The 144179-nt window shown below is 35.4% G+C and overlaps 6 protein-coding genes and 1 non-coding gene across 10 annotated transcripts; 3 read left to right on the top strand and 4 right to left on the bottom strand.

The window, feature by feature from the left end:
- Positions 1-16494: 16494 nt before the first annotated feature.
- LOC108995837 (plasmodesmata-located protein 2-like) lies at positions 16495-17832 on the bottom strand. 2 transcript variants are annotated; one of them, XM_018971468.2, is made up of 2 exons: positions 17035-17832; positions 16495-16679 (listed from the first exon to the last, which is right to left on the bottom strand). In XM_018971468.2, exons 1-2 carry the CDS (start codon positions 17777-17779, stop codon positions 16546-16548), a joined length of 879 nt encoding a protein of 292 aa, XP_018827013.2. In that variant the 5' UTR covers positions 17780-17832; the 3' UTR covers positions 16495-16545. The 2 variants fall into 2 exon arrangements, with proteins under 2 accessions (XP_018827013.2, XP_018827014.2); XM_018971469.2 differs by having other exon boundaries at positions 16567-16674.
- A 31034-nt stretch (positions 17833-48866) lies between these two features.
- LOC109000333 lies at positions 48867-50362 on the top strand. The gene has a single exon (XM_018977162.2). It carries the CDS (start codon positions 48878-48880, stop codon positions 50204-50206), a length of 1329 nt encoding a protein of 442 aa, XP_018832707.2. The 5' UTR covers positions 48867-48877; the 3' UTR covers positions 50207-50362.
- Positions 50363-53053: 2691 nt separating this feature from the next.
- LOC118349897 lies at positions 53054-56125 on the top strand. The gene is made up of 3 exons (XM_035695844.1): positions 53054-53765; positions 54185-55377; positions 55865-56125. The coding sequence occupies exons 1-3, from the start codon at positions 53054-53056 to the stop codon at positions 56123-56125; spliced, it is 2166 nt and encodes a 721-aa protein (XP_035551737.1).
- A 13838-nt stretch (positions 56126-69963) lies between these two features.
- On the bottom strand, positions 69964-70069 carry LOC118343911. Its single transcript, XR_004797698.1, has one exon. It is a non-coding gene; the product is annotated as a small nucleolar RNA R71 (small nucleolar RNA).
- Positions 70070-77090: 7021 nt separating this feature from the next.
- LOC109000375 lies at positions 77091-81515 on the top strand. 3 transcript variants are annotated; one of them, XR_004802823.1, is made up of 3 exons: positions 77091-77563; positions 79180-80923; positions 81222-81515. XR_004802823.1 is itself a non-coding variant. In XM_018977224.2 (2 exons), exons 1-2 carry the CDS (start codon positions 77461-77463, stop codon positions 80778-80780), a joined length of 1704 nt encoding a protein of 567 aa, XP_018832769.1. In that variant the 5' UTR covers positions 77091-77460; the 3' UTR covers positions 80781-81515. The 3 variants fall into 3 exon arrangements, 1 of the variants encoding a protein (XP_018832769.1); XR_004802824.1 differs by having other exon boundaries at positions 81175-81515; XM_018977224.2 differs by having other exon boundaries at positions 79180-81515.
- A 16237-nt stretch (positions 81516-97752) lies between these two features.
- LOC109000321 (probable LRR receptor-like serine/threonine-protein kinase At3g47570) lies at positions 97753-101313 on the bottom strand. Its single transcript, XM_035695843.1, has 3 exons — positions 98736-101313; positions 98085-98515; positions 97753-97933 (listed from the first exon to the last, which is right to left on the bottom strand). The coding sequence occupies exons 1-2, from the start codon at positions 101311-101313 to the stop codon at positions 98094-98096; spliced, it is 3000 nt and encodes a 999-aa protein (XP_035551736.1). The 3' UTR covers positions 97753-97933; positions 98085-98093.
- A 24238-nt stretch (positions 101314-125551) lies between these two features.
- LOC109000374 (probable LRR receptor-like serine/threonine-protein kinase At3g47570) lies at positions 125552-131013 on the bottom strand. The gene is made up of 4 exons (XM_035695842.1): positions 130281-131013; positions 126713-129352; positions 126061-126491; positions 125552-125879 (listed from the first exon to the last, which is right to left on the bottom strand). Exons 1-3 carry the CDS (start codon positions 131011-131013, stop codon positions 126070-126072), a joined length of 3795 nt encoding a protein of 1264 aa, XP_035551735.1. The 3' UTR covers positions 125552-125879; positions 126061-126069.
- Between the last annotated feature and the right edge of the window lie 13166 nt (positions 131014-144179).

The raw sequence follows: 144179 nt of genomic DNA, 5'->3' as shown, positions 1-144179 counted from the left end.
CTGAGGTTCCGCGTGGGCTAGGTCCGGCAGAGAGTAGCAATTCGATGGCTGGACTGGTACTCTATTTTTCGGTGGTGCAACCGAGTTAGTGTTTACACGGAGAGAGGGTGGTGGCGCACGGCTTGAGTGGTGGACTTTGTGTGGCTGAGGTTCCGTGTGCGTGGACTGAGTTTGGCGGAGAACGACGCGTTGGTCTGGCTGTGGGGGTGGCTGGGCTGAACACAACCGAGGCTTGAGGTTTGGTGCTTTACGGAAGGGTAGGGATTGGCTGCAACGGCCACGGTTTCTTGTGTGCTGAGGGCGTGAAATGAGGGCAACGACAATGAGTCTAGGGTTGAGAAAAACTTAAACTTATATATAAGCTATAAGTAGAACAAACCTAAATAAAAGGAAGGGATGGACGTGCATGAAATAGAAATGGCTTGACACCGTGCGATGAAGTCTGGACCCGATCTCACGGCTGAGCCTCAACGAGATTATTGCATCGCTTTTATCTAAAGTTTTGGGTTTTTAATCATCTTAAAATAAATATAATTATCCCATAAATTTTCTGATGAACATCCACTTGATCCATTAAATATTTTGAAACCTAATTATCAAACCTATAGAAAAATTATATACCACCAAAAATATCTTAGGCTCAAACTCTCCTCTAAAAATTTTACTTGCAATCCCAAACAATTTTTCATAACTATAACTCAAATTTTTTTTTTTTTTTTAAGGTGGCTTGACTGGCCCGGGTGTTACAAAAAGCCATGATTGTCATGTTTTCCTTCAAAGACTACTCCCCATTTCTGCTGGAGGGTATTTAAGTAGTGACATTGCCTTGACTTTGACTGAACTTAGCACTTTCTTCAAAGAGTTTTGCACTCGAACACTAGATGTGAATCGCCTATCCCAGCTCCAAACTGATATCGTCACAATTCTATGCAAACTAGAGATGATATTCCATCATTCCTTTTTCGATGTCATGGTCCACCTAGCTGTCCATTTATCCGCTGAGGCCATACTTGGGGGTTTAGTACAATATAGGTGGATGTACCCATTTGAGAGGTATCTCGGTAAATTCAAGCAGTATGTTAAGAATAAAGCCAACCCAGAAGGTTCAATAGCCAAGGCCTACATTCACACTGGATGCCTGACATTTTGCTCCATGTACCTCAAAGACGTTAAGACGAAGTTTAGTCGAGCGGATCCCAACATTGATGCTGACGAAGAGGAAACTATAGATGAATTTAGAATTTTCAACCATAAAGTTCGTCCCTTGGGTACTTTTAATGTGCAATTAGAAGATAAACTCTTTAGGATAGCCATCTGGTACGTACTCAACAATTGTGCAGAGATTGGACCCTATATAGAGTAAGCATCAACGAGTTTGCTTAAAAATCTACTTCCATTCGAACTTAACAAGTTGTTATCAACCCAATGTCAGCTAACTTGAATATTTTGCTTGCCAAATCCGTGCTCCAGATGCAAGGAACACTATGAGAAATGTAAGGTGCAATACCTAAATTGCATCGATCTCACACATTAAACTAAGTTTCCAACTTGATTCAAGCAATGTGTAAGTTCTTCTCCATCCCTATCTAGGTTGAAATATTATAGGTTTCCTAGATATGCTTTGGAATGACGAAAAATATATGTTGTGAATTTTCAACAATTTTGGCATAGATCCAGGAACATAGTACCTCGAATCCACTTGATGTTTCCGTTGATCTGTATGTGGTAGCTTGAGGGCCAGACCATTGGATTGCATCATATGCTGCTTGGATAATAAATAGAAAAATGTTTAATATGAAGCAGCATGAACTTTGAAGGCGTACACAAAATTTTGGGGTGTTGGTAACTGGAGATAAGGTCACAAATAACATATACTTCTACGGTGTTATTAATAATATCGTAGAGTTACGCTACATGGAGTGCGTCAGGTGTACCTATTTGAATGTGATTGATTTGACATTGGTGACCGAAAATGAAGGGTGCGGGTGAATGACCATATGATTAGTGTCAACATGAACAGGACTTGGTATAAGGATAAACCATTTGTGTTGGCGAGTTAGGTTGGTCAATGTTTCTATATAAGAGATTTAAAGGTGAAAGGTAGTTGGGGGTATTGTGCAAAACTATACAAATAGGAATGTATACAACATTTCGTCAGTGCCGAGAGTTCTGGAAGATATTGATGGCGAATCAAGTACTAATGATGCCGATCAAGAAAATGAGTCATCATATTATTATGAACCAGTGCAGTGTGATAATTCAAATCCAGTGCCAACTCCATTGAGTAGGCCTGATATACTACCTAGCCATGTTGATGCATGAGAAGTCACGAATCCGAATAGCCAATGCATAGATTCAACAGGATTGATTAATGATGACATGATAACTTCTGGTTTTGGAGATGCGTATGGTGAGGGGGAATATTCAAATGAGGAAGACCTATCAATAGAGGAAGAGTCTGTGTCAGATTTATAATGATATCCCAAAAACATCGTTATATTTAAGGTTGACACACTAGATTATCTATTTGAAATTGGTACGTGTACATAGACAGTTCAATATAAGATTGTATGAAATACCTATTTTGATTTATTTATTAAAACCTTGAACGATTTGATTTCTCCTAGCTCGAACTATTTATCATGCAAATAACAAACAAGTAAAAAAGTAGTATTCAACTTTACAACATTAATACTTGATTTAAACAAAGTTCAACATGTGATACTTATTTGCTTCATGTGACTTTCAAACCTGGCCATAAAATACTCGTAGGCGGTAAGCTGTGTGGGCATGTCATTGCAATCCCATCTTCAATCTGGAGCCATGAGGACCACTATCAATTATCAAGGTATATAATTTGACAATTCAGTTATTCCTCTGTCTATGTTATGCTCATAATGTAAGGGTTAGTCTAGCCACAAGTAATTGAAAACAGTAGATAAATGATCTTTTTTACGAACTTGTCTATGACTTTGACATTATTATGTGGAATCGACCTAACATTTATCACAATGTTATTAACTCATACACATGCAGGTGACCAATCGGAACCCAGTTCTAGAGGCAAAGGGAGACTCTGAGGTATTCGTGCAAGGCGTTATGTACCGTGCTTAGCTCGCCACATCCGACCACGCGGAGTGAAAATCTCTTCATATCACAACATTGAGTAGTGTAATCAATCCTCGGATGACTCCACACAGCCCCCAAGTCCCCCACAATGTGCCAACCCAATTCCCCCACCATAACATATTTGAGAACCCTCACCAGCATGGCAACAATCACCTACCAGAGAACATGCAAAATTGGAAGATCTCGGTATACCACAAACTGGTGCGTGTTTTTCCAATACATTTTGAATGTGTTGACCTATTTATATGTGTTATTAAGTGTGAATATTTCACATTACACTTACAAACACGAATCTAGTGAGCTTTGAAATACAACTGTGAACGCCTCCACGGAGGTTGTAGTAACACAGGAATAGAGGAAACAAACTCGTGAGCCCGATAAATGCACAGAGTTTGAGAAGCTGAGGAAGAGCGGGAAAGTGCTTTTGAAGATAAACGATGGCAAAACTGCCTTGTGCTGTGAACACTCTTCTATGTTCATGACACTAGTATCATGGGTTGTTAAACAATACTGCGACATGAGTTACAAGTGATGGTCAGATGTCCCACAAGCCATGAAAGAGGAGCTCATTGACCGTGTTCGGGTAAGTCGTTGGTTATTTAATTCTGATTGTTTGAAAGTGGTTTATGTAGTATAATTGTCGCCCAAATAATGGGATGGCACATAATTGTAGTGTGACTTCGTGTTCGACTGGGAACATGAAAATCACCGATTGATGGTGACAAAGCAACTACGTAAACGCTTCAATTCCTTCCATCACGACTTGCATAAGATTTATCAATCATATGGAAGCCACGAAGAAGCATTGGCTAATGGGACTAGCTTGGCGGACCCTCTTGTATGTGTCAAGTTGTGTGGCACGTGGGGCAACGATGCCTTTAAGGTATATATGTTCTTTGTCAAGTTCAACCATATATCTAACCATTTAATATGTCTAAAAATTGTTGTGGCAAATCCATTTGTTTATCATAGCTAACATTGGGTATGAATAGCTGAAAATTTCAACTCAAAATTGGGAGAACTGAAAGAACTAGGCGCGATTAATCACACATCAGGACGTAAATCATTTGTCCGATTACTTGAGCAAAAGGTATGAGGATGCGAATAATTTCCTTTCATTTCAATAGATTTGTCCAAATTCTGAACTCATATCCCATAATAAATATTGTCCTCTACATGTGAAATGAATTTTTGTTATTTTTGTGACAGCATTACATTACTGTTGGGTAGTGGTTACTCATAGCTTTTAGGCTTAAAATGCACATGTCCACCACAATAAAATTTTCTAACATGAAAATATATTCTTATACTCATTGTTCACACATGTAGCGCTGAGAATGGAAATTTGGTTGACTTCTACAAGGAGACGCGTTGGTTGAAGAAGAAGAATAAGTTTGTGATAGATGCTACAAAAGATACTTATGTGAGTAGTACACTTACAGTCCCTAGGATCTATGTTTCTTTCCGAATGTGATAAATGTATACATAGCACATTAACAGCATTGTTAATAATCAATGTTTTGTCAATGTGCAGAAGGAGATGCAAGGTAGGATGGATGGCCTAGAACTAGAGCAACATAGTGATGAAGCAACAACGACTATCTTTAGGGAGGTGCTTGGCCATCAACCTGGATATGCACAAGGACTCAGAGAGATAGTCATCCCCGAGTCAAGTAGACAACGTGACCAACTTGAAATGTAACATTACCTGTCTGAGATTGAAAGACACAAGAAAGATGCTAAACAACATAAGAAAGATGTTGAAGAGTACAAGAGTCAAATGGATGAAGTGAGGATAGAGATGTGGGCTCTTAGGGAGCATCAGATACAGACTGATAGAATGCTTCAGTCTTTCTTTAGGGATCATCCGTCATTCACAGAGTCATATCGATAGACTCAGTGTAACGATTCTCCCGACCCAAAGGGGGTCCTATGTTTTGAATATTTTAGGTGATTTTTTGTTAGTCAATATGACAACTGGCCAATATATATATATATATATAAAGGGATCTATGTCTACACTGGGTTGATAACAAGTTTGGGTGTCCTCTTTTTGAGAAGCTTTTGAGCATATCTTCAGACTCCATACCTGAACCATTCCAGTATTCATGTTTTATGGCTATCTAGTGTTCATGTCCCTTTTATTCACAAGTAGGGGCAATTATGGCTGTCACGAAAGTAAGGAGTACAGTTAAATCTCAGTGTAAGTTCCTTATTTCAAATAAATTTCTCACCCAACGGTACAAATACTTGTTGACTCTTTCTTCCTATTTTTTTGATTCGGTTTGATTTGCTCTATAGTGTTGTGATGCATGATAGGACGTGGCATGCAACACAATGCAAGACAAAGGTGCACTAATAAAGATTTGTTGTTTGTACTTGATATGAGTATCTGCATGAGGTCTGATGTCTAGACAGCGAGAACTTTTCCTATTTTCTTGTTTGTTGCTTCATATTTATTATAATTGCTTCCCTATTTTTTTTCTTGTATTTTAGAATGGTGTTCCTTATAGGAATGAGTTCCCTCTGATGTTTTAATGTTGAAAAAATAGGATATATACAAGTTGGTGCTTTATTATGCTGAATTGTCTTCATCGATATCTATATTCAAGTCATGTAACTATCATGGATTTAACTTTCTGTCACCTAGAAAGGGATGAAATGCATACATGGATAATAATATATACTCTTTTTTGCTTGTGAATGGTTCAGGCAATACTTGATTTGTTCTTTTCTCTTTTAAAGACCTGCTTGACTATAATTGATCTATTAGGTTTGAAGTAACAATGGTACTACTCCAACACTCCCAAATACTTGGTGGTGCTGCATCAATTAGCAATCATTTCTAGATGTTTTATAGCTATAATTCATTAAGAAATCAAGGGAAAAATGTTGAAAACCTGCCCGAGAGAGAAAAGAACTTGCTAATAATTTTCAGTACTAGTCTTGCAGGCATGCTTTAATTTCATGTTAGCTAGTCCTTAATTTAAGTACTTTTTGTTTATTATAACGATTCAATTATATATATATATATATATATATATGGGTCACTAATGCGCATAGGAGAAGGTGTAGGAAATATCCTTTACAAGGTAAGGAAAAAGGAAAAGTCAATGAGTTAATTGATCATCTACCAGGCATGCCAAATAATATCCGATATGATGGAGAAGGCCACTACTGGATTGCATTGGCAACGATACTATATATATTGGTTGATCTACTTAGTTTCCATTTAATAATTAATGGCCCTGTTTTTTTCATGAAGTAATCTTTAAACTTGTTAATTTTTACACATTAGAGTTTCCATTTTATATATTGTCATAAGATGGCGAGAAGAAGATAAATATATATTATATATAATGGAACATTTGCCAAATTGATCATGGAGGAACTTGATGTACTCAATAGCTTCATGGAGAACAAAGGTTGTATCAGTCTGAAACAAGAATACGAATAAAGCCAATGAGCTTTCAATTATTTCACCAAAGTAAAGATTTCTTTCTCATTGTACTCTTTGCATTTTTGTTTGGAAAAATCCAAAAACTCACCTTTAATTTCCGAAAGGTGAAACCAACTGCTGGAGTGCAATTATTCGGTCCCCTATCTTCTCTTTTCGAACCTGACAGAAAACGCAATATGTGCTCACTATTTCTTTAAAATAAAAATAAAAAAATTATAATAATATGAACAATAAACACATTAACGATAAAGCTCCCACTACTTCCAGTACTGGTCAAAAGCTCGATCCAAGAACATAAATGGTACCTTAAAAGTTGGCAATGGTGATGAGGTTTCAATTCTAGGCCTTGTACTACTAGTATATACTACAAAAAAAGACAGAATTGCCGACGTTTAAAACTTCGGCAACTATCCCAAAAAACGCTGCTAATTAATTAGTGGCGGTTTTTTGTCGGCTTAACCAGCCGCCGGTAGTGGATGGTCGCTATTTTCACATACCGTGGTTTTTTCAAATGCCAGTACTTGAAAATCTATTAGTGGCGTTTGTATACAATTTAGCAGCATTTCTTTAAATGCCATCAGCTTTCCTAAATTAACGGCGTTTATCGAAACGCCGCCATTAGTTCGCTGCCAACCCATTACATAAAATAGCGGCGTTACAATAAATACCGCTGCTAGTACTTTACCGGCGCAACATATAAATTGGTAGCATTTATTTAAACACCACCAATAGTACGTTGGCGACACATTAAATACATTAACATCGTCTATCTAAACGCCGCAACTAATACAAATAATGGCATTATAATAAACACCACTGCTAGTATGGTGCTGGCGCATCATATAAATTGGTGGCATTTATTTAAACGCCACTAATGGTACATTGACGACACATTGAATAAATTAATGGTATTTAGCTAAACACCACCACTAATTTAAATAGCGGCATAACCAAAAAAGCCACCACTAATATAAATAGCGACATTATCATAAACGCCGCTGCTAGTACGTTGTCAATGCATCATATATATTGACGGTATTTATTTAAACGCCACCAATAGTACATTAAGACACAATTATTAAATTAACGGCATTAATATAAATGCCGCTACGAATACGTTATTGGCGTATTGCATTAATTAATACAACAATAATATGATATACCACAATAAAAAAAATATAATGTACAAAATTAATAATAAATATGATATAATGGATCATTATTCATATAATAAAAAAAATTACAAATCAAATCACATGAAAGTGATTTAATAACAACTATATATAAAATCATTACATGTGAACAAACACTAAACATTAAAATATTTTGAAACTCTGTTACAGATGAGATAAGCTAAACAGAATTTGTACGGATTTCTACAATTCATTCTCCAAATGCCTCTCGTAAAAGTATACTTCATCTCTTCCTTTCACAAACAATGCAGAGAAGTGCTTCTAGTACCATAACGTCCACGTATATGCATGAGCGAGAGACACTCTCAAATAAATTATCTTTTTTATTTCCCTTTTCCAAACATATAAATATTTGCTATAATTAATTCACTACGTTAATTAGATCCAACCAACCCAATTCTTTTTGTCGAAAATAATGTAAGACATTCGCTCAAATTAATCCCCACTTTCTGCATATCTTCATGTCAACATGTATGGGGTACTGGCAAGAGGGGCTGTGCGACGGAGACTCCATGAGAGCAGCTACATAGTGGCGGCAAGGTGGCTGGGAGGCAGCAGTTTACTGTGGAAGCAGGGAGAAATATTGTGATGAGAAAGAAAGAGAGAATGGAGAGAGAAAGCATAAACGGCGTGGGAGTTTACTCATAAAATGGCGTGGGAGTTACGGACACTAGTGGTGCCGAACATCGATCAACTAGGTGGTGGGGGCTATTTTTTCAACATCTTCTGTTACTGCTTGTAGTGGCATCGTGGCCTGACTGCAGCAAGACATGGCCCTCGGTTTGGAGAACAATACTCTGTTCTTCTTGCTTAAAACAGAGGTTGTAGGATTGGTATATATTTATATGCCGGTGGCCGTTGCTGGTTCTTGGCGTCTCACATGTGGCTTCTGATGCAGATTTCCAAGTGCAGAGGGTGGTGGCGCCGTTGGTTGGAGGGACTTCCGTTGTGCATGAGAGGACTCAGCTGCATTGGGTCGTGGTCATACACAGCTAATGTGATCGAGTCCTGGACATCTTTTGTAGTGGTAGTACTGCTACTTTTCTTCATCCCCACTGAGACTGAGTCCCGGACATCTTCCATGTTAGGCTGAAATTCAGATTATAAAGAATATTAGCTAGGTTCAAAACTCAAAAGAACTTGCATACATTAAAAAAATATATAAAATTAAATATAATGAAAAACTACCTGCATTTATAAGAGTTGTAGGCAGACAGTCCTGGGTTTAATTCCTGTAGATTACATGATACATGATTTTGGAGGGTGGGGCCATGTATTCGAGCTTCACTCCCTAAGGGTGAGTTCAAATGGCCTTATTTTTCTCTCTTTTGCAACAATTAGACTACCACAAAAGTTGTTGAAGTAATTTCTGCTGGCTATTTAGTATTAATAGTGTGTTGTGTCATTAGCTGTTTGTGCACATCTTTGAAGGTTGAACATCCATCTGCTATGCTTTAGAGTCTTTCAATATGCTGTTATATAGAGTCTCTGGACAAAGCCTTCTCCATTTGTCTATCTCCCATAGCATATTTAGAGATAAAGCCCAAGATATTGTGAGGAGATAAACTTTTAAATTTGTTGTTTTTGTCAATATTGATTCTACATAAGCTGGGCAAGATTTGATGGGTGGAACTAGATTTCTTGATTTTCTTCTAAATTGTATTGTCATACAGTAGAGATAATTGTTGAAAATCTCAACTTGAATTATTCTTGTTCAATGCTAGCTTCAATGTCCATTTTTTTCCTTTGTCTTTCATAAAGAAATAAAAAATGAACCTTCATGTCTTTGTATAGTAACTCACCTGCTTTAGTAATGGTTAGACATTTTACTCTTACATCAGGCATCGGACATCACAGATATTCTGACCTCATGCAAAAGAGAAGAGTTTTTTATCAACATGGTGATGGCTATTGAAGCTTGGGTTGAGCTGCAGTAACTTGAGATATATATCTTCGTGTTTGCCACCTTTCTCAATCAAAGGTGATATGTAGAACTATGGGTGCCAATGCCGATGAAAAGTCCCACTTAAATAAAGTTGTGGAACTTGATAGCAGTTATTTTAGTGATATTAGAATTCTCAAATATCTTATAACAGTGATGTTTATCTATTATTTAATTAGTAGCTCAGTTTGTACTTAATATATATAATGCACCACCCTAGTGTGTAAAATACATATGAGTTTGGATGAATTGACGCTTGAAGAAATTATTGAATTCTTTTTAATGGTCTCAGCTATAAATATATATATATATATATATATTTGTTGATAGATTAGTTGATCATGTGAATCAGTGTTCAATTGAAGGAATGAAGGAAAAGTTGTTAATATGTTGACTTTAGGAACAACAAAAAATGAGGCCCATTAAGAACATTGGGTCAACAATATTCATTAATTAGCTTTTTCTGACAATTTTAATTCAATATCAGCGAAAAAGGAACAATGGGAAAGCACTTTAAAAACTAGAATTAGTAGTTGCAGTGATTCCTAAATCGTTGGTAATTGATCAAAAGCAATAATTTTTAACTTGCCACAATTGAATATCAAAATAAAAAATTCAATTACGGCAATTATAAAATCGCTACCTATGTATATTTCCTAGCGATTTAAGAATCACTGCAACTGAGTTCACAAAACCAAAAATAATTTTGCAATAATTCTTAAATTGCTGGAAATTTACCAAAAGCAATCGCAGGGAAAAATACATTTACGCCAATTTTAGAATCGCCTAAATTGAGTTTTCAAAACCGATTAGTTAGTTGCAGTGATGTTTGAAATGCTGAAAATATGTATTTGCGGCAATTTTAATCCTTTTGGCATTGATTAAAAATCGTCGGAATTAGTCTTTACCAACGATTATGAAATGAATTGTAGATCATAACTGCAGCGATCAATGTTTTGAATACCGTACCGGATGGCGTACCGGTCAAGACACTGGAACGAAATATTTCGGTACCGGTACCGTTTCGTGTACCGTTTCGGGATAGTCGATATATGAATAAATTATATATATAAATATATATAACAATTATATTCTAAAATAATAGTTTATATATGAATAAATTATATATAAATACATACATACATATAAATTATAAATAGTCTAATCCAAAATTGGGGGTCAAAAAATAAACTTGTAGTTTGAAAAAACGAAAAAAAAAAAAAAAAAACACAGGCCGAAATATCGGCCGGTACCGGCCGAAATATAGGCCGGTACAGGCCGAAATTTAGGCCGAAACGGCCGGTATTTTGGCCGGTACGGTATATATCTAGTACCTGTACCGGCCGGACGGCCGAAACGAAAAATTTCGGCCGTACCGGCCGGTACGGTACGAAATTAAAAACAATGGCAGCGATACTTTGTACTATTGGTGACAAATAAAATCATCAGCGAAGATAACTTTTTAGCAGCAATTTTTGGCTTCCATTGGGGTAGATCAAAAGTGAAGGAATAATACCGGTGAACATGCAGCGAGTGTAAATCGCTGGGAAAAGATAGGGGTGGCGAATTATAGGACTTTCCTAGCGAAAATAATCGTTGGGAAAAGTCACTTCCCTTGTAGTGAGCAATCTTGGAATAGAACATTGGAAAGCTGCTAAAAAGGTTATGAGATATTTACAAGAAACTAAGAATCATATGCTTACTTATAAGCATGTTGATTGTCTGGAAATGGTTGGATATTCAGGCTCAAATTTTGTGGATTGTCAAGATTCTAGAAAGTCCACTTCAGGGTATGTCTTCATGTTAGCAGAATGTGCCATATCATGGAAAAGCAACAAACAGACAATCGTTACATCATCTACTATGGAGGCAGAGTTTATAGTATGTTTTGAAGCAACTTCACAGGCGAAATGGTTGAGGAGTTTTATCACAGGGCTTCAAGTTGTCGATTCAATATCTATGCCTTTAAGAATTTACAGTGATAATTTGGCAGCAGTTTTCGTTTCTAAGAATAACAGGAGTGGGAGCAAAAGTAAACATATTGACATAAAGTATCTTGCTGTCAGAGAAAGAGTCAAGGAATAAGAAGTCTCAATAGAGCATACAAGTACATCATTTATGATTGCAAATCCCATGACAAAATAACTCTCAATAAAAATGTTTTTGAAACATGTAGAGAGCATGGGGTTAATGAGCTCATTTTTTGTTTGATTTTTTCATTGTATACAATACTTCTTGTTGTCAAGAATAATATTTTTATATGTGCACATAAAGTATATGCTCCTAATCTATCATGTATAGACCCAAGATGACATATAAGAAGTCATTCATAAAGAGATATATTACATATGGAAATTTATTTAGAGAGACTAATACAATGTAATACATGAAAAGGAACTGGTAATATAATAACATAACTGCCATGATTCATGTATTATATACTTCTTCTAAAGGTTATGGTTTGAGTAGTTTTATTTGTGGCCATATGCGGTTTTGGTTACCCATATAATTTTAAATGATTGCCACGTAAGCCAAGTGGGAGAATGAAAGAACATGTCTCCTGTGGGAGACTTAAAGGTGGCTTACGTGCCACAACCTTCCAAATATATTATATATATATTTATTTTATTAGTTTTATATTTATATTAAAAAATTTGGGTAATTAAAATAAAGATACTACTAATTTAAAAACCAACAGTTACATTCCTTGATCGAATGAAGCAACACTTAGAAAACAGTGGATAAGGGTCTTGCTCTATCTATATATAAATTCCTGTGATTCTCCATCAGTCACATTGATTAACATAAAGAAAGATAGGCTGAAAACCCCTACCCAATACTCTCCATATAGAAATTTGTGAGGGTTCACAATTCAGAAACAACTGACTCCTGCGAATACTTTATCAATAATGGCCAGAGGTTAGTATTCTAATGACTCTTTATTATAGATTTTCTCCCAAATCATACACTTTTTTTTTTAATAAGTAAGAAGTTTTATTAGAAACGAATGTATATGAGCATCGGATGTTGGTGGTCGAGATGGATTTTTTCTCTTAGTTGATGTTGGTCTCGTATGTTAAGGGTCTACATTTCATGGATCCTGTTCCATTGGTAGTTCCATCTTTGCTTCTTGTGGATATATTTCAACAATCGAGGGATGCACAGAGGGCCCTTTTTGTTGGGGTATATGTGGAGACTGGTTTTGGAGCTAAAAATTGAGAAACAAAGTGTTTGCTCAACTTGCGCTTGACAGTGAGCTCGAGCGAAGCTCAGCCCTTGAGTTCGCTCGAGCAAAGCTCAACCTGTGAGTTCGCTCGACGTGCGTCTATTAGTGAGCTCGAGCGAATCTCAACTGGTGAGTTCGCTTGAGTCCTGCATGACAATGAGCTCGAGTGAGACACAAACCCTACTGTTAGCTCAACCTCCACTCGACGCCTTGCTCAAGCCAATGTTGTTTGCTCGATGTGCTCTCGACATGCCGCTCGAGCGAAGAACATAGATTTTTCCAGATTAGGGTTTCCAACACCATGCAATATATTTGCCATATTTGACTTGTTTTGTACAACTTTCAGTATATTTGGAGAGAAAAAAACTATCTAGTGGGTGCATATTGAGTGAAAGAGAAAAAAGTCCTAGAGAGTATGAGTTGAGATTGAGTGATTGTAATCTCCTTTAATTAATAACATTTACGAAGCTTTGTGGACGTAGACAATTTGCCGAACCACGTATATTGTGCTTCGTGTGCTTGATTATGATTGCTTTTACTTTATTTCCCATCGTTGGTGTGTGTGTGTTTTGCACAACATTTCACAACAACTAGTATCAGAGCCAAGGTAGGATCTGAAGGAAAATGATGGCTAGAGATTAACTGAAAGCACCCGAGATCGAGAGGCTCGATGGTATCGATTTTGGATACTGGAAGTTATAGATTGAGGATTATCTCTATGGGAAGAGACTCCACCTTCCATTGTTGGGAAAGAAGCCGGAGAGTATAGATGATGCTGAGTGGACCTTGTTAGATCAACAGGTTTTAGGGATTGTTCGGCTGATTTTGTCCTGAACAATGGCACATAATGTCAGTAAGGATAGAACCATGACGAATCTCGTGACGGCTTTGTCAGGTATGTTTGTAAAGCCGTCGGCGAACAATAAAGTGCACTTGATGAAGAAATTGTTCAATCTGAAGATGTTGGAAGGTATGTCTGTAGCCCAACACTTGAATGAATTCTACGATCACAAATCAATTATCTTGATGATGAGATCAAAGCATTAATTCTGTTGGCATCATTGCCAAATGGTTGAGAGGCCATGAGGATGGCTGTGAGTAGTTCAACCGGTAAGATGAAACTAAACTACGACGACATACATAACATGGTCCTTGCTGAAGAGGTACTTAGGAGAGACTTGGGTAAGTTCTCGTGTTCTAGATTTGTCCTGAATGTTGAAAATTGGGGCAGAGGACATGACAGGTCAAGCTCCAAGAGCATAGGGAAGAGGAAGATGAAATCTGGGCAGCAGATCACATGTTGGAGTTGTGGCAAGTTGGGCCACATTAAGAAAAACTGCAGGAATCAAGAAAGTACTGAAGATGATGCAGTGAATATAGTGACAGAAGAAATTCATGATGCCTTACTTCTTGCAGTACACAGTCTGATTGATGATTGGGTGTTGGATTTAGGAGTTTCATTCCATAGCACCTCAGATCGAGAAATCATGCAAAATTATGTTGCTGGTGATTTTGAGAATATGTTATGCAGCTAATGAAGAGGCACTAGATGTAGTGGGAGTTGGGTGATATGCACATCACACTTCCAAACAAGGGCGTGTGGACTTTACAACAAGTCAGACACATTCCAACTCTGAAGAGAAACCTGATCTCCATGGGACAGTTTGATGATAGCGGTTATGCAGTAGCGTTCTCTGGAGGAGTTTGGAAAATCACTAAGTTTGTGTTGGTCCTAGCGCCTGGTAAGAGATCTAACTCATTGTATTTAACATCAGAGTCCAGTGATGTGTAGGAAAATACAAGAGTGCAAAAAGACAGGATTGGTCACGCGAAACATGTGAGGAAGTCAAAGGGAGTCACCTTTGTTGTTCCTCATGAAAGTTTGGGAAATTTGGCTAAGGTTGCAAAGATCGGTTCTAAACCGAATACTTCTGGTGCAGTAGGAGTTGTGAGTCGCCTAGTGGATGTGCTGATTCAAGGTTATGTACTTGGAAGACTGAAGTCAGGCTTTAACTTCAGTGAGTCTTCTAGCTTGAAGACAGGAGTTGTGAGCTGCAGAGATAATAAGGCTTGGTTGGAAACAATGGCTGGCATGTGGAGACCCAGTCTCCAAGTGGGAGATTGTTGGGGTGTATGGGAGACTAGTTTTTGAGCTGAAATTAAGAAACAGAATGTTTGCTCAACGTACACTCGACAATCAGCTTGAGCGAAGCTCAACTCGTGAGTTCCCTCGAGCGAGACACAAACCCTAGTATTCGCTCGACCTCCTCTCGAACCCAGCTCGAGCCAATGTTGTTCGCTCATTGTGCGCTCAATACTCTGCTCAAGGGAAGAACACAAATTTTGCCGGATTAGGATTTTCAGCGCCGTTTGCTATATGTTTATCATATTTGACTTGTTTTGTACAATTTTCAACATATTTTGAGAGAGAATAATTATCTAGTAAGTGCATGTTGAGTGAGAGAGCAAAAGGCCCTATAGAGTGTGAGTTGAGATTGAATGATTGTAATCTCCTCTGGTCAATAAGATTTCTGCAGCTTTGTGAACGTAGACAATTTGCCGAACCACGTATGTTGTGCGTCGTGTACTTGATCGTGATTGCTTTTATTTTATTAGCCATCGTTGTGTGTGTTTTGCACAACATTTCACAACACCTTTCACATGGGCATATTAACACCAGCAAGATATACAAGTTAATTCTAGGGGAGGTTTTTTATGTTTCGAACTTACAAATGATACTGTATGAAGGGATCTGTTCTGTTGGGAATGAGGCTGATACGACCCCTCTTTGTGCCCTTCCTCCTTCCCCATGTGTGGTGTCGGATTGGATCTTAAAACAAAAGTAGAGAAACTACAAGAGAGGGTGCTGGAATTTTTCAATATTCTATTGTATCAAATATAACTTTTATTTTTAAATTAGAAAAAATATTATGTTTTGGTGTTTTATTTAAGAGTTTGAGAAAGTTGTAATGATTAGTTAATAATTAGATGAAAAAGTTGAAGATTTAAAATTGATAAGTGTTTTATACTTTCAGGAATGAAGTTTGAGAATAAAATATCTAACAATGTTTGAAAAAATATAGTACCGTCTCAAACTCTCCCCTTTCAAATCTCATTTCTTGTTCCAGTTAAAAAAGCGGTCGGGTGCAGTAGTACACCGAACGTAGTGAAGAAAGGGGGAAAAAAAATTAGGAAGACAAAACAAAAGGAGACAACAAGAGTACATATTTTAATACAATTCCTTTCCACAAATTGCTCCACAGAGTACCTGCCCATATACAGCGCGGACAGAACAATACAATTCCACATTCTAAGAAAAAAAAAAAAAATTTGAGGAAAATGATACAACAAACTAACGATAGACGATTTTAACAAAGGGTAAGGCTACTATGTCGTCCAGTGTTTACCGCTTGGCGTGCCGTCCAGGTATTTTTTTTTCATTTATTTTTACATCTTTTAATATATTTAAATATTTTTAAAAAATAAAAAAAATACATCAATACACTTATAATCACTAAATAAATAAAAAAAAGGAGCGGTCAAACGTGGAGTACATAGAAGCTTTTTCCTTCAATAAATTTGCCACGACCTATACTCAATCGTCATCTTTCTTTCCCCACGACTTGATACACAACAAGAAAATAAACCCAAAAAATATAGCTGCCGCCCCTCCAACAACAATTGCGGTAGTTTTGAGATTGTTATTGTTGTTTCCTCTCCCATTCTGATCTGTCAAGAAAAATTAAGCTAGTATTAGCTAGAATGAATAACAGATCCAAGAGCGAGAGAAAGAAGGACTATAATAGAAATCATAATAGTTGAACGTTGATTCTGATATGATGGGAAATTGGGAATACTTTCAAGGAAGTGAAATGTAATGGTTACAACTTACAGAAAGCATTTGAAAGCGACGCTGATCATGTTTTTTGCAACGATTTAATTAGGCGAACCAAAAAGTACTGTTTTTCTTGTAGTGCACGTGTACATGCAATTTTTTTTTTTTTTCTGTTTATGATACTGTTCATGTTTAAAGAATCGATCCATATCATTCGTCAAACACAAGCTAGCTCTAAAATGTACGTACCTGTTAACCCATCCGGAGAGTAGGAATAGCTCATAAAGCACTTGTCGAAATAGATTTCTCCCGCAACGGAACTACCGCATTCTTCCTGAGCAATCTGCACTGCGTTGCTCACGCATTCCCCACAATCACAATCCCCTAAATCACCCTCACACTGCGCCATAACTTGCACTTTGTCGTAACTACTTGTATAGAACCCATTACCGCTCACAACACCACTTTCCGTTGCAGCAAAGGCCGCGTCTCTAATCTCTGCAAAGCTAACAGCCACCCCATGATCCGATTTCCCACAATTCTTGAAGAGCAAATTCGTTTTTGAAGTACTAGTTTGTTGAAAACCATCGGCTTCATATTGCGTATAGCACCCTAAAAGCTGAATCCGAGCTGCCATGGATTGGCTGCACAAGCTGTTTGAGATTTGAGAAAGCGCATTAACACAATCGTAACACTCCTCATCACTGATATCGCCTCTGCATTGAAAGAGGCCAGAAATGGCCATTTCATTGTACATTTCAACGGTTTTGAAGAACTTAGACTGGGAGGACTGCGCCAGGAGCTCATGGAAAAGGGCAGAAAGGGCTTCTGTGTAAGATTTTGTTGGATCTGTGATAGTTTGGCTTGCACAATTCTTGTATACCAAGGTGCTGTAATCTGAGAAGGGTCTGACAGAAGGTAGAAAGAGAGCTAAATGAAGTATAAGAAGCAGCGAGTTAGATGGAAGAGAGAATGAAATTAAGGTTGAATCCATTAGGGAGCTGGTCTTGTTCAAGTTAAAGATGAATTTGTTGGGATTTTCGTGGTTTCGGCATTACATGAGTTGTTTGTAAAGATACATGATCCGGTTTTCTTGGATGGATAGCTATCATTTTGGATGGTTAACGCTTTCGTAAAGATGAGGCCAGGTAGTTGGGTTTTGAGAAATGGTTTTTCCTGCCTACTTTATCTAACTCTGGATGAATGAACATCCATAAGATGGTTATTCACAAGTTCATCTTGGAATGAACTTTCTTGTTGGTTAAATATTGACTTGAGATTGGGTGTACTTAGGTGGCCTTTGACATGTACTTCCAAGCATTGCCTCTATAAAATTAGGGGTGTCAAAGTGTTAATAGGTTGTGTTCGTGTTGTGTCAAGACATGTATATTATATTACAAAAAACTCTAGACTTAGTCGTGTCTAGTGTAACCGCTGGGTAAGCGCTACTGATGTGTCAAAATAAAATAAAAACGTACCATTTTGAGCAATTTCCATTTCCCTCCCTCTCTGTGTTTCCTTTTCCCTTTCGACATCTCTTTGTGGAATAGCCTCATGGCTGCTTACGTCAAAAACTTCTATTCATTGAAGTTCTTGAACTATATGAGAGTTTATTGCATCACCAATATTTGAAACCCAATGGTTACAGTTACCCAAGTGTTCTCAAGGCCTGTGGTGGATTAGATAGGGTCGGTTGTGGGAAGAGTATACGTACCCATGTGATAAAACTAGTTGTCTAATTGATGTTGTTGTGGCCAGTTCTCTTGTAAGCATGTATGCAAAATGCAATGCTTTTAATTATGCTATACAGCTATTCGATAAAATGACTGACAAGGATGTGGCTTGCCAGAATACCGTGATTTCTTGTTATTATCAAGATGGGCAAGCTAAAATAGCGTTGGAATTATTTGAAAGAATGAGGGGTTCTGGGTTTGAGCCTAACTCGGTAACACTCACAACTGTCATTTCATCGTGTGCAAGGCTTTTAGATTTGGAAAGAAGGAAGAAGATTCACATGGAGCTGATGAGAAAATCATTTGTATTGGAAAGAGGGAAGAAGATTCACAACTGTCTTACCAATGCCTGATGAAGCTGCCGATGGAGAAGACCCACACGAAAATACCCACAAAAATGACGACCCACGGTTCCGGATGAACACGACGAACTAGATCAATGTGGGTATCAATAAACTAGATCAGATGAGCATGAAGATGAAGAACTAACACAAACATGCAAGATCTAAACAAACACAAACACGATGAACCGAAGACCCACATGAAAGCTAGACGAATGAGCTTTGTTTTGGTTTCTTCCTTATTTCGTGCATTTTGTTTTTTGTTTTTTTTTTTTAATATCGGTTGATGTGGCATCAGCTGACTCCCCTCCATTTGAGCCCCTCGATTGTACGTAGAAGAATTGTTATACTATATGGGTCAACCCGAACACAACCCTTATCGTGTCAAAATCTCAAACTCTAACACAACCCATTAACATAACGGGTTGATATGACATGACCCGTTAGTGAATACTACAAAATAGGTTAATACAACACGATCTGACCCGTTTCAACACATTTATGTAAATAGGTTGAACAGACTTGAAATTAACTCGTTTGACCTGATTAAGTTTAGCATAATTTTGTATAAATATTAAAATCACATTATCTATAAAACATATAAAACTAACTACAAGTCTAAAATTACAATCCAAACAATAAAAATATCGAAATTAAAATTCAAACAATTTTATTTTTAGGTATAAGGGTATAATTGTAACTTTAACTTTCTTAACGGGTCATAACGGGTTGACCCGTTATCAACTCATTAAGCAATCGTATCTTAACGGGTCAACCTGTTTTGACCCGAACCCGTTAAGACTAAAACCAAATACGCTATTATCATATCGTGTTCATGTTGGGTTAACGGATTATGTCACATATTGCCACTAAAAAATAAAATTGCGTCCATTTAAACCTCCCCTCACTTTCAAGGAGACCTAAGGATTCTGACATGATGGTTCCGTTATTCATCTAATTGTTTTCTTTTCTAATTGTATTTGTGTAGAGTTTGAATTGTAAACAAAAGTAAATTTGATGTAACGCCCCATACCCGGGTGGGTTGGAGAATTCCTACATGTCACTTATAAACATGTCTCCCAACACATCTAAAATCTCCAAAGCCTTCATAAGCAAAATCAATCTCATATCTTCTATATAAACACATTACAAACTCCACATAGTCTTTACTGCAATAATAATAAATCAAGGGGTCCACAATCTTCCGGTAGTGATAACATACCAAACTGATAAAACCATAAGTCCTACTAAACCAAAACATAATTAAATCTTAACGTAATAAACTGATACATCTTAAGTCTCAATAAATCTAAATATCAAAAAGAACTTCAAACTCTTCTTCTAACAATGGTACCCTTAGGTACTCGACCTTCTATCCATATCTAGTCAAGCTCCAATTTCTATTCTTGACCCCCAGCTGGGTCATCAATATCATCTGAAAAATAATGAAGATAAGGGGTGAGTTATCAACAACTCAGTAAGCAGAAAACCTATACTAGTGTGCAAACATGAGCCATTTTTAGAAAGTGAGCTATGCAAAAGCAAAACATTTTATTTTCATATGCATATCTCAATACGTATTATTAGAAAAATAAGAGCGACATTTTAATCTTTTCATATTCATAAACCATTTTCATATTCAAGAACACTTTGGCATAACATAACTGAATATCTTCATCTTATCATATCATATCGTATCATATCATATATCATGTTTAACCCCCGTGGTAGGATTGTGCTATCCCCGGTGGCCAAACCAGGCAGTATTATATTGTGAAACTTCCCCTTTATCAATCTCAGAGCCACGAGTGTCCACACAAGAAAGAACACATAAAAGACCACTTTGTTTTCAAAGTGGGTGCACTCATATCATATCATGTTAGTACCAACCATATCACGTGAACTAGTAGCTTCATATCATAATCATATTCAGAATCAGAATCAAAACATATAAGTATGCCAAAGGTTTTTCATATTCATATCATATCAAACCACGTGCTGAACACATTCATATCATTTCTATTTAATCAAAAATAGATCCAAATCATTTTCATATCATATATACAAAAATTCACAAATATCATATTCATTCTTTTCCGCATTTCATAAACATGTCAAATATTGTTCATGTCTACACTATTCATGTCAAAAACACTTTTTTTTCTCTTTCATACATATCTCATGAGTGAATGCAAAACATCTACCGAGATTGTTTTTCATCTTTTCTTTTTTAAAAACAACATGCACATTTTTACAAACCAACCTCAGTTCATTTCTTTTTATGCAAATCTAGCATAGGAATCTCGCTTACTTGACTCTTGCAACGTATTATCTATGCCTTGAAAATGACCTCTATCAGTCTTGTTACCTATTCTTAAAATAAAATATATAAACTAAGTGTTAAAAGACAATTGACACAACTTCTATCTAAATAAATAAAACCCATAATCCCAAACCATATTATAGCAAAAACAACTCACTAAGACAACCATATAGTAATCTGGACAGCCCGCATTTCAACCCAAAGTACCATATACTAATCTTAATATTGTCCAATACAACCATCAAAACCAATGTCAACTCAACTCATCAATAAATCACACTTATTTCAACAGCTCATAATCCCAAGCAATCGCCAACAATTTAACCAAAACGACACTACACAATGCACGTTTCTCTCTGTTCACTACTCCACAACAATCAAATCCCAACACTTCTAGATGTTAATCGGCACCCAACAAACTCCCTTCTAATTATTTCTAAAACACCAAACCAACAAACCAAAATTTATAAAATACTCAACGAAGTGAAAAACTTACAGTGAAGGCTCAACGTTTATGTGAAACCGAGTAGAACTTCGAACTCACTGCACTACAACAAACACAAGGCGCACCGAATGAAAAACCACCAAAATCACGGACCACTGAAGAAGCTCTCGGCAACCAGTCAAATATTTGTTTTCCACCCAACAACGTAGCACAAGATATTAGTTAGAACATCACGCAGGTGAGTGAGTGTGAGAACGGGAAAAGAGAGAACAAACTCAGAATATGTGTGCGGCGTTTGTGAAACCAAGAGGATTTTACCTTCACTCAACAAGGCTCGGTGTCACTCACTGAGATTATCCACTTCACAAACAGGAGAGAGCAAGAGAGAACCGATCGTGAGTGTGTGACTAAGAGGAGTACAGTGAAAGAAAGAAAAAGAAAAACCACTAAAACACAATTGCACTACCTGCAACTCCAAGCAAAACGTAGAGAAAAACAGAGTAAGAGAGCAGGCGTCAGATTAGAGAGAAAAATCGGATGAAATGGAAAATAAAAAAAAAAATGGAGAAATATTAGGGCATTACCTTCAGACCCAAGATCAGACCCAACGAAAAGGAGAAGATGGAAACGGGAAGGGAAGTGGTTAACGTGAGAGAGAGAGAGACACGGGGGAAACCAGAAAAAGAGAAACCAAAAGAGAAAGAGAGGGAGAAGGGATCGGGAGGCAGCGAAGGAAGAAGGCAAAACTTACCCAAAACGGCGTTGTTTCGCACTCCTCCAAGGAAAGGGCTGGGCCCTTGCGCACGATCCGACCTCACAAACCTTGGGCCTTACAGCTGGGGTATATCTTGTAATTTTTAAGTTCAGGGGGATTCAAAATCTTGATTTGTTTTCAAATAATTGTAATTTTAGTCAACTAAAATAGTAAAAAATAAACTAAATTAGAAAATGCATATCGACATGAAGAATAACATTACAATATTTTAAACGCCAATAAAAAATAAAATAACTAGATTAAAATAAAATAATAAATAACTATTTTATCAAATCTATTAAAAAAAAAAAAGCAATAAACTGGTGGTCGTGGGTGGCCAAAAAGTGGTGGCAATTAGCAGCCACCCTTCAAGTTGACCCGATTTGGCCACCAAAATGCCACACCGGTGAGGTGGCCTAGCCAACCACCGCTTGGGCTATCCAATCTTGGCCGCCCAATGGGATAGTGAGCATTGGCTGGCCAGCCACTTTGGGTGTTCAACTTGGGCCACTCTATGGATGGTTGCCGATGGGCAGCCCAAAGGGTGGCTGTCCAAGGGCTACTCTGGTCACGATGGGCACCCGGCCTTGTAGGTGTCAAGGTTTAGGGATTTATTTAATTTTTTTAAATGTTTAGAAAAAAAAATAATGTAACTCTTTGTATTTATGTGTTTTCTTCTAATTTAGCTAATTTTTAAAAACTTGTAACTTTTTTTATCTAAAATTTGTTAGTATTTTATTTCGTTCTTTCAAAAGAGTTTACAGCTTATAAAATTATGGTTTTTTAAAAAATGATGTTTTTTCAAAATTTTATGTGTTATATTATATTTTATTGATTTCTAAAATTTATAATTTTTATTTTATTTTTTTTTTTTGTACGTCTTCTGTTATTCATGCTGAAGTGGCATGTGGATTTTGTATTTTTTAAAATGTTTTTAAATACTAAATGTACATAAGAAAACTTGTATAATTTTTTAATTGGTCATGACTATAATTATTGATTCTAGTTCTAAAAGTTTTAAACCAAAGGTACTACTTTTGAAAAAAGTGCAAACCATCGTGTTTTCTTCTTTCACAGTCCTTCACTTTCACACAGGACGATTCTTCTAAACAAAACTATGTTGTTGCCTGAGATCAAATATAGATAATTTGATTGGGTCTAAATTAGGTTTAATGTGCCATTTTGAATAAGCCCATGCGCAATAATTTATTGAGGTTGGTATGGAGATTTTAATCAGGCTCATAACCCTATAAATTTATTTTAAGACTTGTTTACATTTAGTAGAAGCTTTTGGATGGTATTAATGGGTCTATATCATTGGAAAATCCAAATGAGGTTTATTGGACTATTTTGAACACGCCACAAGCCCAACATTTATTATGGTGTATTATAATGGCTGGTTTTGTAGCCACCCCTATTTAATTGGTATTATGCTCAAGAATTTATTTAAAGACACAAAAAAAATTATTGGACAAGTGGGCTTATTTTAAAATCAAGAACAAGCCCATTGGAATACTTGGCCAATGAAAATATGGGCAAACCCAAGAGTTTATTTGCATCATTAGAAGTGGTCCAATCCATTTGTTAAGCCCATACAATGCCCAAGAAAAATACTAGGACCCATGAGCATGACCCAACCCGTTTGCAAGACCTATCACCTGACTGCTTGAAAACACCTCAGACTAGTACAAGTCTCTCGTGAATGGAACCTCCTTCCTCACAAATCTAGGGCTTTTGCTGCAAGTCTACGACCATGACGCCCAAGATAATCTCCTCCACCGTAAACTAACAACCAAGACAACTATTGAAGCTAGAAGGAGGAGCCATCCTTAGCCCTTAGCCCACAATATCTCTACGATAGTGGCTCGAGCGTCAATACGATGTCCTCTCGTTCATCCATAAAAGTAAATAACAAGCGAAATATAAATAGAGAGAGACAAACAGGTTTGCATGGTTCAGCATAAAGCCTACATCCACCCAATGTTTGGAGGACAAATCTACTATGCTTGGTGATTTGTACAATCTCTCATTGCCTCACGTATCTACTAGTATAATAGGGGTAGTACAATGGAGGGTGAGGACCCTCTTGTCTAGAAGAAGAAGATGATGTCTCTAGAGTCCTGGGATCAAGGTTGAAGAAGCCTTTCGAGAGCCCCTTGGTGTTTGGTAGGGAAACAAACCCCTTTTATTGAGACCTTCTAAGAATGATTGGTGAGATGTCAACTTTATGTCTCGTCCACCTTTCCCCTTTACGTATTTGATTTTACTTCCCTTCCTTCAGCTCGTTTCTTATCTTGCCTTTCCCTTCTTTTCCCTCTTACCTTCAATGATGGTCATCGAGTGGGTTGGCCTAGCACAATTTATACCTAATAATACGCTCTGTTTCCTAAAACTGACTTGTCTAACAAGAAAGCCTTGGGAATCTTCCAATTAATCAAAATAGAGATGGTTTGTGAAATTTTATAATAGCCCGCCAAAAATTCAACTGAGAAATTTCTTTAGGCTTTTGGAACCTCGTGAGGACCCAAAAGTTTTTATGAATCGATCAATCGCATAGGTTTTAGTATGTCAGCTTGGTCAGTGTTACCACTCAATATGGTGTTAGAATCATGATTTTAATTATTTGAGGTACTTATAAGTGTTAGAACGAGAAAAGGTATGCACCATTAGTCTCAGATGATGTGATGACCTGGACTTTTGCCAAGTCCTTACTTGCCACTTTTATTAGTCTTAGCCCACTTAGGTATTTGTCCAAGCTTTGGCATGAAGAGGCCTTGGGAAGCAACAAGGGACTAGCCCATCCTAGAGAAGAGGCATCCAAGTCCACTAAGAGGCCCATCATGGGCTAGTGAAAGTCAGCCACTAAGGGCCTAGGGCTTAGGAAACTTTAATTAAGGTTTTGGGCATGGGAGGCGCCTACGTGAAACGGTTTAAGTCTTTAGCTTTCCCTAGAAACCCCATCATTGGAACCTAGGAAAGAAGCATTCCTAGTTAGCACATTGTTGCCACTTGGCATGTATACTTGAAGGCTTCTAGAAGAAGCTAAGGAGATGGAAGATGACGTAGGGCTTGGCACACACCTAGGGCACATGCCCATCCCACCAGCCTACATGCCACATGATCATCATGCAAACCTACATCAAGGGTACATTGAATCTAGACATGAAAGTGGAAGAAGTGGGAGAGAGAAAATAGGGTTTCGGAACTCTAAGAGCCACCGCCACTTGTGCGTGTGAGTTCCTAGAAGATTGAAATGATGAAGGGAACATGGGGAAGCTTCAAAATCTAAAGCACAAGACTCTAGGGTTTCGGCCAAGGGGATACATGCCCACCCAAGTGGCCTCAACCACCATGTCTACCAAGATTCACACATGCATGAAGTGTAGGAGTTTCTAGAGAGAGGTAATCATGAGGAAGAGGGAGAGACGCCTAGGGATGAGTTGCACAACTTTTGTGGATTCTAGAAAAATCTTAGTGGAATATGAAGAAGAGAGAGAGAGAGAGAGAGAGAGGGGGGTTGGCTAGGGAAAGACCCACACATGCGCACACTCCATTGCCAAATGGCAATCATGCACACACCTAGGAACAAGAATTACAGCTTCGGCCATAAACAGACCTACACGCCCATGAAGGTTCATTGAACCTAGACCACTTGAAGGAACACTCCAAAGGCATTAAGGTTTCGGTTAGGGGAAGGTTTGTGCCATGTGTCACTCCTTCATAAGGGCTTGTGACATTTCTAAAATAAGGCAATGATGAGGAAAAAGATAAAGGGAGATTACAGCCATAGCTAGAAGCTTTGAGCCACTTGGCGCCCATGCACATTAGACCTTTGGATTTCCTGCGTCAAAAGATGGAAATTTAGTGCGGGAAATATGGAAATATATAAAGCTTCCTTTAAGGGGTTGCCGCCCATACACCCCCCAAAGAGACACCCACCTTAGGAGAAAACCAACCAGCATTCTTTCTTTCCAACCAAACATACTCCACGCAGGCTTCAAGGAACCCCACATTGGAGAAGACCGCATGGTAAGAACCAAGCCTTTTACTACACTCACTTCTTCAAATTACACACATTCACAAAGGTTTTATGGGGAAGAGGGGGTTCGGTTTGAGTAAGGCAGGATACCACCTTATCTTGAGTTATGTAGAAAATAGGAGTGTTTGGGCTCCATCTTGATGAGCTTTACCAAAGCATGGGAAACTAGGGTTTTCTTCAAAGGGAATCTAAATCCCACTAGCCAAGAGTAAGAGTAAAGCGAACTCATGAAAGGTTGAGACCCGGTCATTGGGATGGATGAACACATGCACGACATGCACTCCTCACTCACACATACCTCACGTGTATTAGCAACCACTAGGGTTGCAAAGACCAAATCTTTGAAGGAGTTACAACCAACACTCAGCCTAGGGTTTTTCCCTTATGGTCCTAGATCATGAAAGGTCACACGGAGTGAGATTTGAAACTTAGAACCGACTAGAGTAAACCCTAGCACACCACACACGCATTCTTGTATTAGTGTTTCATTGGTTTCAATAAGTCTAATGATTTAAACAATACATTTTTAGCTTGTTTGATCGTTAGTATGTCTTTGCTTCAAAATATTTGTAAGTGAGCATCTAACCTACCGTTGGATAATGTTCATATGTAGCATGTAGCATGTTGTTGGTTGAACTTGATTATGTAATTTTTGTTTGAAGTATGCTATGTTTTGGCCATGTCCATTTATGCCATGCTTAATTGTTGGTCGTAGACTAAAATGCACAAAAATATGTATGTTCTAATGCACAAGTATACAAGAATATTGTATGTTCTAATTCTTTCAAGCCATAAACGTGATGCACTTTGATATATGACATGCATACATGATTTTGTTGCATGAGAGTTACACAATTCATGGCATACATTTTCGAGTCTTACATTTAAGGAAAACGAGATTTGTCACATGCATTTCGGGTTGTATTTTTCAAAAAGAAAGGGTATACATGTTTTGTCACGACTCCAAATGCTTGGATGGGGGAATATCCTAGTGGAACTCATTTGTCTACTCTAGAGTGCCTAAATAGGAGTGGTAACTCCTGAGTTGATAAAGAACAGTCAACGGATTTTGAATGGGTAATTCTTAAAAGATTTCAGAGCGAAGTAGCTCCTAACATTAGTGGGTGCACCACATTGAAACCACAGTGAAGCCGAATTGCGAACTACCATGTTATATGAACTCTGATGTACTCACACTCAGTCAAGAGGATTGATTATATGATGTAGTAACTAGCAGGGAACCTATGGTGCATAGGAGAACAATGAGGTATCTACCCACATTGTTATATTGAAAGGATTACATGATATTAATTAGAAATGACACTTTATTATTCGGTTATACTGTTACTTGGTTACATGGTTATAAGTTCACTGTCTTTTGAAAATTTGTTGCATGGATACATGGTCAATGATTTTTAAAAAAACCACAAGCATGAAACAAGTTTTCGAGTCAAGTACATGTCCATGCATTCATTATCATGGCTTGCCTTTGCATGCTTGTATTATCTTCTTGTATGTTATTGGTTAACTTGCTGAGATTTCTCGAAATCTCACTGTGTTAGTTTTCACTACCATTCTCCACCCAAAATGGTAAAAGTTGGGACAGGATCCCAAGACTCCTCTCAAGATGGATGAGTTGCTTGACCTCATCAATGGTGAGTTCACTCTTGAGGCATGTTTCTCTTTTGTTAGTTCTTCTCTAAAGGCTACTTCGCACTTCCTTAAGGAAATCTAGGACATCCTGAATAAGGATTATACGCCACACTGGCTACTCGAACTTGAGGAAGCCCTCACTTTAGAAAATCGGATGGACTACATGACTAACTATATAAGACATGCATGGGAGTATACAATTGAAGCCCATGAGGTCACACGAAGTTTGGACATACAACAATTAGGACTCTATGCCCTATGGGGAAACAATGTCTCTATGCCCTATGGGGAAACAATGTCTTTTTATGTATCACGAGTTGTGGTGAACTTGGTACTATGAGGGTTATGGTTTAAAACCCTCTTTTGTATTGGGAGATTCTGAACAAGTACACTTTTGTGATCTCTTATTTATATTGTATTGGTACCATGCATTAGTTGCTCCAATTTTTATTTAGAATCAAATTTTTTCGTTGCGATTATTGCATACTACTAGTGACATTCTAGGTGCATTGTATATTATCTATCATGAATGGTGGTATGTAGCCTTAAGTTACATGTCCCGATGGTTTAGTCTCCGTCCAATCCCACGCGGGGTCTGGGGACATCATAGATGAATATTTACGATTTTATGGCGTAATAAAACGATTTTCGATTTTCGAAATAACGCTTGTTCGAAAACTCATTTTGAATTGTTCAAGGAACTTAAGAGTTAAATTTTGTGAAACGAAGTATGCTCCTAGTTTCATATAAAAAAATTAGGATTTTATGGTGTAAATTATTTTCACCTTTTTTAAACTGAATAGTAGGCCTCAATATTAGCACATAGATTAGTGTTTTCAAAATCACAGTGTGAATGTCTAGATTAGGTTAGAGAAGTTTTATTTAGACATTTGGCAAGATCTTAGCCATACTTTGTGAATAGTATTACACACTTGGCACAAAGAGGAACCATGAGATGAAAAATGTGATGGAAATCAAAATTTGTGATCATGCCATCTAAGCAAAACCATATTACATCTAACCATCAAATTTGTGACAAACCAAAGAGGGTTTCAACTCCAGAATAACCCTAAATACTTGAAATCCAATTGAAACTCCAAAAGCTTCGTAAAAACCGAATTCCTAAATGATTTCTCCAAACCCCAAAGTTTGTCTTCAAACCCTAATTGAACCTAGTTTTGGCCTAGTATTTAATCACTTGTTTAAATCAATTCCACTTGATATTAACCACTCAAATTCATGTTATTACATCCTTAATTATTCTTATAAATCTTGGTAATTTTATTGTACCAATAAAAATTAGATTTGGACTTGATAGCAACCCAAACCCCAACCAAACTCCATTGAAACCCTAAATGAAAACCCATTCGGTTAAGACCCATTAAGGCACATCAAATTGAGCCACCAAGGCAAGAACCCCAAATAGTGGTTGATGGGAAGGCCAAGAGCCACCTCACCCCTCCCTCTCACACTACAGCTGGTGGGAGAAAATCATGAGCTGGTTTTGCCCCTGCTTTTAGCTAACACCCCATCACTCAAAGTAGGTTGCACACACCTCCTAGCACCCTTCCAGATGTTTAAAAGTCATCCATGTCCATTCTACTTGCATTTGGTCACTTGCCAATCCTTTTCTTGGAGAGAAAACAAGAGGAGCTCATGGATAGTTTTTCGGGCTTACATTGCTCAACTTTTTTGAAGTTGTTTTAAGTATTTTCTCACAAAGTACCCTTCACAGAGGAGGAAGGAGGTGGCATGTGGTGATGTCTCAGCCAAGAGCATAAATGTAACTAAATAATAATGTCAATCGGTTACCATCCAACTAGCTTAATTGGTTTGGTTCTTGGAACAAATTTCGTCCAAGGCTTGGTTTGGTTCTAAAGGAATGAAATGAGTTTTGATTGGTGAGATTGGAACTAAAAATGAGATGGAATTGGGGTGGTTATGGGGCTGTTTTTAATGCAATGCACATGAAAGTACATAAGTGAGCCGAATGGGTGGATTTGTGCAATGTCATGCTTGAGCTCTTAATGACATTTGTCAGATCAAGAATAAACTTCTAATTTAGTCTAATAATGATTAAAAACAATAATAATATTAATAAAATTCAGATCAAAAAGACAAAAAAGATTATGAAGGGAAATTAAGCTCAAAACACGGTTTAAAGATCACTAATTATGTGGATTCTTATCAATGGTTCTAACCCAAGTTCAAACTTAATTTTTGGTTCAAGAAAAACTCTTAGGGGCGTTGGGCACAATATGGGCTTAATGGAAACCCATGGTATGGTGTAAGTGGGCTCAAATTAGAAGGGTGAAAAATGCAAGACAAGGCGTCGTGCCTTGTTGGGCTTAAAAAGGCCATGAATGGGAGTTTCATGGTTTATGGGCTCTGGGTGTGGGTTGATGGGAGGACTTGGGTCCAGATTTTAAGAGGTCATGAGAGGCCTCAAGATCCACAAGAATGAGGCTAAAAAGGCTTGCCTTAACATAAATGGGCCAAGGGACAATGCTAACACTAAGTTAGGCCCAAAACGCCTTAAGTCTTCCTCACACTTGGGCTAACCCTTTCTAAGGCTATTCTACCAAAACTTAAACTCTTATAAGACTTGGTTCAAGGTTTATAAGTCTTGGCCCATAACATTCTAAAGTTTAAGAGTCTTAGGAGTAGCACTAATGGGCTTGCTCACTAAAGCACTAAAATAAAGAAAATAAACTCCAATAAAAATATAATATGGTAGCATAAGCTCATACTAAGGGTTAATCCTAATGGGTAATTAGGCGGGGTGTTACACTATTCCCAATCAATCTCCCCACATTTTCGTTCAACATACAGTGGAAGGTCATAGAGTTGGATCCAAAACGAAGATTCTATAATTGTTATTTTATTAATTTGTAGCTCCTGTTTAAAATATTTTCTTTAGAGCGAGGTGCTTGTCAAAGTACCATTACCCTTCTCTCTTCACCCTTTCTTTCTTTGTGCAATCTTCAAACTCAACTAGTATCAATTTAGAACCCCTATCTTTAAAAGAAATTTTCTTCACTGGATGCCAAATCCTCCTCATTGTTTGTCTAAAAGTCTCCCAATTGTAATGTTTATTCATGAGCAGGGACACAATCGAACATTTCTCGCCCTTGTTTATTGAATTTTAGAGCAGGTTGGTGTCCAACAATATCTCCTCTTGCTCTTGCTCGAAGAGGAAGAGTTCTCTACATAGCTCCTCTATGTCCTAGCCCTAGCCTTCAAGTTTCTTCAGTCGTCTTTCTCACTGCCGACATTTCGGTAAGCCTTTCTCTTTCTCTCTCCCTTTGAGCATTTATAAACATGGTTTTCCTAGATCTGCTCTTTTTTCTTTAACATGGGTTGTTTTTCACTATTGATCTGCCCAAATCTTGGGTTCCTTTAGCCAAAGATCTAGGAAGAAGCAAGGGCAGAAGTAGAAGCAGCACATGAAAACGGACGTATCTCCTACTAGAGGTGTAAAAACAATAGGTGAACCTGTAAATTGGACCGGACCAGACCTAACCGGTGGGTTTGGTCTGGTACCAAGTTTGGTTCGGTCCAATACCAGTTTTATTTTTTTTAAAACCGGTCAAAATTGCTCTGGTTCTAGTTTTTCTTTTTTAAAACCGAATCAGATCGAACCGGACCGATTCATATATATATATATATATATATATTATAATTTTTTATATTGTATATAATTTTTATATATGATAATATATTATATATAACATAGTTTTGTATTATTTACTAATTAATATAATATTAAAATTTAAAATTTTATATCACTATAGTCTATAATACAATTATAATATATATTATAATATACTATAATATATTATCCCTATAGTATTATATACTATAATATACTATTATATATATATATATTATATAATATATAATATAGTATATTAAAACTGAAAAACTGAACTGGACTGGAACCGGTAAAACTAGAAATACCAGTTTAGGGGGGTAACTGGTGCGGAATCGGTTTTTGAAAATGTAAAACCGGTGCATACTGGTTCAATCCCAAATTTTATATAAAATCAGACCAAACCGGACCGGTTATACCCTTATCTCCGACATTTTATTGGGTTTGGACGGTGAAACCACTTCCGCTATCTATGTGGGAATGCCATTGCTTCCCTTTTTCAACCACGACCTCATATACCCTCCCCCCGTTCTCGCATGGGCCGTCACCCATTGCTCCAACCATAATAGCGTTAGAGGTACCTGCTTTTAACTTCTTCTTTTTTTAACTAAAAAATAAATTAAAAAGGTTGTTTTCCTTGTCTTTCTTGAGAGCCAAACAGAATGTCTTCTATCTGTATTTTTGAAAAGTTTGACTTGTTATGGAACTCTCTCTCTTTCGGAACTACTTTATGGGTTTGTTCTTCTGGATTTCTTTACTTCTCTCCATAGTGTTTCGCTTCTCTCCATGTTGTGTGACTTTGGAGTACCCGAGTTTTATTAAGCCTTTTAATCTCGAACAGAATTCGATCAAATTTGCACTGATGTACTATTTCATAGCTGGGCAACTCAAGCAAAAGTCTCCTTTTTGTACTTCTTTCATGTTGTTTGTTTCTTCAAGTTCATGGGTGAGAGTGATTTAACACCATTCCTCATTCCCTTTATGTAGAAAATTTAAATTTCATCATGCATTGAAAACCCAAATTTCAATGGCTTCATCAATATTGAAACTCCCATGTAGCATAAGAAATTGATGTGCCAAATGGCAATGCGAAGGCAGTGAATGCATGTTGTTAGGCTCTGGTTCGTATATCCTATTGTTGTCTTGTCACTTCTTCAGACATTTTGCATAGTTTAGGATTTTGGCATGGTTTAAGAATGTGCTTGCCATTTGGTCCAAATTCTTAGGCTAGAGAGTAGACCTTGGATATTAATACCTTTAATACATGTTTGTATCAATTATTAATGTCAAACCATATGTTGATCTTTTAGGTGGTTCAAAGCCTTTGCTAGGAGATATACTTGTCATTGCAGGGACAATATAATTCTATGCAATGAGCAACGTCGGTGAGGATGGTGAATTAGATTGTTGGTTATACAATCCACCTTCATCATTTTCAATCACAAACTTTAACCTCATAAATTTATCCCTTGTAACATTTTCCTACATTGTAGGAATTCTATTTTAAGAAAAAAGATTGCATTGAAGTTATTGCTATGCTTGGTATTTTCAAATATTTGATTTGGTCACAGTTCAAAACAAAGTTTGTTTTCATGTTTTCTGATATTAGCCTTTGCTGGCTATGCTTTATCAACCTTTATGCTCTATTGCCTTGTTCCTTTCGTTCTTAAGGTGAGTTTTGTTCTCATCAACAATTTTGGCATTACAATTTTGGTGTGAGATTCACGACTACATAGCCTTTCTAAGTATGCTAGAACTCTCTCTACTGTCCAGTTTTCTGCACGTATGAGACAAAGTTGCTCAAAACTTTTGTTTTTTTGTAGGCGATCTCTTTCAGTCAAATCACTTGAAGTTGCTACTTAGTGTGAGATTAAATCATTGATGAAAGACCATGTTAAGGATTTTGTAATTCATATCTTGTAATTTTATATTTTTTAATGTATTGTATAAATAACAAAAAAAAAATGTAATATGTAGTGGATTACATGCATTTTAGTTTTTCATTTTTATATATTTTTATTATTCTGGAAAATGTTAGTATTATGCTTTTTAACATGACTTCTTAGAAAAAAATTTCATAAAATATAGGCTTTTGTAAAAAAAAAAAAATTATGATTTTCAACATTTTTCTAATGAATATATATAGGCTTTTACTAGTACTGTTCATCCGGGCCGAATTTTCCCCGGCCTAGTCCAAAACCCGGAAAACTGGATTCTGGTTCCTGGTTCCGGCCCGGATCCAGAACCTGGATTGTAAAACCAGGACCAACACGGTCTGGGTACGTGTTAGGGACCCGGCTGCTGTGTTTAAACCTGGTACTCGGGACTTTTTTAAAAAATCCCTGATTGGTAAACCCCCATAACTCACTTCTCTCTCTCTCTCTCTCTCTCTCTCTCTCTAGTCTCTCGCTCTCTCTCTCATTGCGCTGGGGCAAAAGCAGAAACCCTAGGTCCCTAGGCGCCGCCATCGTGACCCTGTCGCCGAATCTCCTTCACCATCGCCGCATCTTTATTGCCGTCGACCTTTGCCTCTAGGTCGTTGTTCCAGTACTCTCTCTCTCTCTCTCTCTCTCTCTCTCTCTCTCTCCTTCCTTGTAACTATGTTTCTGTGCATTTTATGTGCATGAGTACAAGGTCATTGGGTGTGTGAACTATTTACCGTTGAGATGGGTCGTGCGGTGGTGGTTGGATGCTTTGACCATCTGTTTGCTGGTGGCCGTGTGGTTTTTGGAATGTTTGGAAACGTGTTTTTATTTTTTAATCTGTATTGGGTATCAACTTGTTTATGGATTCGTTGATTCTCTATTTTAATGAATCTGTTTGGTTGTTGGGAAAGTTGAAGGAAAAAAGCCCAAACTTTTTTACTTTTTCCTTTTCACTCTCTGTATGTACTCATCCATGCTCTGTTTGAGTCCAAGAGAAATTTCCATAAGCACCATAATTTGAGTCTAATGTATCTGGAATTCTTAATGGTCAAGTTGATGGCTTTTTTAGCTTAAAAAGCCTTCTTTCATCTTTGTGATGATCTTTAACGTGGGTCATTTTTCACTACTGATCTGCCCAGATATTAAGTTTCTTCAGCCAAGGATCTAGGAAGAAATAGAGGAGCAGATAATGCACATGACCTCGTTCACCCTTTCCCCATTCTAGCACGTCTGGGTATGGAACTCTCTTTCTTTTGTGTGTGTGTGTGTCTTGGTATGGGTTGTTTTCTTGAAAACAAAATGTCTTCTACCTGTATTTTTGAAATGTTTGACTTGTTATGCAGCAGTACTGATAGAAAAAAATGTAGATTTCTTCTGTCTGAATAGTCTTTACAAGGGTTACAACTTCTCATTACTGATTTAAAATGGAACTCGGTGATCAACATCTTTTCTTGAAGTCCATCACTAAACAGATCTTCAAAGATACTGTATCTTAGTACAATTTTCTATTGGAATTTATGCTTAGCATTGTCACAATTTTCCTTTGCATGTATCCATCTTGCAGAGAAAGAGAGATAAGATAATCCAGCTAGGATGAAACAATTTGTGTTAAGCAAGCTTGGAAAAGTTCCTAATGAAATGTAAGCAAATGCTTCTTTGGGAAGCTTCTTTGGTGTCAGATTAAATCACTGATAGGAAGACTATGTTGCTGGTTTTATAACTCAGTTCTTGTAATTTTGTGTTTGGTAATGTAATTTATAAATACCAATAGTGTAATATGTAGTGGATTGCATTGTGACACATGCATAGATGAATATTGATTTTTTTTTTTTTTACATGCATTTAGTATTTTTAGAACACAAATATTATGCAATTCATGAACTTGACTTCTTAGGAAAAAAAATTAATAAAATAAAGGCTTTTAATAAAAGAAAGAAAGAAAAAAAAAAGTGCACAACCCGGAACCCGGATCCACCCAGGTTCCAGCCCGGGTCTAAAACCCGGCACTACAACACAATTTGTCTTTTGTGATAGAGGAAACCGTCACCAAAAATTGTCAAAATGTCACTAAAGATATGTGGTGACGGTTTGAAACCGTCATCATGACCGTCACCTAATGTGAGTCACGGAAAACATTTGCTGACGGTTTACTGTTGACCCGTCACCTAATATTTTTAGTGACGATTGAAGGTGTTCCCTTTAGTTGAACATTCGAACGTTCACTTTTTTTGTGACGATTGAGAACTGTCATCGAAAGCTACATTCGGATGTCCAATTGAATGTTCGAACGGCAACCCGACCGATTGGCATTCGAATGAGAGAAGTTGACGTTTGTTGATTATAGTACGAACGTATCATATTTACGTTCGAACGTTTATGCGTCTAAACGTTAATTATAATAAACCTTCAAATTTTTGTTTGAACATTAACGGACCAATGTTCAAACGTAATGGGTTTAACGTTCGAACGTTAATTCGAATGTAAACGAAGGAGCGTTCGAATGCAAGTTGTAATTTCGGAGGTTTGTTCGAACATTAATTGTTTAATGATTTGAATGTTTGTTCGTTTGAGGGTCAATACGTTCAAACGTAGAGGCATATGTTCGAATGTTACTATACAATTTTATGTATTCACGTTCGAACGTTGGTTCAAATGTGAACCAACTTTCGAACGTTTTTAATTTACATTCGAACGTATAGATCAGAAATACTAATTTCATAAAATTTAAAAACATATCAATTGTATCATATTACATACCATCAATTAACAACTAAAATGTCTTATGAAATTTTAAAATTAGATATTAAAACTAGCCACCACTATTGATAAAATTTATTTCTTCTTTTTTCCTCATCCACCACGATTTTGTTGCAACGACATAACACGCTCTATATGCATCATCATCTCCCGTTGCACTTGCTCTTGGACTTCATTGCGTATTCTTTCTTCCTAGTCTCTCTCTATATACTTCAACGCATCTCTAAATAAGACTGTTGCTCTAGGAGAGGCTCTAACTCTTATTGTCTTGACCTTATATATTCATTCTCACGCCGTACAACTTCTAAATCTTTGGTAAGATTATTAATTTGTGAAGTCAATGAGGTTGAGGAGGATGAACATCTATACTTGATAGATCGTCCCAAACCACTTGCCATACTAGACTGTGGCCCGAGCACTTGCGTGAATATGTCTATATCACTAGGAGAGGATTCCCCAGAAGCCGACATTATCTCCATCATTTTTTCCTACAATTTGAAAGGTAATAATCGTTAATAAATAAAGTATTAAAAGAAATAAAAATAAAAAATAAATTATTCACATATTGCATAATTTATTTAACAAAATTAACATTGCTTACATAATTATCTGCAGCGACAGGATCCATCCACTCACTATGTTTATTAGTATGAGTAGCAGCATAGACATGAATGAGGGAAAAGTTTTCAAAATCATCACGTTTCTAACAAAGCGACATTAACAATTTTAAAAAGATAATGTTAATACTTAAATAAAAAATTATCAGAAAAATAAAAGAATTCTATAATTTTTTAATTACCATTTTTTTCAGCAAGACAGTGGAATGACCTTGAATTGGCATAATGGTGGACAGTCAGAGCGAATTCATTATGTGTATTTGTAGAACTCAATTGCTACAAAATATATTAAAAATGTTAATTGTAAAATGTATACATATAATATATAGAACGAATATGAATGTAAATAATTAAAAGATATAAATGTAAAATACCTGATAATCTGGAGATGAGAAAATATCACAACATTTTTTCCAATCATCTAACTTCATCTGCTAGAAAGAAGACTGCGAACCTCTTCCAACGTTTTAAACTTCTTGAAGTGGTCATAACATCGTCCCTTCTGACGTCGGAATAGTGTAGTCATCAACTCATTCACGGTTCTCAAATCCTCGTTACGACCAAAGTCGAGGTCGAATTCATCCTAACAAGTGAATCAGGTAAAAAATATGATATACTAATATCTAGGTGAAAAAAATGTACAAAGAATTAAACTCACCAACACACGACTTCTAATGTGCTCCTTAATCTCATTCGGAACATCTTGCCATGAGCACACATAAAATGGAGCATAAGCTCGAATTACTGTGCCAATATAAGAGGAAAGCGCTACTCCACTATCATCCACTCCTCCAGTGGAATTATCAGGAATGGTGATTTTGAGTTTTTCGTGCCTTTTATTTTTCTCAAGCGAGATGCCACGTGTATAGCCACGACTGCGGTGTGCAGATGCATCAACTACATGATAATAGTATAATTATAGTTATATATTTATTAAGACAAAAGTATTAACTATATAATTAATTATCAACAATAATATTTCCTTACTGGTAAGTGTCGACTGGTTGTTGTTCTCTTGCGTGTTAACTTGATCTTCAAGAGCGGATTCCTCGAGTGGGGAATCCTCAATGGGTTCGAGACTTGGACTAGACAGAGACACATTTCTTCGTTGTCGTTTTGGCGACTTTCTTGAAAATAATTAATTATATTAAAGAAAATTAATTAGAAGAAATTATGAAAATTTAAGATATTTCATAGTCACCTATATGAATAAAATATTTAGTACTTTTATTTTTCATTTTCGAATGTATTTTCTATGCTTGTTTCAGAATCTCCCTCAATAACATCATCGTCATCATGCGCCTCTTCTTCATCCTCCTTATCCACCTCCTGGCCTGATTTTGATTCGTCTTCATCTTCTGACTCTTCTTCTTCTTCTTCCTCCTCACTTACTTGAATTGAATGATCATTTAATACGGATGGGTCGAGATGAACGGGTGAGACATCATCTCTACATAAGGAGAGCAACTTGAGTGCACCAAGGTCAACAAACAAGTTAATATCCTCTCCATCTTCCTGGTATGCCTCTACAATTGGAGTGTCATCTTCATCTCCACTATTCTCATAATCTGCACTCGTTCATTCTTCATATATATTTCGATGGACAAATTCTTGTACGACTCGCCAAGTAATCTCTCCACTATCTTCATCGGCACTTTTCATTGGATCAATCAAGTAATAGACTTGGGTAGCTTGACAAACCAATACGAATGGATCATCTTCGTACCATTTAGATGCAGTATTAACACTCGTAAAGTGATTATCACTATGTATTGAAACCCTACCACCGCCTATATCCCACCAATCACATTTAAAGACATAAGTTACAGACCTACCCAAATATTTCAATCTGATAATATCACGTATGACACGATAATAGTCAAAATCATCTGTTCCATGACTCCCCTCTACCAACACACTAGAGTTTTGAGTCTTTCTATTACGTTTACGGTCCAGAGAATGAAATCTACAACCTCGAACCATGCGTGCAATATATCGAAGTGCTCTATTTGAGGGACCACGGGCCAATGCATACAATTCAGAAGAAATTGATCCGAGATCACGAGCACGTTGTTCCAAAATCTAACAATTGAAATAGTATATATTTATTAAAAGTTACCCAGAGTTAAAAGTTTCAAAATATAGCATAAATATAATTTTAGTTCATACACGTTCTTCAAACCATCCGGGAAATTCTTCCTCGTGTCTTGCCTCTATATTGTCTACACGTTCCATCCTAAGTTTGTCCATGTGCTCACTGTTATAGATAAATGTAAAAGAAGTATATTTTGAACACACCAATTATAATTAAACTTCAAGAAAACTATAATTATTCAAAGCATGCAACGACATACATGAGATAATCATCAATCTCCCGGCAATTATTTAGCACATACCAACGAACTTTACCTAACTCTCCATCAATTAAATCGTAACCCGTTTGTGCACCCAAGGGTCGTACATTCTGGAAAAACACTGATAGCTCACGAGGAGGTAGAGCAGCAAGATCAGCATTTCGCTCTTGACGATTAAATTGTGTATCAACACCACGAAGATATAGAGAGCAAAATGTTAACCATTCATCATGTATATATGCCTCTGCTATTGAACCCTCAGCTTTGGATTTATTACCAACAGTGCACTTCAGTCGATGCAAATATCTTTCAATTGGATATATCCAATGGAACTATACCGGTCCACCCAACAGTACCTCTCGCGGTAAATGTATTGCTAAATGGACCATGACATCAAAAAATGATGGTGGAAAGATCTGCTCGAATTTAGATAGTATAGTAGCAATGTCTTCTTCCAATTTTCGCAGCACATCTCGATTTACTACCCGAGTGCACAAATCCTTAAAAAATATACAAAGTTCGGATATGGCGGCACGTACATTAGATGTCAACTTCTCACGAATCTACCAATATTTGAAGCATAACCATCTGGCAACTTCACACCTTGCAAACATTTGTAGAAGTCCATCCTCTCCTCCCTCGTCATCGTAAAACATGCATGCGACATGACCACCATATTGCCTTCCACCCGCAAATGTAGATTATGTTTAATTCTCATTCTCTCAAGATCTTTCCTCGTCTTGATCGTGTCCTTCATCTTTTTGTTAATGCTCATCAATGTATCCACTATATTATCATAAATATTATTCTCTATGTGCATTACATCCAAACTATGTCGCAACATGCAAGACGACCAATACAGCAAGTCAAAAAAAATACTACGCTTTGTCCAATTCAATTCCGCTGCGCCTCGTTTTCTCTTGTTCTTTTGCCGACCTTTGCCAAAATTGTTCTCTCTAAGATGTATCAGTTGTTCTACTTTCTCTTCCCTAGAAAACTGTTTTGGTGCAATTCTATCATCTATTCTCCCATCAAACTTAGCACATTCTCTTCTCCATGCATGATTTGCTAGTAGATAACGTCGATAACCCATGAAACACAACTTCTAAGAATATTTTAACCATTCATTAGCAGTTTATTTATTACACGTTAGACATGCTAACTTCCCTTTCGTACTCCAGCCGAAAAGATTCTCATATATCGAGAAGTCATTTATAGTCCACATTATCGCAGCATGCATCTGAAAAGATGTCGACGTGGATGCATCATAAGTTCTAACGCCTGTTTCTCATAACTCTTTCAGCTCTTCAATCAACGGCTGCATGAATATGTCAATGTCATTCCCAAGTGATCTCGAGTCGGGGATAAGTAAAGTTAACAAAAAGTTGGGCGCCTTCATACACCTCCATGGTGGAAGATTGTACGAAATCAATACAACGGGTCAAGTGCTATAACTTGTACTCATATTCTCAAAAGGGTTGAATCAATCGGTTGTGAGTCACAGGTGCACATTCCGAGCTTCTATCCCAGATCGGAGGAGAGTTGTCAAGACCGGAGAGACTATAATAGTCAAGCAAATTGATAGACATTTCTTCAAGATCATTCTCCCTCGTTGTTATTATATAATTTTTATTATAATTGTTATCTATAATTTTAATTATTATAATTCCTAAATTATAATTTTAACTGTTATACTTAATTGAGTGAGTTATTTATTTATATAGATAATAAGTATATAATTTTTATATAAGCATTTATTTGATCATTATTTACTTACTCTCTAGTTTATTTTAAATAAGTATATTTATTTATTCCAACTCTATTTATTTGGTAGGTTCAAAACTTTTTTATTTAAGAGTATTATTCTACTTTCTTTCTTTATCTATATATATTTATTTATTTAATAATATAATGGTTTGAAACCTCACAATGGTAAGAATATTTAATTGACAGTTTGTTAATAATAATTGTTATATGTATATTATACTTTATATATAGTTAAGTTATATACTTTTTTTTTTAAATTAAGTTTTATACTATACTTATACTTTGAATAATAATCTTATTCTAACTAAATTAGTATTAATATATTATATATACTTATTAAATTTTAAATATTAATTCTCATATTAAGTGTATATTAAATGTTTTTAATTTTTACTTAAATTAAGATCCTAAACTTATAATTTTCTTGTTAAAGAACAAATTCAAAAAAGGGATAAAAAATTATAATGTCTAAATTTTCACATAAATCCAAAACATAAACATAATATATTTCTAACCATATAAACATATTCAACCTTAATTCACAAATAATAATCACAATATTTCAAATCCATATCACAACAACAACAATATTCTCACAACAATATTTTTACACATGTTAATTCATCAATAAACACCATAAACTCACAAAATATTCACAAAATTCACAAACAATAATCACAACTATTTCAAGAGTAAGCATAAAATCACAACATGTATAAACATATTTGAGTATCTTTAGAAATATAACTAGCACTCACAAATTCAAAAAAACCAAAAAATATTATATCAAAATTTCACATCAATCCAAAACCTAAACACAATATATTTATAACCATATAAACATATTCAATAAAAATTCACAAACAGTAATCACAATATTTCAAATCCATATCACAACAACAAAAATAATATTCTCACAACAATATTTCTACACATGTTAATTCATCAATAAACATCATAAACTCAAAAACTATTCACAAAATTCACAAACAATAATCACAATTATTTCAAGAGTAAGCATAAAATGTATAAACATATTGCTAAAGTTTAGAAATATACCTAGCACTCACAATATCCTCTTACAAATCAAAAGCTTCCAACTTGCCAATAATCACAACCAATCTTTCAAAAAAATACAACATTAATTTATTAGAAGCATATTTATAACAAAAGCACAAGACAAATATCTTAAAATTCAAGAAAATATAAAAGACAAATAGTTTTTCCTTACTAAAATCAATGGAACTAGAGGTGCAAAAGATTAATAAACCCTCCCTCATACAACTCTCTCTCACTCGAACACTCTCTCACTCTAACTCTCACTCTCTCTAACCCATGACCCTTTCTCACTCAACTCTCTCTCACTTTAACCCTCTCTCTCTCTAACCCATAAATACCCTGATCTCTCACCGTCTCTCTCTTTGTTACGCGCACGGGAGAAGCAGAATTGAGTCTGCTACCTCTCGTGTGTGTATTCATTAAATCACAAAATCTTTAGATGGAGCATTCGAATGTTTAAGTTGTACATTCGAATATTATATAATCCCACACAATGTTTAGATGACGTTCAAACGTTTAAGTTGTAAGTTCAAATGTTGTATTATCCCGCCCAATTTTTAGATGACGTTCGAACGTTAAAAAACTAGGTTAAATTTTCTGCAGATAATGTTCGGACGTTTTCTATATACGTTCGAACATATCTTCCTATGATAGTCTTCAAAATCTAGCGGGAAATTTCCCGCACTTCCATTTTCATGTTCAAATGTTAGGAAATTTAGCGTTCGAACGTTTATAAATTCCCAGTGATTTTCATCGACTAACGTTCGAATGTAAAATTTTAACGTCCGAACGTTTCAGATAATCACAGAGGTTCTTAAATTAAAGGAAAATTTTTCAGCACTTTTATTTTGCATGTTCAAACATTAGAAAATTTACGTTCGAACGTTTACTCTAATGTTTGAACGTAAATTCCTAACGTCCGAACATTTCAAATCATCATAGAAGTGCCTAAATCGAGCAAGAAATTTTCCACATTATTCTTCTCGTGTTCGAACGTATTATAATTGTACGTTCGAATAATATCAATTTCCTCTCATATATCTCCATTAATGTTCAAACATTTGATTGAAACGTTCGAACGTAGGAAGATCATCATAGATATGAGAAAATCGAGTGAGAATATAATATTAGCATTCAAATGTAAGAAATTCATGTTCGAACGTTACTTTTAGCTTCATATGTTAGTATTTATTAATATAATAGTTATATATTTGTATTTTTTCTAGATACTCATAATATTTCTTTTCAATATAATCTCTTTTTATTTTTAAAAAATTGAGAAAAATACTAACTTTTTGTGACATAAAAGTTCCTTCATATAACCTGCTTGTTCAAGATATTCTTTGTTACTTATTAAATTCTTCTTTACTCAAGGTGTACATTTGAGCATCATCTCCAATCACTTGTAAATATGTTGGAGAAAAATGTTTATTTTTAGGATTATGAAATGTGGATGCCAAGATGAGTAATCTGGACTATATATAGTATATAATATACTATATTATATACTATATTATAGTATAGTATATATACTATATTATATATATAGTATGATAGCATAATACTTTAAATGAAAACATAATAATATATTATATATACTATACTATATATATGAATCAATAATCTATAATTAATAAAACTAACAAAACTTATATATATATATTATACACTATATATATAGTACTATATAGTACTATATAATATTTTTTTATTTATGTAAAAGTTGAGAAAAATACGAATCTTTTGTTACTATTATTTGTTAATTTTAATTTTTTTTTATTCAGGGTATATATTTACGCATCATCTCCAATTACTTGTGAATATATATAGTATATTATATATATATAAGAGTATTATATATAGTCTATATATAACATAATATATAATGCACTATATATATAATGCACTATATATATACTATATGGTAATAATTTTCTGGAATCATATCATCTGAGGGTCATAATTTGTATGACTCTCATTTTCATCCAAATATATGACTTTCAACTTCATCCAACCCAGATCCATAACGTTCATAAATATATGACTTTCAACTTTATTCAACTTTATCGCACACAAATTTTTACACCCTTGACATGGATGCTTAATCTAACCACGACTATCAGCAAAGGCTCGTACGGCTAGGACTCACTTAATGGACACCTATATCGATGTTTGAAGATATGTATGGCCCACTTCATAGCCACAAACGCAACAAATGAAGGTACGCAACTACAACGTGATCACCAAGCAAGCTAGCTAGCTAGTTAGTCCTCTATATATTTATTACTTGTAACACAATCATGGAGAAGGTTTGAACATTACTTTGAAAACAAAAAAGATCGATCCTCCCACTAAAACTGCCTTACTATTTACTGATCTAATGGCCAGCCTCGTCTTTGATCTCTCACTCTATATGAAAAAAGTATTATACTTTATATATAGTTAAGTTATATACTAGTTTTTTTCTTTTTTCTAAGATTAAGTTTTATACTAACAATTTGAATAATAATCATATTCTAACTAAATTAGTATGAATATATTATATACACTTATTAAATGTTAAATATTAACTCTCATGTTAAATGTATATTAAATGTTTTTAATCTTTACTTAAATTAAGATTCAAAACTTATAATTTTCTTGTTAAACATATTCAATAAAAATTAAAAAACAATAATCACAATATTTCAAATACATATCATAACAACAATAATATTCCCACAACAATATTTCTATACATATTAATTCATCAATGAAAACCATAAACTCACAAACTATTCACAAAATTCATAAACAATAATCATAATTATTTCAAGAGTAAACATAAAATCACAACATGTATAAACATATTGCTAAACTTTAGAAATGTAACTAACACTCACAAATTCAAAAAAACCAATTAATCTAATTGTCATTCATTAGAGAGAGTAATTTGATTCCAATTAATCTATTTAGAAATTTGTACACTAAAATTTTGGGTACTAGATTGTAATAATAAAGTATATCGTTTTGGACTAATAATAAGAGTTTATGGTTCTAATGTTGTTTTCATTAGTTTATAATGGATCCTATATATATAATATATTATAATATATAATATAATATTAGATATATACTATAATATACTATATATATTATAAAATAATATTATATAGTATGCTATATATTATAGTATACATTATAATATATAACATATATTAATAATATAATATATTATAGTCAATATTTTGAAAAATAAATCGAAAAACGTTCGAGCGTACAAAGAATTATGTTTGAACATTTCGTGTATATAAGCCCAAAACAGAACCGCGAGACGTCATTTTCATCGTTATCTAACTTCGTTCCCGTTTGCACGCCGCCACTCCTTCGTCGTCGCCACCGTCAAACTCCGCCACAACCGTTACTAAAAGGTAGGCATTCATCTTTTAACCTCTAACATGTATTTTATTTGAGATTTGGGTTCGATTTTATTTAAAATGGGCCAAGTGGTGGACTCCATTTTCCGGTCACCACGGCTTGCCATTGGCCAAATAGTCACCGTATAACAGTTTCTTGAAGTGTATAATTCATTTCTACGGTGGCATTTCGGCATTTAAAACCTTGTAAATTGATTTTTGAGATTTCAATAATGGCTGAGTCGACTCAGTCATTTATTGTCGTAACGTTCGAACTTGTCACCAAGACGTTCGAACATACGATGTTTCAATTACATAGCCGTTAAGGCTTCTACGTTCGAACGTGTATTATTTTATATTCGGACGTAAATTTTTCGTAAAATTTACGTCCAAACGTTTAATTATAATGTCCAAACGTACTACTTTTAAAATTTATTTATGCTTCAACGTTCGCACGTAAAATTCATACGTTCGAACATAAAGCATAAACGTCAGAACGTACGTCATTTAAATTTATTTATTGCTTACGTTCAAACGAATATGTTATACGTTCGCATGTATGTGTTTTATGTGCGAACGTAAAGAATACACGTCCGAACGTTTTATTTGAACGTTCGAATGTTTCTTTTAGTATGTTTGAACGTTAATGTAGAGCAGCATTAATACAAAAAATGCATCAATGTAAATAATTTTTTTTCCTTTTCTGTTTTCAGAATATGGCTCATCCTTTACATACTAGGAAACGAGAGAGGGAATGAGCCACTCAGGACACTACTCGTATCGTAGTTCGTACTGTTATGGTAGAGCAATAGGTCCTGATTAATGAGTTCGATGAACTCATATGGGAGCAGATGAACCTGAGAGATGTTTTCGTCAGTAGAGACTGAGGAAATATCTGCACATTGAGGGGGAATGTATACCCCTCAATGGTTCAGGAGTTCTATATAGGATGTGTGACATGCATCAGGACGCATCCTCTCACACTGTGACTGTATGCAGTGTTTTCATTAAGATTTCACCAAATTTCATCTTCGAGCACCTCGAGATTCGTCGAGGAGTTGAGACATTTGCACACGCTATACCCCGTGAGGATGTATGCACTTCTGCATCATCTACTGGCCGCCCATTTGAGCCAACATCAGCCAGAGATGCAGACTGGTCAGAGGCCGAGGATACTGACATAGAGGCTCGAGATGATGACCGAGACAAGGATTTCTACATCCTCACCAGGAGGGACCACATGTAGATCAAGAGGAATAACGCCTTTAACTAGAACCATCTGCTACCTTTCTTCCGTATGTTGCACCTTATTGTTGCAACAAACGTGGATCCGGTAGCACATAAAACCACATTTAGTCGACTTTGGGCACAGTTTTTGAGACGAGTGGCAGGTGGAGATCCCATAAATTTTCCACTACACATCTTTGAAATGATCCGTTACAAGGCAAGCATCATCTCCACGGATAATCTCTCATACGGTGTACTGATCAACCAGCTATTACTTGCACTGGGAGTGCCAACCTAGCCAGAGGAGCGGGTCAAAGATCAGATAAGCCACCTCGACATGACCATGCATGGACATAGCATTGGAAAGGCAAGGGGACGTCAGCCACCCCTGTAGAGGATCTAGTTCCTCCGACGCAGCCTGAGCCAGGTCATGTGGGGAGTAGTAGCCAGCAGCCGTCAAGTACATCTGCGGGAGATGCGCGACCTGCTTAGGTTGAAGCGGTGATCTCACAGCTAACTGCGCATATCGATCGAAAGATCGATTGATCGCTCACGGCTATAGAGGTGTCTGTCTCTGAGATCGCCCATCGTGTAGGTATCCTCAACGACAAGGTTGAGACCTTGACTAAGGAGGTACGGAGTTCAAATTTCACAAACAATGCTATCATCTGAGTGTTGTTAAAGAAATTCGATCATATTTTATATTTTACTTTTATTATATGTAAATAAAAATATTATTTAATATTTCTATGGTTTTTTAATTTCTACTCTCAATCTTCTTTAATGTTATATTTTCCATCTTTAATACTAAATCAATGCACTTCAAATATATATAAACTTAAATATATATTTATATATTACAAATTATGTATATATAAATATATACAAGTCAATTTTTTAGACTTGTTCACAAATTATGCACTTTAAAAATCACATAATTTTTAAATTCGAGTCATATTTAATTTAAATTTACAATTAACGTTCGAACGTTAGTAATTGACGTTCAAACATTGGCGCTAAAACATTTCACATTTGCACGTAAGTAGCCACAATATTCGAGCGTATATGTAACGTTCGAACGTAAATTTCTCATACGTTGGAACGTAAAAAAAATCTAATCTGTCTTTAGTGAAGCTTTCCAAAAACTGTCACAAAAAAGGACTTTTTAGTGACTATTTGGGGACTGTCACAATTTTCCAACCATCACTAAAAAGTAATTGTATTGTAGTGCGGGTCCCGGTCCGGGTATATCCGGGTTCCCTAGTGGGAACCTGGATGAACACCCCTAGCTTTTACATAAAGAGAATTATGCTTTTCAACATGGATTTTTTCTTGAAAAATATTTCATATAATATAGGCTTTTATTAAAAAAATTATGCTTTTAAATCTTAATGAAAAATGGACAAAAAAAAAACTTGGGTACAACTCGATACCCAGATTTTTTGAGTTTTTGAAACTTGGATTCACCTAGGGTATCGGCCCAGGTCATAACCCAAGTTAACTGGTCCGTGTTCTGGTCGGGTATATCCAAGTACTCAGTCTGGAACTCGGGGGAACAGTCATAGCTAATTAATGAGAATGCTCCAACAGATTTTATAATGAGTTATGCTATTAGCAAGTCTATTATACTTACAAAAAAACATTAGAATTAATGACAATGTATTTTATAGCCGCTGATGTGATATGTTTATGCGTTACCAATGTGTGTGATCATGTATTTATAGATAGATCAATTGATTGTGAGTGGCCTAAAATTAATTGTTTTAATCTCATTCTCTATAATATAGGCTGATGTGTCTGTCGATCTTCCGGAGTGCACGAAAAGGTTTGGTCGGTTTGTGTCAAGACCAGCTTGTAAAAGTTATTTTCAGTAATTAAAACGTAATAGCTAGACTTGTTTGTATAAGTCTCTTCCATTATTGAGCAAATCGGGTAGTTTCCACTTATTTTGTGTTCTAGATCAAGACACGGTCTTATCAACAAGAACATTCCTTTCAACCACTTACAGAAAAAGTATACATAAAAAGCTGTCCTCTAGAATGACTCTGTGCATGTATATATATATATATGTTATACCTTCAGATAGCCAGAGAAAACCGCAATTGCAACAAACCTCTAACAATACATGCATGACCTTCGATCAACCCTTGAATAAAGCCCCGTTGCCCAGATCTCCTCAATCCAAAACTTCACAAAATACAAAAAATCAGATTCATTTAAAAGTTATAATAGGGACAAATTATATATCACCGCCACTGCAGCTATCTGTTATTAGTGCAATCGTTGTTCTTCATTTTTTCTGTCATCCCATCACCATCGCGAGCACCACCATGGCTGTTTCTAAATTCCAAATGTTAGAGATTACTTTGGTGTCAGCGCAAGACTTGGAGCCGGAGTCCAAGTCCATGCACACGTACGCCGTTGCATGGCTCAACCCAGAGCGCAAATTACTTACCCGCGTCGACCAAGACGGGCATACACACCCTACCTGGAACGAGAAATTTTTGTTCCGTGTCGCCGACGAGTTTCTCGATTCGGACACCTCTGCCATCATGATCGAGATTTACGCCTCATCTTGGTTGCGTGACACACTGGTTGGTACCGTCCGTGTCCTCATTAGCAATCTTCTCCCTCCCTCATCTCGCACTGAAGGCAAAGCAACGATGAGACTGGTGGCGCTCCAAGTTCGTCGCCCATCAGGTCGCCCACAAGGGATTCTCAACGTCGGTGTCATGCTCCTTGACAACAGCTTTCGTAGCATGCCCCTATATAGAGCTCTCAGCAAATCAGCAGTTGGTTATTGGGATCTAATGAAATCCAAGACTCAAAAACAGAGAAGCTCGCAACGCCCCATGGATGTGAAAAACCAACGACGAACCAATCCCGTGATCAGATTCAAGCGCTCCAAGAGTGAAAGATCCTCTCTGGAGAGATACGCTGTGAAAACGAGCTCCATGCATGATGATTCAAAGCCTGCACCTCCGGAGAAGGGCATCGGGAATGCGCCGCACTCCAATGCGGGGCCATCTCTAAGGGTGATCGCGGCAGCAATGGCCAAAGGACTTCATCTGAACGCCAAGAACAATGACAACGAGAGCTCTATATTGGACGATTGGTCCGAAGAAAGCGGTGGCGAAAGGCTGAAGACGAAGATCGCAAGGTGGTGGATGGAGCTCCCCCCAATATCTGAATTTGAATATCAAGATCTCGAGTCAGAACGCACGCATACGGGGAACAGGCGTAAGCGCTCCAACGGTGTCGGGCTGCTTTCGTGCTTTGGTAATGGCTATGGATGCGAGTTTTCCTGTACATGTGGTGGAGGAACGAGAAAGAAAAGGATTGGTCATGATGACAAGATTCATTTGATTGGTGCATCATAAATTACCTTTGATGGATAATATTTGTGAGATTGATTGCAATACACAATTCAAATTTGGAGATCAAATTTGAGAACGTAAATCTACTCGCTATTGGTGGAGGATGAAACGGATCAAGGGCTTATCAAAGTCATGAATGCCTGCCTCCTCTTTTCCATTTTATTATCTGTTTTGGCATTTTACTCTTCTTTTTTTAAATTCTTTTTATTATCTATTTTACTCTCATCTTCCGAATATCTCATCATATAGTATCAAATAATCTGCCTACAAGTTGGACATAACAAATATTGTTCAATCAAAATTTTTTTTTTTTAATCAGAGGTGGCCTGGGGTTCGAAAATACTGATTCTCTCATTTGGAGATCAGACCTTATGTCCAATCATTTAATACAAAATAATGAAATTGTGGAAAGATGATAATAAAAGAGATTGTAGTTAGCATTATTACTTTTTTATTTATTTTTAATTGTGACTTCTAAAGAAAGTGAATCCATTATAATTTCTTCCCTTTTTTTTCTATTTATGTATGATATGTTTTCTCCCCCTCATAAATCTCATTAATTTTTTCTCCTACATTGAAACCAATTTCTAGAAAAGAAGCTCGAGTTATAACCAAAGTATCCACTCTTTTCTCTCTAAAAAGAGGTGGAGTGGTGAGTGGAACGTGAGAGGCAGTTATAACGGTAGGAAAGGAATTTGGAGGTGGTCCCAGCAGTGCGAGGAAGGTTGCTCTGGCTATCAACAGCCGTCAGGTGTCAGAGGAGGATGCAAACCACGACGGAAGGAGTGAAAATCACCCAGGTGAAGCCATTTCAGGAGAGACTCTAGCACCTGTTACGGAGGAATTGAAGATTTGGAAGAAAAATGGAAGGAGTTGCGACTGCTTGATGAGGAAATAAAAGAGATCGAGATTGATGATGATGATGTACCGGAGGGGCTGAGAAGGAAGGAACAAAGGTCTCTAATGGCGAAACTCTGTTCGGCAAGACTGATTAACAAGGAAATGCTGGAAACCACATTAGGAAAAATTTGGAGAATCAGTAAAGAGGCTGTGTTTACTGAGGTGAGTCCAAATGTTTTTGCTATTGTGTTTGATAATATTACTAACAAACAAAGAGTATGGTCGGGAAGACCATGGTTGTTTAACAACCAGCTGCTGGTCCTAAAAGAGTTTGAAGGGAACACTCCTCTCAAACAAATTCAGTTTCACTCAGAGAGCTTTTGAGTGAGATTTCAAAACATACCACTGTCATGCATGATAGAAAGGAGAGGAAAGCAAATAGGGGATACGGTTGGAAGGGTGGAGAATGTAGATGTGCAGGAAGATGGAAGTGGGTGGGGGAAGGTTTTGAGAGTTCAAATCCACATGGATATAACTCAGCCCTTGGCAAGAGGAAGAACACTCACAGTTAAGGGAAACAATGTCTGGGTTCCCTTTAGCTATGAGAAGATGCCAAGAATATGCTTCTCGTGTGGATGCATATACCATGGCATTTCTGGATGCAAGGGGGAGGAGAACTCGAGAGGAGAAGGGAACCAGTATGGCCAATGGATGAGGGCAGCACAATCTCAAAGAAACAGGCTATTTAACAATAGTTATAGGAGTAATGAGGAAGGAAGTAGATGGAGAAATGAAGAAGAAAACTTAGCTCAAGATGGAGTAAAAGGGAGGGAAACAGTAGAAGAGGGTAGGAGGGAAAGGGAAAGAAATGAGGAAGAGACAAGAGAGAGTGAAAAAAGCCTAGAGAGTGAAAATGGGATAAGTAAAATATCAAAGGAGGGAGGGGAGTTAGTGGGAGACAGCTTCTTAGAGGCAGGATGGATTAAACAAGTTGAACTCATGGATAAGGGAGACAAAAACTTGCAGGAAGTTGAAGTGCTATTCGAGTCCATGGTGGGGGAGGAAAACCATGAGAAAGAAGCAGAGGAAGAAGGCATCCTGGTGGTAAACAGGGAGGTAGACAAGAGGAGGGTATGGAAAAGGAGGGCTCAAGATAAACACAAACTAGAAGGAGCAGTTTCAATGAGAAGTTAGGCAAGAGAAGGAAAGGGTATGGGGTGGTTGATAAACCTACTGAAATGGCAGAGGCTATGATGCAGCCCCGCCAATTATCATGAAACTCTTGAGTTGGAACTGCCGAGGGTTGGGGAACCCTCGGACAGTTTAAGATCTCTACTCTATGGCAGAGAAGTCAAAACCCAATATAGTTTTCATCATGGAAACTAAGCTTAATAATAAGAAATGTGATAGAATAAGGAGAAGACTTAGGTGTGCTGGATGTTTTGGAGTGCATGCAATTGGAAAGGGGGGGGATTGGCTCTGTTGGGGAATGATGAAGTGCATTTGGAAATTGTAAACTATTCCCAAAGGCATATCAATGCATGGATAGGAGGGAAAGGGGAAACTCAATGGTTGTTAACCTGTTTCTATGGCCCACCTGAAACTGTGAAGAGGAAAGAGGCATGGAGTTTGCTTAAATCCATGAAACCCAGTGGCAATGAAGGCTGGTGCATTGTAGGGGACTTCAATGAGATTATAACTAATGATGAGAAGTGGGGAGGAAAAGCTAGACCTGAAAACCAAATGGAAATGTTTAGAGAATTAATGAGAGATGGAAACCTGTTTGATTTGGGATGGAGGGGTGACAAGTAAACTTGGAGCAACTCCCATACAAATGCAACCTTTACTAAAGAAAGACTAGATAAAGCCGTGGTGAACCCTCAATGGATGAACACTTACACTGAGACATGGGTGGAAGTGATGGTGGCTAGAACTTCTGATCATAAGCCACTATTAATCCATATTAATGTACAGAATCCTTCTAACAAGATGCAGGTAAGGTAGAGGAAAATGACTTTCAAATATGAGGCTTGTTTGGCCTTAGAAGAGGAATGTGAAGTGATATTAAAAGAGGCTTGGACTGGTTCCTCAAAGGTTACTGGATTACTGGATAATAGCAGGAAAGCTCTTCAAAGGTGGAATAAAAACAAGATGCAAAGGCAAGGGCAGGAAGTAGAGGAAAAAACCAAGATCTTACAGAATTTACAAGCTATGGAAAATGGGAGTAATGTAGAGGAAATCAGAAAGGTCACTAAAGAGCTGCACCTAACACTAGAGAAGGAGGATCTCTGGTGGAAGCAACGTGCAAAGAGGAACTGGTATAAGCATGGAGATAGAAATACTAAGTATTTCCATGCTTGTGCAAAGGAGAGAAGGAAAAGGAATTTTATTAATGAAGTGGAAGATGAAAACAACAGGAATTTTATTGGTTTTCAGAAGGTGGAAGAAACCTTTAGAAGGTTTTTTGGCAAGTTGTTTCAAACCACTAACCCAAGCCAGGATGAGATTGATAAATGCCTTGTGGGAATGAGTGAGAAGGTAACTATAGAAATGAATGAAAGGCTGTCAAGAAGGTTCACATCAGTAGAAGTGGAGGAAGCTGTGAAACAAATGGCCCCGTTAAAAGCCCCTGGCCCAGATGGTTTTGGACCATGTTTCTACCAAAACCATTGGGGTGTAGTTTCTGATGAAGTGTGTAGAGCTGCACTTGATATACTGAATGGTAACCCTATTGATCCTTGTCTCAATTTTACCTTTTTAGCTTTGATCCCTAAAACTATGAACCCCAAAAAAGTTACTGAATACAGACCTATAAGTCTATGCAATGTAATGTATAAAATAGTTTCAAAAGCCATCTCCAACAAATTCAAACATGTTTTATCTGAAGTTATTTCCCCCTCTCAAAGTGCATTCCTACCTGGTAGACTTATTAATGATAATGTCATGGTAGCCTACGAGTTATTGCATTCCATGAAGAATAGAAAGAAAGGGAAAGTAGGAAGTATGGCCATGAAATTAGATATTTTAAGGCCTTTGACCGTGTGGAGTAGGATTTTTTGGAAGCTGTTTTGACTAAATTTGGATTTTGCAAACAGTGGACAGATTTGGTGATGAAATGAGTTAAATCTGTTTCATACTCAGTTTTGATCAATGGGGTACCAGGCCATAAATTTTTGCCATCAAGAGGCTTGAGACAAGGTGACCATTTATCACCTTATTTATTCATTGTTTGCGCTGAGGGACTGAGCAGTTTGCTTGATCATTATGAGAAGAGTAAGCTAATAAGAGGGGTACAAGTGGCTCGAGGAGGAACTAGCATCAATCATTTGCTGTTTGCAAACGATTGTATCTTATTTGGAAGAGCTAATATTGGAGACTGGAGGAAAATCCAAGAAATTCTACTGGTTTATGAAAAGGCCTCTGGACAGTTCCTTAACAAAGGGAAAACTTCTGTTTTTTTCAGCAATAATCCTCGATTGACAGACAAGCAAGCTATCAAGAAAGATGGAAATTCATTTGTATGTGGCACTTATGAAAAATACCTTGGACTCCCTGCTATGGTAGGGAGATCAAAGTTCAACACCTTCAGAACCTTAAAGGAGAAGTTATGGCAGAAAGTTTCAAGTTGGAAAAACACTTTCTTGTCTCAAGCTGGAAAAGAAGTACTAATCAAGGTTGTCCTACAGTCTATCCCAACTTTCACCATGGGGGTTTTTAAACTCTCAATTAAATTGTGCAAGGAAATCAACATTATGCTATCAAAGTTTCGGTGGGGAAGTCAGCAAGAGGGGAGAGGGATGGTTTGGAGGAAATGGGAAAAAATGAGTATGCAGAAAGGTAAAGGGGGAATGGGGTTTAGGGACATGGAGAGCTTTAATGTCGCACTCCTTGCTAAACAAGGATGGAGGATACTCAAATATCCAATGTCCTTAGCAGCAGTGTTACTCAAAGAAAAGTACTTCAGATTTGAGAATTTTTTGGAGGCTAAGCTAGGTGCTCAACCCTCTCTGGTATGGAGGAGCATATGGTCTGCAAGGGACCTCTTGAGAGAAGGACTTAGGTGGAAAGTAGGAGATGGGAAGGATATTAATATATGGAGATCTAAATGGTTGACTAGACCCACTTCCTTTGCTGTACAGTCCCCAGTATCTCTACTGCAGAGGAATGCCAAAGTGATAGAACTGATTGACAGTCAGAAGGGAGAGTGGGATGAATCAATAATAAGAACCATATTCTCGGAGGAAGAAGCTGAACAGATTCTCTGTATGCCTTTGAGCAGAGGTAGAGCAAAGGACAAGATAATTTGGGGGCCAGCCAAGAAGGGTCTCTTCACAGTTAGAAGTGCATATTTCTTGCACTTGGAATTAAAAGAAAGAAGCAAATGAGAGAGTTCATCATAGAAGAAAGTAGGGGACATATGGAAGAACATTTGGGACCTTGAGGTACCAGGTGTGACAAAGCTTTGAAAAGATATGGGATTGCCCCAAGAATTCATTCATTGCCATGAGAGCAGCCTTGTAAGAATTTCAAGAGGTACAAGCTCAAGCTCATCAAAACTGGCAGAGTAAGGCACAACAATTACGGGAGAATTGGGAGAAACTAGAAAGGAGATTTGTTAAGGTAAATTGGGATGCCTCTTTGGATGTAAAAAGAAAGAGAATGGGGATTGGTATTATTATAAGAGATGAAGAAGGAGAGGCTTTGGTGGCTGAATGTGATATCAAAAATAATGTGGTAAATGCAGCTGTTGCAGAAAGTTTGGCCTTGAGGAAAGCAGCTGATTTGTGCTCAGATTTTAATATTCAAAAAGCTATTTTTTAGGGCGCTGCAAAGGAAGTAGTCGAGGCTGTACTGAGTGAGGAAGAAGCTGTTCTTGAATTTAGCCCTATCATTGATGATGTTAAGTTTCACTTCAGAAATAGGACACACTGGTTTATTCAATATGCTAGTAGAAAAAAGAACACTGTAGCCCATACTTTAGCAAAGAAAGCTTTAGAGATTAGAAAAGAATTAGTTTGGATAGAAGAGGTCCCGGAATTCATTGTGGGATGCCTTCTTGATGATACAAGTTGTAACACGTAATTTCAATAAAAAGTTTCTGGAGTTATTTTCAAAAAAAAGAAAAGAAGCTCGAGTTTTCTGTTGATTAAAGTTGTTTCCTGTTGACTTACTTTTTCAAGTACATTCAAATGCTAGAAAACTCTGAAAACCATTTCCAAAAATTGTTTTATAGTGAAACAGACGGACCTTTAATTGAAAACGTTTGTGAGAAAAAAAAAGATTTCCCATGTTTGGTGCGATAGAAATTGTGAGAATAATCATTATAAAACTAAATCATCTCATCTTATCTTATCTCATATAATCATTATAATTGTCTCAAACTCTCACATAAAATATAATAAATAATTCAACTTTTTTCAAATCTCAAAATAAAAATAATATTAAAAATTTAAATTATAACAATATTTTATTCAATTTTTAACAAAACATCTCATCTCATCTCATCTGAACTATATAACCAAACAATGCATGTTAGGTTCATCACTAGTAAAAGAAAAATATCAAGCATTTTGTCATTAAAAAACTTCCAACACCAAAATGTGTAAACTATTTTCCAAACTACTCTAGTATCCCCTTCTCCTTTGTCAAAGGCATTGTTTTGGATTAAAAAATACTCTTAATTTATTTCATCTCATATTATCTAATCATTACAACTTTTTCAAACGTTCAAACAAATTATAATAACCAATTTAACCTTTTCAAATTCTAAAACAAAAATTATATTAAAAAATTATATTCTAACAATATTTTATTTAACTTTTATTGAATCTCATCTCAACTCAACTCACTATCCAAACCTCTCCTAATCCCACAACAAGGCTTATTGATCCTTTTAAATGTAGAACCCAGCCACTCTCCACCGATGCCATTGCTTCACTTACACAACCCTCTATTAATTGCCCTTCCTTTTGCCTATAAGAACTATCATCTGTTGTGAAAAATGATGATAAACAAAGCAAAAACAAATATCACATGACACAAAATTAATGTTGTTCGGTAACATACCTATGTCCACAGAGATACAAAAGATTTTATTATACTCAAGAATTACAAAGTATACTATGGGATAAAATTTCACTTCTCAAAACCCTCATAACTACCTAACTATTCATTAAGTACATATTAATAATGTCACACGGTAGAAATTTTATTTTTCACCTTTTTGTGTTATTTGCTTGAGCAGAGTGTCGAGAGCACGGCCTCGAGCGAACTCTGTCCAACATTTGCTCAAACGAACTCTCTACCTAAGGTTTGCTTGAGCTACATGTCGTGTGAATATTGAGCTAGCTTTCTGCCTAACATTTCCTCTAATCACAAACAGTGCCAAAAAAAATTTCAGGAGCATTCTTAAATCATAACGGATCATTGTCAAGTTAGCTCATCAAATCGGACAGACATACCAACAAAGGCTTCACAAACCCAACACTTCTTTTCATGAGATCTTATTGCCACTCCAACTAATCATTGTCCTCAACATTAATCTTCTTCCATTTCGCTGGCTGCAAGACTGCAAATGCGAGGTTAAATCAAGTCCCAGTACCTCACCCAATATCAAGTACTCACCGGTCTTGCGGATTTTAAACCAAGATTGTTGTGGTCATCTTTATAATTTGAACTTTGGGTGAGGTGGTAGCTGGGGATCGTTATGGCTGGATTCTTTGGAGTTTTTCTAGTATTTTGACTTTTTGCTGAGGATTCAAGATTTGATGGTTAGCAGTCAAGTAATCATCACTAAAATAATCATTTAAATAAAAAATAAAAAATTCCTTCAAATGTTCTATACTCAAAAGCCACTACTACAAAAATTTTCTTATAAAATATATTAACCAAATATTAAGAAAAAAATTGTTAAATCTAAAAACTTATAAAAAAAAATCTTATTTCTTCATATATATATATCAGTTATTAATTTTAAAAATTAATAAAATTATAAATACATATAACACTACTTAAAAAATAAAAAATAAAAAGCCTTGCTGACGACTATCCTTGGGTAGCCCAAACAAGCTTTGACTGTTGTTTGGATTTCTTTTACGCGTTGAGAGAAAAGTGATGTTCGTGGACCAACACGTCATCACGAGAGCCTTTCTTTGAACAAATACCTGCTTTTTGTACAACTTCACGGGCAGAGCCTAGTTTCTCTTGTTATATATGGACCCCATTGAGGCTTAAACCAGGAATAATCTTGAAAAGATAAAAAATAAAAATCAGAATCTTAAAAAATATGCCAACTATTTCCATTTTCCTTTTCCTCCCAAATTGCTTTCTTAAAATTTTATGAACACTCCGAAATAGAAAATTGATTGATTTTTAAGTTTTATTTATTTTTACAGATAAAATAAAATAAATTAAGATAAAAGTTAAATAAAATATTATTAAAATATATTTTTTAATATCATTTTTATTTTAAAATTTAAAAACTCAAGGTCAATTCAAAACCATATGTATAATAGTTCAAAAAGCAAATTGTCAAGCATGTTGATGGCTTTTTCAAAACGATTAGACGGCAATGTACATTACGATTGTATATAAAATTATTTTTTGAGTGAAAATATAAACACAATCTTTTATATGATTTGTTTTAATTGAAGTGTATTTTTGTAAAAAAAATAAGTACTCTTAAAACTCTGTTTTGTAAAAATATCATTAATTTAAAACAAGAATTAAAAAAAAAATTATAAAATAGTTGTGTTTCCATCATTACTCAAATCAATTTGGCTTGGAACAAACCTTTTAATTTGGCATTCTGAAGTAAGGCTGAACAGCTTGTCTGTGCAGATGAAAGCATCACGATCATCAAGATCCACACAATTATTTATTAGAACTAACCTCGCACCTAATAATATTGGTTGTAGTGTAACACATGGGCGAATAATCTTGTTTTAGATTGGTAATATATATGGTACACGACAAGGAGGAAAGGGTAATCCAACCCAAAAGAATTTTCTAGTGAGCATCGTCAGCTGTGGATTACGAAGACGCCAATTTCAATTATTTTACAAATTTAAATGTGGGACCTTGCTTTTCCCTGTTCATTTACCACCAAACTTATTGACAAATGAGACCCATAACCAGTGTAATTTGATTGGGGTTTACCCATTAAATCATGTTATTCTCTCCCAAAATAAAAAGAATTTGATCATTTATCATCTAATGTGTCAATTGATTATATCTGCAATTTAAATTTGTAAATTGAGATGGTTATAACTTACAATTCATATCATTATCACATGCATGGATGAATGAAGCACAAAATCTGTGAACCGCAACATTCTTTTTCATTGTCATTCATTCGATCCATTTGTTTCGTATGTCCCTAAGGTGTTAATGATAAATATCTTTGCTTGCAACAGACTTGGCAAGCAAAGATGGCGATGGCGAGCAACCTACCTGGCAAGCAAAGATGGAGAGCAACCGACCGTGGCGAGCAAAACCTCAGATGCGAGAGTAATTATATGATGGAGCATCACGAGCAACAACATACGGATGGACAACCACTCCATGGTGGGCAATGTGACCAACATCTTCTCGAGCTCAACAAAGGTGTCTCGCCCGTACCGCACTAGACCAACGTCTCTGCTTCATGCCTAGCTCTCATATTGTGCCAAGCTAATTCGTAATAGGTGTACCTCACACGTCAAATGACACTGTGACTCTACCGGCCGCCATAGCTAGAGACAAAGCTAACCGACAACAGACCCAAACAGTCTGAGCAAAGCTGGTAGGGGTGCAATGCATACGAAGCACGAAAGCCAACAAGCATGGACACAGGAACAAAACGGTCCACTTCCATGGCTAATTATAACAAACAGGGAGACACGATTCACACAAGCAAAAATAAAAGTGCAAAAAAATAGTACTCAGGGTCAAACAACCCCCATTACGCAAAAATAACTCGGCAACAAACAACCTCAGTCAAGGAATAGTTGAACGCTACAACCAAATTACTTTGATTTGTCTCTTTCAAACTTGTTATTTTATTTTTACTAACGAATTTGATTTTTGAAAGATTTTCCCCACAAGACTCCTTAAGATTTCGTGAGAAACCTAGTGGCAGTACGCCCAGGGAATATACTTCTTTGGAGATCACTTGTGTGGCATAAAATACCGGCTGCTTAGCCCCTCTCAAGTATCGCGGGCATCAAGTGTCCTCATTGTGGCCAAAACATGGCTGCCAATAGGCATCGCCTGTGTCACTAGCCTTCACCACACTCGAGCGAGATGGCTTAGGTTTGCAAATCTCGAACTTGAGATTTGGATTATTTAATCTAACGTTTTTTATATACGATCGAGCTCTAGCTCCCACCACAACAAAGCGGTTGAGCTCAACTTTAACATCAATGTGGTCAAGCCATCCTCTCACTACACTCTTTTCGCCAGAGTTACATGGTCGAGACATCTTTTCACTAACTACACTCTCATCACCAGAGTTACATGGTCGTAGCATCCTCCTGTTACACTCTCATCGCCAGAGTTATACGGTCCAGCCATCCTCCTGCTACACTTACATTGCCAAAGTTACGCGATCTAGGCATCCTCCTGCTACACTCACATCGTCAATGTTATGCGGTCGAGGCATCCTCCTGTTACACTCACATCGACATAGTTACGCGGTCAAGGCATCCTCTCACTACACTCTCATCTCCAGACTTATGTAGTTGAAGTATCCTCCTGCTACACTTTCATTGCCAAAGCTACGTAGGCAAGCCATCCTCTCGCTACACCCACATCACCACAGCTACGCGGTCAAGGCATCCTCCCACTACACTCACATCACAAGAGTTACGCAGTCGAGGAATCCTCCCACTACACTCACATCGTCAGATTTACGCAGTCGAGGCATTCTCCCACTACACTCACATCACCCGAGTTATGCAGTCAAAGGCATTCTCCTGCTACACTCACATCACAAGAGTGTTGAGGCATCCTCTTTGCTACACTCACATCGCCAGAGTTACGTGATCAAGGTATCCTCCTGCCAAGTACAATCCGAGTGTCTCCACTCACTACAACTGTTGTCAGCAGGTTACCTTTAGGAATGAGCCTCTAAGCTCTACAACCTCTTCGGGTTTCCTTCGGGACCAAGTTGACGGGCTTAGCAACCGCCTAAGATGGATCCAAGGTGTCGACAGGCTCCCTAATCACTAAATTTTACATCAACATCCAAACAGAAACATTAAACGCCATAAAAAAAATTGCAGCATGGGGCAAAATCTACTGATGCCATTGAAAACCAAAAATGATCATCGAGCACGGAAATATATGCACACTTCACTAATGATAAACGGTCATATACAATCATCAGTATACTCAATTATCACGCAAACGTTGTTATAAACAAACTTCACAGAGGCCCATCCTTGAAGGCCCTTTCTACAAATTTCACAAATTCTTCTTAAGGACCACTCATGGATATCTCTATTGCATTGCATAACAAGTGACCGACTTTGGACCAGTTCGCATAATTGTTTTTTCTGCAGTTTTTTATAGGTTACCTCCATCACGGTTGACTTGAAGATTCTCAAAACTTTCTTGATGAACAAGTCGACCTTAAGAATTGTAGGCATCTGTTAGAGATAAAAGTGACTAGGTCCTACCCATTAAAAACCTATCACTAATAATAAGGAAAGAGATAAAGCTAAGAGATCAATCACAAGATCCTCAATCCCAGAGCCTCAATTCACCTAATGAACTATCAAAAGTCTCACAAAATGATCTCTCTTTCTCTCTCTGTTCTGGCTGCTCAAAATCACAATACAATGAAAAATAAAATGTATTTATATTATAGGTCGCAAAAAACCCTAATCACAAACATTTGATTGAGCAGCATGTCAAGCGAACAATCTACTTGGAGTTCATTCGAGTAGACTGTCAAGTGGATGTCGAGCGAACAATATATTTGGAGTTCGCTAAGCGGACTGTTGAGCCAAAGTTCACTTGAGCCATTGTCAAGCCAGGTCTCTAGAATGACATTTTTAAAAGAATCAAGCCACACTCAACAAAAACAATATATATTATGATAAATATTTGTTCTATTTAGTGGTATGCCCCTAAAAGTCATCATTTCTCCAAAATCACATATTTTTATCAATTCTTGAAGTCTAGATGCGCTTGAAGATACTAAAGGGTGATCATATACAGAGGACGCACTATGGATTTGGTTTTGGGGGAAGCACGATATCAATGAATGAAATGTGGAAATCAATGAGAACTAGAATTCAAAGGTCCCTTTCTATAGAAGATAAGAAGCTCTCGGAACATTTACAAGTCAAGACTTCCCTGTGGTGCCTAGGGCCTTTTCCTTTCTTTGAAACGCCCCTTAATTCCCTTCAATAAGTGTCATTTGGGGTTGAAGGGATCAGGAGCCTCAATTAGCTAAACTCTCTATCTCAAACCCTTTTTAGTTCTTAGTTTCCATTTTCTAGAATTCTTTCCAACCAAATATGCAACTTTCTTATCTTCACCACCTCCTACAAGGATTTTTACCATTGCAAATAATTTAAAGAGTATTTAGTGTAAAATATCAGTTATTCAAGTAATTTTACTTGTCAAAATAATGTGAAATGACTAAAATACCTCATAATTTACGCTAAATAGATACTATCATTTTAAGTAAAATAAAGATGATCCTCTTTCTCATGCGCTAGGTAGCTTTCCTCTCCACGACTTCCTCCCATATGGCTACCAATGCGCATGTATCTCACGAGTCGGCCTCATGGCCTACCGAGCAGCTCATGACTCCTCCAAATATGGCCGCACTTCAATTCTACAAATGAATTACCATCCTATTTTTACTTTTTATGTTTTTTTTTTGTTTATTTGTATTTTTGTTAAGTTATTTTGTGATATAATATATCAATATTTTTTGTACAACATAATCAAATGATCTTTTCATAGAAAGAGAGAGGTGCCACTTGCATGGATAAAGATGTAGCAAAAATAGGTATTCAAAGAGGTGCTAGGGGACAGATCAGAGTATGTCTGAGGTTTGGGCCATTCAGTCATACCAGAACCTAAACTAACCTCCAAATTGGTAAACAATCTAGTACAACAAGTTGAAATGTACAAAGAGAAGTCCGAGGAACTCACACGGGGGTTGCAAGCAGTTGTGGAGAATCAAAGGCTATATGGAAAATGCATGAAGATGCGGTTGGCATTGATGGAGTCTTAAAGAGAATCCGAAAGTGACCCATAGATTGTTAAGAAGAAGAAAGACATGCTTTCGTTTGTAAAGGTAAATATATATATAGTCATGGACATAGGTTACATTGGAAATGGTTGGAAAGATAGTTTGGAGCATAGCCTTCTTTTTGGTCGTTGTGGCGTGGAATGCTATTTTTTAACTCAATATATGCATGTATATTTTATTAATTGAGTGGACATGATAAGTTAGGAATATCATGTAATTATGTGGTTGACAATGGCCGATGTAGATCGATGTAAATGTCACTTTACTATAGTTGGTTCGTTTAGACAAGTGAGGCATGGCTATTAGGCTTGGAGTTTAGGTTAAGGCATATGCACATTTGTATGCAACTGCTCTTCAGACTATATATAGGGAAATTGCATAAAAACGTTTTTGTGTGTCGTTCATCAATGATGACTTTATATTGTAATGAAAATGTAATGAAATGGTGATGTGGAGTGGTTGTGAAGGCTATTGTGCTATTGGATGTGAGATGGCATTATTGTAAGAATATGATGTTCTTGTACACTACATGTTTGAAATTGATAGATGTTTGGATTGATTGATGAGTAAATAATCATGTAAGATGGGATTGTAAGAGGTCTACTCAATCCAATGGTACAAGAGGAATTGCAGTATATCTTTCTCTTTTATAAGTGCAATGCAATATATATAGTAGTTGTTGCAGTGACTTTAATTGCAATGTGAAATAATGTGTTTAGGTGTAGTAATGTTTGTAGAAATTTGAAATCATTTATATTAACTGCAACAACCGAGAACCTTTTGCATTTTGAAGCCAGAAATATTTGCAACGAGTTAACTATGGTTGCAATTAGCTAGAGCCGAGGCTATATTTGCAACGTTGGCGTTTCATTTTAAATATCTATTCCAATTGCCAAAAATTATATGCAACGCAAGGCTGTCATTGCTTAAATATATTTGCAACTATCATTCCCTTGCAAAAAAGACTATTTGTGAAGCTACCTTTTCGTTGCAAAAAATTATTTAACCACCCAAAATATTTGCAACACTGACTTTTCCTTGCAAAAAGGAAATTACAAATTTCTAAATATAAATTTGCAACAACATGATTTCGTTGCAAAAACATTTTTATCGTTGCAAATATACATTTGCAAGGAATTGTATTCATTGCAACTTAACTATTTAGAATGAATACAATTCGTTGCAACTATTGTACCATGGCCGATGCCTAACTAAATGTTAACTCAATGTGAAAAGCATTCTACATTTCTTTAGAAACTCCAAAAAATAAAAAAATAAAATAAAAAAACTCGCTTGCCTTAAGTGTTGATGATAATGTTCATAAACTTGGCATATCAATTGTTTCGAGATGCAACTGTTGTTCTTCAGGTGGGTATGAAGATTTGAATCATGTTTTGGTAGTAGGGGAGTTTGCGGAAGAGATGTGGTTGCAGGCTTCTCACTCTATTGGTATGAGCTCTATGTGTGGTAGTGGAAGTGAGGGTTCGTGTGGAAAGTTGGTTCCTTAAAGCCAAAAAAAATTCTCAAATCGGGTCTTTGGTTGGTATTCTTCCTTGCATTCTTATTTGGTGTCTTTGGAATAAGAGATGCAAAGCAAGGATGGAAAACATTGAGGAGTCAAGGAGGTCGACATGGGAAAAATTAAATTTTGGGTGGGGTTAGGGGAAAAGCTAAAGGGAGGTATTGGGTTGCAAGCTACAAATGAGGCAATTTTATCAGCTTTCCATTTGCCGAATAAATTGGTTCAACGTAAAACGCCTAAACTGGTAAGATGGACCTCCTCTAGCAGGTCGTTTTAAACTCAATGTTGATGGAAGCTCTCTCAAAAACTTGGTATGATGGGGGCTGGGGGAGTCATTCGAAATTCTTCGAGCCAAATGCAGGTGGCCTTCGCAGTTCATCTAGGTACAGGAAGTAATAATAAGGGTGAACTGATGGCTCTTCTTCATGGTTTGCATCTTACTCATTCTCTAGATATTTATCACATTGACATAGAAATGGATTCTTTATTTGTTGTAAATTGGTTGAGAAAAAAAAGATGTACAATTTGGTATCTCGAAGATTTTTGGGAAGAGATACAAACACTATTGGGGAACTTGGAGGTGGAAGTCAAGCATATTTATCATAAAGGAAATTCATCGGCAAATTACCTTGCTAAGCTAGGGGCGGAGGGGTGCACGTCTACCTAGAATAATGTTGATGATTGTCCAAGATTTCTTAAAGGGTCTTTGAGACTAGAAAAATTGGGTTTGCCTAATGTTCGTCTTTAATAATTTTGCTTGTATAGGCCTTCTTATTTGGTTTTGGTTTATTGGTTTGTTTTGGTTTGATATTTGGGATGTTTTCTTATTGATTATTTGTAAATCCCAAATGCTCAGATTGTTACCACGATTTTCCTCCGCCACAAGTGAAGGTTTTTTTAATAAAATTGAGAATGAGTCACTCATAGACATGTAACCTTCGTCTCTTCTAAAAAAAAAAAGTAAGGAACTAATTAGGACCTAGAAGGCCAAAGAAAGTCTAGTTATTACTAATAATAAACAATGTCCTCTTTTATGGGGATGCCTTTTAACAACTAAAAGAGACCTTGAACTAGTAAGAAGCAGCCCACCAAGATTTCTACTCACAAGTTGAGAGATTCCATTCATAAAGTATTCACTAAAGAGAATGGGAGTGAGCACTTTAATGAGATGGAAAAATGCTTAGGGTACCTATGCATATTGGACCAATAGTTTTATTTATTTATTACTTTTAATATAAAAAATGAGAAAAAAAAAAAAAACACTATCGGTCTGATGTATCGGTACACGTAGCACCTCTTGATGAGATTATGGATGATGCCGTACTAATTGCAACTCTTGGAACTAAGAACTCTGAGTATCAACTACTACATTGGTGTTCCACAAAATAGTTATCACTATTGTAAATTGAAGAATTCATGTGATAAATCGGACTGTAACCCGTAAGTGCCTCTTTGGGAGATTTGAGGTGCTTCATTCTCCTTTACCTTGGGGAAAATGAGAAGACTCCCCCTACCTTAAGTAGATAATCAACTTACATATTTACAATTACTTATACTTGTCATAGCATGCACACACAAACGTGGAAATGGATTATTATAAATATTAAGTACAAAAAATAACTTATTGAAAGAGTGTTAAATGTACAAAAAATAACTTGTACGAGTTTTTTTTTTGGAGTTTTGAAGAAATGTAGAATGCTTTTACTTTGAGTAAAATTTAGTTTAGATTCGAAACTCACCTCAACTCATTTCATATCATCATTATAATTTTTTCAAATTTTCATACAAAATATAATAAATAATTTAACTTTTTAAAATCTCAAAATAATAATAATATTAAAAATAATATTCTAACAATATTTTATTTAATTAATCTAAAATCATTTCAATTTATCTCAACTTATATTTAAATCCAAAAGGAGACTTATTCATTTTATAATGGGTAAGCTTAAGAATATATTGGTCATAACCAAATAAAATCATATTCCCAACCGAAAATAAAATTATTTTCTACAAGTATTTTTGCAAGAAAAGTCAATAATTCCGACCACACAATGTGGTTTTGGGTAATACTACTTTTTATGGCCAAGTACTTTTGGCGACTACGGCACGAGAGATTCTCATCGGAAATACTCTTTTTCCATATTTTGGTTTTTTTGTCCACCAAAAACAGTCGTGGAAAAAAAGATATTTGTCGTAGTGACTTTTTCATGAGTTGCATCGGTGAGGGGAATAAATATATTAATAGGTTAATTATGAGAACCCTATTTAAAATTGTGACTATTAAAAGTGATTTTCTTTCACAAAATAAAAGTAAATATTTCTTTATCTAAAAGTTGTTCCAATATATATCATAAACAATAAAGTGATCTCAAGTACTACTCTAAATGAATTCTATCTAAAGCACACTCTCTGCACCCATTTTATTAAAAAAATTATACTTAAAAGTATCCTAAAACCAAATTATTTTAGCTTCTATAAAAATCCTTCGGTTTTGTCATTAATCAATATTGTTTGCTATTTACCCGGTTTAGCTTCATTATGAGTGACAATTGAGTTTGAGTTTTTCTATCCCTTTTTTTTAACGTGTAATTTATTGTTGAATAATTCTTCTTATCAGTTATTATTTACTACCTCATACTTTATGAAAAAAAACTGTCAGGTATGAAGGTGAATAGTGGCTGATGCATAGTAAAACCTTTTATTTTTTTATACTTTATTTATTTATTTATTCTTTCTTTTCATTTGAAAAATATAAGAGTCAAAGAAGATTGAAGAGTATGAGAGAGAAAGGCAAAAGAAGAAAGAAATTAAAAAGAAAAACAAGAAAAAAAGATGGAAAGAGGCAAGTGGAAAAAAAATACTTCAACCCTAAAAATCTAATGGGTTGGAATTATTTGCTTTAAAAAAAAAAGGATAGATATTTTATGAATTTCTTAAATTATGAATAATACACAAGATTGTTGAGGATGAGGAAGAGACAAAAGAAAAAAAAATGCAAGTGAAAAAAACAATTCAACCATAAATGCTTAATTAAATTGGAATTATTGCTTGTTTGAGAAAAAAAATGTTTATTGAATTTCTTAAATTGGATAATATCCAGTCAATCCTTTTTTGTTTATTTTAATTAAAAAATTTTATAGGATATTTTAATTAGACTTTGCGTCCACTTTAATAAAATCTTTTCTTTATTACTATTTAGGGCTTAGAGTGTGAAAGAAAAATAAATAAAATTTCTTATAATATTTATTTTTGTTCATATTAATTTCTCTACTCATGCCTTGCATAATTATGTATATATTCTCACTTTTAAACTTTAAATTTTAGTTCAATTTTTTTTTTTTTTTTTTGTCGATTTTAGGCTTCATTGTCATCATTTAAATTTTATTTCAAATTTGAAGAAAATAAAGACTCAAATTTTAGCAGCCTATCATCTAATGACTCTCTCGGATTTAAATGAAGATTGTTTCTAATATAAGAGTTGGTCATCAAAGCTGTTTTGAGGATAAAGATCAAGTTAATTTTTGTAGAGCAGAAGAAATTGGAACCAGTCAAATGGCATATTTTTTAATTGGATAATTATACAATTTTGAATCTGAGAGAGAGCATATTTCCATGAGAAGCAGATGAAAACTAAATAGAAGAAGAGTATCAAGAGAGGCACCTACGGAACTTAAGAAAAAAAAAAAAAAAAAAGAGGGGCTTTTGAAGAATTGGAAGGAAAGGGCACGAAGAAGCTGCAACTGAGAGGCTGGGGAGTATTTTTTAGTGTTTATTTTCTTCTATTTCTCTCAAAAAATTTATGGTAAATTTGTTTATGTTAAATTTAATTTTTAGCATGAACTAAATTTCTTTATTCTAGGAAAACGATGTAATCTAGTTTCGAACTATACTTGCTTTTCTATGCTAATTTGAAGTAATTCTCTTCTACGTTTGTCTGATTTATTCTGAATTTATTACTTCTAATTGATTGGTCATTAATTAGATGATTTTGATCTTGTGATTTTCTATCGAAAGAGGGAATTATATGATAGATCTTAGATATTTCAGCTTAGATAAATATAGAAATCAAAAGACTTGTATGAACCTATGTAGTATTAAAGTCATTGGTCTTAATATTTCTTGTTTTATTAATTTGCATACTCTTGTGTAAAATGATGAATAAAAATATTTTCAATTAACTATCAAAAGAGGCTTTTGGATGAGTTTGAAGATTTGCTAACAAGGAGAGAGAATTAAATTTAATTAGTTAGATGAGTAAAGCATAGTGAGGGATTAGGTAAAATTGATTTCCTAGAAGTTTTCTTTCTAATCAATATGATCTTCGAACAACTTTATTTTCCTTTGAATTGATTTTTTTTAATTGCAATTGCAAAAATCTTTGTGACTTTTCTAAATAAAGTCGAGATTAGTATAATTTTAGTATTTGTCAAAAGCAAGTTAGCAATTCTTGAGTACGATACTTTTCTCATCACTTTATTATAAAATTATGATACTGTACACTTGCAGTTTTGCACCGATCAGGTTTTTAGCGCCGTTGCCGAGAATTGATTTTTTCTTATTTTTGTCAATATTAATATCAAGCAATTTTGGTTTTAATTTAGAATTTCTTTTATTATTATTTTTGTTTTTTTTTCTTGTTCTACAAGTATGTTTTTTACGTTGGATACGTCGTGCTAGATATCGTGACATTACTCCCTTTGATTCGAATATTGAAAGAACTCTTAGATCACAAAGAAAAAAGAAAGTACTATCCATGGCTGATGGACAACAAAATGCCCAACCACGCACCTTGAAAGATTATGTATAGCTAGTTGTGAATGACAACTAGTCGGGTATAAGACGTTAAACCATTAATGCCAACAATTTTGAGCTCAAACCAACCTTAATCTGCATGGTGCAATAAGCCCAACTTAGCGGATCGCTACTAGATGATCCCAATATTCATTTGGCGATTTTTTGAAGATTTTTGAAACTATAAAGATTAACGGTGTTACTGAAGACACCATTAGACTGAGATTGTTTCCTTTTTCTATGAGGGACAAGGCAAGAGGTTGGCTACAATATCTACAACCGGGAAGTATTACTAGCTGGCAGGATATGACTAAAAAGTTTCTTACTAAATTCTTTCAACATGCAAAAACAACCTAACTTAGAAGCGAGATTTCTCAATTCAAACAAAATGATTTCGAATTGTTCTACGAGGTATGGGAAATCTATGAAGATTTGGTCGACATTGCCCTCAACAAGGATTGCTAGACTGGTTGCAGGTTTAGATATTTAGCAATGGGTTAAATGGGTAAACTCAGACCATAGTTGATGCTGCTGCTGGTGGAACTTTGATGTCAAAAACAGCTAAAGGTGCTAGCTCTCTTTTGAAAGAAATTGCATCAAATAACTATCAATGGCCAACCGAAAGAACTATGACTAAGAAAGTTGCAGGGATTCATGAATTGGAGTTGTTAACAGCCCTTTCAGTTCAAGTTGCTAAATATGTTGCAACTCACAAAGTACAGAATATGTTGTAGCTACAAGTATGACAGTTCCGAGTAATGAAGCAGGTCAAGAACAAGTTCAATACATCGACAATCGAAATTACAACTATCGTGGTAATCCTATGCCAAATTACTACCATCCAGGACTTCGAAATTATGAGAACTTATCTTATGAAAATACAAAAAATGTGCTGCAACCTTTTCTAGGATTTAATAGTCAACCAAGGAAGAAGAAGATGTTACATGAGGGTGCAATGGTTTCTTTTGTCGAGGAGACAATGGCAAGGTTGAAAATGAGTGATTTATGGTTGGACAACATTGAGACTTATTGTAGCAACATTGGAGCCACTACGAAGAATCTTGAAGTGCAAATTGGGCAACTAGCTACAACCATCAATGCCCAAGAAAGAGGAACTTTTTCTAACAACACAGAAGTGAACCCAAAGGAACAAAGTAAGGCCATCGCACTTAGAAGTGTAAGAGAAATTGACAGGTCACCATCAAAGGAAACTAAGTCCACCCCTACAACAATAAGCAATGGCCAAAGTAAAAATAAAGTAGAAGAAGAGGACGATAGACCAAGAGAGACTGGCAGGCCTCCAACAATTTCACTTCCTGACAATTCTCCTATTCTCTCTACTCCATTTCCTTATCCTCAACGTTTTCAAAAACAAAAATTAGATAAACAATTTTCTAGGTTTTTGGATATTTTTAAGAAAACTCACATAAATATTCCTTTTGCAGATACTTTGGAATAAATGTCAAATTATGTCAAATTCCTGAAGGATATCTTTTCCAAGAAGAGAAAATTGGAAGAGTTCGAAACAGTGAAGTTTTCTGAAGAATGCAGTGCTATTCTTCAAAAGAAATTACCACAAAAATCAAAAGAATCGGAGAGTTTCACTTTGCCTTGCACTATTGAAAATTCATTTTTTGATGAAGTTTTATGTGATCTTGGTGTTAGCATTAATCTTATACCACTTTCTGTTTGCAGGAAATTGGGACTTGAAGAGATGAAACAACCAGTTCTTTGCAACTAGCAAACCGATCCATCAAATATTCACGTGGAATCATAGAAGACATATTGGTAAAGGTGGATCAATTTATTTTTCCTGCTGATTTTATGGTGTTAGATATGGAGGAAGACTAAGAAGTCCCACTAATTCTTGGCCAACCATTCTTAGCCATTGGAAGAGATTTAATTGATGTTCAAAATGATGAATTAACATTGAGAGTAAACAAGGAAGAAGTTATGTTCAACATTTACCAAGCCATAAGATTTCCAGAAGATCTAAGCACTTGCTTTCGGATAGTTGTCATTAAGCAATGTGTAGAAGAAACCTTTCAAGAAGATGTACCAGCCGATCACCTAGAACGATGTATCACTACTTCATCTCATGCTTATGATTTTAATAATTCTGATGTTTGTGAATTTGATTTACCTTTTGTTAGTGAAGAATTTATCCACTATATATTTGTCATGTGAGCCTTGTAGTAGGTTACATCACTTAGCAATGAAGTGGGGAGACTAGAGCAGATGGTAGCCAAGACGGAAAGAATAGACAAGAAAGAGGAAGTTCCGATTTTTGTCGAGACTTACCTACCAACCACAATTAATGAAGAGAGACACTTACAGAACTTAAGAAAAAAAAAATGGGGCTTTTGAAGAATTGGAAAAAAAGGGCACGAAGAAGCTGTGACTGATAGGCTGGGATTGTGAGAATATTTTTCAGTGTTCATTTTCTTCTATTCCCCTAAAAAAAATTATAGTGAATTTGTTTATGTTAAATTTAATTTTTAGCATAAATTAAATTTTCTTTATTCTAGAAAAATGATGTAATCTAGTTTCGAACTATGCTTATTTTTTCTATGCTAACTTGAAGTAATTCTCTTTTATATTTGTCTGATTTATTATGAGCTTATTGCTTCTAATTGATTGGTCATTAATTAGATGATTTTGATCTTGTGATTTTCTATCGTAAGTGGGAATTATATGATAGATCTTGGATATTTCGGCATACGTAAAAATAGAGATCAAAAGACTTGTATGAATCTATGTAGTATTAAAATCGTTGGTCTTAATGCTTTCTTTATTTTATTAATTTGCATACTCTTGTGTAAAATTATGAATAAGAATATTTTCAATTAACTATCAAAAGAAGCTCTTGGATGAGTTTGGAGATTTGCTATCAAAGAGAGAGAATTAAATTCAATTAGTCAGATGAGTAAAGCATAGTGAGAGATTATGTGAAATCGATTTCCTAGAAGTTTTCTTTCTAATCAATATGATTTTTGAACAACTTTATTTTCCTTTAAATATTTTCTTTGAATTGATTTTTTTTATAATTGCATTTTTAAAAATCTTAGTAACTTCTCTAAATAAAGTTGAGATTAGTATAATTTTGGTATTTGTCAAAAATAAGTTTCCAATTTCTGAAGACGATACTCTTCTCATCACTTTACTATAAAACTATGATACTGTGTATTTGCAGTTTTATACCAATCATCTACCATTCTACATCTTAGCATTGGGATATAATTTTTAATAGACGCAAATATGTATAATCTAAGGAAAATGCTATTTGACTACTGGGTCTGTTAGTATATTTTATTTTTTTATTTATTTAATATTTGAAAATTTAATACTAGTAAATTTAGTTTTTTAAAATATTTAAAAACAAAGTAGAATGAATTAATAATTAAGTTCAAAGATAAAAGAGAACTGTTATAGACACAAAAAGATTATATAAAGTAAACTCACAAACTGATGTGACTTCATAGAATCTATTAGATCTACTTCATAATAAAAATAACTTTATAATCTGATATACTATATCAAGTCATATCAGTTTGTAAATAGGTAGTGATAGGGTTACTACATATTTACTATCCATATACTACTTGTAGTGTATTTATTTTTTTATCATTTTCTTTTTAGTATTTTTTTAGCATCCTTAATCATTAAGAAAAATTTTTAAAAATATATAATTTTACTAATAGTTACTTCTTTAATCATTAAGTAAAATTAAAAATTAAAAAAAAAATCAAATACAAAAAATATAATAAATGAATAGTAGGAATGTAGTAACTATCATTTTCTAATTTTCGTTATGTTTGGAAGATAGAAAATGGCTGGTTAAAAATGTAATTGTCTATAAGTAATGTAGTTGAAGTTGAACTCCACACGCAATGATGTTTGGCAGTTAGTCATAGGATGTTCCACGAAAACGAATCGAAAAACCTCGTTGTCTTAGGATGGAATCTCGAATATGTTACTTTAAAATGAGTAGCCAACCTTCTCTGAATTGGTCACCGAAGAAACCCCCAAGAAACTCCGTAGAAACAATAGTCTGATTGTAGGTTAAAAAGTTAAATCCAAGTCAAAATAATTAAAAAAGAAAAGGAAAGTGGCAGAAAGATGCTCTTTCATACAAGCATTCATCATGCCTTCACTAACTTAATTACATTATCTTTCTTGATTCCTACGCTAAACTTTGAGGATTTTCCTCATGCAAAACTTAATGGAATTGGTAAATTTTAGAGGTTTGTCTTGATCCTCATAAAGTTTAAAAAGTTTATATATATATATATATATATATATATATATATATATACTTAAGGAAAATAATATTTACAGTTTTAAAATGTATACGTTCCGTATTTCATTTAAAAAAATAGATAAATTTAAAAAAATTACTTTTTTAATAATTGACTTTACTCTTTTTAAAATAAATATACGAGACTTACAAATCAAAATAATGTAAGTTTGTATGTAACATTACTTATTTTTTAGTCATTTAAGTTCCGTTTAGATATAGAAACGATTTGATCTCATCTCATCTTATTATTATAATTTTTTTAAATTTCTAAATAAAATATAATAAATAATTTAATTTTTTCAAATCTCAAATAGTAATAATATTAAAAAATAATAATCTAATAATATTTTATTTTATTTAAAATTTTTATCTAAAATTATCTCATTTCATCTCACTATTCAAACGAAACTTTAATCTCCCATAACAGATTAAATCAATAAAATCTACGAGAACATGAGTCGAAATTGTCATGTTAAAAAATCAATACTTTTCTCTTTATTCCCAAAAAATAAAAAATAGTAAAAAGGGACAGAATCTGTGAATTAGAGGTTAATCATGACCTAATCCATATGTACCATATAGAAATGAATATGCTATCATGTTCTTGAGTACGAAATTATTCCCTACTCAATCATTCAATATTCAAGAACTTGTAATTCGTACTTGCATACAGCTATACCTTGTTTAAAAATTAAACCAATGTGTACGGCCGTTTTCATACTACCTTTTACCTTCTTTTTTTTTTTTTTTTTTTTAATTTTTATTTTTCTGCATATTTTATTTTCATCTACGAATGGTTCTTTTGTTAGACATCCAGCTTTATTCTAGTTGTTGATATGCTTGACCGATGAACGGACGTGATTTAATAGAGGTAAGATCGGACTACTGACGGAACAGATGCAAGCAAGCATAACTCTGTAACTATACGACACCGTTTTTATTTTAAAGTCAAGCACTTTCACTTTCTGTTCAATCGCACTGTCGTACAGGTCAAAAAATTACCCTTATTTTACGTTCTTATCTGAGAGCGTGACCACCACACAAAAGATGATATTTCCCAATCAAAAAATCTACTCAACCTCCTACTATTCACACAACCTCCACACTCCACATTATTTTTAATTTTTATTATTTTTTTCTTTTATTAAATATTTATTATATAAATAATGAATAAATAATTTAAAAAAAATAAATTCAAAAAAAAAATTTAAAAAAAATATTAAAATTTTAAAAAATTTAAAAAAGTGTGGAGTGTGGAGTGTGGTGGAGGTTGTATAGCAAAGCTCTTTCCCAATCCCATCAGCAAAATGCCTAGATGATATATAGAAGATACTAGATAGATAGTGTAAAACAAAATAAGTAAATATATTTAAAGGGGAATTTGAAAAATATTTTAGTCAAATCTCGTAAAAATAAATTTATAAATTAACGTCAATTAATATAATACGTTATCATATAATATGTTAGATTTTAAAATAGATCTAACTTATTATATAAAATCACGTCATTTTGTTAATTTAATTTTATAAAAACTTTTTGTGGGTTTCGTTTGAATGTTAAACTCATTTCAACTCATTATTACAATTTTTTTTTAAATTCTAACACAAAATATAATAAACAATTTAACTTTTTCAAATCCTAAAATAATAATAATATTAAATAATAACAATATTTTATCATCTTAACTCAACTCAATTCAAGTCAATTTAATATTCAAACACAGCCTAAATGTACCATTTCTCCATTCAAAAAGCTAGAATTGAGACTTTACATTTAAATCATTAATTTTAAATTATTTAAAAATAATTTATGTACGTATAGGTAAAAAGTAAAAGGGATATGATTTATATAGCCGGAGTGCAACTCTCGCATATATTTTTAAAAAAAATGAATAAATGTGTCTTATATAAAAAATCTATTTTTTAATGGTGGGCAATTCTTTTTTAAAAATAATGCGCGAGACTTATATTCTATAATTATATCTAACATTACTTTAATTAAATATTTAGCATTACTCTAATTAACATTATCTTTTGTAAAATTATATTTTTAAATGTAAAAAATATAATTATTTTTCGTTCTATTAATTATAAAAGAAATGATTTGAAAAAATAGAAAAATTTCATATAAATCCGTATAAAAAAATATACTCTACCTAAAAATGTATAAAAGAAATTATTTTTTATTATTGAGACTCACTTTTTATCAAAAAAAATTTATTATTGAGACTCACTTTTTATCAAAAAAAAAAAAAAAAACTCAAATAAAATTTATCTATTTACGCTTCTACCTACATTACTTGAATTATAAGAGCATTGGTATTAGATTAGTCAAATATTTTTTTATCTTCAAATTTAACAAATATCATCTATATTTACTCTATATTGAATTAGCTAAATTTTTTTCATCCAAACTATTAGTTACAATAAATCTATTTTTCTTTTCAAATATGAAAAGAACTATAGCAAGTCTAAAAGTATTTTTTAAGATTATTATATTATAGATATGAGATTTTTATTCATATGAAATTTTACTATCTATATACATATAAAATTATTATATTATAAATTATTAGATTGTGAAAATAAAAATGAATATGATTTGTTAGAAGTTATTGAAGATTATGAAAATAAAATATAAATTAATTAAAAAATATAAATAATAAAAAATAATAACATTTTATTATTATAAAGAGTGTGATGATTAATTTAATGTAAATTTTAAATTTTAAATGATTAATTAAAGGTAAAAAAATTATATATTAATTAAAATTTAAATAATAGAATGATAATCCAATACTAATGATAAGCTTCGTTTGGAACCAAAAATCCTCTCAACTCATCTCAACTCATCATTACAACTTTTTCAAATCCCAATATAAAATATAATAAACAATTCAACTTTTTCAAATACCAAAATAATAATAATAATAATAAATAATATTCTAACAATATTTTATCATCTCAACTCAACTCAACTCAACTCAACTCACTTCAACATCCAAACGCAACCTAAAGCCTCACTCTTTCAGATATCCCGCATTCAAACGTGGAGCGTGGTCGCAATCTCTAGAAAAGGGAGAGTGACGTAACAGTGTTATCAGAGTCCATATGAAAATTAACGACCGGTGGCTTATTGAATGGATAAAACTCCAAAACAAAAGAAACCAAAGCAAAATCAACAACCCACATCCTGTTCACGCACGTTCCTGCTTTATCACTCACCCTCTTAGTACTTTTCTCAACGGAATTATTATCTCCCTCCGTGAAACCCAAGATAACTTATACCGTACTATAAACGTCACGGGGTCTCCTCCCTCTTCTAGCAAACTTTAGAGGGAACAGAGGCTCCTTTGCGTGTGCTCCTGCCTGCGTATCTTCGCAGAATAATCGAGGGAGAGGGGACTGTCATTCTTTACTCTCACACTCTTGCTTGGCAGTACAAAGAGAATTGAAGAGATTGACCAAGGATCAAAACCTTTGGTAGTAGTTTCTGGGTTTTGTTGGGGTTCTGTGTTCTTGAGTTTGTGAAAGTGATTTTGCGTAATCAAGATGTTTGGATGCGAGTGTTTGTGCTGGGAAAGTGAGTATGAGTTCTGCTTATCTGAGCCTGAGCCTTTCTCTCTGCCGGCACCTCTCCCAGAGTGGCCACAAGGTATTCCCCTTTAATCAATGTTTAGTCTATTTTTCCTGACTCGAGAAAAATCCTCTTTGGAAATCTGATTTTGGGTTTCTGTTTCTTGACCCATGAGTAATATTTTCTGCGAGTAGCTTGTATGCGTAGATGGATTTATAGATTAAATGCATCGCTCTCTCTCTCTCTCTCTCTCCCCCGCCCCGGGCGGGCCGTAATCCTGGCCTCCGGGACTACGTGCTTTTGTTAGAGGGATGTGCCCTTGTCTGCAGCTTCTGTTGATTTTATGGTTCATATATCTAGTGACTTAAGACGAATGGAAACCAAGAAAAAAAAAAAAAAAAAAAGAGAGAGAAAGAAACAAACCCTCTGAAATATATGAATAGTACCTCAATTAATTTAAGAAATTATGAAGTTGATTTTATATCATCATTTTCTTTTCCTTTTTTTAATCTAAGCCTTATTTGAATATTTTTGTCATTCCCCCTTAAGAATATCAGTAAATTGTTCTGGTAACAGCATTGTTCCATCAATAAAATTGGTCACTTTTAGAAGAAAAGCGTTTGCTTAACTCTATTTTTTCTTCTTTTGTCGCATCATTCGTGCCATCTCTACATTTCTGAATCAAAACTTGTTTCACATTATTTTTCTCCGATGTTGGCAGAACATTATTGCTTAGATAACTCCGTTAGACAACAATATGGTAAGATATTTTGTGCCATAGTCGATTAAAGAAGCAGGCTGTCATCTCTCGACTGCTTATTTCCTCAGAGCTACTTTGTAGGGGCTATAAACACTGTTTTTTATATAATTCATCATTTATATTTATAGTCTTCCAAGGTAATTGATTAGAGAGTTTTGTTTTCTTACAACATATAAGCCTTGTTCTACACATTAATGAACTTTGTCAAATTTCTAATACATTAGAGTCTCTAGTGCCTTTGAAGTTTGCTCAGAATATGAATTCAAATTTTAAATATTTTTGTGAAAATTGCATAATTTTCTACTTTAGTTGCTATCAAATTTCCAATTTTGTTTTGGCATGGGACATAGGCATGCATTTTTAGAAAGATGAGATGAGTGTTGTATGCTGAGTGAGGAAATATATATAGTTAATGATGCTTATTAGCTTTGTAAATTGACTGAACTTCTCTTCTTGCTCCGTTCTTGAAACTGATACAATTGGTCTCTGTGGTTTCCTTTCTTGAACATACATAAAGTGGGATGAAAGTAAAATAGTAGTATGTTATGCGGCATTACTATAATGTAGTGGGAGAATTCTGCTTACTAAACCACCATCCCCCTCTTATGCCACTATGATGAGGTGGCATTGCCTATCAACCTGTAGTGTCTTTATTTCCTGAAACTTGTTTTATATTTTCTTATTAAATTCTTTGGCATTTCTGTGTGCTGTTTGTGCTTTCTTTTAAGAAACTAAAAATAAGGGTAATACCATCAACTCATCTGTAATCAGTTGAAGTGTCTTTATTGCTCACTTGAAGTTAATTTTTTGCTGTGGTGTGTGCTTTATGATTACTATCATTAACTTGAAAATAATAATTATAAAAAAAAATAAAAATTCCTGTGGTGTTCCAAAGTATCTAGCTTTCCTTAATACTGTACTGTCATCTATCCAGGCCAAGGTTTTGCTACTGGAAGAATATGCTTAGGTGATATAGAAGTTTTCAAAATCACTGAGCTTGAGAGAATTTGGAGCTGCAATCTATTGCATGGAAAAACAAAAGGTCTCACATTCTACAAACCTGTGGGGATCCCAGATGGGTTCTTCTGCCTTGGTCACTACTGCCAGCTGAACAACCAGCCATTGAGAGGGCATGTTCTTGTGGCTCGTGATGCCACTTCTGCAAAGGAGAAGTCTGGTTCTATCAATGATTCAGCATTAAAATTGCCAGCTCTAAGAAAGCCCCTCAGCTACACGCTAATTTGGAGTACAGATACACAACACAATGGTTGTGGTTACTTTTGGCTGCCAAACCCTCCAGCGGGTTATAAGGCCATGGGATTTGTAGTTAGTGACAAACCAGAGGAGCCCAAACTTGAAGAAGTTAGATGTGTCCGAGAGGATCTTACAGAAAGTTGTGAAACACGTGAACTTATACTTGTCATGGATTCAGAATTTTCCATAGATCCTTTTCAGGTTTGGAACACGAGACCATGTGAGAGGGGGATGTCGTGTACAGGTGTTTCTGTAGGGACGTTCTACTGCAGCACGTACATTAATCCTGAAGAAGAGCTAAATATTGCATGCTTGAAAAGTCATGATTCCACCCTACAGGCTATGCCAAATCTGGATCAGATTCATTCACTTATCACACACTATGGGCCAACGGTTTTCTTCCATCCTGACGAGGTTTATTTGCCTTCATCAGTGCGATGGTTTTTCAAGAATGGGGCCCTATTATACCAAGAAGGCAATAAGAAGGCTGTACCCATCAATTATAGGGGGTTGAACTTGCCTTGTGGAGGGAAAAACGATGGTGAATTTTGGATAGATTTGCCAATTGATGATAATGCAAGAGATAATCTGAAAAATGGAAACTTAGACAGTGCGGAGCTCTATGTTCATGTAAAACCAGCCCTGGGAGGAACTTTTACCGATATTGTGATGTGGGTTTTTTGCCCTTTTAATGGACCTGCCACCATTAAAGTGGGTTTAGTGAGTATTGCAATGAGCAAGATAGGGCAACATGTTGGTGACTGGGAGCACTTCACCCTCCGTGTGAGCAATTTCACTGGAGAACTTTGGAGTGTGTTCTTCTCACAGCATAGTGGCGGTGAGTGGGTGGATGCTTTCAACTTGGAGTTCATCAAAGGGAATAAGCCCATTGTGTATTCCTCTAAAAGTGGTCACGCTAGCTTCCCACACCCTGGGACTTACCTTCAGGGGTCATCAAAGCTGGGAATAGGAGTGAGAAATGATGTTGCTCGAAGCAAATTTATTATTGACTCAAGCACCAGGTATCAGATTATTGCAGCTGAGTATCTTGGTGATGGAATCATTGAGGAACCATGTTGGTTGCAGTATATGAGAGACTGGGGTCCAACTATTGTGTATGATTCACGATCAGAAATAGATAAGTTAATTGATCTGCTCCCACTGTTTGTTAGATTCTCAGTGGAGAACATATTTGATTTGTTTCCAACAGAGCTTTATGGTGAAGAAGGGCCAACTGGCCCAAAGGAGAAGGATAATTGGGTAGGCGATGAAATATGTTAGCTCTTCCTCACATAATTCTTACCTGGTCATTTTCTTCTTCGCTTCAGTGTGTAGCCTTGTGTTAAGAGGGATTCAACTAGTCACTGCAGTTACCACTTACCAGCTTGCTGCCAAATCAATTCTGCATAAAGATGTGTATACTGGTATGCATTTCAGGCACTTGTGTATCAATGTAATGTAATCCCATTACAACAAATATGAAATGTCATTCTTGTTGGTTTATCAATTTATAAAGGTGTGGGAAACAAATGCTTACTGGCTGGAAAGGATCCTAGAAGTTAAATGTTCAAGCCATGCTTTTTTAAGATTAAAAAAAAACTTGGATAGTTCCACAAAATTCCTGCAGATATCATTTATGAAGCATTTCTTAGCGTAGACTACCGATTTCTGACAGAAAACTCTGTTGCTGCATGATTGTGTGCGCGCGCGCATGTATGTTAGACCCACTAGCAGCAAGATTGGTGGAACACAGAAGGTGTGCAGAGACGAGACATGGAGGAAAGCTAGTTTCGTAAGCTATGGCGAGATATCTGAGAAAACATGATGATGCGTGGTGCTATATTGAAAATAAAGCATTGCTCTTTCTCCTAAAACCTGTTAAAATCTGTTGCATTCTGAAGGCGGCCTGGAGCCGGCATTTGTTGTGAATTTGTATTATTTTGTTCTGTTTGTGTTTGGTTCGGCACGATCATCCTAGTTATTTGTGGCGTTCATGTACGCGCTCTTTTGCCTTTCCCTCCCTTTCTTTAGAGGATTTTAATTTTGTACCATTTTACTGAAGAAAATCCTCGCATATCAATTTTGCTCTGGCCGCCAGGAGTAGCCTAGGACATTGCGCAGTCTTGCTGTAATATTATGCTAGGTGTTTTTTTCTTATGAAAAATACTAGGATCACCGACATTTGGATTCTGATTGGGTCCCGATAAATTTTTTATTTTTTTACTTAGTGATTAAAAAAATATTTTTTTTATTGATGTTGTGATTTTTAAAAAAAATATATATTTAAGAATATAAAAAAAATGAATGAAAAACAATAAAAAATAAATAAAAATAAATTTTGTACTATTTTTTTATTTGCTGTGATGTACTTGTAACGCCCAGTTCCACCCGGTTCCACCGTGAAACCCAAGCCCAGGCCAGATGGAAGCCTAACCTTCATGAAAAATTGATGCCGTTTTGGGTAGGCTTTCTCCCTTTCAATTTTTATTTTTTAATTTTTCTTGACCCGACGGTTTCTCCTCTTTATCTCTTTCTGTTCAGTTTTTGTTTTCACACCTCCGAATCCCTCTCCACCTCGTGTACCACCTCTCCATGCCTCTGTAATTATTTTTCTCCCTTTTAAGTTCTCTCCCAACAAACTCTATCTATCCGTGTCTCACATACTCTCAGTTCTCTCTTTCAGAGCCTCTCTCGTTCACTGCAAACCTCCATGCAGACACTGCAGCTCGGGGCCATCACTCACTGCTGCGGCATCGCCAACCATCCCGCACGGCCACCATCACGCCAACTTGTGGCTCCCATAGATGGACCAGCGAGCCACTGCCTCGTACACACCACCACCACCACCATGCAAGCCTCCCACGTTCACCACCCTAGTCACGCCCAACCATTGCATGCACGCACCAACAGCCGTTGCCATTCCACCCAACCAACAGTAACCCGGTCACACCTCATCTTTGATTTCACACTGTCTGAAGCCTAGCCCTCCGTCGTCCTTACTACCGCTATACCAGTGCACCTCCTCGTAAACGTCTGCTCAACCAACCCACAACCCAGTACGCCACTACCCCCATCTCACGGAAACTCAGCACATTACACTCATGTTTTTACTATAAAAAAACAGAGCATGTTTCACTTAACGAACTCACTGCCATAAGCCACCGCCCCAACCACCCCGTGAGAGTCAAGATATCATGCTTTTACACGAGATACCATGATTCCTATTCTCTCAACAGGTTTGGGGCTTTGCTACTTATGTGCTTACAACATTAAATATGAAGCCCTTATATAGGGGGAGATCTTATATATGACAATGTGACATCTTGAGACCTTGCATTTTCCTCAAATATTGCAGCTCTAAATTGAGACCAAAAAAGAGAAAGCATGCTAACATGCTGATATAAGTGTCCGATGGTGATAATAAAACAAACTAGAGGTTCTCTACTTCCAATGTCCTGTGAAAAACCCTTTTTCAGTTTCATATGATGGTTTTAAAAGAAAATGCAAGAACAACCAAATCATCCCACTTTACATAAGATCTATCCAACATAGGCATAAGTTTTTGACATAAGCTCAATCACTTTCTTTTTCACAAATTCATTTTTTAACTGAATTTTCCTTGCTACAGTAGTACATAGTTTCTTAGTATTTATAGACGATATCAGGCCACTATTACAGTAGTACATGGTTCGATCAGTTAGAAGTTATCAGTATTATTTTCTCTCTTGCCATCCGACAGCTTGGGTATTTTACCCAACTCAACAACACCCATTAACTCCGATTATCAACAACAAATAAAAGATATTCAAAACAACACAAATCTAAAAGGAAAAGCAGAGGCTTAGAGCCCACAAGCCACGGAAACCAACACGCACATAATCATAGTTACATGGAGAGAGAGAGAGAGAGTACCCAAACAAGTGAACAATACCTATGATGTGACTGAGATGTGGCGAGGACGAGTGGCGGACAGTTATGGGGTCACGGCGATGAAGGCAGGGGCTTAGGGTTTCAGACTTTCAGTGTTTGCTCGTTACGAGAGAGAGAGAGACGCACAAGGGGGGAAGTATATAACCGGTATCAAAACGGCGTCGTTCTAATACTGGTTTTTATTAAAAAAATAAAGATCCGGGTACCGGGTTTCAAACCCATACCCAGACCGGGTTGGTCCGGGTTTTCAAAACCGGGTTTGGCCCGGGTTTGATCCGGGCCGAAACCCGGAACCGGAACCCGGTTTTCTTGGTTCCGGACTGGGCCGGGAAAAAACCCGGCCCGGATGAACAGTCCTAGCTAGACAGAATTAGAACATGCAAAAACTTGTACTAGAAATCTACATGTGGAAGCTCAACCAAGCATACAACATTACTTAGAATTAAAAACATGTCATTTAAATCAATAAACAACATTTGAGCATAGTAAGTATATATAAGGCTGAAACCACAACGCGTGACAAGTAATAATTTCATAATCCAATTTGATTGACAAGGTGCAAAGTTTACACAATATATAAATACATTATCCAAAAGTAAGTTAGAGGCTAACTTACGAATATCCGATGTAAAGAAATGCCAACGATCAAGCAAGCTGAAAGTGTAGATTTAAATAATTAGACTTAGTGAAATTAACGATACTTCAATCCGAGTGTGTGTGTGTGTGTGTGTGTCATGTTCTAGGGTTCACCCTATTCGGTTCTAGGGTTTCTTTTCTCACTTTGTGACCTTTCATGAACTCGAGTCTTGAGGAAATGCCCTAGGCCAAATGGAGGTAACATTCTCCTTTCATGGTAAAACTCATTTTGGTTGGGTGCTTGTTGATTCTCGCAACCCTAATGGCCATTGGCGTGCATTGTGTGTGTAAGGAGGATGTTCGTGTGTGTTCATCAACGTTAGGGCCAAAGTGCAAGGAGGATTTTTTGTGAAAATCCTAGTGGTGGTCGTGTCACCTAGCTCTCCAAATGTTCTTTTACTTCCATTTTTTCCATTGGTGGTTCGGGCTCTTTGAGAAGAAAATCCTAGATGCTCATACTCAACAAGATCAATCATGGTTGAACCAAATATTCTCATCATCCCCACAACTCGAGACAAGGTGGTATCATACATCTTTTACTCACCCAAGCTGAACCCTATTTAACCAAAGAAAATCCTTGTGAGTGCGTGTGTGCTCAAGAGAAGTGAGTGAAGTAGAAATTTGAAGATCTCTGACCGTACAAATCTACCTAATGTGATGTTTGAATCTCCTTCATATGCTTGTGAGTTGGAGGTGTTTGGAAGGTAAAAAAAATATGGTGTTTGGCTTATTCTTCCTAGGTTGGAAGAGATGGAGAGAGAGAAGAGAGAGGTGAAATTTGGGAATTTGGACAAAATGACCTTTGGGTATCTTTTGGTCGGTTGTAAGGTGCCCACCCCTTTAATGCACTCCTTAAATGTGCTCTTAAATTTTCCAATCTCTCCTATCATTACTCCTGATGTAAAAACCGAAGGATCCTTATGCATGGGCAACATGTGGCATGTTGCTTCCTTTCTTGGTTGAAACCTTCATTCTTTCTCTTCATCATTGCCCTCTTAGAAATGCCAAAGGGTTCCTCTAGCATGGATGACAAGTGGCAAGGCTCTTTGCCCTAACAAAAACCCTAAATGGCTCTTGCCATCCTTCTTTGTGGTCTAGGTTCAATGAACCCATACTATGGATAAAGGGCATGTAGGTCCCTATGGCCGAAAAATTAAGTGTTTCTCATCATGACCAAACCCTTCTTGGATCCTAGGCTTGTGCATGGATGCCATTTGGCATGTGGTTTGTGTGTGTTTTGCCCTAGCCAAAATCTTCTTGTCTCTTCTTACCTAAAAATTCTTCTAGAAGCCATAATTGGTGGTGTGTGGCTCCTTCCCAAAGCCCCCCTCTTCAACTTCCTCATCATTGCCTTTTATAGAAACTCTAAAGTCTTGTGCATGTGTGACAAGTGGTCAAAAGAAGATTGGCTCTCATGGGATTAGGCGTATTCACTCCTCTAGCTGAAACCCTAGAGATTTCCTAGAGGCTTGTGTCCCAATCTAGTGATTTCCCATGTGACTTTTGCTTAAAAACATATATTTCGATCATTCTAGTCCAAAAAAACCATAATCCAGGACCGAGACCAGACCAATAGTGTTATCGTTCTGGTCAATTTTTCGGTCCAGATCGGTTAACTTATAGTCCTACTTGCATAGATAGACCTTCACTAAGTCACGTTCTTGAAATGTTGACTCGCCTGTCTTTGTCCGCGACGATCGTGTATTTGTCATTAGCTTGCTCTAGGTTGCTGTGCACTTTTGATTGTACCTTGTGGATCCTTTCGGCCATGTTTTTAGTTGTTGTGCTTAGTCCAGGAAGTTTCGGGAGGGGAACCAAGTCGAGGGCGTACATGGGAGGTTGGGTGTAGACGATTTCAAACCTTTTCTTTCTTATTGAATGATTACACATGTTGTTAAAGGCAAACTTCACTTGTAGAAGGTTTAAATTCTATTGCTTTGGTTTAACACGTGAAATGCACCAAATCATATTGCCTAATGTTCGGTTGGTCACCTCGATTTGTCCATCAGCTCATCAGTTTGTGGATGGAAAGTGTTATTCTACTCGAGAGAGGTCCCAAACTTCTTCCATAGAGTGATCTAGAAGTGGTTGAGAAATTTGGTATCACAGTTAGAGAGGTAAGGGACTTGGGAACACCATGTAGACTAACAACCACTTTAAAAAAAAGATGAGCCACATTTGAGGCATCCGATGTCTTCTGACAAGAAATGAAATGCGCCGTTTTAGAAAATCGATCAACAACTACGAAGATAAAATTTGTATCACGTTGAGTTCGTAGTAGTCCAAGCACAAAGTCCATGCTCAAATCTTCCTAGATATTCTCAGGCAATGGTAATAGGGTCTACAGCCTCGTGTTCTACGATTGACCCTTCCCTACCTAACATACAAATCATCTTTGCACAAACTTACCCACATCATGTTTTAATTAAGGCCAAAAGTAACTTCAGTAGTTAGGGCTATGGCTTTATCCCATCCCACATGACCTTGTAGCCTTCCCCATGCAGCTCACGTAGGATGTGTTTTCGTAAGATGTGTTTTCGTATGGAGCCTTAATGAAACACATTCAAACGTATTTAATTACAAAATGACAGTGTATTATTGACCTTCGAACGTATATCATTAACCATGCAAACGTAGTTCAAATTATCTTCCAACTTTAGACATAGTTTAAAAAACAATTGCTAAAGGTTATCTTTGGTGTCGGTTTAGTGACCATCACAGATTCTAAACCGACATAAAAACTCAATCTATTATAATGTAAGATAGTGCGAGGTGATATCAAAGTATTTGCCTGATTTAATAGAATAATTACCAGTGTTTAAATTATTAGTTTTTTGAGATGACCATGATATTTTATTTGAGGATTTTCATACAATTTTTCTTAAATATGGTTAAAAAGGTTCACCCCCAGTACGGGGTGTGACATTTCAAGACCAAAAGTAGTCTCAATCTTAACCATGCAACAGAAGGGCTAATGTATTAAGATTATTATCAACATCAACTCTTACCTCTACTGGCTACACACAACAACAAATTTTAGTTTTAGGGACAAAATTATTTAGGGACGAACTAAATGTCATCCCTAAAAGTAATTATTGGAGACATCTCAAAAAACAGATAACTTTATAAAATCGTTCGAATGGCTAAATATCCGTTCGAACTATATCTTCTATGACAAATTAGGTCGTCTCAAAAAGTCAAACTCGTTCGAATGACAAAAAATCCACTTGAACATAGAATTAATGTTTGTTCGAATGGTTTATAATTTGTTCGAAAAGTAATCTTGGCGGGGAAGTAATTTATTTTGCTGGAGAAAGTTCAAATCTGTTTGAACCTCAATTGGTTTGTTTGAACTGGAAAGATTTGGTGGGACAATTTGGTAGGAAGGTTGCAAGATTGTTCGAACTACACATATTGCGTTCGAACACAACATTTATGCCTTCGAATGAATCATTTGGTGGGAAATTAAATTAAAATTGGCGGGGATTTTTTTAAACCTTGTTTGAACGGAATATAAAATATTTATGAATTCATAAAGTAATTTGATGTAATTAATGTAAAAGTATTTTAGTGATTTATTTTATGTTAAATAAGATTTTTAGTTAAATAATTATTACTGATAGTGTCATTTTTTATATTATCGTAAACGTTAAGTAAAAAAAAAATATAATTAACAATAACCAAGCTAGCAAACATTAAAAATAAAAACCATACATTAATTGCATCCCAAAAATATAATGTTTGGCGGGAATATAATTTATGACTATTTGAATATTTAAATTAAAGATACAAAATACAAATAGTCATGATTGTCCATGCAAAAAAGCTCATTTAATGCAAATTAAATATATACACTACTGGGCCAGATCGTGTAGCACTGCCTCGACTCCAGCAAGACGTGTCTCAATATCAGTCACTCGAGACATGAGCTTCAACTCAATCTCTACAAGGGCAACCCAGACTACATTAATGATCTCTAATGTCTGTGTGTGCATTTCTGCACACACGATATCTGCAATCTCCTCACGAGTAACACTAAATGATGCACCCTGTGTAGATGCCTCACCAGACATGCCCTGTGCACCTCCCTGAGTGTCGACCGCCTCTGTAATGGGTGCACGAATACAAAATCTGAAGTGTCCAGTGCTACGAGACAAGGTCGTTGAGTTCATCAGTCCAATCAGCTCCCGAACATGCTCAAATGCATCTGTCCTAACTCATTTTGCTAAAACAAATCGTGTGAGCAGGACTCCAAACGACAATATATCTGTCATAAAACCTTTTTTATAAGTAAAATTATTATATATATATATATATATATCAAAAGGAGTAATCAAGTATATTGAATAAAATAAAACTCTACATGTCGTTTTATAGGTGGCCTCTGAAATTATCCTAGCGAATATATATCTCGCTAGGCACCCCACGAGCGACCCGTAACATAAATCGTGTCCGGTCCATGCTCACCTCAGTCTTGTGCAATCATGGGTCGATGTTGTTGACCATTATAATGTTCGTGATCTTGAAAAAACTAGATAAGTACACTTGTTTGATGCTTTTGCTCCCATCATAGGAAGGAGCATCTGGACCCACAACCAACTGACGAACCTCATGATCAGCGGGGCCATTGATCACATCAGGCATCACAGTATCTCATCAAGATAGTTATGCCGTCCGAACGGTTTCCATAAATATTTTATCCGTTCGAACGTCTTACGATTACCATTCAAACAAAAAAAAAATATTGCGTTAGTTATTATTATATTTGTTATATAACATAGTATATATACTAATACTACTTATATATATAGTTATACTACTTATATAATACTTATACTTAATTATTATATACTTATATTTATACTAATACTTATAAACTACTTATATATTTATAACTATCATATAATATAGTATATACTTATGCTAATACTATATAGTATACTTATATCATATACTCTTATATAATATACTTATAATACACTACAATATCCTTATATTCTACTATATATTTAGACTTATATATATTCTTAACATAAATATCATACTTATATATACCTATACTTATATATATATATATATAGTTATAAAATTAGATATATAATATAATTATATAAATATATATACTGTACGTTCGAACTGCCTGTTATTACTGTTCGAACGGCTTAATTACGTGCGAATGGAAATTTACAACGTCCGAACTTATAAAATATGTTGGCGCCATTGATAAGCTGTGGCAGGATCAATTTGCGCCATATTACACTTTCAATTATCAGTTTGAACGTATATAATTGACGTTTGAACCTGTGTGAGCTGAATTGATCCAGGTGGGAAATGTTTCTCGCTTCTCTATTTTCGAGTTCGAATGGTTAGTAAATTCCGTTTAAACGAGAAAATAAGAAATCAGATGTCCAAAAGCACAAACAAGCTGGACATTTGGAAAATTTTGTTTTTGAGATACAGAGAGCGTGAAAAAGATCGTGAGCGTGAGAAAGGGAGAGACCGTGCTGACATCAACTATTTCTTTCTCTTCAATTTGCTAAGTTTTTTTACTTTGATATTCTATTTCCATAGAATTTTTTTATTAAAAAACTCAAATTTATGTTCTCTTCAATTTAATTAGTTCTTTTCCTTTCTGCTTCTGAATAAAAGATTAAAGTTAGAATGATATATTTGTATTTGGATGTGAGAAACATGTAAATATATTTGTATTTGGATGTGAAAATATATTTGTGTTTTTGAACAAATATGAAAATATATTTGCATTTTTACAATGTTTGTGAAATATGCATCTTATGAGATTGTATTTATCTCATGAATGTATTCTCTGAGATTGTGTTTTGTCTCTGTTTCGTGTTTGGAATCTAGATTGCAACCATTCAAACACAATGATTTCCCGCGAACGCGTTATCCTATTTGAACAGAATTTGAAGTATTCGAACGGTTGTACTCCTATGTTGTAATACTTAAACTCAAATTTAATACTTAAAAGATAATTTATTAAAAACTATAAAGTATAATTAAAAAATAAATAAATTTAAATTATAATTAATACTTAAAAAATAAGAAACATAAGATTTATTAAACCTTAAATTAGAATTAATACTTAAAAGACAATTAGGTTAAAAGCTATAACGTATAATTAAGAAATAAATAAATTTAAATTATAATTAATACTTAAAAAATAAGAAACATAAGATTTATTACTATTTAAATTAGAATTAATACTTAAAAGATAATTAGGTTAAAAGCTATATGGTATAATTAAAAAATAAGTAGAGATAAATTATAATTAATACTTAAAAAAGAAGAAACATATGAATGATCTCCCACTTAAATTAAAACTATAATGTATAATAAAAATTTAGTGAAATTAAATTATAATTATTATTTAAAAGATAATAAACATAAGAATTAAAAAAATACATGATACTTAAATTTAAATTAAAACTTAAAATATACTAAATATAAGAATTATTAATACTTCAATAATTGTCGACTTCAACATGTGTTACGCAAAGGGAATAAGGTGGCGGATTGGTTGGCAAAGGATGGCGCCAATGGTGTCGATTTGGTCTACACAAATAGTTCTATACTGCCTCGGGCCCTTAGAGGCTTGTTTTGTTTGGATTTATTTGGTTGTCCCTCCTTAAGATGTCGTTAATTTTGTTATTTGAACTTCTTTGGTTTTACCATATAGGCTTGTTTAGTATTGTTCTTTTTTATAGGCCTGTTTAGTTTGTTTATTTGCTTTATGTTTGTTGGTTTGTATTTGGAGGATTGCATGTTTGTAATCTCTCAGATGCCTTGATTGTAACCACAGTATTCCTCCACCACAAGTGAGAGATTATTAATAAACTTGGGACGTGGCCGCTATGTGTGTGGCTACCGGCTCTTTGATAAAAAAAAAAATACTTCAATAAAAATTTGTACTTATAAAATAAGAATAATATTGGTGATTTGGAATGTGATTTGATTTCAAATGTAATAATTGTAGGAGTTGGTTTACTAGTAGAATGGTTTATTAGTTAGGAGCTAGATGGATTTTAGAGTTATTTTTATATGCAATTGAACCTTAGACCTGTTCGAGAGTTGTGGCCAAATATTCTCTTAAAGAATGTTTGGGTACAACTCTTGAATTATCCAAAGTGAAAAGTTTGGGATTCTATTATTTATATGGCAAATATATTCAATTTAAACTCTTCTGTTGGTCAATTAAAATTGTGAGTCAGTGTTTCCTTACATTCTTCAGGTATGTGGTCCATAAATTTCTCAACCCATGAATAGAGTCGACGATTTATCGTAACTAGCATACTTGGAGAATTGTAGGGAAATGCTACAGAAATTTTTACTAACATTAGAGTTTAAACTGAGTATATATGCGATATAGATGATAGTCTCTCGAATGGGATATGACCAATTAACTTATCAAAATAGAAGCAGTAAATATGAAAATACTCTTGTAAATGTTTATCCCATGAATTAGGTTTTTTTGATAGACAGCTGACGATTAACTGAAATACAATAGAGAAGAGTTGGATGCTGTTGGGAGATAGACTTTGGCAAGACTATAAGGAGTATGCACAAATGGTGCAATTTTTTATAGAGTTTGCTCGCATGAGTGTTGACAGTCGAGAATTTATAAGATGTCCATGCAAGAAGTGTAAAAATCTTAGTTCTTATAATTTGGTAATAGTGGAGAAGCATTTATTTGTAAATGGAATTGATCTTCAATACTCACATTGGGTCTTACATTGCGAACCATTTTCTAAAGGAGTTAGATTTAGCACCTAGTCCAATCAAATGGAGGAAGATAACGACATCGACATGGACGACATAAATGTGGATTCTTTTGATGACAGTGATGATAATGGAAAGGATATGACTGAGATGTTAGGCGTTCTGGGTGTAGAAATATTTGGGATGAGAGATGGAGAATGAACATCTACATAATCATTTGAGGGCCATGGAAACTTTGGAAGACTGTGGCAGGATGCAAAACAAGAGTTGTACAAGAGGTGCACCCGTCATAGCAAGTTGTCTTTCAGAGTGAGGCTGCTCCATATTAAGTCTATTTGTCGTATTTTTGCAAAAGCCATCGACGTGTTGCTATAATTATTTAAAGAGATTATCCCTCAGGATAATGTAGTACCTCATAATTTTTATGAAGTGAAGCAATTGAAGCGAGGGCTAGGATTTGATTATAATATCATCCACGCTTGTAAAAATGATTGTGTTCTCTTCTGGCAGCAATATGCAGAATTTGATTCATGTCCAGTGTGTCATGAGTCAAGATGGACACCCGATAAGCGTAATATATCCCAAAAAGTGTTAAGACATTTTTCGTTGATTCCTCGACTTTAAAGATTGTTTACATCCTGATTGACTACGAAAGATATGTCTTGGCATCACACAGAAAGAGTCCAAAATGAAAACTTCCTCTTGCATTCTGATGATTCCTTACAATGGAAGAAATTTGACGTCGAGTATCCATGGTTTGTCGAAGAACCTCACAATGTATGTCTTGGTTTAACGAGGAATGGTTTTAATCCATTTGGCAACATGAGCACTTCTCGTAACACTTGACTTGTCATATTAACCCTATAGCTTGCCACCTTGAAAGTGTATGAAAGATCCATATTTTATGATGACTCTACTGATACTAGGGCCAAGGTGACCAGGGACTGAATTAGATGTATATCTGTAACCACTGATTGCAAAGTTAAAAGAGTTGTGGGATCAGGGTGTCAGTATATATGATGTGGCATTATCGCGAGAGTTCAAGATGCATGTTGCACTGATGTAGACAATAAATGATCTCCTAGCATATAGAAACTTGTCTTGGTGGAGCACAAATGGTAAAATGGCTTGTCCTGTTTACAATAAAGATACACAGTCTTAGTAGTTGAAAATGGTAGGAAATTATGTTTCATGGGACACCGTCGATATTTACCACATGATTATAAATGGCGCTCAAATAGAACGATATTTGATGGAAGGGTTGAAAGCAGGTCATCACCGCTAGAGTTGTCTGGGAATGATATTATCGTGCAGTTGGGGATGTTTTAGAAAATAGATTTGGTAAAGATGCAAGAGTTCAAAAGAGAAAATGACAAGCATTGGAGTTTGTACCCTCCTTCATTCTTTGATGTAATGGTTCATTTGGTTGTGCAGCTACCTCGTGAGGCTTTAATTGCTGGCCCGATTCAATATAGATGGATATATCCTATTGAACTATTTTTGAAAAAACTTAAGCGATCTGTGGGGAATAAAGCTCGTCCGGAAGGTCCAATTATAGAGTCATACATTGATAATGAGTGGCATACCTTTTGTTCAATGTATTTTTGTGGGGTTGATACTAGATTTACGAGACCAGATCGAAATTATGATGATGAACAAATGAGAGTCTATAGACATTTATCATGTTTTTCCAAACCGTACATCCCATAGGTGCACAAGGGGGCTATGACCTATGTGGACGAGAGTTTGAAAGAGCTCGACGATATGTCTTGAATAATTGAGCAGAGATTGACCATTACTTGAGGTTAGTGATGATCCTCTAAATGAATAACATCTTTAAGTTCATGTATAATAATATAGTATAATTTGATAAAAACTAATACCTCACATTAAGATGCGCAGCGAACATATACAACTACTTCGCACGAATAGTGTAATTGATGTAGAAAAGATGCACGAAGAGGAATTCGCCTCGTGGTTTGAACATACGGTATTACTTTAAAGCCTCACCTTATAATATGAACTTTATACCACTAAACTCCACTTTTTTTCTATCTAACATTAATATAACTATAATAATATTTATTGATGTAGGTTCTATTGAAATATAGTGAAAATTCAGAAGAAATCTCACCAGAACTTGTGTTCTGTCATGTGGTTCGTCTAGGCGGACCATCCAATACTTAGGATATTTGGTGCGTGGATATAAATTTCACATAGCTGACAGAGAACGATATATGAAAACTCAAAATTGTGAGGCCGTAGTCGAAGGAAGCCATGGAGATGATAACATTGACTTCTACGGAATTGTATAAGATAGCGTAGTGTTAACGTATGTGGGAGATATATGGTCTAGTTGTTTAAATGTAATTGGTGGGATGTCTCAAATCCTAGGTTGGGAGTGCGTAACGATGAATATTTTCTGAGTGTCAATACATCTCGCACATGGTATGAGGACAATCATTTTGTTCTTGTTTGCCAAGGAAATCGAATTTTTTGTTTAGATGATCCAGAGTACGGGAACCCATGACGGATAGTGGAGAAGTTTGCACCAAAAAATGTATATGATTACATTCCAGAGGCAGACGAACCACATGAAAAAGTTGATAGTTCAACAAATGAAGAAGCCCATCAAGAAAACGAATCAGGCATTAATCTATTTGTTGATCTAAGCCAATATGACATGGTCTCATTACGTAGAGAAGATGTTCAGCTCGAAGTGAAGTAATTGAGGGTGTAATGTCGGAAGAACATGAATCAACTGAAGTGTCTAATGAGGATGAGGGTGACTGGTCCAACAAAATTGATACTGAATGAATTTCAAACAGATATTTGTACAAGTATCATTTTTATAAATATCCGTAACGTTCGCTTGAATAATAATTTATTACAATTTCAAACAGATATGCCTCACAAATGCAAAGCAACACGTGCGCCATCCCAATCTATTATCGACTTCCCGTGTGGTTCACCTGTCATCAATAGTAGGTCAACATTACTAGACCGAGAACAAGGTATTTTATCAAATTAAATACCCTATTTAATGCTGATTTAAATAATATATTTCTATAAAATAAAAATAATTTAATTGAAATATGTGTTTTAATTATTGTAAATATAACTGTTGTAAGCCAGTGCCGAGGTCGAGGCACTACGAGGGGTGTCTGCAAAGAGAAAGTAAAGAAATTGGATAAAATTAAAGTTTATATTCCTAATGATCACACTGGCGGCTCCAAAAATTCGACAGTGTAGCTTGCTGCTTATATTGGTACGCTTAATCGCACGTATATACCGATGACTACATCCTCCTAGGCTAAAGTTTCCCAAGAGGTAAAAGACCACATCAAAAATTGTTGTCTAGTAATAAACTACATCCCAAGAAACTAAGTATAACATGTTAATTTAAAATTACTATGTATTTATACTAATTGCTTATAATTTTTTAAAGGACGAGTTTGAACTAAATTTTGGCCGACATGAGGATCGACAAACGGTTAAAGAGCTGATGTCGAATGCATTCCGAAGGTATAAAGATCGATGTCATGCACACTATCAGAAGTTCAGTACTACAACAGAGGCGCGCTAAAATCCATTACATGCAATGCTATCAAACGAATGAGAGAATGTTTGTGATATGTTTGAAGATCCTGCTTATTAGGTAATTTCGCTGCTATTTTTTTTTAATAGTATATGATAAATATATTAAACATATATACATAATATTTTTTTTAGTAACGGAATACTGTGAACAAAGCAAATTGATCAAATTTAACAATACATCATCATGCGGGTTCTCGATCTTTTCATCGTTTGTCTAGCAAAATGGTAAGTTATTCTAGTCCCCGTTAAATATTAACATATAATACAATTTTCTGATTTAAGTTCTAATATAGATTTTCCTTTTGCAGAAAGAAGAAAGTCTTGCTGACTATGATTTGACCCAATTGTATGCTAAAACACATAAAAATTGTGATGGTGTTTGAACCAATCCCGGAGCAGAAGCAAATTATGTAAGTTTAAATTTCTTTAATTCCATTGTCTAATAATATTTTTGTTACTTATACTAACTTTAATGTTTTAAGACAAGATGATTTCTCTTAAGGAAACTGATGCGGATCCATCTGATGAATCATCTATTGATGATGCTCAGATCTTTTCTCAAGTTCTTGGATCACGTTCTGGATATTTGAGGGGCTTAAGACGTTGCGTGAAGCCATCATCATCCTCTTCTCGAGCCAGATCGAATGACAACAAGACTAAGGAATTGGAGGAAGCAACACTTGAGATAGAACGATTGATGTCCAATGAAAAATAGTTGTTGACCCGATTAAATCAAGCAATAGATCTTAAGGCGAGATTAGAAGAGAGGCTGCAGTTGAATAATCAAAAAATATTTGAACAATTCCAGTCAATCTTGATGTCCCAAAACTCTATGCCACCACCACAATCTTAAAATTTTTTTTTTCTTTAAATGACTTTCTATTATGATGTTTCAAAATATTTGAACAATTGTGATATTTGAATTAAAATTTGTGTAAAATTAGTATGAGATTTTTAGTTAAGTTTTGTTCTGTATGATTAATACTGTTCGAATGGTAAATAATCTGTTTGAATGGTTAATTACCATTTATAAATCCATTCAAACAAGAACAGACCCATTCGAACCAAAATTAACGCATTCGAACGACAACTGAGAAATACAGTCTGTACGTCCGTTCGAACAATAAAACATTTGTTCGAACAACATTTATATGCTAAACCTTGTTCGAACGGAAAGAATTTATAAAATAAATAGTTGGTTCGAACGAACATAATTTATGTTCGAACAAAAGTTATTTGAAAAATTTATTTGTCCGAACGCATAAAATATATTCGAACACTCCGTCCGTTCGAACAGGTTCAAATATGGTCATTTATTCGAATGAAAATTTCTTTTAGTTTGAACGGTAAGTGTCAGTTCGAATTGAACATTATTCCATTCGAACAACTTATTAAGACGAAATTGGTTCGTCTAGAAAACAAATCTTGTTCAAATAATTTCGACTGGTTCTGCCCAATTTCTTTCTTAAAAATGATTTTTTTGGACGAAAACTTTGTCTAACAAAACCTTTTGAGACAGGCTTTTCGAGACAAAATAGAGACGACATTTTTTTTATCTCTAAAAATAATTTGGGATGAAATTTAAGTTTTTTGAGACATTTTTTTTTTAATTTCAAAAAATCCAATCTCTTCTAGTGATTTAAGAAAATTTTAAATAGCTAGTGATTAGGTGAAATCATAAACAATAGGCCAGTAATTGCATGCAGTGGATAATTACAAGTCAGGTAGATCCAGAAGTACAGCGGATGATCATACTTTAGTTAATAAAAATCTGTGGCGTATTAATTTAAATATTTTTGAATACTCAAAATCTTGTTGGAAGAAGTGCATGGATCAAACAAGCTGATTATAAATCAAGACTATAGTCTTTGGCGCCGTAGCTGTGGGTTCATAATTTGAAATTAATTTTGAATGACTTTCAAAAAAATTTTGTGGTAAGAGTTCTTAAATTCTTCGTTTTAGCAATTTTGGAGTATTGACATTTGGTTTCATCAAATTTATCTTTAAAATTTGATAAAAAATACTTTCATAAATCTAAAACTTCCTTAGTCATGACCACACATTGAATTAACCATTGAATTAGTCAAAATAATAATATAATATTATTCTTTTAATAATAATATCTTAATTTTTTTTTTATATTTCACAATTACACTAACTATATATTAACTAATAATTTAATTTGATACTTAAATTATTGTTTCTCAACTTAAATATATTGTTACTCAAAATTAAAAAATAATAATTTAAGTAAATAAAATAATAATTATATAACGTAAACAATCGGTCTTCAAATTTAGAAAATTTTAAAACAACCTTACATTCAAAAGCAAAACAAAATAGCCCAAAGTCCAAAGTGCAATAAAAGGCAACAATACAAAATTCAAAGCACATGATAAGCATCAATTTGAACGTGAGTCCTCTTCTTGCTCTTTCTCAACATGGTAGGCCACAAATTCTTGATTCTCCCATATGATTTTTAGTTTGTTGATAAGAATGGCTCGTAACGCCAACGGTCATTTTCCCCATTTCTGCAACAACAAAAACAACGGACGGTAAAAAGTTTAGCAGGGCATGACATAAACCCGTTATAATTCATCATTTAGAGCTTCAAAACAAGGTCATAATCATGGGAGAATCAAGTAATAAAAACATATCATTTGTCATAGTTTCTTTCATTACCTGTTGACATTATGTTCCATTTGCAGTTCGATTACTTTCATGTGTTTCAGCTTCAAGAAGTTTTTTCCTGACCAAATTTAACTCAGTTACAACGTCTTTGATTCTCATCCGTTCTTCTGGTTGTTCAACAGAGCAAGCAACTCCAATCTCAAATATCGAAGTCAACAACTCAAGGATTTTGTTTCGTCTTGTATGGCTACTACTGGCAACATTGCTCATGGTTGACTGATCTCCTTCTCTTTCTTGAACAATAGTTGGATCTGCAATTTCTACCACTCGCTGAGGCAAAGCTGTCTTGACAAATGAATGCAAGTTCAGAGTGCCTTGAAACATGTGATCCGTGGGTCTCTTACTAGTGAACATTTCTAACAAAAGGATGCCATAACTATACACATCACCATAGGTCGACACATCATTTCCCATTCCATACTCTGCAATTGGAAATATAACAAACTATGTGTTAAGGGTTTCAAAGAAATAAGTTTTTCTGTGAAACACTCCAAGAGATAATACCAAGCAATAATATTTGGCTAATTTATATGTTCGTGTTAAAAAAAAATGTGAATAAAAAAGTGCTATCCTCTTCAAACATAAGTTAATAAAGCTATATGGAATTTGATGTAATGGAGGAAGACATGTTTTTTTCCTCACCAGGAGCAGCATAGCCAATAGTTCCTCTAATGCCAATAGAGCTAGACTGATTGGTAGAAGAGTTTTGGTTCGGCTCAAGACAGAATTTTGCTAATCCAAAGTCACCCACATGTCCAATCATTTCGTTGTCGAGAAGAACATTGCTCGGCTTGAGATCACAATGAATGATTGTTGTTTGGCAATGATAATGGATATATTCCAATGCATTCGCGACATCAATGGCAATATTCAATCTCTGAAAAAGATTCAAATACCTGTGTTCTTGATGTTCTAGGTCATGTCTCATAGTTGGATGCAACCAATCGTCAAGGCTCCCATTCACCATGAACTCGTAAACAAGTGCCTTAAATCCATTACCTTGATAATCAATACCTGAACAAACTGTAAGCACTTTTACAAGATTTCGATGTCTGATGTTTCTCAAGGCCTCGCACTCAGAAAGAAAGCTCTTGGAAGCCCCACGGCGTTGAAGATTGAGCACCTTGACGGCAATTGTCATTCTACCCTCATCCAAGTTTCCTTTGTATACGGATCCAAAACTCCCCGTACCAAGCAAATTAGTATTGGAGAAACCATCAGTTGCTTTCAGGAGACTTTGGTAAGACATATTCGGGAGCAAATTTCTCGAAGAACTTGAAGTTGGTTGCTTTCTTTTCTTTCTTAACCACCAAACAAATAATAAAGAAAACACAAAGACTACTCCTAGAACTCCGCAAATTATAGGTGCCTTTAATTTTGCGTTGAAGTTCGATTTTCTCTTCTCTGGCTCGTTGAGTTTGCATGTAGGCAGCTGCATCTCAGGAATTCCCCCGCATAGATGAATGTTACCAATAATTATAGCTGCTCTTGAGTCATTAAAAATGCCATTTGTTGGCACCAACCCCTCAAAATTGTTATAAGATAGATTTAAAAGCAGCAACAACTTGAAATCCGCAAAAAAGTCTGGGATTTTCCCTGAGAAATTGTTCCGAGAAAGATCTATATCCTCAAGTCCTCTCAAAGAAGCAAAACTATAAGGAATTTTCCCTTGGAAGAAGTTGTCCCCCATGTATAGAAACTCGAGCTTGGTGCAGCTTCCAAGCGTGGCAGGAACTTCACCTGATAACCTGTTGTTTGAAATATCCAATAAACCATTATTTTTTAGATTCCCAACTTCCATTGGAAGGGGACCAGAAAAATGGTTTCCTGACAAATCAATACCGAATGATATAGACGAAAGACCAATGACTTCTGGGGGTAAGGTGCCGCTGAGATTGTTATTAGCAAGAGTTAATGCAAATAAATATTTGCAGTTGCCAAGAGTTGAGGGTATGCTACCTGAAAGACTATTTTCATTTAAATATAGTTTGTATATCCTTGAAAGGCTTCCAAAAGAGAGTGGAATATTGCCTGAGAGATTATTGCTTGATAGATCCATTTCCAGTAACCTTGAAAGGTTTCCAATATCAGCAGGAATGTCACCTGACAATTGGTTATTTCTCATGGAGAGTGACTCTAAGTTGACAAGATTGGCAATTCCACTTGGAATTCTTCCAACTATAGTATTGCTCCTTACTGCCAACCTTGTTAGAGTGGATGACAAGTTACCGATACATTCCGGTATGATCCCTCCAAAACTGTTTTGGTGTATAAACAAGGAGTCTAACCTGGTAGAATTGGTCAAAGAGCAGAGAAAACTCATGTCGTCATCATCAGCACCCCCACTTCCAAGGTGGTTGTTGAAAACGCTCAACCATTCTAGCCTTTGTAGCTTTTCAAAAGAAGGCACTTTTCCAACAAATTGGTTTGCTGCCAGATCAAGGTGTTTCAGATTTGAAGCATTGGATATTGATGGAGGAATAGACCCAACAAATTTGTTAGTCTGAATGCTAAACTCTTTTAGATTAGGAAGTGTTTTGAATAAATCCAATGGAAGGCTCCCCTGGATTTGATTACTTCCGACATCAAAACGAGTAATGGAAGAGAGATTGAAGATTGCAGAAGGGATGGTACCAGAAAACTGATTTCTATCAACTACAAGATATCTAAGATTCCGAAGTTGGCCTAGAGCATTAGGGATCATCCCACCCAGATTATTTAAGATTGCTGAAAGGATCTCAAGTGATGAAAAGTTCCCAAGAAATGGAGGGATACTTCCTGTCAAGTTGTTAAATTCTACAGAAAAAAACTGAAGTTTCGACAAGGAGGAGAGTGCAACAGGTATTTCCCCAACTAGATGGTTGTCCCCGAGATTAAGAAATTCAAGGTTAGAGCAACTGGATATATTAATAGGAATTCTACCACCAAGTGAATTCTTGAACAAATTGAGGCGCTGCAATCTACGTAAACGGCCTATTTGAGGAGGGATTAGATTGAAACTATTGTTGAAGAGCTCTAGTGACCTTAGAAAGCTTAAATTCCCAATGAAAGGTGATATAGAACCCTCCAGTTGTAGAGATACCAAGCGCAATCCCGTGATTCTCTGGTGTCGACGACCACATGTGACGCCACGCCATTTGCAAAAGTGGACGGTGTCATTCCATGAGCTCAAAACATTGAGTGGGTCATGTATTTTAGCCTTGAATTCAAGCAAGGCCATTATGTCTGTCTCATTCCCGACGAAGGCATAGGCTCTCGAAGCAAAGCACAACATAGAAACAATTGCCAGGATAAAACAAACAGGCAATGGAAACACACAACTCAAGCGGGAAAGTGACATAGTACTCCTCCTAGAGTTGAGTAAAGCGGGAAGATCAAAAGCTATGAGGAAAACTTTGAAGGGCTAATTAATTGAGTTGTTAACGTGTCTTGCCACTCAATGCAAAGATATTTATAGAAAGAAATGGGCTAACTCAACTTGAAGGATAGGAAAGAGTCGAAAGACCCAAAAATTGAAGACATGATGGAAGATACTTCTATTGAGCTTTGAAAATGGAGGTGTAGTCTTTGAATCAAATAGGGGGGCAAGACTCGAGCCTCGTTCGTCCCTCTTTATTATTAAAAAAAAATTTCGCATCAGTCATTATTAATCAATCTATACGTCACACTCTATAAAATAATACATTCACAACTTATAAAAAAAACCTTTCACGTAATATGTAAAATGTATGATTTGAACAGTTATTAACTTGTAACAAAACTCTTATTATTAAAGTAGAATGTAAAAATCTAACGAGTTTAGGTTCCTACACAAGGCGTTAACATGTTATTCTTTTTATAATTCTTTACCAATCTTAGTTTAAATAATAGATATTTTTATAAAATAATTTATAAAAATAATATTATTTAATAAAAATATTGAGTTTAAAACCTAATTGTATAAAAAAAAATTTTAGGCGTCACGTTATTTGGGGATAAGTGGTTTAAAATAACCCATCTTTTAATTAAATTTTAATTAATTAAAATTCAGTGGTCAAAGCAACATTTCTCTATTGACTGGGAAAGATATGTGTTCATCTTTCTCTATTGACTGGTCAGTGGTCTGGGAAAGATATTGTGGGTTCATCTTTCTCTATTGACTCAGTGGTCAAAGCAATTCCGTCAATGCAAGGTTCATGTATCAAATCAATACAATAGCTGGTCTACGGAAACGAAACCTGAGAGAAATGCAATGGGAATAGGTTTTCTTTCCCTTCTTTTGGTCCTAATTTAACTTGGAAGACATGAGCAGGGGCCGACAGACAATGTATTTGAAACTTCAAAACGTAATTTTCTTCAAACAGTTTATTTTTGTCTTTCAAGATGGCACCACGTCTTCTTTGTAGGACATAGTTAACGACCAAGAAATTAGTCGTAAAAATTTACTTTTTTTTTTCACCACTTTGTACTGTTGAAATGTTTGTCTCATGCTATAATCACCCAAAATTAAAGCTAACACTCAAAAACACAACTTAACATATAAATTAAGATCTAGAGAAAAAAACTTACAAAGATTCCGTAGCCTTTGAAGCTTTCCACTCAAAGCTCACAACTCACGAACTCACTTAGAAATGAATAATCTTGCAAGGAGATTTTAGAAAAAAGGACGAGAAATGATAAGAATAAAAATCTAGGTTAAAGCATGGTTTCAAGATCAATAATCGTGTGGCGATCGATCAATGCTCTTAACCAAGATTCTATACTTAATTTAATTCCTTCTAAAGTTCTTAGGGTCGTGGACTACTCTAATGAGCTAGTCTTCTAAATTCTAGAATTGATCTAAGACTTAATCTATAAGGATAAATAGGCAGGGTGTTACAGGAATGAAAAAGGATATGGCATAATTTTTTAACAAGTGTTTTGTCTACAAGCTTGTTAAAGCAGTAGAACATCATAAATCTATTGGTGTGTTGCAGCCACTGTCGATCCCAGAATAGAAGTGGAAAGATATCTCGATGGATTTTGTAATGAGTTTTCTAAGAACTGCAGCTGAGAATAATACTATCTAGGTAATAGTTGATCGGTTGACTAAAAGCACTCGCTTTGTACCTATCAAGAATATAGATTCCTTAGAGAGATTGGCAAGGATTTATGTGTCAGAGATCGTCAGACTACACGAAGTGCCAAGAACAATTGTGTCGGACAAAGACCTTATTTCACGCCATGGTTTTGCCAGAGTTTATAGAGTTTGATGGGCAATAGTATGAAATTCAACAGTGCCTATCATCCTAAGTCGAACGAATAGACCAAGAGGACGATAAGACTCTAGAAGCAATGCTTAGGGCCTATGTACTGGGGCATGAAGGAAATTGGGAGAAACAGCTATCTCTAGCAGAATCTGCTTACAACAACAACTTCTAGGCCACCATTAAGATGACACCCTATGAAGCTCTATTTGGAAGAAAGTGCAGGTCCTCGTTGTATTAGGATGAAGTTGGAGAAAATAAAATGATTGGACTGGAAGTCCTACAGGAGATAAAGGACCAAGTCATAATGATCAAAGAAAGGAAGAAGATGACAGCCTGGTTTGCTTTCAAGACTAAAATCCAAAACTTTGAAAACTTTGAAAACTTCTCATTTCATCATTACAATTTTCCCAAATCCCACAGAAAATAAAATAAACAATTCAACTTTTTCAAATTCTAAAAAAAAAAGTAATATTAAGAAATATATTCTAACAATATTTTATTCAACTTTTTAACTTTAATCTCAATTCATCTCATCTCTGAAAATGAACGAGGCCTTGTCAGCAAAAGAGTTATGCCGACAACAAAAGAAGGAATCTAGATTTTGAAGTCGGAGATTGGGTCTATGTGAAAGTGTCTCCTATAAGAGGAGCAACCCAATTTGGCATAAAGGGAAAGTTAAGTCTGAGATATGTGGGACCCTACGAGATCTTGGACAAAGTGGGAGAAGTTGTGCACCGTTTAGGTTTACCAACTGAGTTCTATGGAACTCACAATGTGTTCCACATGTCCTCGCGAAAGAAGAGCTTTAGGGATAAAACACCAGCAATCGTGGATCCTGAGAGTATACCATTGCAACCCAATCTAACTTGTGAGGAAAAAATAGTGCAAATCATTGATTGGAAAGAGAAGGAATTGCGTAACCGCAAAATTTCACTAGTCAAAGTACTACGACAGAACTACAGTGTTCAGAAAGCATCTTGGGAGAGAGAAGTTGATATGAAAGCCTAGTACCCTCATCTGTTTTGATCATAGTATAGTTTTGTTTTGTCTGTAAACATGGCTCAACGATTTTTGTATTCACTAGTTTGTATGAGATTGCATTGAACTAGTCAGTCATTGTACTTCATTTCTTGGATATCAAATAAAGTATGTTCACCTCAGATCTCTTATCGCCATGTGTATAGTTGTGTTGTGAGTATTGTTTCCCGTCATTGACTCTATTTTTTGCAACTTTAATGGTACATGAAGGGAAGACCGCAAGGAAGTCGCCACTTTTCGCACAACGAGTTAGGGAGATGATAGAGGAGTGTTGTAGGAGACGACTCATGGAGCTGGATAGGTAGACCACTGCCTATTGGCAGGCCATGGAGAAGTGGGAGCACCATTGCACCCACGTCATGGATATTGATAGAAACGGGAGGGGATACGAGCCAAAGGCCCTTCCTCATGAGGAGTGATTTCCCCCTCACCACCTTTTGACATGGACCGATAAAGATAGCTTTTGTGCTAGGTAGCCATCAACAAGAAGGAGTCTAGCTGCACAGCCGAGGAGGGTGCTATCATTCCTGAGCCAGAGACATCAGGATCATCAATGTCATCAACTCATAGGGGACAACTACTCATGAATGGGCACATTCCCGATAGCAATGATGAGGAGGTGGACCAATAGATTGACCCTAGGAATTTTGGCAACATGATATATGATTTCAATGACGCATGTTGTACTATCTACTGTAGCATACAGTATTAGTGGAGTTCGACGTACCTCCATCCGTATCGCCTAGCGACTCTATGTCCCCCAATAGACTATAGATTTGGTGAGTATTAGAGCACTCCCAATGGCTCTTGTAAAATACACTTTTCTTTATATAAAATGGCCAAAAGTCCCTTCCATTGGATCATCTATTCTATTTCTATTTCACAGTCAGCTACAGTAAATCCTCTACATGTAGTTAATGTTCATTCCTCTAAACAATTTATTATTATTTCTCTCTCATTTCGTTCTTTTTTTTTTTATCTTATTTTTATTTTAACCATTTTATCACTTTTGCACAGGCCTCACTATCTTATCTCTCATCTACTCTATAGCACTCCGTTTATAGTCCCTTCGACTTTTATGCATGTAGAAGTTTTGATATTGTTAACAGAAGTTTAGATATTGTTAATAATAAAAGCAGGTATTTTTTTTTAAGTAATTTAAAATATTACATTATACATAAAGAAATATTGCAAATATCAAACTATATGATGTATAGAGAAATATTTGAAATATATGATATGTAGAAAATATAATATTTGAAATAAACAAAAAAGATTAAAAAGTATAATATTTAAATGATATAAAAAAATAGGTAAACTAATGTATGACGTATTGTAAAAGTTAGTATGTAAAATAGAAAAAAGTGAGTCTTGGTGATGCATTTTAAATTATAAGATAAAGAAGTCGTTGAGAGTGCTCTTATATTCCCCTTTTGTGTGGTAGTAGTTATATTATGTACGCGCTTAGATTTCAAGGACAAAATCATTTTTAGCGAGGAGAGGACGTAACGACTGGATGAATTTCTTTAGACCTTAGAGAACATCATTAAATCTAGAAAAGATTTCAAGAATCAAGTGACAAGTTAGGTTTTAGTTTGTAAGCATATCGGATCCCAATCCACTATGGTGACAGATAGGGGTGTAACGGGTCCGGTCCGGTCTGGTTTTGGATAAAATCTAGGACCGAACCGGTATGTACCGGTTTTATATTTTTCAAAACCGATTATGCACCGGTTACCCTCCTAAACCGGTACTTCCGGTTTTACCGGTTTCCGGTCCGATCCGGTCCGATTTTCTGGTTTTTTTAAAATGTAAATTTCACAATTTGTCATTAAAAATTTGTTTATAAAAAAAATGATTTAAAAAAAATTGTTTTATACTTTTATTAATATATTAGACTATATAATAGTATTAATATTAGACTATTGGTATAGTTATAAGTTATATATTAGTATTAGTTATAAACTTTTAGTGATTTAGTATTAAAATTTTATATAATAATTTATAAATTATAATAAGAAATTATTTCATCTATGAATATATATGTTATATATAAAATTTCACATAAAAATTTATAATTATATATTATATATAAAACTTATATATATTAATATTTAATATATATAAAATATTTAGTATAAAACTTATATATAAAAATATTATTTTTTATTTTTTTTAATCAACCGGTCCGGTCTGGTTCGGTCCGGTCCAAAGAATCCCAGAACCGGCCGATTTTTACGTTTTAAAAACCTGTTCCGGACCGGACCGGTTCAAAACCGGTCCGGTTCAGTCCTGTCCGATTTTCCGGTTTTCCGGTTTTTTGGTTTGAATTTAGACCCCTAGTGACAGAGTTTTCTTTATATTAATTTAAGGCACTTAGGAGTACAAGTTGGCAATTTGCACTTTTAGCCTCGGGTGAATATTTAAGATTATATGGTACAATGTTATGTTTCCCATTTTTTGAATGAATAGTAATCAAGAGTGTCTTTTTATTTAATTATGGTACTTTGAAGTCGAATTTCACCATACAAATTACACCACTAGACTCATGTGATTATTTAGGATTTTATGGTGTAATAATAAATTTTGTAATTTTTTGAGTGAATAGTAACACCTGGGATAGTGCACGTGGCTTTAAACAATTGTCAAACCGCCATGTCGAATGTCCAAATCTACTTAGAATCACTAAGATTATTTTTTGGTTGGACATATGGCAGAATCCTGGCTATTCATTGGGATAATAATACAACACTTGCCACACGGAGAATTAAGTTTGATGGAATGAAGGATAAATCAAACCATGTGATCATGCCACCTAAGCCAAGCACTATTCCGACCAACAAAAATACTATTTGGTCAACCAAAAGAGAGTTTCAACTCTAATGAAACTCCAAACCATTAGAATTAAACCAAAACCCTCCCATGTGTTGGCTGGAACCCTAAACTTGGTTCCCAAAAAAGGTTTTTGATTATAAACCCATACACTCATACGTCCTCAACCACTCTTTTATATCACAGTATTTATATTTTACCACGAAAATTTTGATTTGGACTTGATCCAGCCGAAACCCTAAATGAAACCCTCTTTATACTCTAAATTGAAGTTTACTCGGTTAGGCCCATTTTTGGCCCACTGAAAACTACCACGAAGTCAATCTTCTTGATAAATTTCTTCCCCCTCTCAAGGCCTTGCCTACGGTTGGCACACCACTAATTTGCTAGCCTCCAATAGTCAATTGATGAGAATCAAAAGGGCTACACAAACCGTAGCCAGACTATAGCTGGAGCCAGTAGTTATGCAACCCCTTTGTCGTCCAAGGGTCACTCATCCACCCTCATGTTAGCCCCTCTTTTATATATAACACACCCCATGCATTTCCGTTCCACACTTAGCATTCGTCCCTCACTTTTATAGAGATAAATCGAGAGAACTCTTGAGGCAGTTTTTGATCTTGCATTTCCAGCCCCTTTGTAAGTCGATTTCCATGACAAAATGTTCATATATTTGTTACCTTTTGTGCCTAGTTTACGTGGATACCTGTTGGAAGATTTTTATGGCATTTTGATTGGTGAAAGTTTGGTTTGATGATGCAAAGGTCACGGTGGTGACAATTTTCATATTTGTGTGAAACTTTGAACGTTTTGTGAAATTTTTGGCGAAAGCTTGGGCAGATTTTACTATGATTAAGTGTTAACATGTTAATATGTATGTTAGGTTTGGATTCATAGTGTGTTAATACTGTTATAAAAGAGTTTTGCATGATTTTGAAATTTTAGAAATTGGATGACTCAAAACAGTTTCTATTTTGGTGAAGTTATGATTTTTGGTTACGGAAACTTGATCTAATAGCTTGTATCTTCACATATGTTGTTCTTGAGGCTTTGATCTATATGTTAAGAGTTTAGTTTTGGAGAATATTGGTTTATATCTTTTGATGGAATTATTTTATACATGCAAGAGTTTGTGTAAAACTCAATCTAGAGGCTCTCGGGTATGAGTTGTTGTTCGGATGCAATTTTTGTCAAGTCATGCTAGGTTTAATTCTTAGATAAATTTAGAACTTGAATATAAAGTATATGGTTATATTTTTTAAAGATTCGGTTGCATGAAAATCAAGGATCTAGTGGTTTTGTTTTAAGTAAAGCATGCTATACACAATTGTGAGATTTTCATGCAAACTGATTGTGTAGGTTGTGTTTTTGTGATTTTGGTTATTTAATCAAGTATGCTATCATTTAGATTTGAATGATGAAGATGTTAGGAGAGTACTTATCGACTTTTGAGGTCCTTGGAGTTGATTTGGAAAATGTTTGACCAAGAATATCAAGGGTTGGTTATATTTGACCTAAACTTGGTGTTTTGACACTTTTGTTGATATGGTAAGTTTATGACTTTTATTAAAGGTGAACGTTGATGTTTAAACATGATTTTAGTACCTAGGATGTGATTTTTGAGTGTTGCAAAAATTAGTCTTAGCATATTAGTTTTTGGTTGGTCAAATTGCAACAAAAATCATGTTTTTGCCGATAAACATTGGCCGAGGAGTGTTTCTCCTAATCATGCTGATTTTAAATTTTTCTAATTTAATATTTGGTTTTAAGAAAAAATTTATATGTAAAATATAAATTTTGATAAAATTTGGAGTTAGTTTGCAAAATCCTTTAAGTAATTTTTATGTTTCTAAATATTTAGTGAGATATTCTAACCTTAGAAATATCTCATTTCAGTTCACGACTTTACGCTCATTTTTCGTAACGCCAATTACTGTAAGTTAGTCTCTAATTTACTCTCGATATATTTATGTATGTACAGTGGTAAGATTGTTACTGTTTTATTCTGTCACTTATGATTATTATAAATTATTATAAGATGTCATGTCATGTCATTTATTATAGTTAATGCTTATCTGTTACATGTCATAATATGTCATGACATCTGTCAAACATTCATTTTGTACATGTCATGCCATGTCACATGCATTGAGTATGTCATAAAATATTTTCTAGTCATTTGAAGTTTTTTATTTTAATCATGACCCCAAGTGTTAAAATGGGGAGTTATCATTGTGAAACTCATTTGTCAACACTAGAGTGTTTAAACTAGTTGTGGAATTATTTTGGTTGACAAAGTACAGTCAATAGGTTTTGATTGAGACCTAACTGGTTACTGGAGTAAAGTCAGGCACCTAACATCGGTGGTGCCAACTTGATGTTTATCAGTTTTAAATATGTTCAGTTTTCATGATGTAATCAGACCTAGCCCAAATGCTCATGTAGCATCCACGACTTCACATTTAATCAACTATGTATATGTTGAACAAGTTATGTCTCTTTTAGTTTAGTCAAGTCATGTTATGTCCATGTGCAATCATGCTCTTGTTTAAAGTTAAGCACATGTCATGCTATTTTTCAAGGCATGCCACGCATGTTAATGTCCATGTCATGATGCGTCCATGTCATGATGCATCCATGTCATTTTACTGTTGTGCATGCATATGTATATTGTTGGTAGCTTAGTAGCTTACTTAATGAGATTTATAAGCAAATCTCACTTAGTTGTTCCAACTTCCATTCCCCTCATAATGGTAGATGATCTATCAGGATCTCGAGAACCCATGCACAACAGACTTGATGAGGTTGAATAGTCCACAACACAATGGCAACGGCGAGGAATTGATTACTTCGGTTATCTTTTTTTATGTGATTTTAGATATCATAGCTAAGTGACGTGTGCGGCTCAGCAATTTAGTACAATAGTTCTATTTTCAATTCTGTAATTATGGAGCATTATCTCCATTTAGCCAAGTTGCGTGTCACAGACATGTTGAAAAAGTATTGTAATCCTTTTGGAATATCAGTTTATTATGTGATTTATGAAGTATGTTTATGTTTTTGGGATATATTGCTTCTGGTACAATGTGTATTGCTTAAAGAAAACAAATTATCCTCTACGAATATTGCATACTGTTATATACATGCTAGTTGCATTGCATCTTTAATTGTCATGAACGGGGGTATGTAACCTTCTATTGCATGTTTCGACACTTCAAGCTCTTTCAAATCCCAAGTGGGAGTTGCAGGTGTCACGTCCATCCTATAGGATGCTGTATGGAGTTGGACAGCCCCTAGTTCCAAATCAATTGTAAACTCAATTTCCCAGACAGGGGCATCCCTGGCAATTTCTCAAAAACTTTCGAGCATTATCTCAGTAGTGGTATATCTTCAACTTCCTTGTGCATCCCTTTCCTTCAGGCTAGATGCACTAGATAGGTCTCATCACCTTTTATCAACTCTTTCTTAGCCTGAAGTGAGCTAATAACTTCTTATATCGGGCACAATTTGCTTCCTTTAAAAATTCTAACTTCCATTCCTCGTACTCAAAATGTTACAATCCTTGAATGATAATCTATAGTTGCAAAGTGCCTAAACAACCAATCCATCTCCAAGATAATGTCGAATCCTAGCATACCGAATACTATTAGATTATTCTCCGAACGTAATCCCTCTACCTCTGACAGACATCCCTTAACTACCTTGGTGCAAAACACCATTGCTCCGTTTGCTAATGCAACTATGACTCCTGGTTCATCGGTTGCATCCAAAGGCCATCCATCCTAACCAATATGGAAGATACAAACCATTGGAAAGCTCCCGAGTCGAAGAAGGCACTTGCATAGACTTGTGATACTCTAACTCTCCCTATAATAACCATCACTACTTACTATCCATAAAGAACTCCTATGTAGGAAGTTAATTAAGGAGAGTTATAGCTCTATACTTGTGATGACGTCGGCTTCCTGCGTTTCTATGCCATCCTCATCGACCTCTTACGAGATAAGTGCATATACCTTGGCTTGCACACGCTGCTATAAGCCTCCACATCCTCCACCGAGCATTGTTTGCTACACTGGTGGTACTTGGAATAATCTCAAGATGTCATGTATGTCTACACATGTAGGACACATTCTGGGCTTGTCGACAATCTCCTTCATGAGATCTATGGAAAACGTTACACACTAGCATCCTCCCCCCATTCGTGAACCTAGAATGATTGGTGATGGTCTACTAGTCCTTGACATGAATTTATGTAGGGCTCCTGAATTACTTCCTTCGCCTGCCACCATACGTTTCTTTAGATTTGGGGATACAACCAACAAGTTTTGTTGTTCTCATTTGGCTATGGACACCTTATGAACTAATTTATGGAAATTCATAATCTCCAGATAGGATACTTGTGTCCTAATGTGGGTTTGCAATCTATCCTGAAATCGTTTCACCCTCATGGTTTCTGTAGAGATAAGATGAGGGGCAAACCTTCCCAACTCCATAAATTTGGCGGCATGCTGCTTTACCGTCATGCTCCCTTAAATCTCTAATTCTTCATAATTTTTAAAAAATACTGGTTGTCAAATTATTTCTTGAACTTCTCCCATGAGATTCTTCTTGTTGCTCCCAATTCCGTGGTAAGGAGTTGCATATATATGGGTATTCCACTATAGAGTTGCCCCTCCCTAATGGAGGGAGCTCGCATATAACACATTTTGATCCTCGATGCATTTGCAAACCCCAAAAGTCATTTCAATATCAGATATCCACCTTTTTGCCCTCACTGGTTCCTCATTTATAAAGAATCTCAGGTAGAATTGAGCCAAAAATTTCTCGTACACACATCCCCTTACTTTCTCCTTGGGGGATCCTAACAGCTGAACTTGCATGTGATAATAGTACATCTCATATTGTTGTTCCAACACGTCCGATATTTTGTTTAGCACTATTGCTAGTTCCTCATCTCTTCCTCTGCCAGACAATCCTCCCTCATGACCACTCAACACTTGCTCTCCTTGCAGTTGATCACACCATCCACAAGTTCTGCCACATAACCCAAGCCTATTACATACTATCCCATCTCTCGATCCTAAGCACAGTTCAAGCCTAACATTAACTTTAGCTTATAGTACTAGATTAATAACTCCTACTTTTTGGTATTGTCCTAATATACGAAGAGTTGCCCATAGTAATTTGCAAACATGTGCTCTGGTACCAAACTGTGGCGCCCCGTTCCTCATGAAGGTCTAGGCGAGGATCCGTGGTGCCAAGGATACTCACCAAAATTCATCACCCAAGAGGGAATTGAACTGGCTATGTAAATTTCCAGAAGGAAGTACACATGAAAGGTATTTATCTAAGAAATTGCAGAGGAAATTTAAGCAGAATACGTTGTGATAACAACGCTAGCTATTAAGTACTAGAATAATAAACTTAATAACAAATGGCGGCCTCTTTCTCTTCATTAAATCCCAACATATGACATCATCCAAATATACAGAAAGTTAGTCGTCATGAAGTAGCGGACCGATAACAAGTGGTCGCCCAAGTTAATATTATATATATTGCCAGGCACTCGAGACATGAGCTTCAACTCAATCTCTACGAGGGCGACCTGGATTACATTAATGATCTCTGATGTCCTTGAACGCATCTCTGAACACAATATATCTGCAATCTCCTCACGAGTAGCACTACGTGATGCACCATTTGTAGATGCCTCACCAAACACGCCCTGTGCACCTCCATGAGTGTTGACCGCGTAATAGGTGGACAAATACAAAATATGGAGTGTCCGATGCTACGTGACAAGGTCGTTGAGTTGATCGGTCCAATAAGCTCCCGAACACGCTCAAATGCATCTGTCCTGACTCCTTTCGCTAAAAGAAATCGCGTGAGTAGGACTCCAAATGATAATATATCTGTCATAAAATCTTTTTGATAAGTAAAAGTGTTATATATATCAAAATGAGTAATCAAGTAACTGAATAAAATAAAACTCTACCTATCGTAGTATAGGTGACCTCTGAAATTATCCTAACAAATATATATCTTGCTAGGTTGATAGGCACCCCACGAGCGACCCGTAATATAAATCGTGCCCGATCCTTGCTCATCTCAGTCTTGTGCAGTCGTGGATTGATATTGTTGGCTATTATAATGTTCGTGATCTTGACAAAACTAGATAAGTCCACTTGTTTGATGCTCTTGCTCCCATTATAAGAATGAGCATCTGGACCCACAACCAACTGACGAACCTCATGATCAGCGGGGCCATTGATCTTATTAGGCATCATAGTATCTCATCAAAATAGTTATGTCGTTTGAATGGTTTCCATAAATATTTTATCCGTTCAAACGTCTTAGGATTACCGTTCTAATGGAAAAAAAGTACCACGTTAATTATTATTATATGTGTTATATAATATAGTATATATACTTATACTACTTAATTATTATATACTTATATTTATACTAATACTTATATACTACTTATATATTTATAACTATCATATAATATAGTATATACTTATGCTAATACTATATAGTATACTTATATATAATATATTTATATGTTTAATATACTTATATCATATACTCTTATATAATATACTTATAATACACTACAATATCCTTATCTTCTACTATATATTTAGACTTATATATATTCTTAACTTATATTATACTTATATATACCTATACTTTTATATATATATATATAGTTATAAAATTAGATATATAATATAATTATATATATATACTGTACGTTGGAATGGTCTGTTATTACCATTCGAACGGTTTAATTATGTGCGAATGGAAATTTGCAGCGTTTGAACTTATAAAATACATTGGTACCATTGATAAGCTGTGGCATGATCAATTTGCGCCATATTACACTTTCAATTATCAGTTCGAACATATATAATTGATATTCAAATGGATGTGGGCTGAATTGATCTAAGTGGGAAATGTTTCTGACTTCTCTGTTTTCGAGTTCAAATGGTTAGTAAATTTCGTTTGAACGTGAAAATAAGAAATAAGAAGTACAAACGTGTTGGACATTTGGAAAATTTTGTTTTTGAGATACAGAGAGCGTGAAGGAGATCATGAGCATGAGAAAGGGAGAGACCATGCTAACATCAACTATTTCTTTCTCTTCAATTTGCTAAGTTTATTTACTTTGATATTCTATTTCCATGGAATTTTTTTATTAAAAAACTCAAATTTATGTTCTCTTCAATTTAATTAGTTCTTTTCCTTTTTGTTTTTGAACAAAAAGATTAAGGCTAGAATGATATATTTGTATTTGGATGTGAGAAATGTGTAAATATATTTGTATTTGGATGTGGAAATATATTTTTGTTTTTGAACAAATATGAAAATATATTTGTGTTTTTACAATGTTTGTGAAATATGCATCTTATGAGATTGTATTTATCCCATGAATGTATTCTCTGAAATTGTGTTTTGTTTCTGTTTCGTGTTTGGAATCTGGATTGCAACCGTTCTAACAAATTGATTCCCCACGAATGCGTTTTCCTATTTGAACAGAATTTGAAGTGTTCGAACTGTTGTACTCCTATGCCGTAATACTTAAACTAAAATTTAATACTTAAAAGATAACTTATTAAAAACTATAAGGTATAATTAAAAAATAAGTAAATTTAAATTATAATTAATACTTAAAATATAAGAAACATAAGATTCATTAATACTTAAAAAATAATTAGGTTAAAGGCTATATGGTATAATTGAAAAATAAGTAGAGATAAATTATAATTAATACTTAAAAAAGAAGAAACATATGAGTGATCTCCCACTTAAATTAAAACTATAATGTATAATAAAAATTTAGTGAAATTAAATTATAATTATTATTTAAAAGATAATAAACATAAGAATTAAAAAAATACGTGATACTTCAATTTAAATTAAAACTTAAAATATACTAAACATAAGAATTATTAATATATAAATAAAAATTTGTACTTATAAAATAAGAATAATATTGGTGATTTGGAATGTGATTTAATTTCAAATGTAATAATTGTAGGAGCTGGTTTACTAGTGGCATGGTTAACTAGTTATGAACTAGATGGATTTTAGAGTTATTTTTATATGCAATTGAACCTTAGACCATAGTTCTAAATTTCGTACCGTACCGGCCGGTACGGCCAAAATTTTTCGTACCAGACGGTACAAGTACTATCTATTTCGTACCGGCCTATATTTTGGCTAGTGCTTTTTTTTTCATTTTTTTCAAACTACAAGCTTATTTTTTAACCCTCTAGACTATTTATAATTTATATATATATATTTATATATAATTTATTTATATATAAACTATTATTTTGGAATATAATTTTGGAATATAATTTATTTATATATCGATTATTCTGAAATGTTATCCCGAAACGCTATCCCGAAACGGTACCGGTACCGAAATATTTCGTTCCAGTGCCTTGACTGGTACAGCGTCCGGTACGGTATTCAAAACATTGCCTTAGACCCGTTCGAGAGTTTTGGTCAAATATTCTCTTAAATAATATTTGGGTACAACTCTTGAATTGTCCAAAGTGGACAATTTGAGATTCTATCATCAATATGGCAAATATATTCAGTTTAAACTCTTGTGTTAGTCAATTAAAATTTCGATTCAATGTTTGCTTACATTCTTCGGGTATGTGGTCCATAAGTTTCTCGCCCATGAATAGAGTCGACGACTTATCGTGACTAGCATACTTGGAGAATTGTAAGGAAATGCTACCGAAAATTTTACTAATATTAGAGTTTAAACTGAGTATATATGCAATATAGATGATAGTCTTTCGAATGAGATATGACCAACTAACTTATAAAAATAGAAATAGTAAATATGAAAAGACTGTTGTAAATGTTTATGCCATGAATTAGGTTTTTTTTATAGACAGACGAAGAGTAACGGAAATCCAATAGAGAAGAGTTGGATGCTGTTAGGAGATAGACTTTGGCTAGACTATAAGGAGTATGCACAAGGGGTGAAATTTTTTATAAAGTTTGCTCGCATGAGTGTTGACAGTCGAGAATTTATAAGATGTCCGTGCAATGAGTGTAAAAATCTTAGTTCTTATAATTTTGTAGTAGTAGAGAAACATTTACATGGAAATGGAATCGATCCTCAATACTCATCTTGGGTCTTACATGGCGAACTATTTCCTAAAGGAGTTAGATTTAGCAGTTAGTCTAATCAAATGGAGGAAGATAACAACATCGACATGGATGACATAAATGTGGATTCTTCTAATGACAGTGATGACAATGAAGAGGATATGATTAAGATGTTAAGCGATCTGGGTGCAGAAATATTTGGGAGGAGAGATGGAGAATGAACGTCTATACAATCATTTGAGGGCTATGAAAATTTTAGAAGACTGTGGGAGGATGCAAAACAAAAGTTGTATAAGGGATGCACCCATCATAGCAAGTTGTCTTTCAGGGTGAGGTTGCTCTATATTAAGTCTATTAGTCGTATTTCTACAAAGGTCATCAACATGTTGCTAGAATTATTTAAAGAGACTGTCCCTCAAGATAATGTAGTACTTCATAATTTTTATGAAGTAAAGCAATTGAAGCGAGGGCTATGATTTGATTATAATATCATCTACACTTGTAAAAATGATTGTGTTCTTTACTGGCTGCAATATGCAGAATTTGATTCATGTCCAGTGTGTCATGAGTCAATATGGTTTCTAGACTTCAAAGTGTAATGTATCCCAAAAAGTGTTAAGACATTTTTCATTGATTTCTGGACTTCAAAGATTGTTTACGTCCCAATTGTCTGCGAAAGATATGTCTTGGCATCACATAGAAAGAGTCTAAAGTAAAAACTTCCTTTCGTATCCTGCTGATTCCTTACAATTAAAGAAATCTGACATCGAGTATCTATAGTTTGTTGAAGAACCTCACAATATACGTCTTGGTGTAGCAACAGATGGTTTTAATTCATTTGGCAACGTGAGCACTTCTCACAGTATTTGGTCTGTCATATTAATGTCCTATAACTTGCCACCTTGGAAGTGTATGAATTATCCATATTTTATAATGACTCTACTGATACCAAGGCCAAGGTCACTAGGAAACCAGTTAGATGTATATTTGTAACCATTGATTGCAGAGTTGAAAGAGTTATGAGATCAGGGTGTCAGTACATATGATGTGGCATCATCGCGAGAGTTTAAGATGCATGCTATAGTAATGTGGACAATAAATGACTTTTCAGCATATGGAACTTGTCTTGGTGGAGCACGAAAGGTAAAATGGCTTATCCTATTTCCAATAAAGATACACAGTCTCATTGGTTGACAAATGGTAGGAAATTATGTTTCATGGGACACAGTCGATATTTACCACATGATCATAAATGGAGTTCAAATAAAACGATATTTGATGGAAGGGTTGAAAACAAGTCATTATTGTCAGAGTTGTCTACAAATGATATTATTGTGCAGTTGAGAATGTTTTAGAAAATAGATTTGGTAAAGATGCAAGAGTTCGAAAGAGAAAACGACAAGCATTGGAGTTTGTACCCTCATTCAATCTTCGATGTAATGGTTCATTTGGCTGTACAGCTACCTCGTGAGACTCTAGTCGCTAGCCCAGTTCAGTATAGATGGATGTTTCCTATTGAATTATTTTTGGAAAAACTTAAGCAATCTGTGGGGAATAAAACTCGTCCGGAAGGTCCATTTGCAGAGTTATACATTGATAATGAGTGGTATACCTTTTGTTCAATGTATTTTTGTGGGGTTGATACTAGATTTACGAGATTGGATCAAAATTATGATGGTGAACAAATGAGAGTCTCTTCGACATTTACCGTATTTTTCCAAATTGTACGTTCCATAGGGGCACAAGAGGGCTATGACCTATGTGGATAAGAGTTTGAAAGAGCTTGATTGTATGTCTTGAATATTGCACAGAGATTGACCACTATTTGAGGTTAGTGATGATCCTTTAAATCAATAATATTTTTAAGATCATGTATAATAATATAGTATAACTTGATAAAAATTAATACTTCACATAAACATGTGCAGCAAACATATACAACTACTTTGTATGAATTGTATAATTGATGTAGAAAAGATGCAAGAAGAGAAATTCGCCTCGTGGCTTAAACATACGGTATTACTGTAAAGCCCCATCTTATAATACGAATTTCATACCACTAAATTTCACTTTTTTTTATCAAATATTGATATAACTATAATAATATTTATTGATATAAGTTCTATCGAAATATGGTGAAAATTCAAAAGAAATCTCACCAAAACTTATGCTCTGGCACGTGGTCCGTCCAGGCGAACCATCAATACTTAGGTTGTTGGGTGCATGGATATAGATTTTATACAGCTGATAGAGAACGATATAGGAAAACTCAAAATTGTGAAGTCGTAGTCGAAGGAAGCCATAGAGATGATAACATTGACTTCTATGAAATTGTATAAGATATCGTAGCGTTAAAGTATGTGGGGGGATATATGGTATAGTTGTTTAAATGTAATTGGTGATATATCTCAAATCCTAGGTTAGGAGTGCGTAACGATGAATATTTTGCGAGTGTTAATACATCTCGCACATGATATGAGGACGATCCTTTTGTTCTCGTTTGACAAGGGAATCGAGTTTTTTGTTTAGATGATCCGGAGTACAGGAATCCATGCCAGGTAGTGGAGAAATTTGCACCAAGAAGTGTATATGATTACATTCTTGAGGCAGACGAATCACATAAAGAAGTTGATAGTCCAACAAATGAAGAAGTCTATCAAGAAAACGAATCAGATATTAATCTATTTATTGATCTAAGCCAACATGACATAGTCCCATTAAGTAGAGAAAATATTCAAACTGAAGTAATTGAGGGTGAAATGTCGGGAGAACATGAATCAACTGAAGTATCTAGTGGGGATGAGGGTGACTGGTCAAACAAAACTGATAGTGAATGAATTTCAAACATATATTTGTATAAGTATCATTTTTATAAATATCTATAACGTTTGTTTGGATAATAATTTATTACAATGTCAAACAGATATGCCTCATAAATGCAAAACAATATGTGCGTCATCCTCATCTATTACCGACTCCCTATGTGGTTCAACTGTCGTCAATAATGGGCCAACATCACCAGATCGAGAACAAAGTATTTTATCAAATTAAATACCTTATTTAATGCTCGATTTAAATAATATATTTCTATAAAATAAAAATAATTTAATTAAAATATGTGTTTTAATTACTGTAAATATAGCTATTGTAAGTCAGTACCAAGGTCGAGGCACTACGAATGGTGTCTGCATAGAGAAAGTAAGGAAAGTGGGTAAAATTAAAGTTTATATTCCTAATGATCACACCGGTGGCTCTGGAGATTCAACAGCGGGGCTTGCTTCTTATGTTGGTACGCTTACTCGCATGTATGTTGGTACACCGATGGCTACATCCTCCTGGGCTAAAATTTCCCAAGATGTGAAAGACGATATCAAAAATCGTTGTCTAGTAATAAGCTACATCCCAAGAAGCTAAGTATAACATGTTAATTTAAAGTTACTGTGTATTTATATTAATTGTTTATAATTTTTGAAAGGAAAAGTTTGAACTTAATTTTGGCCGACGAGAGGATCGACAAATGGTTAAGGAATTGATGTCGAATGCATTCCGGAGGTATAAAGGTTGATGCCATGCATACTATCAAAAGTTCTGTACTACAATAGAGGTGCGCCAAAATCCATTCCATGGAATGACACCAAACGAATGGGAGAAGGTTTTTGATATGTTTGAACAATAGACATAATATTTTTTTTAACAATGGAGTATTGTGAGCAAATCAAATAGATCAAATTTAACGATACACCATCATGTGGGTTCTCAATCTTTTTATCTTTTGTTTAACAAAATGGTAAGTTATTTTAGTCCCTGTTAAATATTAACATATAATACAATTTTTTTATTGAAGTTCTGATATAGATTTTCTTTTTACAGAAAGAAGAAAGTCCTGCTGACTATGATATGACCTAATTATATGCTAAAATACATAAAAATCATGATGGTGTTGGGACCAGTCCCAAAACAGAGGCAAATTATATAAGTTTAAATTTTTTTAATTACATTTTCTAATAATCTTTTTGTTACTTATACTAACTTTAATACTTTTATTTTTGTAGGACAATATGATTTCTCTTAAGGAAACTAATGCGGATTCATCTGATGAATCACCTGTCAACGATGGTCAGATCTTTTCTCAAGTTCTTGGATCACGTTCTGGATATTTGATGGGCTTAGGACGTTGTGTGAAACCATCATCAACATCATCATCCTCTTCTCGAGCCAAATCGAATGACGACAAGACTAAAAAATTGGAGGAAGTAACACTTGAGACAGAACGATTGAGGTTCAAGGAAAAATAGTTGCTGACCCGATTAGATCAAGCAGCGGATCTTAAGGCGAGATTAGAAGAGAGGCTGTAGTTGAATAACCAAAAAATGTTTGAACAATTCCAGTCAATCGTGATGTCCCAAAACTCTATGCCACCACCACAATCTTAAACGTTATTTTTTTCTTTAATTGTCTTTCTATTATAATGTTCCCAAACATTTGAACAATTGTGATGTTTGAACTAAAATTTTTGTAATATTAATATGAGATTTTTAATTAAGTTTAATTTTGTATGATTAATACTGTTTGAATGGTAAATAATCTGTTTGAACGGTTAATTATAATTTATAAATCCATTTGAACAAGAACAGACCCATTCGAATAAAAATTAACAAATTCAAATGACAATTGAGAAATACAGTCTGTGCGTTCGTTCAATCAATAAAACATTTGTTCGAACAACATTTATATGCAAAACCTCGTTCGAACAGAAAGAATTTAAAAAATAAATAGTTGGTTTGAACGTACATAATTTACGTTCGAACACAAGTTATTTGAAAAATTTATTTGTTCAAACGCATAAAATCTATTCGAACACTCCTTCCGTTCAAACAAGTTCGAATATGGTCATTTATTTGAATGAAAATTTCTTGTAGTTCGAACGGTAAGTGTTGGTTCGAATTGAACATTATTCCATTCGAACAATTTATTGAGACGAAATTGGTTCGTCTAAAAACAAAATCTCGTTTAAACAATTTCGACTGGTTTTGTCTAATTTCTTCCTTAAAAATAATTTTTTGAGACAAAACTTTTAATCTACAAAAATCTTTTGAGAAAGGTTTTTTGAGACGAAATAGAGATAAAAATTTTTTATCTCTAAAACTAATCTAGGATGAAATTTAAGTTTTTTGAGACATTTTTTTTTCAAAAACTCAATTTACGAAAATTTTAGTCATTAGGTGAAAACATAAACAATAGGCTAGTAATTGCATGCAATGGATAATTACAAGTCAGTAGATCCAGAAGTACTATTGATCATCATACTTTAGTTAATAAATAACTGTGGCGCATTAATTTAAATATTTTGGAATATTCAAAAGCTTGTTGGAAGAAGTGCATGGATTAAACAAGCTGATTAGAAATCAAGACAAAAGTTGACCATATATATATATAAAAGGAAATTACAGATTTTCGGGTCCACCAAATATTGTCCTTGACTTCCGGTACTCCGTCTGATCATAACTTCAGGTGTAAATTATTATAATGTATTATTTACGAGTAGTGGTAGTTATTGTAACTGTGTACACATTGCACACATTAGGGCTGCAATCCGATGCACTCCAATTGGGTTTGGGTCCGGTCCGATCCGATCCGGTCCGACTCGACCCGACCCGCACAGTACCGGGTTTTTGTTTTTTTAGTTAGTGATCTGTGTTAAGTTACCTTAAATTCAAATCAGAGAGCTAAGAATGCTATGCTAAATTTCAACTATATTAATTTCAGAGTTCAACGTGTACCAAGCTGCCAACACTAGCTCATGAAACCACCAAAATGGAAACTAGAATATCTACCAACGAAGTTGCTGTATCAGCTCCTCATACTTCAATTCAAACAGCCAATTTTATTCAAGTCTTTTGCACCATTTCATAAAGAGTTGTTATATCAGCTTTTTATTTGGTATTTCAAACACAATTAAATCTTTGTTAAAAGAACATAAATTCTTTACAGAAGCAAGTTAGGTACACCACCTACAAAAGACCTTGAATATTATAAATATCTCCAAGCAAGTCAACATAAACAAACAGATCAGTCCATTGCTACAGCCATGAAAATGGCATATTTCGAATTTTCAAGCAGTGATTGGTGAATGCTATCAAGAGTTATGTGCCTTAAAAACTTTTTCAGATTGTTGATCTCAAAACACAGCTAAGTTACTACAAAAAGGTAGTAGTGACTTGGTTGAGAAGGAAGTTAGGCAAAGTTGAAGCCAAAATGACATTATCAAGAGCTATTTTCCTCGCCACTTTTCATTCTAAACCTCACCACTTTTTTTTATTTTCATGGAAGTTCTCTGTTTTCTTGCATACAATATAAACTCGTAAGCATCCTCATTTTCATTTTCATTAAGTAGCTTTCAATTTTTACTTAGTTCAGCTCAAGCCACCATGAACAACCATTCTTAACCTTGAACCACTGTGTTATTGAAGAAAATAGAAATATACAAACAACAATAGATCAACATGCACATGACTCCCAAACCAGTGCAGAAAATCTTGTTGTAGCAGCAAGGAAAATAGCAAAACAGAACAACCACCACTCAAAAGGGTATCTCAGCCACCACAACGGTTGTAATTGAAGCAGACAAACAGCAAAACAGAAAAATCAAGAAGAAAATCTGCAGTTGTTCATAAAGAGGCAGTGCATGAAATATGGAAGGGCTATATACTAACGGATAGAGTCTATCACAAAGTTGCACGAATCTTGAAACCAATATAAAATCCGACAATCAGTTGGGACACTTGTACATTTTCTTTTTGATGCTAGGAAATCAAACATTCATAAAATTCCCATTATGCACTATGGATGGGTGAAAAGCACTCAAGCTTTTAAGTATTATCTTGTGATGATAATTCTTTGAGTAGCATCTTAGAGTTATATTCATACAAGCAGAACACTGAAAAAAGCAACAGGGGAGGATGTCACTTGCATTGAATTTATCTAACAAAATAATTAAAATAAAAATATACCCATAAACAATGTTGCATTTAGGCTACCCACTGATTAAATTAAGATGGGGATGCCGTATTTTTTTGACAAACAAAGGGTTGCTCATATGGGTGGGATTAATTTAAAAGTAGAAGGATGGTATCCAAGGTTTAGCTTCATATTCCCCTGAGACAAACTGCATCAAGAGAACCATTTGGGTTACCATTGGGTCAAGACAGACACCCAATTCCTATTTCTTTCAGAAAGGGAGGGTTTGCATGCATCTTTCTTTTGGAGAAAGCGGCATGTGTCCAGAGTTTCAGCCATTTGTCTCGATGGTTACGTGTCTACCAAATAGGGAGCTCTTTAGGTTGGCCTATATATGTCATGAAATCTGTCGTTGCTTACCATATATTTCTATTCTATGTTTTTTGTGCGGTGGGAGTGTAAGGTCAGTACTGTTGTGATTCATTCTTGCGGATATATACATTTATGGAATGGAAGGATTTTGGGAAGTCAGATTTTGTGGTTCTGATCTTCTTCTGGTTTCTGAACAATAATAGAGTTACTTATATGCATAGCTAGGAAACATATATATATTCAAAAAAAAAAAACAACAGGGATTTCATCAGGTTGGTATTGAAGGGATTATTGCAAATTAAGCAAGATTTCAAGTCTTCTTCATGAGAGGTACGGTGTAGGTTGAAATTTATCAATGTTCTGTAAAATTTATCAACTATGGCAGTTGATGCTTAGGAAGGTACGGTGTAGGTTGAAATCCAGAGTACTTACCAGAATGAAACATGGACACAAGTTAGATCTTAGAGAGAGAGAGAGAGAGATTACCGGTGGCAAGGCGTTGGAACTTGGTGGTGCTCGGCGTGAAACGAAGTGGAGAGAAGCAGAAAAGGGCGACAGAGGGTAGGGTTTCGCAGTGGGGAGAAGAGATTCACAGAGAATTTTTCGGTTTCACTTTCACTTTCACGGTTTCGACGGGTTCATAATTCTAAACCCGATATTCAACTTTGACCCGATGAATCCGTCTTTATACGGGTTGGACGGATCGGGTGTTTCGGACGGTGCGGGCCAAAGCCCATTATGCACAGGCCTAGCACACACTACGTGATTGCACGTCCGACCAAGAAATCAATCTTTTGGTGTTTTTTTTCCTTCTCTCTCTCTCTCTCTCTCTCTCTCTCTCTCTCTCTCTCTCTCTCTCCTCTGGCCTGATTCTCTCCACGCTCGATTCTCCTTCAGCCCAGCCCGGAGCCGTCGTGCGCCGCCCAGCCTCATCGCCACCACCGGCGACTCCCCCTCACGTCGACGACCAAGCCACCACCGATCTCTCCCACGTGCAGCTCTCTCTCTCTCCCCTGCGGCAACCTAACCGAAATGAGTTTCATCGATTTCTCTTCACTTGTACCACCGTACGCGACCACCCAGGCCACTACACTTCCATCACCTCACACCAACGACCACCTCTCACAGACCCAGCCATCATGAACTTCACTCTCTCTCTCCGTCGTACACACGCAAACGACCCATAAAATGAGTTTCACACAAGCTTGGGCTCGGAGCTACCGACGGCCCTATCGCCGCCCTGCGTCGGTTCTAGTCCCACCGAGCACCTCCCCTGACCACTGCGACTCCTCCCCGAGCACCTCTAAGCCAGTCAAGCCCTCCACCTCTCTCTCGATCTCCTTGTCTCGCCCTCCACCTCTCTCTCGCTCTCCACCTCTCAATCATCATCATCTCTCTCTCTCTCTCCCAACCTGGTTTGGATGATTTGTGGAAGATGTGTAGTTTGGATGACGCCACGTTCGTTGTGCAAAATGGTTACTCCCAAATAGTAGTTGTTCCCCAGATTAATTCATTATTTCCGCACATATTCAAGTGCAAAGTCTAAGAAAGTTGACCACATACGTAGATAGACATAAGCCATTTCATGGATGCTGGTATGGAGAAAAGTAGATAGACGTAAGCTGTGTATCTTTAGTGCTTGGTCTTTGACTCGAAATCATCCTTAAAAAAATACATATACATACCAACTAACGTTTACATTATAAGAAAACTGTTTATTTATAACCTGTTATTTCTTACGAAAATCACTATTTTCTGACAAAATGAATTTATTTTCGTCGCAAATAGTCATTATTATTGCAAATAATCCATTGCAAATGCTCATTTTTCTTATAGTGTTATTTATAAGTTTTTTCATATCTTGCAGTACTTTATGCCCTCGTAGTCGAAGGTACTCAAGTCTGTATAAGAACACTCACATGCGATGTAAGCAAAACTGCCTTGCATAGGCTACGTACAAACGCAACTCCCAAGTGAATTTGGGATAACAATTCATGTCGATCCCCATGGCCAACCAGACTCCTTATCTAATAAGGCAACTTCATTAATGAACAAAGACAGCACCAAAACAACTAAGTGACACATTCAAAAGCAAAACCAAATAGCCCAAAGTCCAAAGTGCAATAAAAGGCAACAATACAAAATTCAAAGCACATGAGCTTCAATTTGAACATGAGTCCTCTTCTTGCTTGTAATGCCAACGTTCATTTTCCCATTTCTGCAACAATAAAAACAACGGAGAACAAAGTTTAGCAAGGCATGACATGATAAACCCATTATAATTCATCCTTTAGAGCTTCGAAACAAGGTCGTATACATACTGTACACATCAACAAACTCATAATCATGGGAGAATCAAGTAATAAAAACATATCATTTGTCATAGTTTCTTTCATTACCTGTTGACATTATGTTCCATTTGCAGTTCGATTACTTTCATGTGTTTCAGCTTCAAGAAGTTTTTTCCTGACCAAATTTAACTCAGTTACAACATCTTTGATTCTCATCCGTTCTTCTGGTTGTTCAACAGAGCAAGCAACTCCAATCTCAAATATCGAAGTCAATAACTCAAGGATTTTGTTTCGTCTTGTATGGCTACTATTGGCAACACTGCTCATGGTTGACTGATCTCCTTCTCTTTCTTGAACAATAGTTGGATCTGCAATTTCTACCACTCGTTGAGGCAAAGCTGTCTTGACAAATGAATGCAAGTTCAGAGTGCCTTGAAACATGTGATCCGTGGGTCTCTTACTAGTGAACATTTCTAACAAAAGGATGCCATAACTATACACATCACCATAGGTCGACACATCATTTCCCATTCCATACTCTGCAATTGGAAATATAACAAACTATGTGTTAAGGGTTTCAAAGAAATAAGTTTTTCTGTGAAACACTCCAAGAGATAATACCAAGCAATAATATTTGGCTAATTTATATGTTCGTGTTAAAAAAAAAATGTGAATAAAAAAGTGCTATCCTCTTCAAACATAAGTTAATAAAACTATATGGAATTTGATGTAATGGAGGAAGACATGTTTTTTTCCTCACCAGGAGCAGCATAGCCAATAGTTCCTCTAATGCCAATAGAGCTAGACTGATTGGTAGAAGAGTTTTGGTTCGGTTCAAGACAGAATTTTGCTAATCCAAAGTCACCCACATGTCCAATCATTTCGTTGTCGAGAAGAACATTGCTCGGCTTGAGATCACAATGAATGATTGTTGTTTGGCAATGATAATGGATATATTCCAATGCATTCGCGACATCAATGGCAATATTCAGTCTCTGAAAAAGATTCAAATACCTGTGTTCTTGATGTTCTAGGTCATGTCTCATAGTTGGATGCAACCAATCGTCAAGGCTCCCATTCACCATGAACTCGTAAACAAGTGCCTTAAATCTATTACCTTGATAATCAATACCTGAACAAACTGTAAGCACTTTTACAAGATTTCGATGTCTGATGTTTCTCAAGGCCTCGCACTCAGAAAGAAAGCTCTTGGAAGCCCCACGGCGTTGAAGATTGAGCACCTTGACAGCAATTGTCATTCTACCCTCATCCAAGTTTCCTTTGTATACGGATCCAAAACTCCCCGTACCAAGCAAATTAGTATTGGAGAAACCATCAGTTGCTTTCAGGAGACTTTGGTAAGACATATTCGGGAACAAATTTCTCGAAGAACTTGAAGTTGGTTGCTTTCTTTTCTTTCTTAACCACCAAACAAATAATAACGAAAACACAAAAATTACTCCTAGAACTCCGCAAATTATAGGTGCCTTTAATTTTGCGTTGAAGTTCGATTTTCTCTTCTCTGGCTCGTTGAGTTTGCATATAGGCAGCTGCATCTCAGGAATTCCCCCGCATAGATGATCGTTACCAATAATTATAGCTGCTCTTGAGTCATTAAAAATGCCATTTGTTGGCACCAACCCCTCAAAATTGTTGTACGATAGATTTAAAAGCAGCAACAACTTGAAATCCGCAAAAAAGTTTGGGATTTTCCCTGAGAAATTGTTCTGAGAAAGATCTATTTCCCGAAGTCCTCTCAAAGAAGAAAAACTTGAAGGAATTTTCCCTTGGAAGAAGTTGTCTCCCATGTATAGAAACTCGAGCATGGTGCAGCTTCCAAGCGTGGCAGGAACTTCACCTGATAACCTGTTGTTTGAAATATCCAATAAACCATTATTTTTTAGATTCCCAACTTCCATTGGAAGGGGACCAGAAAAATGGTTTCCTGACAAATCAAGACCGAGTGATATAGATGAAAGACCAATGACTTCTGGGGGCAAGGTGCCGCCGAGATTGTTATTAGCAAGAGTTAATGCAAATAAAGATTTGCAGTTGCCAAGAGTTGAGGGTATGCTACCTGAAAGACTATTTTCATTTAAATATAGTTTGTATATCCTTGAAAGGCTTCCAAAAGAGGGTGGAATATTGCCTGAGAGATTATTGTTTGATAGATCCATTTCCAGTAACCTTGAAAGGTTTCCAATATCAGCGGGAATGTCACCTGACAATTGGTTATTTCTCATAAAGAGTCCCTCTAAGTTGACAAGATTGGCAATTCCAATTGGAATTCTTCCAACTATAGGATTGCTCTGTACTGCCAACATTTTTAGCGTGGATGACAAGTTACCGATACATTCCGGTATGATCCCTCCAAAACTATTTTGGTCTATAAACAAGGCGCCTAACCTGGTAGAATTGGTCAAAGAGCAGAGAAAACTCAAGTCGTCATCATCAGCACCCCCACTTCCCAGGTGGTTGTTGAAAACGCTCAACCATTCTAGCCTTTGTAGCTTTTTAAAAGAAGGCACTTTTCCAACAAATTGGTTTACCGCCAGATCAAGTTTTTCCAGATTTGAAGCATTGGATATTGATGGAGGAATAGACCCAACAAATTTGTTTGTCTGAATTCGGAACTCTTTTAGATTAGGAAGTGTTTTGCCGAAATCCAATGGAAGGCTCCCCTGGATTTGATTAGTTCCGACATCAAAACGGGTAATGGAAGAGAGATTGAAGATTGCAGAAGGGGTGGTACCAGAAAATTGATTTCCACCAACTACAAGATATCGAAGATTCCGAAGTTGGCCTAGAGCATTAGGGATCATCCCGCCCAGATTATTTAAGGTTGCTGAAATGATCTCAAGTGATGAAAAGTTCCCAAGAAATGGAGGGATACTTCCTGTTAAGTTGTTAACTTCTACAGAAAAGAACTGGAGTTTCGACAAGGAGGAGAGTGCAACAGGTATTTCCCCAACTAGATGGTTGTCCCCAAGATTAAGGAATTCAAGGTTAGAGCAACTGGATATATTAATGGGAATTCTACCACTAAGTGAATTCTTGTACAAATTGAGGCGCTGCAATCTACGTAAACGGCCTATTTGAGGAGGGATTAGATTGAAACTATTGTTGAAGAGAGTTAGTGACCTTAGAAAGCTTAAATTCCCAATGAAAGGTGATATAGAACCCTCCAGTTGCAGAGATACCAAGCGCAATCCCGTGATTCTCTGGTGTCGACGACCACATGTGACGCCACGCCATTTGCAAAAGTGGACGGTTTCATTCCATGAGCTCAAAACCTTGAGTGGGTCATGTATTTTAGCCTTGAATTCAAGCAAGGCCATTATGTCTGTCTCATTCCCGACGAAGGCATAGGCTCTCGAAGCAAAGCACAACAGAGAAACAACTGCCAGGATAAAACAAACAGGCAATGGAAACACACAACTCAAGCGGGGAAGTGACATTGTACTCCTAAAGTTGAGTAAAGAGGGAAGATCAAAAGCTATGAGGAAAACTTTGAAGGGCTAATTAATTGAGTTGTTAACGTATCTTGCCACTCAATGCAAACATATTTATAGAAAGAAATGGGCTAGGAAAGACCCAAGAAAGATATAAATTGAAGACACGATGGAAGATACTTCTATTGAGCTTTGAAAATGGAGGTGTAGTCTTTGAATCAAGTAGGGGCAAGACTCGAGCCTCGTTCGTCCCTCTTTATTATTAAAAAAATTCATCAATCCCTATTTATCACCTTATTTGGGGATAAATGGTTCACATAACCCATCTTTTAATTAATTAAAATTCAGTGCTGTCAAATTCAGTGGTCAAAGCAACATTTCTCTGTTGACTGGGAAAGATATGTGTGTTCATCTTTCTCTATTGACTGATCAGCGGTCTAGGAAGGATAATGTGTGTTCATCTTTCTCTATTGACTCAGTGGTCAAAGCAATTCCGTCGGTTCATGTATCAAATCAATACAATAGCTGGTCTACGGAAGAGGCTCTATTGACAAGTTTTTTGTTTTTTTAAATTTCTCTTAACCACACACACCTAGAATCTTACTTTCGTGTCGGAAACGAAAAATGATAGAACTGCAATGGGAATAGGTTTTCTTTTCCCTTCTTTTGGTCCTATCTAACTTGGAAGAAATGAGCAGGGCCGACAGACAATGTAATTGAAACTTCAAAGTGGTTTTCTTTTGGTCCTATGATGATATGAGTTGATAAATTACATGTATGGCGTGGGTACTTTGTGTAACACCCGTGCCTTCAAGGTTTTTTTTTTTTTTTTGAACAAACAATCCTCATTCATTCATATATTTGTAAACTCAATACAGTTTTTGTCTTTCTGTAAACAAGTAAATACAAAAGCTGGTGCCTCTTCAATCCACACCCTCTCTTCCTCTGTCTTTAAAGCAGCATTTGCTAGATTGTGTGCTACTGCATTTGTGCTTCTATGAGAGTAATGAACCTTCCAGTTTTGCCATTCTAGAAGGACCATCTTCATTTCCTCAATGATAGAATCAATATAAGAAAAACCCACAACTTCTTCATTCACTGCATTAATAATAACCTGCGCATCACCTTCAAAAATAACTTTGTCGAAATTGAGATCTCTACATATATCCATTGCTTTCCTCAAAGCATAACACTCTGCTATAGCTGGTAGATCAACATTTGGTCTCTGGTCATTGCAAGCAGCCATGACCTCTCCTTCTTCATTCCTGATAATCACACCTATTCCCATCTTCTTAGCTTTTACATCCAAGGCAGCATCCCAATTGGCCTTAACATAGCTCTGTTCAGGTGGTCTCCATCTTTTCTCACCACCTACTGCTCTGGTAAATCCCACTTGTCCCTCTGATGTGGCCTGAGCTAGATGAAACTCACTCAAGCCTTCCTTTGCTGATCTGATAACACTACTTGGGCTGAGAAAATTCTTTTCAAAAATATAGATATTCCTTCTATGCCATAAACTTCTCATAATAGCTACCAACTCTTCCATCTCAGGCTTTGAAAGCTTATGTGACAGTTTATCCCACAAACTCAATAGGTCTTCTTCTGCCATAAGCTTATGTGCCTTCAAGGTTTTAAGACTAGAGAAAACTGAATACTACTATTCTTATAATGTTTACATTTTAGCGACAGGTGTACAAGATTCCATAACACTTATGAAAATTCAAAATAGTTTAATAAAATAAAACCTCTCGTAATGAATTTCTCGGCAGCACTTATTAAAGGTAAGCAAAACTATCATGTGCTACAACTTATAATATGAAAATAAATGAACATCAATGTCATCCCCTAAACAATATCATGTCCTACAACATCATCATGGTATTCCTCACGAATACTTATTAAGAACCACATCACGCAGTAAACATAATAGTAATCTAGATTTTAATTAACATTAGCATTTTCGAGAAAGTATTAACTCACACCGTAAATAACAATAACCTTGGTACAAAAGAAACATTCATTCCTTAACCTCATATCCTAAATGGTTGTTACACATTATTACTCTTGTGTGACGACCCCACCTATTCAACTGTAGGAACTTCCAGTGAGAGAGCAAAACTATGATAAACATGATATGTTGGGTAAATCATGATATGATGAAGTGTTGACATGATTATATGCAAGTTAAGGTTTGATTCAAAGCATGTTAGGATTTTTTAAAAGATTAAAAGTCAAACCATACATGTTTTGATGATAAACACAAGATAGAGATTAAAACCTATTATAACATGTTTCTAACCTCAAACCAAACCTTAAAAATTATTCTAAGACATACTCGAATAATATCATGAATTATGAAGGCATGTCATAACTAATATTTTCACCAAAATAATTTAAACAATAAACCTATCCACCAATGTTTCGGCTTCTAGCTAAACATGGTGTCTCATGCTATAATCACCCAAAATTAATGCTAACACTCAAAAGCACAACTTAACATATAAACTAAGATCTAGAGAAAAAACTTACAAAGATTCCGTAGCCTTTGAAGCTTTCCACTCAAAGCTCACAACTCATGAACTCACTTAGAACACTTAAGAAATTCTAAGAACTAGAGGATGAGAACTCTCAAGAATACTCAAGGGTGTTTGAGGAAGTGAAGTGAGGAAGAAGTGAGGTGGAGTGGAGTTTATATAAGCTCCAAGGGGTATGTGTGGCGTTGGCAAGGTAGCCTCCCATTGGGGGGTTTGTGCAATGGTAATGATGTCGCCTAGCCTAGATCCTCCTTGGGTTGTTGGTTAACTTGGTGATCATTGAACCTTAGAATAGGCTAAAATGGCTATGGGGAGAGGGGCTTTGCCTTGTGGTAATGGTGAAAGGGTGGCGCAATTAATGCAATGCTTAAGAGTTAATGATGTCGTCGGGTATGGGGTAATTCACAAGGCAAAACGTTTTTTGTCTTATTCATTTGGATATCCTCTTGGCATTTTGTGGCTAGTTTAAGGCATACTTGAGTATCCTCTTTAGGTGGTAGACAGTGGGGATTGGGTGGTGAAGTGGTGATCAAATAAAATCAAATAAATAGGAAATTTTCATGGGTGGTTGCTGAAAATTTAAGGGCATTTTCGAATTGGACAAAATTTGGGATTTTAGCTAGGGTTTTCAAAAATAAAGTTTGGTAGGAAATTTCATGAATAAATTAAAGGGCCAATGATAGAAATGTCCTTGATGAAAATGGTATAAAAATATTCGAGCTAGGGGCAAATTAGTCCATTACACACAAAAATACACATGGGTACCGATTAGTATGGTTTTAGGGTTTGACATGTCATTACCCTAAATGACATGTGTAAATGTTTATCTAAAATCCTAATATGATCTAAGAATAATAGAAATGAATAATCAAACAAGGAGATTTTAGAAAAAAGGATGAGAAATGATAAGAATAAAAATCAAGGTTAAAACATGGTTTCAAGATCAATAATCGTGTGGCGATCGATCAATGCTCTTAACCAAGATTCTATACTTAATTTAATTCCTTCTAAAGTTCATAGGGTTGTGGACTACTCTAATGAGCTAGTCTTCTAAATTCTAGAGTTGTTCTAAGACTTAATCTATAAGGATAAATAGGCAGGGTGTTACAGGAATGAAAAAGGATATGACAAAATTTTGAACAAGGGTTTTGTCTACAAGCTTGTTAAAGCAGTAGAACATCATAAATCTACTGGTGTGTTGCAGCCACTGTCGATCCCAAAATAGAAGTGGAAAGATATCTCGATGGATTTTGTAATGGGTTTTCTAAGAATTGCAGCTGAGAATAATACTATGTAGGTAATAGTTGACCGGTTGACTAAAAGCGCTCGCTTTGTACCTATCAAGAATATAGATTCCTTGGAGAGATTGGCAAGGATTTATGTGCCAAAGATCGTCAGACTACACGAAGTGCCAAGAACAATTGTGTCGGACAAAGACCTTATTTCACGCCTCTGTTTTGGCAGAGTTTATAGAGTTTGATGGGCAATAGCATGAAATTCAACAGTGCCTATCATCCTAAGTCAAACGAATAGATCGAGAGGACGATAAGACTCTAGAAGCAATGCCTAGGGCCTATGTACTGGGGCATGAAGGAAATTGGAAGAAGCAGCTATCTCCGGCAGAATCTGCTTACAACAATTGCTTATAGGCCACCATTCGGATGGCACCCTATGAAGCTCTATTTGGAAGAAAGTGCAGGTCCTCGTTGTATTAAGGTGAAGTTGGAGAAAATAAAATGATTGGACTGGAAGTCCTACAGGAGATAAAGGACCAAGTCATAATGATCAAAGAAAGGAAGAAGATGACAGCCTGGTTTGCTTTCAAGACTAAAATCCAAAACTTCGAAAACTTCTCATTTCATCATTACAACTTTCCCAAATCCCACAGAAAATAAAATAAACAATTCAACTTTTTCAAATTCTAAAAAAAAAGATAATATTAAGAAATATATTCTAACAATATTTTATTCAACTTTTTAACTTTAATCTCAATTCATTTCATCTCTGAAAATAAATGAGGCCTTGTCGGCAAAAGAGTTATGCTGACCACAAAAGAAGGAATCTAGATTTTGAAGTCAGAGATTGGGTCTACGTGAAAGTGTCTCCTATAAGAGGAGCAACCCAATTTGGCATAAAGGGAAAGTTAAGTCTGAGATATGTGGGACCCTACGAGATCTTGGACAAAGTGGGAGAAGTTGTGTACCGTTTAGATTTACCAACTGAGTTCTATGGAACTCACAATGTGTTCCACGTGTCCTCACGAAAGAAGAGCTTTAGGGATCAAACACCAGCAATCGTGGATCCCGAGAGTATACCATTGCAACCCAATCTAACCTGTGAGGAAAAAATAGTGCAAATCATTGATTGGAAAGAGAAGGAATTGCATAACCGTAAAATTTCACTAGTCAAAGTACTACGACAGAACTATAGTGTTCAGGAAGCATCTTGGGAGAAAGAAGTTGATATGTAAGCCTAGTACCCTCAACTGTTTTGATCATAGTATAGTTTTGTTTTGTCTGTAAACATGGCTCAACGATTTTTGTATTCACTAGATTGTATGAGATTGCTTTGAACTAGTCAATCATTGTAATTCATTTGTTGGATATCAAATAAAGTATGATCACCTCAGATCTGTTATCGCCATGTGTATGGTTGTGTTGTGAGTATTGTTCCCCATCATTGACTCTATCTTTTGCAACTTTCATGGTACGTGAAGGGAAGACCGCAAGGAAGTTGCCACTTTCCGCACAACGAGTTAGGGAGATGATAGAGGAGCATTCTAGGAGACGACTCATGGAGCTGGATAGGTAGACCACTGCCTATTGGCAAGCCATGGAGAAGTGGGAGCACCAGTGCACCCCCATCATGGATATTGATAGAAACAGGAAGGGATACGAGCGAAAGCCCTTCCTCATGAGGAGCGATTTCCCCCTCGCCACCTTTCGACATGGACCGATAAAGATAGCTTTTGTGCTAGGAAGCCATTCAACAAGGCAAAGTCTAGCTGGGCAGCCGAGGAGGGTGCTGTCATTCCTAAGCCTGAGACATCAAGGTCATCGATGTCATCAACTCATAGGGGACGACTACTCATGAATGGGCACATTCCTGATAGCGATGATGAGGAGGTCGACCAACAGATTGACCCTAGAAATTTTGGCAACATGATATATGATTTCAATGACGCATGTTGTACTATCTACTGTAGCATACCGTATTAGTGGAGTTCGACGTACCTCCATCTGTATCGCCTAGCGACTCTATGTCCACCGACAGGCTATAGATTTGGTGAGTATTAAAGCACTCCCAATGACTCTTGTAAAATACACTTTTCTTTAAAATATAAAGAAAAATAACCAAAAGTCCCTTCCATTGGATCATCTATTCTATTTATATTTCACATTCAACTACAGTAAATCCTCTACATGTAGTTAATGTTCATTCCTCTAAACAATTTATTATTATTTCTCTCTCATTTTGTTCTCTTTCTTTTTTATCTTATTTTCATTTTAACCATTTTATCATTTTTGCATAGGCCCCATTATCTTATCTCTCATCTACTCTTTAGCACTCCGTTTATAGTCCCTTCGACTTTTATGCATGTAGAAGTTGATATTGTTAATAGAAGTTTAGATATTGTTAATATTAAAAGCATATATTTTTTTAAGTAATTTAAAATATTACATTATACATAAAGAAAAATTGCAAATATCAAAATATATGATGTATAGAGAAATATTTTTGAAATATATGATGTGTAGAGAATATAATATTTGAAATAAATAAAAAATATTAAAAAGTATAATATTTAAATGATATAAAGAAAAAATAGATAAGATAGTGTATGACGTATTGTAAAAGTTAGTATGTAAAATAGAAAAAAATGGATTTTGATGATGTATTTTAAATGATAGAATAAAAAAGTCATTGAGAGTGCTCTTATCTTCCCCTTTTGTGTGGTAGTAGTTATATTATGTACACGCTTAGATTTCAAGGAAAAAATCATTTTTAGCGAGGAGAGGACGTAACGACTAAATGAATTTCTTTATACCTTAGAGAACATCATTAAATCTCAAAAAAATTTCAAGAATCGAGTGAAAAATTAGGTTTTAATTTGTAAGCATAGTCGGATCCCAACCCACTATGGTGACAGAGTTTTCTTTATATTAATTTAAGGCACTTATGAGTACAAGTTGGCAATTTGCACTTTTAGCCTTGGGTGAATATTTAAGATTTTATGGTACAATGTTACGTTTCCCATTTTTTGAATGAATAGTAATCGAGAGTGCCTTTTTATTTAATTATGGTACTTTGGAGTCGAATTTCATCCTACAAATTACACCACTAGACTCGTGTGATTATTTAGGATTTTATGGTGTAATAATAAATTTTATAATTTTTTGAGAGAATAGTAACACCTGGGATAGCACACGTGGCTTTAAACAATTGTCAAACCGCCATGTCGAATGTCCAAATCTACTTAGAATCACTAAGATTACTTTTTGGTTGGACATATTAGCAATTTATTGGGATAATAATAGAACACTTGCCACATGGAGAATTAAGTGTGATGGAATGAAGGATAAATCAAACCATGTGATCATGCCACCTAAGCCAAGCACTATTCCGACCAACAAAAATACTTTTTGTTCAACCAAAAGAGAGTTTCAACTCTAATGAAACTCCAAACCATTTGATTTAAACCAAAACCCTCCCATGTGTTGGCCGGAACCCTAAACTTGGTTCCCAAAAGAGGTTTTTGAATATAAGCCCATACACTCATACGCCCTCAACCACTCTTTTATATCACGGTAATTACATTTCACCAAGAAAATTTCGATTTGGACTTGATCTAGCCGAAACCCTAAATGAAACCCTCTTTATACCCTAAATTGAAGTTTACTTGGTTAGGCCCATTTTCGGTCCACTGAAAAGCACTACGAAGTCAATCTTCTTGATAAATTTCTTCCCCCTCTCAAGGCCTTGACTATGGTTGACACACCACTCATTTGCTAGCCTCCAATAGTCAATTGATGAGAATCAAAATGGCTACACAAACCGTAACCAGACTATAACTGGAGCCAGTAGTTATGCAACCCCTTTGTCCCCCCCCCTCCCCCCCGCCCCGGGTGACACTCTCCCATCCAAGGGTCACTCACCCACCCTCATGTTAGCCCCTCTTTTATATATAACACACCCCATGCATTTCCGTTCCACACTTAGCATTCGTCCCTCACTTTTTTAGAGATAAACCGAGAGAACTCTTGAGGCAGTTTTTGATCTTACACTTTCAACCCCTTTGTAAGTCGATTTCCATGACAAAATGTTCATATATTTGTTACCTTTTGTGCCTAGTTTACATGGGTACCTATTGGAAGATTTTTATGGCGTTTTGATTGGTGAAAGTTTGGTTTGATGATGCAAAGGTCACGGTGGTGACAATTTTCATATTTGTGTAAAACTTTGAACATTTTGTGAAATGGTGAAAGCTTGGGCATATTTTACAATGATTAAGTGTTAATATGTTAATATGTAAGTTAGGTTTGGATTCATAGTGTGTTAATACTGTTATAAAAGAGTTTTGCATGATTTTGAAATTTTAGAAACTGGATGACTCAAAACAGTTTCTATTTTGGTAAAGTTGTGATTCTTGGTTATGGAAACTTGATCTAATAGCTTGTATCTTCACATACGTTGTTCTTGAGGCTTTGATCTATGTGTTAAGAGTTTAGTTTTGGAGAATATTGGTTTATATCTTTTGATGGAATGATTTTATACATGCAAGAGTTTGCGTAAAACTCAATCTAGAAGCTCTCGGGTATGAGTTGTTGTTTGGATGCAATTTTTGTCAAGTCATGCTCGGTTTAATTCTTAGATAAATTTAGAACTTGAATATAAAGTATATGGTTATATTTTTTAAAGATTTGGTTGCATGAAAATCAAGGATCTAGTGGTTTTGTTTTAAGTAAAGCATGTTATACACAATTTTGAGATTTTCATGCAAACTAATTGTGTAGGTTGTGTTTTTGTGATTTTGGTTATTTAATCAAGTATGCTATCATTTAGATTTGAATGATGAAGATGTTAGGAGAGTATTTATCGACTTTCGGGGTCCTTGGAGTTGATTTGGAAAATGTTAAACCAAGAATAACAAGGGTTGGTTATATTTGACCTAAACTTGGTGTTTTGACACTTTTGTTGATATAATAAGTTTATGAATTTTATTAAAGGTGAATGTTGATGTTTAAACATGATTTTAGAACCTAGGATGTGATTTTTTGAGTGTTGCAAAAATCGGTTTTAGCATATTAGTTTATGGTTGGTTAAATTGCAACAAAAATCATGTTTTTGCCGATAAACATTGGCTGAGGAGTGTTTCTCCTAGTCATGCTAATTTTAAATTTTTCTATTTTAATATTTGGTTTTAGGAAAAAAATTATATGCAAAATATAAATTTTGGAAAAATTTGGAGTTAGTATGCAAAATCCATTGAGTAATTTTTATGTTTCTAACTATTTAGTGAGATATTCTAACCTTAGAAATATCTCATTTCAATTCACGACTTTATGCTCATTTTTCGTAACGCTAATCACTGTAAGTTAGTCTCTAATTTACTCTCGATATATTTACGTATGTACAGTGGTAAGATTGTTACTATTTTATTTTGTCATTATGATTATTATAAATTATTATAATATGTCATGTCATGTCATGTCATTTTTTACAGTTAATGCTTATCTGTTACATGTCATAATATGTCATGACATCTGTCAAACATTCATTTTGTACATGTCATGCCATGTCACATGCATTGAGTATGTCATAAAATATTTTCTAGTCATTTAAAGTTTTTTATTTTAATCATGACCCCAAGTGTTAAAATGGAGAGTTATCATTGTGGAACTCATTTGTCCATGCTAGAGTGTTTAAACTAGTTGTGAAATTCTTTTAGTTGACAAAGTACAGTCAATAGGTTTTGAATTAGACCTAAGTAACTGATTACCAGAATAAAGTCAGGCACCTAACATCAGCGGTGCCAACTTCATGTTTATAAGTTTTAAATCTGTTCAGTTTTCATGATGTAATCAGACCTAGATCAGATGCTCATGTAGCATCCACGATTTCACATTTAATCAACTATGTATATGTTGAACAAGTTATGTTGCTTTCAATTTAGTCAAGTCATGTTATATTCATGTGCAATCATGTTCTTGTTTAAAGTTAAGCACATGTCATGCTATTTTCAAGGCATGTCACGCATGTTAATGTCCATGTCATGATGCATCCATATCATTTTACTGTTATGCATGCATATGTATATTGTTGGTAGGTTAGTAGCTTACTTACTGAGATTTATATGCAAATCTCACTTAGTAGTTCCAACTTCCATTCCCCTCATAATGGTAGATGATCTATCAGGATCTCGAGAATCCACGCACAACAGACTGGATGAGGTTGAATAGTCCATAACACAATGGCAACGACGAGGAATTGATTACTTCGGTTATCCTTTTTTTTATGTGATTTTAGATATCATAACTAAGTGACGTGTGCGGCTCAGCAATTTAGTACTATAGTTCTATTTTCAATTCTGTAATTATGGAGCATTATCTCCATTTAGCCAAGTTACGTGTCACAGACATGTTGGAAAAATATTGTAACCCTTTTGAATATCAGTTTATTATGTGATTTATGAAGTATGTTTATATTTTTGGGATATATTACTTCTGGTACAATGTGTATTGCTTAAAGAAAATAAATTATCCTCTACGAATATTGCATACTGTTAGATATATGCTAGGTGCATTGCATCCTTAATTGTCATGAACGGGGGTATGTAATCTTCTATTGCATTTCCTGACGCTTCAAGCTCTCTCAAATCCCAAGTGGGGGTTGCGGGTGTCACATCCATCCTATAGGGTGCTCTATGGACTTGGACAGCCCCTAGTTCCAAATCAATTGTAAACTCAATTTCCCAAACAGGGGCATCCCTGGAAATTTCTCAAAAACTTTCAAGCATTATCTCACTAGTGGTATATCTTCCATTTCCTTACGCATCCCTTTCCTTGAGGCTAGATGCACTAGATAGGTCTCATCACCTTTTATCAATTCTTTCTTAGCCTGAAGTGAGCTAATAACTTATGATATCGGGCACAATTTGCTTCCTTTAAAAATTCTAACTTCCATTCCTCATACTCAAAATGTTACCATCCTTGAATGATAATCTATAGTTGCAAAGTGCCAAAAAAACCAATCCATCTCTAAGATAATGTCAAATCCTAGCATACCGAATACTATTAGATTATTCTCCAAAGGTAATCCTTCTACCTCTGACAGACATCCCTTAACTACCTTGGTGCAAAACACCGTTTCTCCGTTTGCTAATGCAACTATGACTCCTGGTTCATCGGTTGCATCCAAAGGCCATCCATCCTAACCAATATGGAAGATAAAAACGACTGGAAAGCTCCCGAGTCGAAGAAGGCACTTGTGTAGACTTGTGATACTCTAACTCTCCCTGTAATAACCATCACTACTTACTATACATAAAGAACTCTTATGAAAAAAGTTAATTAAGGTGAGTTAGAGCTCTATACCTGTGATGACGTCGGCTTCCTGCGTTTCTATGCCATCCTCATCGACCTCTTACGAGGTAAGTGCATAGAGTTCTTCTACGCAACTTCCCACTGTTACTCAACCTCTGCACACCAGCTTACGTGTAAATAAAAACTGAAACGGTACGTTTTAAAGGCCCAGAAATTTGCAAATCCAAATTACCCCCTCTAGCTCGTTCTTCTTCCACATTACATATCTAAATTTGCCCTCGACCCCCGCATTCTCTCCTGCCCAACTCGTTCTTCTTCTGCACGGCTTCACCCCTCCTCCCACAGCTGACATCATCATCGCCCATCTTGTACTTATGCCGCCATCTGGGGTCGCCGACAAGGGTAAGAACCCACTAAAGAAAGGATTTTTTTTTTCTTCTCTCCATTTCGTTTCCCAGTATCTCTCCATTTCTAGCATGAATCATCTCCTGTGTTTCTGTGTTTCTTGGATCATCTACAATTTTGTGTTTGTTGGATCTGTTGTTTTTGTATTTTTTGATTGCTGATTTTGGGTTTTTTCTCATCCAAGAATGGCAAACACAGTAGCAAGGATTACTCTGCAACAATATTGCTTTTTTTTCTTGCACTATAGAGCAGGAAAAAAAAACAAATAGCAAAAACAGAGAAGAAAAAAGTAGACATGAATGATGATTCCATTCTTGCATGTTCATGAGCGTTAGTTGGCATAAACAGTAGCAAGGATTAAGTGACTGAACACTTGCATTGGGTCATCACTCAATCTAATAAGTTAGTCAAGGTGAATCTTAGGTTAACAACTTTCAGTTACTCGTCTGAGTTCAACAAGGGATTTTACTTAATAGATCTGATTCCTATTAGACTAGGAAGATGAAGCCTTTAGGCATATGTTCTAGTGAATCATAGCTTAAATGGAAACTGCCCCCCACCCCCGCTTCCCCCTAGGAATGGATTAAAGATCTACTTGGTGTGAGTAACTGTCAAAAAGAAAACTTCTTGAACTGGGTTTAATCGGGTGAGTTTAATTGACCATGTGAGTTTAGTTTTTAGCTAATTCTCTACCTCTAACTGGTTGTTAATGTTACTAGAAACACAACCTTTGTGAATTTACATAGCTGTTAGTGTTATGTATTAGATGGTCAACATTTATTTTTAGCTAGATTTAAATGCTTGTGTTGTATTGTATTATACACGATAGAGTTTCTCTAGCATTATTCATAGCAAGTTACCACATGTTTGACACTAGCTATCGTTTGAAGCGTAGGTATTAAAGTGCTTCCTGAGTTTTAAAGATGATTATTCGAAGGAACTTGTGTGGAGTATGAGTTTTTTTTTTCCCTTTGTTGGTACAGGTATAAATAATAAAGGTTCAACATGCAAAAGACACGATAAGTGAAAAGGCCATCTTTATCATTTCCAGTGCAGAGGATTGATGTTGAAAGCATACTGGATTTCAAAATGCACGTTTGAGCGTGCATTATGTGTATTGTGGACATGATGTGCTTCTCCACACATGGTGTTGCTTGAGAAATTTGAATTTCCAGTTGATGAGCATCACTGGAGCTACTTTGATAATGTAGCTTGGCATTGGGTTATAGTGTAATCTGTTTTTCTTTTATAGTTTTGGAAGTGCAATCTTTTATTGTATCTAAAGGTGGTATTTTGCTACTTTTAGTACATTGAAACTTTACAGATTTGGATTATTGTTTTGCTTTAAAAGAATAAAGGGATGTTCCTATAAAAAAAAAAAAAAAAACGAATAGAGGGATGAGAATTTTCTCAGAGTCAAGTAGTTGTGGGAACATTGCATACTTGGATTCTACTCTCTTTTGAACTTGGTCATGGTCGTTGCACTGGGCTAGTGTTATTGGTAATTGACAGTGACGCTCTATGGTTTTTATTCAAGGGATTTTCCTTCTTCCAATTTTAGTTGTGAAGATACAGGTGACTAATGATATTCACATATATGCATAGATGGTGGGCAATTGCGTACTTGGCTTTTTGTCTTTGTTTTTTTTTTTCTTTTGTTATTACACAACAATATGGTCCAGCTTGCATTTCCACATTCGGTTCGAACAATGCATGTTGAGCATTGGCATTTTTTTGAGGAACAATAAGCTAAGAATTACCAACAAACAAAAATAAATGCAACATTTATTTTTTCCCAAACTTTATATTTTCATGTAGTAGATGCATAATTGAATGAACACAGAAAAGTCACCAGGAGAGAGAAAATCTACCATGCTGCATGAACCAAATGAAGGAAAAAAATTTATTTTGCATAAAAGGAGCAATGAAAGTTAATATTTACATTTAAAACTAACACGATACATTTATAGTCCGAACCAATTAAAAACAATTACAACATATACGATCCAGTACAGACAACAACAATATACGTGCACTCTTATTCTCTACGATCTGCTTTCAAAGTTCGTCCTCTTGCTTGTGAAGCTCATTCTCTATATCTATCAGTTTATCCTTTTTTTTAGCTTCATACTCACGCACTAATAAGTCATCCTCTCTCTTTCGAATTGCATTCTCTCTTGTTAAAATCTTTTCATGTACTGATTGAAGTATATCTGCCAATATGAAAAATTGATTCAATTCACTTATAAAGGAGAAAAAGATATAAAGAGAAAATATAAAGAAATGACAAAAGAGAAAAAGATCTTGATACAGTTCACTAGAACAGTAGTAAGAAGCTTAGTAGCTTACCATGGCAATTAGACAAGTTTAGATCCGCCACATCTTGCAGCATGGACTGACAATTGTGCAGATATACTGTGGCATATAGAGGATAAAGGAGTGTTAACTTCAGGATTTTTTTTGCCTGTAATTCTTCAAAAGAAAAAAGGAAAAAACAGATAACAGCAAAGTAAGCCACAGTCTAAAGGCTTGTGAGACATTTACTTGACTATTAAAAAGGTGTTATTAGCATACAGTCAAAAATATTTTATCAAAAAAGAAAAAGCCAAGCAATGGCATTATCACCAATTTATTGTCAAAACACCATACAGCTAACATGCAAGAACTTCAATTGATCGTATTACAGCAGATCCTAGAGAGGAACCACCAGGGAAAAAATTAACAGATAATACGTACACATTCTTTTGTGCTCAAAAGCAGGCCCAAATGCTAAGTTTATTGGTTCATCCTAGCGTAATGCTTATGCCAACCATCCGATCCTATACTTGGCAGCACAATACATAACATGTAGCTGCTTTTTCTTACATGACATACTTCATTAGATTGCATAACTTACATTATTTCTCACTAATTGAAAACATCTCTCAATGGAGAATATTTACCTTAGGCAAAAAGGGAAATAAATAATAATAAAAAAACAATACAATCAATAAAGCCACAACAAAAGCTTAAAATCAAAGGGTTTTACGAGTGGAATAAGAAGAAAGAATAAATGATCTCTAACCTTATGCAAAACAACACAAAAAGGACCTTGATCTGAAAGGGCCTGTATAAATCAATGGCTAAAAAGAATATCCCCTATTCCTACAGCACAAATAACAACATTTTGTTGGTAAAGCAACATTAAAGGATAAAGCTTCCTTTGTCCATAACACACCCAACAAAGAAAGTTAAATAATAATTTTTGCTTCTACCTAATTAAAGGAAAAAACAAAGCATTTCATGTGAAATGG

The sequence above is a fragment of the Juglans regia genome, chromosome 11 (assembly GCF_001411555.2).
Source record: "Juglans regia cultivar Chandler chromosome 11, Walnut 2.0, whole genome shotgun sequence".
NCBI classification, from domain to species: Eukaryota; Viridiplantae; Streptophyta; class Magnoliopsida; order Fagales; family Juglandaceae; genus Juglans; species Juglans regia.
Note: the sequence above shows the minus strand (reverse complement) of the source record. Positions and strands in the feature narration are given on the sequence as shown.

What these genes read in the sequence shown, in the direction of transcription:
- LOC108995837 (XM_018971468.2), bottom strand. Translation starts at nt 17,779, where the DNA reads ATGGATTCAACCTTAATTTCATTCTCTCTTCCATCTAACTCGCTGCTT. An exon ending in CTCTCCGGATGGGTTAACAG is followed by an intron (nt 16,680 to 17,034) that starts GTACGTACATTT and finishes TTTTCTTGACAG; the next exon opens with ATCAGAATGGGAGAGGAAAC.
- LOC109000333 (XM_018977162.2), top strand. Translation starts at nt 48,878, where the DNA reads ATGTATATATATATATATGTTATACCTTCAGATAGCCAGAGAAAACCG.
- LOC118349897 (XM_035695844.1), top strand. Translation starts at nt 53,054, where the DNA reads ATGACTTTCAAATATGAGGCTTGTTTGGCCTTAGAAGAGGAATGTGAA. An exon ending in TGCACTTGATATACTGAATG is followed by an intron (nt 53,766 to 54,184) that starts GTAACCCTATTG and finishes TTTCATACTCAG; the next exon opens with TTTTGATCAATGGGGTACCA. An exon ending in CCAAGAAGGGTCTCTTCACA is followed by an intron (nt 55,378 to 55,864) that starts GTTAGAAGTGCA and finishes GCTATTTTTTAG; the next exon opens with GGCGCTGCAAAGGAAGTAGT.
- LOC109000375 (XM_018977224.2), top strand. Translation starts at nt 77,461, where the DNA reads ATGTTTGGATGCGAGTGTTTGTGCTGGGAAAGTGAGTATGAGTTCTGC. An exon ending in TCTCCCAGAGTGGCCACAAG is followed by an intron (nt 77,564 to 79,179) that starts GTATTCCCCTTT and finishes TCATCTATCCAG; the next exon opens with GCCAAGGTTTTGCTACTGGA.
- LOC109000321 (XM_035695843.1), bottom strand. Translation starts at nt 101,313, where the DNA reads ATGGCCTTGCTTGAATTCAAGGCTAAAATACATGACCCACTCAATGTT. An exon ending in TATTGGCTATGCTGCTCCTG is followed by an intron (nt 98,516 to 98,735) that starts GTGAGGAAAAAA and finishes TTCCAATTGCAG; the next exon opens with AGTATGGAATGGGAAATGAT.
- LOC109000374 (XM_035695842.1), bottom strand. Translation starts at nt 131,013, where the DNA reads ATGGCAGAAGAAGACCTATTGAGTTTGTGGGATAAACTGTCACATAAG. An exon ending in TTTACAGAAAGACAAAAACT is followed by an intron (nt 129,353 to 130,280) that starts GTATTGAGTTTA and finishes TTATCCTGGCAG; the next exon opens with TTGTTTCTCTGTTGTGCTTT. An exon ending in TATTGGCTATGCTGCTCCTG is followed by an intron (nt 126,492 to 126,712) that starts GTGAGGAAAAAA and finishes TTCCAATTGCAG; the next exon opens with AGTATGGAATGGGAAATGAT.